The sequence below is a fragment of the Vipera berus genome, assembly GCF_964194415.1.
Source record: "Vipera berus genome assembly, chromosome: 3".
Taxonomy (NCBI): Eukaryota; Metazoa; Chordata; class Lepidosauria; order Squamata; family Viperidae; genus Vipera; species Vipera berus.
Genome location: NC_138204.1, coordinates 110,534,138 through 110,678,316, shown reverse-complemented (window position 1 = coordinate 110,678,316; position 144,179 = coordinate 110,534,138). Strand labels below are relative to the sequence as shown.

The 144,179-nt window shown below is 41.0% G+C and overlaps 1 protein-coding gene across 1 annotated transcript; it reads right to left on the bottom strand.

Moving 5' to 3' along the window:
• Window positions 1-26,812: 26,812 nt before the first annotated feature.
• On the bottom strand, window positions 26,813-119,686 carry LOC308666633 (centrosome-associated protein 350-like). The gene is made up of 32 exons (XM_081325526.1): window positions 119,567-119,686; window positions 118,761-118,783; window positions 117,858-117,969; window positions 103,365-103,488; window positions 101,845-102,428; window positions 101,087-101,200; window positions 100,722-100,835; window positions 85,701-85,847; window positions 83,791-84,434; window positions 82,841-82,962; window positions 78,746-79,731; window positions 78,178-78,331; window positions 75,531-75,685; window positions 73,179-73,377; window positions 65,966-66,120; window positions 63,973-64,166; window positions 62,749-62,933; window positions 62,081-62,168; window positions 57,770-57,913; window positions 56,396-56,547; window positions 53,181-53,303; window positions 46,079-46,275; window positions 41,977-42,188; window positions 36,431-36,575; window positions 36,046-36,206; window positions 35,593-35,729; window positions 34,122-34,204; window positions 31,729-33,245; window positions 30,336-30,737; window positions 29,808-29,954; window positions 28,695-28,817; window positions 26,813-27,387 (listed from the first exon to the last, which is right to left on the bottom strand). The coding sequence occupies exons 1-32, from the start codon at window positions 119,637-119,639 to the stop codon at window positions 27,226-27,228; spliced, it is 7,878 nt and encodes a 2,625-aa protein (XP_081181652.1). The 5' UTR covers window positions 119,640-119,686; the 3' UTR covers window positions 26,813-27,225.
• Window positions 119,687-144,179: the final 24,493 nt, after the last annotated feature.

Genomic DNA, 144,179 nt, shown 5'->3' with positions numbered 1-144,179 from the left:
TTCACTGGAGTATAAGCCGAAGTGGATTTTTTCAGCCCGAAAAGTGGACTGAAAAATTCGGCTTATACTCAAGTATATACGGTAATTTTTTAGTGGCAATTACAATGTCAAAAGATGAAAAGAAGTTAAGCTAAGTCTTTTACCTCCTATGGCTTGCTTTACTGAGAACTGTCAGAACCCACTCCAATCCACATCTTAAGAAAGAAAGACTCTTGGAGACAAGATTGTCCAAGCAGGAACTTTTTTAAAGACATAGATGATAGAAGGTATAGTAGACAAGATCTGAAAAATCTCCTCACAGATCAATATTTTTAAAGTGTCCCCAAGCAAAACCCCACTCCTCAGTTCATTTAGTCAGTTCTGGATCAGTCAAGTTTCAGGTGGTAAGCCCCTCATGGGAAAGGGAGAACCATCAGTCCATTCGTAGCACAATCACTCCCTCCCCTTCACACTCCATCCGGAGAAACAAACCAGAATCTCCCCACCCCCTTTCTTAGTTGCTCGTAAGATCAGAGAGAGAGAATGCCTCTCATCGAACTTATTGTAATGGGCAACAGGCAGTCTAGATAAACAAAAAGTTAAATCTAAGGAGAGGAAATGGAGGCAATAAACTCCCATGTTTCTTCCCTTTCCTCCTTGGGAATGGCAGAATCCAAGAGGGGTGGGGTGAGATTTGGGTTTGCACAGAAAGAGAGTTAGAAATGAAATATAAATGGATTCTGACATTGGGAACTGTCTTCCTGGAAGTAAGTGTCTACAACAGAAAACTGCTATGCTTTTACCTCAAAAGGCCACATGGTATTCAGGAACTACAGTATAGCAGGCAGAAAGGGATGAACAGGGGAGAACCTGGAATGTTAGTGACTATTCGAAGTTACAACAGGACTGAAAAAAATTGGCTTATAACCATTTTTCACATCACTATTGCAACATCCCCATGGTCACATGATCAAAATTTGGATGCTGGACAACTGGTTCATATTTACGGCGGTTGCAATGTCCCAGGGGTCATGAGATCACTTTTTGCAGCTCTCTGACAAGCAAAGTCAATCGAGAAGCCAGATTCACATACCAACCATGTTCCTAATTTAACAAATGCAGTGATTCAATTAACAACTGTAGCAAGAAAGGTCATAAAATGGAGCAAAACTCACTCAACAAGTGTCTTGCTTAGCAACTTAAATTTTGATCTCAATTGTGGTCATAAGTCAAGGACTACATGTATATGATAACTTTTGTTTTCCAATCAATTCAACAATTCTGGTAATATTTATCAAGGACTTCCGTGCACTGCCCATTTACCCCATCGCAGAATGGGGGTTGCTGGGGGTGGGGGAACTATTTTTTGAAATGAAAAATAGATGGTGTCACCTATACTGATATTTAAAATGACTTTAGGGCATGTTTCTCTGCTCTACTTCTGAAGAACACTTTTCTCTGTTAGGTCATATTGAGTGATCCTGTCTTTTGGGGTTAGATTCCTTTAGTTTGTAGGCTACTCCCCATAGTTCATTGGTTGTTTTGACCAAAAAAAGTCTGCCCTTTTAATTAAACTTATGCTTATCATATTTCTATATTTCCATTCATCAGTACCGACGAAACACCATAGCTATTAAGATCTTTCTCTAACATAGAGAAAATTGACATTTCCCCCCTTTTTTGAGTAGGTAACCTTCCCCTGGGCTTTCCTTTGTATTTTTTTAAAATAAGTCCACAGATTTATCTTTTTTGTAGTCATGCAAGGTAGAAGGGTTTCATTTCCAGTTCTCAGGTAGATCATAGGTTTGTTTGAGCTATTTGGGATCTGGAGGTAAAACTCTTCTACCTCCCAGGACAGGAAAACAGTATAACGATAAATCCTTGGAGCATAAAACAAAAGTAAGCAGGGAAAGTACCTGTCAGGGAAAATAATAATGAGGGGGAAAAACGTTTAGGATTTTGAACTGGTTTCTTTTGGAAAGACCCATCCACAAGAAGGGAAAACAATTGTTATTTTTTCCCTGGAAAAGAAATGTGGAAAGGACATGATAGTCTATTATTGAAACTCCATACTTTGCAACCTGTTGGCTCTAAAGGCCTCAATTCATATAAGATTTTCTTAAGCCAATTTTGAATCAATGTTATGAGCCCAGAACAGGAGCAGCTTAGGTAGTATGCTTAATCTTGTTCCTTATAAATAATTATAAATTATTCGTGTGAGTGCATAAGGCTGTGCAGGGAATATTTTAAGTTAAAAATACATTTGCTTTAGGTGATGAATAATTACATTTTTAAAAAGTCAGATTTCTATCTGATTGCATGACAATTTAATCACAGACAAGTAAAATGTGTGCAAATGTTGATTATAATACAGAAAGTTTCATAATAAAACTGCAAGATTTTTAAAAAAGTGTGGATATGCCCCAACCAACCCCAGTGGTATCCATAGCACTTAGCTTTATATACCGCCTCACAGTGCTTTACGACCCTCTCTAAGTGGTTTACAGAGTCAGCATATGGTTCCCAACAATCTGGGTCTTCATTTTACCAACCTCAGGAGGATGGAAGGTCGCGTCAACCTTGGGCTGGTCAGGATCGAACTGTTGGCAGCTGGCAAAATAAGCCTGCAATACTGCATTCCAGCTGCTGTGCCTCCACAGCTTCTCTGTCCACTCTGAATCTAATGGTTTCCTTTTTGAAATTGTTTTTTGCCAGAAAGTGGCAGCATGTGGGGTATTTTGTTGGGGCTGAGAAGCTATGCAATGTTGCACCTGTTTAGGTCTTAAATGGGGATGACCAAAGGATCCCAACATTATAAGCTGGTCTGGGACATAGAAGAAAGCAGTAACAAATCACTTCTATACCGTTGCCAAGAAAACCTCATGGATGCACCTTCAGACTTGGTAAAAACTAAGCTAAATTTGAAGAACTTGGCTTCCTTCAAATGGATGGTTGTCTTCAAATAACAGCAATTTATTTCACTGTTTATCCTGAACTCTTTTCAGTTGTTGTAAAAATAGATAAATTTAAGACCTAAGTTTTGCCTTCAACACTGTCTGTACAATATAACAACAACAACAACTCATAAAACATATATGCTGCCCAACTCTGGGCTGCTCACAAGAGCCAAACAAATAAATCACAGTAAGATCAACAAAAGGTAAAAATAATATAGAGGCATGTTGAAGGCATCTAAATGTCATCACAAAAACCTGAAAGGAAGGGGATCTGTATTTAGGGCTACAGACAGAGACATTTTCGTGATCTGATGTCTCTTTGGTGTTAGGACTGGCCAAGAAATAACACATTTTTAACCATTACATTTTAAGTGATACATCATTGGGCAGCTTAAATATGGCAGTAAGGCAACCGTGCAAAGTGAGTTGTTCTCTCTTGACTAAATAAGTTATTTTTTGGGGGGGGAACTTCTGCCCCCTCCCCTCCTGACAAGCTGCAACTCCTGCACTAAACCATACTACTGAACCCACCATGTCAAACCAAGAGAAACAATAAGTTGTAATAGTTTCTGCCTTTAGGTGCAGCGTGTCATACGAACACAGCAGTTTTGTTTTGTCAGTCAGGAATAATGCTGTGGAAACTCAGACACCAACAGCCTTCTGAATTAGTGGATTTCTGTGCCACTTTGAAAGCAACTCCAGAGGGATGTTTATCCAGCCAGCAGAGCTGAGCTGATTTATTTGCAGTTCAACTTCAGGGTAGTACAAGCTGCTCTGAAAGGCCTTATATTTATTTAGAACCAGCCATATTTTTGCTGGAGGAAGTTCTGTCCTCAAGAGAAATGTGAGCTTATGGACTTTGCATCTCCACCTACAAAGCCAAAGTTGCTTTGAAACCAGATGGGTGATAAATAAATAAATCAACAAACAAACAAATCAATGAATGGTTGTTAGGCATCCTCTCTTCTTGAGAAGCCAGGAGTAGGAGGCCAACAACTGGCTTCTACAGGTAGTCCTCGACTTAAATGGGGATGACCAAAGGATCCCAACATTATAAGCTGGTCTGGGACATAGAAGAAAGCAGTAACAAATCACTTCTATACCGTTGCCAAGAAAACCTCATGGATGCACCTTCAGACTTGGTAAAAACTAAGCTAAATTTGAAGAACTTGGCTTCCTTCAAATGGATGGTTGTCTTCAAATAACAGCAATTTATTTCACTGTTTATCCTGAACTCTTTTCAGTTGTTGTAAAAATAGATAAATTTAAGACCTAAGTTTTGCCTTCAACACTGTCTGTACAATATAACAACAACAACAACTCATAAAACATATATGCTGCCCAACTCTGGGCTGCTCACAAGAGCCAAACAAATAAATCACAGTAAGATCAACAAAAGGTAAAAATAATATAGAGGCATGTTGAAGGCATCTAAATGTCATCACAAAAACCTGAAAGGAAGGGGATCTGTATTTAGGGCTACAGACAGAGACATTTTCGTGATCTGATGTCTCTTTGGTGTTAGGACTGGCCAAGAAATAACACATTTTTAACCATTACATTTTAAGTGATACATCATTGGGCAGCTTAAATATGGCAGTAAGGCAACCGTGCAAAGTGAGTTGTTCTCTCTTGACTAAATAAGTTATTTTTTGGGGGGGAACTTCTGCCCCCTCCCCTCCTGACAAGCTGCAACTCCTGCACTAAACCATACTACTGAACCCACCATGTCAAACCAAGAGAAACAATAAGTTGTAATAGTTTCTGCCTTTAGGTGCAGCGTGTCATACGAACACAGCAGTTTTGTTTTGTCAGTCAGGAATAATGCTGTGGAAACTCAGACACCAACAGCCTTCTGAATTAGTGGATTTCTGTGCCACTTTGAAAGCAACTCCAGAGGGATGTTTATCCAGCCAGCAGAGCTGAGCTGATTTATTTGCAGTTCAACTTCAGGGTAGTACAAGCTGCTCTGAAAGGCCTTATATTTATTTAGAACCAGCCATATTTTTGCTGGAGGAAGTTCTGTCCTCAAGAGAAATGTGAGCTTACGGACTTTGCATCTCCACCTACAAAGCCAAAGTTGCTTTGAAACCAGATGGGTGATAAATAAATAAATCAACAAACAAACAAATCAATGAATGGTTGTTAGGCATCCTCTCTTCTTGAGAAGCCAGGAGTAGGAGGCCAACAACTGGCTTCTACAGGTAGTCCTCGACTTAAATGGGGATGACCAAAGGATCCCAACATTATAAGCTGGTCTGGGACATAGAAGAAAGCAGTAACAAATCACTTCTATACCGTTGCCAAGAAAACCTCATGGATGCACCTTCAGACTTGGTAAAAACTAAGCTAAATTTGAAGAACTTGGCTTCCTTCAAATGGATGGTTGTCTTCAAATAACAGCAATTTATTTCACTGTTTATCCTGAACTCTTTTCAGTTGTTGTAAAAATAGATAAATTTAAGACCTAAGTTTTGCCTTCAACACTGTCTGTACAATATAACAACAACAACAACTCATAAAACATATATGCTGCCCAACTCTGGGCTGCTCACAAGAGCCAAACAAATAAATCACAGTAAGATCAACAAAAGGTAAAAATAATATAGAGGCATGTTGAAGGCATCTAAATGTCATCACAAAAACCTGAAAGGAAGGGGATCTGTATTTAGGGCTACAGACAGAGACATTTTCGTGATCTGATGTCTCTTTGGTGTTAGGACTGGCCAAGAAATAACACATTTTTAACCATTACATTTTAAGTGATACATCATTGGGCAGCTTAAATATGGCAGTAAGGCAACCGTGCAAAGTGAGTTGTTCTCTCTTGACTAAATAAGTTATTTTTTGGGGGGGGAACTTCTGCCCCCTCCCCTCCTGACAAGCTGCAACTCCTGCACTAAACCATACTACTGAACCCACCATGTCAAACCAAGAGAAACAATAAGTTGTAATAGTTTCTGCCTTTAGGTGCAGCGTGTCATACGAACACAGCAGTTTTGTTTTGTCAGTCAGGAATAATGCTGTGGAAACTCAGACACCAACAGCCTTCTGAATTAGTGGATTTCTGTGCCACTTTGAAAGCAACTCCAGAGGGATGTTTATCCAGCCAGCAGAGCTGAGCTGATTTATTTGCAGTTCAACTTCAGGGTAGTACAAGCTGCTCTGAAAGGCCTTATATTTATTTAGAACCAGCCATATTTTTGCTGGAGGAAGTTCTGTCCTCAAGAGAAATGTGAGCTTATGGACTTTGCATCTCCACCTACAAAGCCAAAGTTGCTTTGAAACCAGATGGGTGATAAATAAATAAATCAACAAACAAACAAATCAATGAATGGTTGTTAGGCATCCTCTCTTCTTGAGAAGCCAGGAGTAGGAGGCCAACAACTGGCTTCTACAGGTAGTCCTCGACTTATAGTTACAACTAAGCCCAAAATTTGACAATTGTTAAATGAATTTTGCCCCATTTTACAACTTTCTTGCCACCGTTGTTAAGTGAATCACTACAGTTGCTAAGTTATTGACATGATTGTTAAGTGAATCTGGTTTCCCCATTGACTTTGCTTGTCAGAAAGTCACAAAAGGCAATGCAACCTCAAGGCATTGCAACCGTCATAAATATGAGTCAGTTGCCAAGTGTCTGAATTTTGATCACATGACCATGGGAGTACCGCAACCATTGTAAGTGTGAAAAATGGCTATAACTCACTTTTTTCAATGATGCTGTAATTTCGAATGGTCACTAAACAAACGGTTATAAATTGAGGATTACCTGTATTTTTCTTCCTTGCTTTCTTTCTATTGAGCATGGGGTAGAATATGGCAGTCTGAACTTAAAGAAGGGGATTTTGTTTTAAGATTCAATTGTGACTCTTAGAGCAGCTACAAGAGTTCTTTGGTCTCCCTTGACACCTGAAAAAATTGGGGCCATTTAAGGAATAGCACAGATTCAGTGGACACATGAGACCTTTTTTTCTTTCTTTTTAGGCTGTTGCTATCCCCCATTATATTATTGGTGTGTTCAAAAGAGTTGTTATAAATTGTCTTGGTAAAATGATTCACCTTAGAGCTCAGGAACAAATCCAACTTTTGGCAGAGATTTGCAGTCACTCTCTAACCTGCAACACTGAACGATATGGATTTTATTTCTCCTAATTCTCAGTTGTCATAGTCCAAGAGGGGGGGGGAACTGGTCTAGAACTTTCCACTTCTCCTTATTGTTGAAATGTGAAGATGTTTTGAAGATGAACTTTGCTCCCTGCTGCATTTTCAGATAGCTGAGAATCCAAGATAGCAAGAATAAAGCTTCATGTGGGTTAATTTCTTCTCCAAATGGATTCAGTCTGTGCCAAAATCAGAAGCTGGTCTTCAGCCAAAGGACATTCCAAGCTAGGCTAAAAATCTTGACTGCAGCTGTTGCTTTTCCTTGCAGATTTGAAACCAATGTTTGCTCCTCTCTCAGTGATTTGGCATCATATCCCACAGCATAGCTGCTGGGGACATCTCTACAAAAGGCTTTTTTGGCCCTGGAACTGAGGAATTCAAAATATCTCTTTTGTTGTCTGTAGAGATAAGGGATAGAAACTGAAGACAAGTATCCATGACTTCATTATACTTTTTCTTGCTAGAATACTATGCTGGGGTGAAGGCAAAAGTGTAAAAAAAATGGGCATCTGCTGGGGGGGGGACTGTGAGGGAGGAAAGGGAGAAGCATGCATTGCAACATTGTGGCATCTAGTTTGTTCCTTTGGTATGTGTGTATCTTGGCATGAGTGTACAATAGAGGCAGAGTTTGTCATTCTGATTAACCCTCTGGTTTGAAAGGACATTTCTGTTCTTCCACAAAAATAAATACATCTGATTTACTATTAATAAACATTGTCCTTCACCAGCAGCCAGGTAGCTTCCTTGGAAACTTCAGAAATATACAGTAGTATGAAGTAGCACATCCAATGGTTGCTTTTAATATCTGATTTTCAGGATATTTCTTATCGTAGTTTCGTTTGGACTACTGCAACGCTCTCTACATGGGGCTTCCATTGAGGACCACTCGGAGGCTCCAACTGGTACAGAATGCAGCCGCGAGAGTTGTGTTGGGAGTCTCCCGATACTCCCATGTTACACCTCTGCTCCGCGAGCTGCATTGGCTGCCAGTTGTCTTCCGAGTGAGATTCAAGGTTTTAGTAATGGTTTTCAAGGCCCTACATGGCATGGGTCCGGAGTACCTCGGGGATCACCTGCTGCCGGCATCAACTTCCCTCCGCCCTGTGCGTTCCCATAGAGAGGGCCTCCTCACGGTGCCATCGGTCAGAGAATGTCGTCTGGTGGCCCCCATAGGGAGGGCCTTCTCTGTGGGCACCCCGGACTTATGGAATCGGTTGCCGGTTGAGCTCCGGACGGCGCCCGACCTTCGCTCCTTCCGATGTGATCTGAAGACCTATTTATTTGAACAAGCCGGCCTGGCTTGATGGGGGATGTGTTGGGGTTTTTTATTGTGGTTTTTTACATTATTATTTATTGTTTTAGCTGGGGCTTTGTATTTAATTCTCTTTTTAACTTTTGTACCTTGTATTTTATATGTGCCCTGTTCACCGCCCTGAGTCCTTTGGGAGAAGGGCGGTATACAAATATAATAAACTTAAACTTAAAATATGCTACCTAACTAAAAAAAACATATTAAATTCTATCGCGCTTTAACTCCCCTTAAACATAACTAAATTACTAACCAATAATGAATAACTGATAATACATCATGTAAAACTAATACTTATTCAAATGCTAAATGAAACTTTTTAGTCCCATATTTATTCTGAATATATTCGATCCATCTTCTCCATTCCACAATATATCTCTGTTGCGATTGTTCTTTCAAATATGCTGAAATCTTTGCCATTTCCGCCAGGTTTGAAACTTTCAAAGTCCACTCTTCTATAGTAGGCAGTTCCTCCTTCTTCCAATATTGCGCTACTAAAAGTCTTGCTGCCATAATTAAATTCAACATCAATTTAGTATCTATGACAGTACAATCTGTAATAATACCCAACAGAAATAACTGTGGAGAAAACCTTATCTTTTTCTTAAATATCTTCTGCATGTTCCACCAAATTTTAATCCAAAAAGCTTTGACTTTTTTACAAGTCCACCATATATGATAATATGTTGCATCCTCACAACCACACCTCCAACATTTAGGCTGGCAGTTCGGATACATACTTGCTAATTTTTTAGGATCTAAATGCCATCTATAAAACATTTTATAAAAATTCTCTCTTAAATTTTGAGCCTGTGTAAATTTTACATTTCTGACCCATATCTTTTCCCAAATATCCATTGTTATAACCTCCTGAAAATTCTGGGCCACTTTATCATACAATCTTTAACAAGTTCCGTTTCTGAGTCTATTTCTGTCAGTACATTATATATCTTTCTTATATGTGCTTGACCTTGATCTCTAATTTGTTTTACCAAATTTCCATCAGTTATCGAAATACCAACTTTCTGCTCTTCTTTCCATCGTGCATGTAACTGCCCATACTGGAACCAAGTTTGTACTATTTTCCCTTCTTTTAAAATATTATATGGCTTTAATTGCCATACATTCCTTTCCATCCTAAGAATTTCTTTATATGTAGTCACATCATGTTTAAATCCCACATTTATATTTTCTATTGCATGTTTAGGTATTGCCCAAATTGGTATTTTATAATTTAACTTATGTCGATATTTTTTCCAAACTCGCAACAGAGCATACCTTAATATATGTGTCTTAAAAACATTATCCACCTTCTTGTCATACAATAAATATGCATGCCAACCAAATAACAAATCATAACCCTCAATATTCAATAGTCTCCCTTGTGTTAAATTAAACCAATTACTAATTGATGATAAAGCAGCAGCCTCATAATATAATTTAAAATTGGGCATTTTAAGACCACCTCTTTCACGTACATCTTGCATTATCTTAAATTTAACTCTTGTCTTTTCCCTGCCCAAACAAATTTACCAATACCTTTCTGCCATTCCTCCAAATTTGAATCTTTTTAAAGTATAGGTATCATTTGAAACAAAAATAAAAATTTGGGCAAAACATTCGTTTGTACTGCTGCAATACTTCCCAATAAGGATAATTGTAATTTTTTCCAACTATCTAACTCTTTTTGTATTTTTAACCATAACAATTCATAATTATTTTTATATAGTTTTACATTTGAAGCTGAAAGATATACCCCCAAATATTTAATCTTTTTTACTATTTCAAATCCTGTTAATTCTTCTAAAACAACCTTTTGTTCTATAGTCATATTTTTAGACAATATTTTAGTTTTTTGCGTATTTATCTTAAATCCAGAATCTTTTCCATATGACAATATTATCTCCATCAAATCTACAACTCAGTAAGTCGGTTGACTTAATGTAATAACCAAGTCATCCTCAAACGCCCTCAATCTATAATCTTGATCTCTTATTTTAATTTCCTTAATTTTATTTGAGTCTCGTATCTTAATCAATAATATTTCCAATGTTAAAACAAACAACAAAGGTGACAACGGACACCCCTGTCTTGTACCCTTTTCAATATTACATATTTCTGTCAAACTACCATTGATTATTATTTGAGCTGTTTGCTTCTGATATATTGCCCTAATAGGTTGTAAAAAATTATCCCCAAACTTCATTTTCTCCAGTACCTTAAATAAAAATTGCCAGTCCAATTGATCAAAGGCATTTTCAGCATCCAAAAAAATCAGTGCTGCAGAGACCTGGTTATTTCTTTCCAAAAATTCCAATAAATATACAATATGTCTCACATTATTCTTCATTTGTCTACCACTTATAAATCCTGTTTGGTCACTATGAATCATTTGCTGCATTACCTTCATTAATCTATTTGCTAAAAGTTTTGCAAATATCTTATAATCAGTATTTAAGAGCGATATTGGCCTATAATTTTTGGTTTGGGTAAGATCTTGATCTTCCTTCGGAATCAGCGATATGAAAGCTGTTTTCCACGATGGAGGCACTTCTCCTCCAGATTGGATTGTTCTAAATAATTCTTTTAAAGGTTCCACCATTTCTAACTGTAAATCTTCATAGTAAACGACAGTCAAGCCATCTGTTCCTGGTGCTTTCCCCACCTTTAATTGTTTAATTGCTAAAAGAATGTCTTCAGCATTAATCAGTTGATTCATCCCTTCCCTTTGCTCTTGTGTAAGAACAGGGATAGTCACTTCTTGTAGATATCTATCTATATCTACAACTTGAATCTTATCCCTAACATATAACTTAGAATAAAATTCAACAAAAGTCTTTTTAATAAGATTTTGCTGAAACACCTCTTTACCCTTGTATTCTATTCTATCTATGTTACGTGACATTTGTTTCTTCCTTAACAAATAAGCTAACCACCTACCCGGCTTATTAGCATTACAAAAAGTATTATGTTTAACATACCTAGGTTGGTTGCCACTTGATCTGCCATCAACATATTAAACTGACCTCTTAACAAAGTAAATGCCTCTTTAATCCTCTTATCAGATGGATTCAAAATTAGAGCCTTCTCTTTCCTCTTAATTTCCTCCTCTCACTCTTTTCGCTTATATTCCAATTTACGCCTATGTTTATTATTCAAATATATTAACACTCCTCTCATATAAGCTTTACTTGCATCCCAAACCATTTCAATAGAAGTACCCTTATGCATGTTTATATTAAAAAAATCTTTCATCTGTTTTTTACATTCTTCCACATTTTCTTGATATCTAAACAGATTTTCATTCAATCTCCAAGACCTCCTATCTCCACTCTCTTTTTCCAGTTCCAACCATACTGGACTATGATCTGATAGAGTTCTTGGACATATCTTAATCTTCTTAATCCTAGAAAAAAATCATTAGTAGTTAATACAAAATCAATCCTAGAAAAGGATTGATGTCTATCGGAAAAAAGGTAAAATCTTTTTCTTCCAAATTTCTTTCTCTCCAAACATCTCTCAATTCCAAGTCATCTTTCATCTCAAAAAAGGATTTAGGCAATCTAGTATGATTTGGTATACTTTTAAAAAGACCTTTTTTTGTCTTTCTGTGTATCCAGGACACCATTCCAGTCTCCCATCAAAATACATGATTTATAATCCCATTGAATTATCTTACTATGTAAAAGTTTATAAAATTCTCCTTGCTGTTGATTAGGAGCATATAATCCAACCAAAAGTATTTTCTTGCCTTCTATTAACAGTTCAATTATAATATATCTTCCTTGTTTATCTGTTTCAATTAAATTAGCTGTTAAATTCTTTTTCACATAAATGATTACTCCATTTTTCTTATCTGGAGCAGACGCACTAAACTGTGTACCCAATCTAGAGTTTATCAGATATTTTTGATCAGTTGCACGAATGTGCACTTCCTGTAAACAAATAACATCATTTTTAAATTGTTTCAAATACTGAAATACTTTCTTTCTCTTGTGCGGGGAATTTAATCCATTAACATTCCAGGTTAGAAACTTTGTCGCCATCTTTTGCGACCTGAAGCTTTCGGAGCGCCTCTTGCAAAACCACCTGCACCTGCCTCTTCGGTTTCGCTCCTCCCACTGCTTCACTATAAGTAGGTTCTTGAGATATGATTGTAGCTTTCTGTTGTTCTCGTCTCATTCGTCTAATTGCAGCCTGTGTCATTCTTTGTTCTTTAACCTCTTCTGATGACGTCTGGGACTGCTCAACTTCTAAAATTTGCTGAGATTCTTTAACCTTCTGCAAAATAACTCCTTCAGCTCCTTGTATACTCTCCACTTGAGTCTGATGCTCTCCTTCATCCTTCCTTCCTTTGAATTCTGGAGATGGCCGAGGACCTGCCTTCAATATGTTAGAATGAAAATATTGTGCCTTCAAAACTGTATTAAGACGATATGTCGTGCCAGCATAATTCACCACCAAGCCTACTGGAATCTCCCATCAAAACTGAAGCTGCCGTTTCTTTAATTCATCTGCCAAAAAAGCAAATTCTTTTCTTCTCCTTAAAATTCTTGGAGGAATCTCTTTCAGAATTAAAACCCCTTGCTCAGCAACTTTAAATCTATTGTTATAAAAGGCTTGGATAATCACATTTCTGATTGATCTCTTTGTAAAGTAAACCACCACATCTCTAAGTAATTTTCTTTGTCTGGCAATCCAAGAATTGACATGAAATATTTTGTCTATATCCCCCATAATATCTTCTGCTTGACGGTCCAAAATCGGTTCAAGGGCTTGTGCCAATAACTCTTTCAAATTTTCCTTTGGGTCCTCTTTCAATCCTCTAATCCTCAAAGCAAACTCCATATCTCTATATTGTATCATAACTACATCATCATCAATCTTTTCCATCACATTTTCAGCTTCCAACATTTTAGCATCCAGTCTCAAATTATTTTGATTCAGCTCTTCCATACGATCATCCAGGCGCTCAATACAGACTGCAAGCCCTTGAAATGCAGCTAAAATGTCTGCTCTTATTTCAGTATTCTTCTCCTCAATAAGTTCAGCTATTTGCTGGGATTGTATTTTTAAAGCATCTTGTAAATCTTTTAATGTTAATGCGGGTGCGGGTGCCACAGGAGGAGGCATCAAACCCTGTAATGAAGAATGCTGAACTGGTGAAGCACCAGCACTTCTAGGAACTTTGGTTGATTTAGAAGCCATCTTAACACCCAGTTAATTTCCGTTGCGCACTTTCACTTTCCACACTGCTTGCAACTTTTTCTTTCAAAGTAAACCAGAGTTAAAGTTCAAATACTTGCTATTTCAATATTCTCCTGCACAGCTCTACCTGCATCCAAGTAATCCAAAATTAATTGTTGATTGCAGGGATGGTTGCAGCGTTCTGCTCCGCTCCAAAGCCTTGGAGCAAAGGAGTCCCCGAGTCCGGAGCAAATTCAGGCTTCGGGGGGGCTCTCACCCTTCAACCCCCAGAATTTAAACTCTGGGGGTCTAGGGGAGCTCTACCCCTACCTGAACACTCACCCTCCCCTCTTCTCCCGAGGAGAGGGTTTCCGAGCTGCAAAACAGCTGATCATCGCTGTTTTAGTGGCTCCAATGGAAAGCAGCGGGGCTGACGGCCGGAACGGCCGCCATCGACGGAACCTTGCCACCCGGAAGTTTTCCCTTTCTTGTTATGTTTTTACTGGCACAGCAACCACTGGAAATTCAGCTACACCAAAATAACAGAATTTGGTACAGAAATAACTGCACAAGAACATAAAATGAATTTATTTGCTGTTGATACTGTAATTATAATTGCTCAGCCTAAAGAGATTTTAACATGGCTGATGGAGCATGCATAGCAATATGCATCAAGTACTTAGAAGGCGAGAGCTGGGCAACACAAGCAAACAACAGTTAGTGACTTCAAAGCCAATCATCAATACACCCCAATCAACATCTAAAAAGCCACATACAACAGGCACTAGAAATATCGCACACAGAACAGCACACATTCTGCTAGAGAGAAGTTCCCTGAAAATGGGCTCCAGCACAAGTCCGAAAGCTAGGAAGACAAAACCTCATGGTCCCGGTGACTGACCCAGATTGGATCCTGGATCAGGGAAGATGGTGTCAATTTATTCTTCATAGCACCCAAAGATAGGACAAGAAGCAAAGAGTGGAAGCTTGTCAGAGGCAGATCCAAACTTGGAAATAGGGAGGAGTTTCCTAATAGTAAGAATTATTAAGCAATGGAACAGTAGAAAATTATTCCTGCCTTGATTCTCTTTGGTACAACACTGCCAGTCTATCAAAATTCAGGTTACCCCTTTGAGGTAGGTCAGGTCAGGAAACTGATTCCATAAGAAATACTGGAGATCCATTTTTGACAGTCTATAGTAAGAGAACCTTGAAAGCCTGACAGAGCTTTCCCTTCCTTGTAGCACATACATTTAAACTGTCCAAATAATGTGTGATACTACAAGGAAGTCCAGGGCTTTTGAAGATGGCGGACGTGTCAGGCTGAGCTCCGTGAGCTCCGGCTATGGGGGCGTCCTTTTGGAGTCCCTCAGGGGGTCTTTTTGGGCCCGCTGAGTAGGGGATGTGGATTTTGATCCACGAAATGAATTACGAGGCAAATGAGGTGGCAGTTCGGCTGTTGGCCTGTTCCATCTGCGCGTCGCTTTTCCCTCGCCTGTTTGTCTCCCGCGGCGTTGCTGGGTTCGGCTTTTTCGGCTAGCCGGTCCCTGCTGCCCTGGTGTCTCCGGACCTCTCCTAGGAGGCTGCGGTCGGCAGCGGGGGCGTTTACATCTGTCCTGGGCTGCCTGGGCTGTCGGGTCGGCGCTGCTGCTTCGGACGACTTTCGGCCGTTTTCGGCGGCGTTCTCGGCGTCCCTGGAGCTCGCGGCGTCTTCAGAGCCCCAGCTGATCGGCGCTTCCGTGAGAGGGGAGGAGAGCCTGTATGAGAAGCTCGCAGATTATTCTGGCGGCGGCGGCAGCAGCAGCAGTGGCAATGGCGGCGGCGGCGGTGGAGACATTTTATTGTTGGACCTGCTTGTGCCGTTTGTTGGCGGCTGCGGCGTCTTCGGGCCGTTTGGCGGCGGAGAAGACAGCTGCTTGTTATTTTACTGATAGGGCTGCCCTTTGTGCGGGTTCTGAGTTATTGCTGACGATGGAAGTGGCGATGGCGGCGGCGTCCTCGGGCTGCTTTGGGCGGTGGAGAGGACGACCATGGCGACAGCGATTCGTTGGTTTTTGGCTGCTTGAGATGATGGCAGCAGCAACGACTTTTGTGACAACGATGGCGATACAACGGACTGCCAACTTATTTATTCACTTATTTATTATCTTATTTATTAACTTTCCATTTGCCTCCTTCTTTCCCCTTTGGACTGGGACGGACCTGGGTACAGGCCACAGTGGGAGAGTGGCCTGTTTTACATCGGCAGCCCCATAGAGGTGGGAGCTCTGTGGGTGCTGCCCCACCCAGGGTGGGCATTTTGGACCATCCCCGGAGGCAGACTCGCGTCCCGTTGTGAGAGGACGGGTTGTGGTATGCCTCTGGGAGCATCCAATCAAGTGGCAGTGGTTGGTGGATGGCCCAAATGTCCCACTCCTTTCCTTTGATCCTCCTGTTGGTTTCAATCATTGGACTTCCCTCTCTGGACTTGCTGACTGGATGCATCAATATTCCGACACGGACTTGCTCGCCCTCAGGGGTGCCCCCCTCTCCTGGGTGCGTCCCGCCTTCTTTTCTTTCCCTAATCTCGATGAGGGGCCCAATTGTTGGGACCCTGAGAGATGGCCGGGAAAGGCCAGGGGCTCTCGATATAAACCTAATAAGAGGCCCCTGGTTAATTTTTTAGCTAAATTTTTTAGGGGGTTGGGGAGGGGGGTGGGGGGTAGTGGTTGTCTGGCGGTGGGGGGTAGCCAAACAACTTTGTTGCAGGCCAGGCCTGGGTCTGACGGCGTTCGGGGGGAGCGGGTTGTGGTTACATCTGGGGCTCTTGAGCGGGTCGTGGGACTACCAATTCCCACGACGGGGAAAGGCAGCAGGCGGATAGACAGGGGGCCATATCGTTACCGGGAGGGCCGTCTCCGCTGTCTTCAAGCGGTGAGGCACTCCGACCCTCTGGTTCTTCCCCGAGGTCCCGGGAGCGGGGATGTGCAGCCTCCTGAGCTCCGGCTGGTGTACCTGAATGCCAGGTCCGTGGTTAATAAAGCTCCCCTCGTTAGGGATTTAGTTGAGGGTGAGCATGCGGACCTGGCCTGCATCACGGAGACTTGGTTGGGCCCAGAGGGTGGGGTCCCTTTGGTTGACCTCTGCCCACCAGGTTTCCGGGTGCTACACCGGCCACGAGCTCAAGGTAGGGGTGGGGGAGTGGCGGTTACCATTAGGGAGACCTTATGTCCGCGGGAGGCCACCGTTTCTCAGATAGTCGGGTGTGAGTCTCTCTTCATGAGATTTGGTCCTGGGGCGCAGTTGGGCTTGCTGCTGGTGTACATTTCGCCTAGTCTCACAGCGGCAGCCCTGCCCGAGCTGCTCGATATCCTCTCGGGTTTGGTGGTTGAGTTTCCCAAACTTATAGTTTTGGGAGACTTCAATCTACCATCCCTGGGAGGTTCATCTGAGCTAGCTCGGGAGTTCATGGCTTCCATGGCGGCCATGGACCTGACGCAAGTAATTTCAGAGCCAACTCATGAGGGAGGCCACACCCTTGACCTGATTTTTTTATCTAGACGGTGGTTGGATGATCTAGGTGGGGGCTCTCCATTTATTATGCCCCTGTCATGGACCGATCATCATCTCCTGCGGCTGGTCTTCCGCTTTGCCACCCCCCGCCGTGGGGGTACGGAGCCAATTAGATGGTACCGCCCCAGACGCTTAATGGATCCTGATAGATTCCAAGCGGCGCTGGGGTCCCCACCTGCCTCCACTGCTCACAGCTCGGCTGATGCCTTAGTGGAAGCCTGGGGAAGGGCAGCCACTGAGGCACTTGACCGGGTTGTACCCTTGCGGCCCCTGACCCGGCGCAGATCCCAGCGAGCTCCATGGTTTTCCGCGGAGCTCCGGGAGATGAAGCGCCGGAAACGGGGCCTAGAGAGCTGCTGGAGGTCTAGCCGATCCGAACCCGACCGGTTGCGGTTAAGAACCTATATTAGGTCTTATCTCGCAGCGATGAGGGTGGCGAGGTGTAATTACTTCTCCACCCTCATCGCGTCCGCAGATAATCACCCGGCCGCCTTGTTTAGGGTGACTCGCTCACTTCTCAATCAGGAGGTGAGGGAGGATCCCTTGCAAGGTCGTGCCGAGGAATTTAGTCATCATCTGTCGGATAAAATCGCTCGGATTCGGACCGGTTTGGACTCCAGCTGGGCAGAGTCAGGCGATCAGGACACGGGCGGTCTTGTCAATGTTATCTGGGAAGAGTTTGATTCTGTGACCCCTGATGAAGTGGACAGGATTATGGGGAGGCTGAGCTCCTCCACATGTTTGTTGGACCCGTGCCCTTCCTGGCTGGTTTATGCAGCTAGGGAGAGGACACGAGGCTGGCTCCAGGCGGTTATATCTGCTTCTTTGAGTGAGGGTTATTTCCCCACCGTCTTGAAGGAGGCGGTGGTGAGACCTCTCCTCAAGAAGCCTGCCCTGGACCCAGCCGTTTTGAACAACTTTCGTCCAGTCTCCAACCTTCGCTTTCTTGCGAAGGTTGTTGAGAGTGTGGTGGCGCATCAGCTCCCTCTGGTCCTGGATGAAGCGGATTATCTGGACCCCTACCAATCGGGTTTCAGGCCCGGGTACAGCACGGAGACGGCATTGGTCGCTCTGGTGAATGATCTCTGGAGGGCGCGGGATAGGGGACATTCCTCTGTCCTAGTCCTATTAGACCTCTCAGCGGCTTTCGATACCATCGACCATGGTATCTTGCTGCGGCGTCTCAGGGGATTGGGAGTGGGAGGCACAGTTCTTCAGTGGTTCTCCTCCTATCTCCTGGGACGCTCGGAGTCGGTGTTGGCAGGGGGGCAGAGATCGGCCCCTAGGTCTCTCGTTTGTGGAGTTCCTCAGGGGTCGGTTCTCTCGCCTCTCCTGTTCAACATCTATATGAAACCGCTGGGTGAGATCATTCGTGGTTTTGGAGTTGGGTATCATCAGTATGCCGATGATACCCAACTTTTCTTTTCGACCCCAAACCACCCCAGTGATGCCCTCGCCGTGATGTCCCGTTGCCTGGAGGCGGTTCGGGTCTGGATGGGGAGGAACAGACTTCAGCTCAACCCTGACAAGACTGAGTGGCTGTGCATTCCGGCATCCCGGGACATTCCAAATGTTCCATCTCTTTCTATGGGGGGTGAGCTCTTACCCCCCGTGGATAGGGCTCGCAACTTGGGAGTCCTTCTAGATTCACGGCTTACTTTGGAAGAGCATATAGTGGCCGTGACTAGGGGGGCTTTCGCCCAGGTTCGCCTGGTGCGCCAGTTGCGGCCCTATCTGAACCGGGATGCCCTGTGTACAGTCACTCATGCGCTCGTGACCTCTCGCCTTGACTACTGTAATGCTCTCTACATGGGGCTTCCCTTGAAGACCACTCGGAGGCTCCAACTGGTACAGAATGCGGCCGCGAGAGTTGTCTTGGGAGTTTCCCGGTACTCCCATGTTACACCTTTGCTCCGCGAGCTGCATTGGTTACCAGTTGTCTTTCGGGTGAGGTTCAAGGTGTTGGTCACGATCTTTAAGGCCCTACATGGCATGGGTCCGGGTTACCTCAGGGACCACCTGCTGCCGGCATCGACTCCCCTCCGCCCTGTGCGTTCCCACAGAGAGGGCCTCCTCAGGGTGCCGCCAGTCAGGGAATGTCGACTGGTGGCCCCCAGGGGGAGGGCCTTCTCTGTGGGGGCTCCGGCTTTATGGAATCAATTGCCGGTGGAGCTCCGGATGGCACCAGACCTTCGAACTTTCCGTCGGGGCCTGAAGACCCATCTGTTCGAATTAGCTGGTCTGGCCTGATGGGGGATTATGGGCTTTTAATTGTTTTTAATCTGTACTTCTGTTTTAATTGGGCATGGATTTAATTCTTTTTAATTTTTGTATAGTGTTTCTTATGTATGCCCTGTGAACCGCCCTGAGTCCCACCAAGGAGAAGGGCGGTATATAAATCAAATAAACTATAAACTATAAACTATATAATTAGGAGATTTGGCCAACAATTAAGATGGTAGAATGAAATTGTAATCTAATCTAAACAAGATGGAAGACTGGGTGAAAGGAAAAGATGTCTTTCAACATGTAGAAATGTACGATATTACATGCAGGGAGGAAAAATAAAACATAATAGAAGGGGAGTTCAGTACTTGCAAACACATCTGAGAAGAACTTAAGTAGGTCATTAGAAGCAAATGAACATGAGCAGCAATGTGCAATAGCTGCTACAAAAACTAATGCCATTTTGGGATGTGTTAAAAGCTTTGTATCAAAGATGTATGGAGTTCATATTCCCTTCTATTCTGCAGTAGTAATCCCACACCTAAAGTTTTGCGTACAGTTCTAAATATTAAATTATCAAAACGATATTGATATGTCAGAATAGGTTAAGAACAACGTGACAAAAGACACAAGGACTTGAGGATATCTTTATGAGCACAATCTGAAGGAACCTGGCATCTTTTATCTTTTATTTAATTTATTGCAAATTCTTCAAATGTTGTGAGCCACCCAGAGTCATTGAAAGTCATGTGAGTCAGGCCATGGCCATCAAACATTAAAAATGTCTGCCAGATTATCCCACCTCCTTTATGTGAAAGATCTGGAGCTATATGGAAAAACATCATCTGAAATGGAATCGCTGCTCAACATTATCCATATATACAACCAAGATATTGCAATGGCTTTTAGACTGAAAAAAATGTGCCACACTGACCATCAACAGGGGGAAAATAGTGAAATCTGAAGGAATTAAGATTGCCCTTGATGAGGCAAATACAGGCTATCAGTTAAATATGAGGGCAATTTGGAAATAAATTATCAGTGGATATAGAGATACAAAACCTTTATTATACACATTAGAAAACTACGACGTTACTTTCAACATAATCTCCGTTCAAATTGAGGCACTTGTCATAACATCTTACAAGGTTTAAAATTCTTTAGTAGTAGTTGCTCGGCACCAAATCTGGGCTAATTTTGTGTGTGTGTGTGTGTGTGTGTGTGTGTGTGTGTGTGTGTGTGTGTGTGATCGAAAACATCCCAATGGAACTGCTTCAAAATGTTTTGTGTGCGTCTAGAGGTGTGCGGGCGAGTATTATCGTGAACCAACACAACACCAGGAGTCAGCATGCCCCGACACTTGTTATGAATGGCTTGTCTGAGTTTTCGTAACATTTCACAGTAGACTTCTGAACTGATGGTTGAACTACGCTGCATGAACCTCACTAGCAGTACTCCTTTGGCATCTTCACATTTGATGGGATTTTCTGTGGCACCACTTCTGGTGTGGTGTTGGTTCACAATAATACTCACCCACACACCGCTAGGTGCACCCAAGAAGTTTTGAAGCAGTTCCATTGGGATGTTTTTGATCACCTCCCCCTCCATAGTCCAGATTTGGCACTGAGCTAAGGAATTTCCAACTTTGTAAGACATTATGACAAGTGCCTCAATTTGAATGGTGATAATGTCAAAAAGTAATGTTATAGTTTTCTAATGTACTGTATATCATAAAAGTTCTGTATCTGCGAGTGTCTGTCATTGATAACCAAACAGAGGGTTATTTCTGAATTGCTCTCGTACATTTATTAATATTTTCCTTGGTTTCCATCAGTATTAGAGTGATTCATGGGATCTGCATTCAGCTCAGCCCTAAGTTCTTCTTTCTAACTAATATCTGGGTATGTACCCAACACAGTATTTCTTAACACTTATTTTCTACTATAAATGAGAAAGCACCTTTCTGACTAAGGGACTATTTTAATATATTCTTAGACACACATAGTTGTTTGAAGGAATTCAGCTTTGGTGATAGTCTTCCCCTCTTACCTAATCACATAAACAGTACCGTAGTATGCCATATTCAGCATTGTGGGATAAGAATACTGAATATGGATAAAAAGAATAGAAGCTATGATATTTATGAGTGCATAGAAATCATATATCAGTACATAAAGTAGTAATGGGGGGGAAAAGCTGGAGGTGAAAAATATTTCATTTGTTTCGCTGTGAAATTAATCCAAATCTGGAAGTCCTGCATGTTCAGAGATTGGACCATTGTTTTATAAACTGTGGATTTGCTTGACTCCTTTCCTTTTTTTCTTCGTAATTCTAGAATTAAAGGCCATCCAAGCAGCCTAACTGGGAGTGTTTTCAGACTCAAGAAGAGAAAATAACTTCATATAATAAGATATGAAAATGGCCATCCATTTAAAATATTGTGGAAATAAGAAACCTATCAATAAAGGAAAATATTTGTATCTGAGGGTTGAAATGAGGAGTCCTTGGTGTTCTCCGAGCTTGGTGGTTGTCTTGCAGACCTTTCATTACCCAAATTAGATAACATTACCTAGTTTGGGTAATGAAATGTCTGCAAGAAAACAACCAAGCTCAGAGAGCATTAAGGACCCTTCAATAACAGACTTCCAAGGTATGAGGGAAAATGCAAGTTTGCCCCATCCTGTCTTCTGAGTCTGTTCTTTCAGCTATGTGTTGGCTTAATCGTATCAGATACTGTACTAGGAATGTGTATGAAGACTCGCATCCTTTGCCCCCATGGACTTCCCAAATATGACTACTCTAAGTAGGCTAACTCTCTAACTGGCCTGAATAACATGAAAATAAATTTTAAAATCAAATAAGGAATATTTACTTTTGAAAAAAAATACTCTTCTTTTACCCTTCAGCCTTTCTTCCATGATTCCTCTACTTGCTGCTTTGGCTGGAACCAGGTAATCTCTTATTGAAATACTCTGAACAAAATTTGTATTGTGTGATTTTGTGACTGTATCACAATGTACTACAAATGATACATCCCACTACCTTTTCTCATTTTATATACGTTCTGCTGCTTCTTACAATAAATTTGTTTTAGTAAGAGTTTTGTATTTATTAATTTAAGCCATGATTAGTAATGAAAACTCAGAATATTGACTCAGAACATTGATTATGAAGACCAATGTGGCCTTTTGCTATAGTTATTCTGTTTCTTTTCTAGGCTTAAAGAACCTTAAGTGGCAACTGAGAAGAAATAATCCTTGCTAATATTAGTAAACATATTTTCTGCATATAGGAGACTCCATTATTAAGGGAATAATCAAATATCTTCATGTTGGAATGTCCAGAGGTCTTTGTTTGATCTTGGAAACATGATACTGGATTAATTAGACACTGGTTTGATCAAGAAAACAATCTGGGTAATTAAAGCACACTTGTCACTGGTGAATATTTTTAAAGGGAATTGGGACCTACATTTACCCAGAACAAACAGCATATGAACAAATGTACCTTATTTTAAAGACCGATAAACTATTTGTATAATTTATAAACCATTTACAGACTTTATTTTCTTAAAGTACATCTCAAAATAACAAAGGTATTTACATTGGTGTACACAGAGACTATTCTGGTTTATTTTACATTTCAAAATTACATGAACCTTAACACCCTGTATTCTACCAAGCCGTACTACACAAAGAAGTGTGTACATTGGCTGAAATTGGCCTGGAAACCTATGAATAAGTTACTTACATAAACACATAGGCAGGAACAGTATCTGCACAGCACAGTATGCAAGGAAGAATACTTTCTCCTAGACAACTTTGAAAATGTAAGCAAAGGCTCTCTCAAAACTTTTATTTACTCCAACGTGTTATAATGTACAGTTTTTCACTCTATCCATGAGATTTTAAATTAGTTCAGATGAGTTTTCCCTGTTTATATTGACAATGTACAATTTACAAAGAATTACTTTACAACCATAAAAACTATTTTTGCTGCTGGAACATAATTCAATTCTGATTAATAAACTTGCTTGAAAAAAAGGCTTTACTGTGCAGTGACATCAAAGGTCTCTGAATGCTGTGCTATGGTATTTGTTTAGTGAATACACACTTTTATTCAAGTATTGCAAAAATGCTAAGGCCACTTTTTTTTGAAGATCATCCATTTGTCCTCCTCCCCCTTGCCAAACAGGCCATAAAACCTTGCTGTTAAATTTTCTGAAATACTGGAGCACTGAAAAGGCGACAGGTTACAATCCATGGAACCACTTTCCTATTCAAGCCTCCCTTTGAAGTAAATGGCGATTATACAAGAGCATATAAAATAGTTTTCTTGGTGATGGTTTTACATTTAAATTGAGCTTTAATATGACATCTTGAGGATTTTATCTTAAATCTATAGGTCAGGAACAGATCCACAAAGATTGTTGCTCTTTATATTTGCATACATTTTGAGGTATGCAATTTTCCTCAAAAATTCATTTAATACAGAATAAAACAGCATTCACAGTCCATATTTTCTAGCTGTGCTATATATATATTATTGTCAGTGTTTTTCTCCAAAGTGAATTCTGATGGCTGGGCATAATATAATATAATCAGGATATACTCTCCAAGACAATTAGTGATTCTTTGTCATAATTAACTCCTCTATGCTGCTTAAGTCCATTCTGAACTCTGATGGAAAAAGGACAAGCTTCTAAAGGATTCACTGGGCACTGTGCTAAAATTTCACTTTACACTAAATTACATTTAGTAAACACAATGATCGTGCCTGTATTTGCACGGAAATTAAAAAATGGGAAATGACACTCGGGTATATGAATGCATGAATCTGTGGGTGACAACAGCATGTATTATATATTCATACACACATAGGTTTTCTGAAAGTGAGCTGGAGGTATTATAGCAAATCCTAAAAAATGTTTTCAGGTGTTTTTTCCAGAGTAGCTACATGGCCCTCCAATCTCACTTGCAGGAATAATTAAGCACTGTAGAAAACTATAATAGTAAGTTTCTGCAAGATGGTACAAAGGTTGAATCTGGTAGCCATAATCACTGAAATCAACAGGTATTTGAGTGCAAGTCTCCAGCCCTTTTTTATGATAAGAGAACCTCAGTATAACCCCTCTCTCTAGTGGGGGGGGGACAAAGAGGCATCAATATTTGGGGTCATCTGAATGGAGGCAGCAGAAAGGGGATTTGGGGAAGAACACATCCTTAATGTGTCAGTGCAATGAGAAAAAGAGGGTTGCCCAGAACATCTATTTAAGGCAAGTAGTTATTCACTCTTTCCCCCTTACTCGGTTTCTCATTTTGCAGACACCCTCTTCACCCAGTCTATTCAATTGCCAAGATGTGATTAGGTAATTGCACTTGAGCCAAAAGGGAATTTCCTTCTCAAGAATCCCAGTGTTAACAGCCCTTAAAGGCCTACACCATATCAGCCAGATACCATACTAGAAATTGAACAACTTTGGTAACATGCAGTTTAGCTGTTAGATCGATTTAGCTGGAATTTAGTTGGATGTATGATATTAGTAGTGATCAGTCAAAGGTATCTTTAAAGATAAAGTGAATTCCCAGAACTTGCCACATACAAAGAAAAATGCCATACAAGGCCTGAATGGGTTGCTCTTTCTGGTATAAGTGGAGCTGATGAGGCAATACTGAAGACCATTTCTTAACAGCCAAAGTTGTCGCTAGACTGTTCCTGGATTCATGCTCAAGTAGTTGTTGCCAGCAAAAAAAAAATGCTATAATAGCCAGAGTTCTCTGAGTTTAAATCTGTACTATATGTTGGCCCTGTTTCTCTAGATTTGGTTGCAGTGAAAATTTTGCATCACTATGGATCACAGCATTAACTCTGAGATAAGCAATTTATCACCTTTAATCACCTTGGGCATGTCAATATTCTCTTTGATCAATATAGCTACCAATTTGGCTGGTGACTTCCCCAATCCTCTTTGCTTGGATATTCCCTAGATTCTCATAATTTAGCTGTATGTGTAGGGAAAAAGACATGGATGATCCCAAAATGGCAAAACGTAAACAAATGGCCTCATTTGTTCCAAAACAAAGAGAGAGAAAAACAGCAACTTTGTATTAAAGTGTATTAAAGTTGTATGTATTATATGTATTAAAAACATTCTGAGGTTCAGTATGAAAAGTACTTAACTCATAGCAGCTTGCTCCACCAGATTTGTTTAAAGTTGGCATTTGCATACTAGTAAAGTCTATGTGCTAGTTATTCTGTCTTTTGTTCCTTTAGCCCATTTAGGTATAATTAATCAGCCAAGTTTACAAATATGGTTCTGTCAATCTACCTATGAGCATTTCTGATTGTATGCCAATAACTATTTTTTTGTATATTTTCTGGTTAAAAGGAGCTATCTTGGTTGTGTTACACTGTGCAAACAGCAAATAAATCAATAAAAGTTTCAAAAGACAGTACTGGCAGACACATACTAACTGGAAGACCAAGAAACTAAAGATGAAAGGAAAAAGGGCATAAATAAAGTCTTTGGAATGCCTCCTTCTATGCTTTGGAACGCTGTTTCTGCTGGGATAGATTAACAGATTTTGAATCCACTCTGATTCAATGGTTCCTCAAGTAATCCAGATTTCAAATTAAGGCATCAGTAGTCAAGCCTAGATTATTTTCTGTTCCCTGGAGAAAACTGAGGGGGTGGGGGAGAAAAAATGGAGGCAGTATGAGCCACACTGTGTTTGACAGTGGCCTATTCTAACAGTCATGTAAATCTTGGCAAAAGGGCTCTTGACATCCTATTTCCCTTTCCAAGTACATTAGTTTGACGTAACATGTGCCTCTTCACAATCCATTTCTACCCCATAATAGAAAAAAAATCCCATACATTTGGATCTTTGTAGATTCTCGTCTCTGATGCATTTCTTGCACATAGTATGATACCTCATTTTTATGAGATGCATTCTTCATGTACAGATGTTCCAACGTTTTAAATCCCGTAACAGTGCGTTCAAAGAGCACTCAACAATTATTTTTTATGAGTTATAAAATAAGTTATAAGAAATGTCACAAGCATAAAAAAATCAGGTCCAGAGTCAAGCACTGAGTATCACTCTCTTTGGTACATACACTCCTAACCCTAGCTAGTTCAAGTAATGGTTTCACCAGTACATTACAGTAAGGTGGTAAGCAAGGGAGGAATCAAAGGGATCAATGGCCCACATTATGTAAGCATTTTTTCCTATCTCTCACATATTAAAATCCTGAGAGAATCCTGAGTACCATTTACTTAGGAGCAGCTGGTGGTTTACTGAGGAAAAACAAATATAGTGGAAAAGTAGAAAAAGTATCCTAGATTAATCATTTAAGAAATGGAAATAAAAACGTAGCTGAAAAACGGGAGCATGACTCCTCAGATCTGCATGCATTAATCCAATGACAGTAGATCCATAATGAGACAAAAAGATTTAAATTACATCAGAGCGAGGAATAGATACTTGGTTGGACTGACATATACACTGTTAAGTCGGAAAACAGAGTTATAAATTACATATAAAACAAAGTAGAGCAGTTATTAAAATGAATGTTTACTAGTAACTTGAGTTTCCATCGTTGGGTACTTGGTGCTCCATCCCAACCATTTAAAAACTGCCGATATCGAAAGAACAAGTGCCAAGTATTATTGTACATACTGAATTGGCAAAAGCATGTTGGGGAAGGGGGAGCCTTTTTGGAACAAATCCAGCGTAGGAGATCCAAAGGCAGCACAGGAAGAGGAGACGTTGTGTCACTTCTCAGCCAATCTCAGGATCATACTGTACTCCGGGAAAATCATTTTGAAAAAAAAAATATGATTTGATGTTAGACAAGCAACAATTTCTTTTTTTCAGTGATCTGATTGAGGAGATCAATAGTCTCTCTAATTAAGGCCTCAAAAATGCCATCTGCTAGTTGCATCTTCACATACAACTCATCTTCATCATAGTTCACCCATTGAGCCTCTTCTTCATACAATTCTTGAACCTTAGAATTAGAAAGGGGAGAAAGAAAAGTCACCACTATTAATATACTACTCTGTAAACATATATAATAAAAATTATTATTGTAAATCCATATAACCATCATTATATAAAAGCTACAGGGGTCGTTTAGTTTTTCAACAACTCACAGGAAAGAAAAGAAAAGAAAAGAAAATGAATAATAATTCCTAGATATAATACAGTTAAACAAAAATGTAAAAATAGGACTTTATCACTATTTATGAGGTGACTAAGAGTCAACATTATACAATCTGTCCCCTGTCCAGCCCCCAGATTTCGCTGGTTCCGGGACTGCCTCTTGGCCTCAGCCTGCCGCACAAGTGTCTCTTCGAATTGGAGAAGGCCATGCTGTGTCTTTAGCCTCCAAGCTGAGTGATCAGAGGTCGAGGTTTCCCAGCTGTTAATGTCCATTCCCAAGGCCTTTAGATCCCTCTGGACAGGGGACAGATTGTACCTGCCCTCAGTGCGGAAGGGACTGCCACTCTCGAATTGGCCCTTTTAGCCACACCAGATGCTGCTTTAGGACCTCTTTCCAGAGCACAATACCATAGTCTCTTGAGACTGACAGATGCCAATGAGAAGAGATTGCACATCAGGCAGGTGCAATCGGCCCAGGTTCGAATCACAGAAGGGTATGGCTGACTGATGAGAACAAATGAGTTTGAAATGGCCATATCATTCTCCCTTTAATTCTTTGTTAGCAATCCAAAAAATTTACACAAATAATGAGTTGTCACAGTTGCGACTACAGCTTGTGGATGGCCTTAGGTTAGGCTGATACAGGCAATAAGGTTTGGCCTGTATTTGGGCCTGGCAAGGTATTCTAAAATACTTAACAAATACTTAACACATATCTCCCTTGCCTCTCAGCTAACAAAGCGAGAAAGAGCCTGTGGCCTAGAGGTTATATATATATATATAATATATTCTGCTTAGTTTGGTTCTGATTGAAGTGGTCTATATACCCTTGTAAATAATAATAATACAAGTCTGCTTACATATATTTTCTGCTTAAAGACCTAAATTTGGAAATGCCTAATTTTAGTTGACATTTATCCATAGTTTATATGGATGAGTACACATAAGGAAAAATATGGTTTGCCCAATAGGGGAATGGAGTTCTTCCCATATCTACAATCCTTCTGCTTAGGAGGGCTGAAAGCAAATCTGGGAAAGAAGAACAAGCTAATATGTAAGCAACATTAGATCTAACCCATTTTTTTCAAACCATGCAGGCTGCTAGGTATTTATGCCTGACTACAATGCATAATAGAAAAAATAATTACTAACCAATATGTGATCCACTCTATCCTTTTTTTTCCGTCCGAATTTCATCATTTTCTGCCAGTCAGTTTTATTATTTGATTCCTTTCTCAAATTTAAGAGCTTTAGAACTTCAGTTGTTATAAACACCTTGGATAAAGGAGAAATAAAAGAATAATGAATGCTAACTAAATACATTTTCTCTAGTTGCAACATCATCTCTACAAGCAGCTTTCAGGGAGAACATTTCAAGTGAGGACACAGACATGGCATATATGCAACAGAAAACACATTGTATTGCTAGGCAATTACAACTACAGTAAAGCAACCTGGTAGCTAACTCTAGAAATATCCATGAAATTCATTATGAATTATGACACTGATTCAACTCTTGTACATTCCAGAATATGGATAAATGCAGCATCAGGCACTTTTTGGAACTATTCTCCTCCCCCAGACCTATTAATTCAGGGATAGCTATCATTAGTTGTTGTATTGGGAGAATTTTAATTCATTATATACAATTTTAATTCATTGTATTTTTTTTAAAAAATATTACATGTTAGATGTAGGCCTTCTTGGATGGATTTCTAACTGGAACAGTGTTAAGTATTAGTGACAGTTAAAGCCTTTCTTAGTTTTAAGAAATAGAAGCATTCATCCATATCCTATTTCAAACTAATATTTAAGCGAAATCAGCAGTAAGAAGAAACTATAGTGGAAAAATGAGAGATGGTATCACATGCACACTCATCTTGGAATATGACTGATGGCGTAAGAAAATTAGTTTTCAGATAAAAATGCATAACAAAACTCCACCAGACTTCACATTCTACTTTAAGTTCTAGAGTCTAGACCAGTAGTTGTCAGCGTGGTCTAGGGACTCCTGGGAGTGCCCAAGACCCTTTCAGAGGGTCCATGAAGACAAATAAAGCTTTTAAAATTTCTCAATTTTAAACCTTAATACAGTAAATGTCAATAAATATAACCCATGTAAACCAAAGCTCTTTGGGGTCCTCCATAATTTTTAAGAATATAAAGACGTCCTGAGACCAAAACATCTGAGAATTGCTATCTAGGTGAACTGCACTTTATTTCTATAAATATATTTAAAGTTTAAGCTATTTATCTTATTCCTACTTTTATTTCTTCAAGATCACTTGGATCTTTTACTCGTCGAAAGTATCCAGAAATTATTCTGCTGGGTTTCATCCATAATGGCTGATTCAAATTTGGATCTTCTGCAAAGATTTCTTCAAAAATCTCTCTTGTTAAATCAAACACAACCTTCATAAAAATAAAAGAAACATTGTATTACCATTATATATTATTATAATACTATATCATTTTTCAAAGAACTAAACAAAAATATTTATGAAAGTATTTATACTGAGTACTAGCTTTGCAGCAAGTGGAATGTAATTTTGTTTCACTATTGCATTCTTTGGACCAATAATTTTTAACCCTTTCGAAAAATGCTTCCATACCCTCCTTTCTCTTTCACACTTCATTGTATCTGTCTTCCACAAGCACACCATACCTTGTTTTATACTGCATTCTATCACTAATCATGCCAGAGTCCAAAATAGCATTCCTTTTTTAAAAATAGGTTGGGTAAATTTCCTTTATTTTCATACATTTCACAATAATCTGAGATAACTTCCCTACCTGTTTGTAGATTTCTTTACTAATGGTTTCAATGTCATCATTTTGGGGGGATTCATTCATGTCTCTGGGGTTGCTGAGGGCCTGAAGATCATGCCCCAACCTTTTGCATTTCCATAGCTTCTCAGCTGCTGCGTGCACCAACTCCTCCACCTCTTCTGCAACGTATGGTATAGCCAAAGGTTCTTCACATGGCTTTGGGGACACTTCTGGCAGTTTTATCTTAGGTAACACTGCTGATTCTTCAGCTTGGTTTTGAGGGAGCTTGTGTGAACTCAAGACAAAATCCTCATCAAACCAATCCTGGTCATCTCCTAACACATTCAGAAACTCCCGGCTAAGTTCCAGTTCTGCCAGCCTCTTGGCAAGTTCTTCCTGTCCACTCGCACCAAATATAGGACTTTCCTAAACAATAAGAAAGCAATTATTACTTAGAACCTTAAATATTCCCTGCAGTATGTTCCTGATTTTGATATGTGTTATCCATGAATGCTTTAATATTTAATGACATATAATCATATTTTCGGTTGTTAAAACTCTTTTTTGTTCTTAGAGTGCAAGAAAGTGAGATATAGAGAAAGTCTAATGGCTTTTTCTAGGAGAGCTCCTGAGGTACGCCCTTGGTAGGTGACCATATAGACCAAGTCACATGTGGAAGCCCCAATTAGATAAATGGAAATGGTACAACAGCAGTAACTCATGAATTGCATCCCTAACAGAGAAACAACAATATTCAAGAATACAGTTCTATACCCAGGAAACTAAAACACAGAACATGGAAAAGTATACTGACTAGAATTACAATGACCCACATTAAATTATATTATTATCCTACTTTGGAATGGTCATTATCTTCATTGTATTCTTGTGAGGATATAACTAGATGGAAATATAGGAATGTGAGCTCAGTTGTTAGGATCCCAAATTGAAAAAATGTAAAGCAAATATTCTAAACCCAAAGGTCAAGCCAAACCTACTATAAAATATCCAATGAAATCTTTATATTTCATTTTCTCAAAGACTCTTTTTGCCTTTTAATAAATCACCTCTGAAACACTAGAGTTCCAAAAGCAGTTTGTGGCATGTATAATTTGTTGTTTAAAACAGTGAGTTCAATTTATTGTCATCAGCTTTTTTTGTTTTTTTTTTACAAAAATATATATAATTGCCCAAAGAAAATTTGTTGATATTTGTACATCGATATGCTGTCATCTCCCATATTGTCTCTTGATGGATTTCTGATACCCCAGAAAGGAGATACTTGCAATATTGGGATCCTTGTAGACTCACGCCTACTGTTATATAGGCAGGTGGAGCCCCTAGCTCAAAGCCTGTCAAACTTCATGACTGAAGCATTAATCTAGTCTTACTTATCTTAATTATGAACTATACTTACTGGTCTGGGACACATATCTGGGGAAGACACTTCTTCTCCTTCATCCAATTCATATGCGACTAAAAACCTCTGCTGTTCATTAGTTGCCAACTTCTTTTCTTGGACAGCACCGAGTTCTTGATTGCTAAAATGGATCTTCTCACTCCTTGCCTTTTTGATTTGCTGAAATTGACTGACTGTGTCTTTCACAAAACCTTGCAAGAGACTGTCAGCCAACAAACCAACTCTTTCCTGTCGATCTAGTAGATCTTCCTTTTCTTGGGATGGGACTTTAAGCTGGGCTTCCAGTTGGCTTCTTTCTTTTGTCAACAAGTCCAGAAGTGGCGTTGCAGATTTCTCCAGATTAGTGGGAGAAAATCTGTTTTCGGTTTGCTCTTGCCGAACAGACTGCTGTTTCCATTTCTCAGGTAAGCTGCTATCCAAAATCCCTTCTACTTCAATAGCAGAATCTTCTTTGTGGATATTAGAAATGGCAGAAGGTAACATACCATTATCATTTTTAGAGGATTTGGGAGAGTCAAAGTCACCGGTTTCCTGATCAAACTCATCAACAGTACTAATAACTGCCACACAGTCGCTTGATTTATTGAATTTTACATAATCTCCAGCTCCAATTAAGCCTTTTAAGGCAGATGATTCTCTTGGAGATTTCTCATTTGAATTTCTTTTATTCCTTTCTTCTTCAAGACATTCTATGCCTTTCCGATTTGTTTTGTGTTGATTATCTAGTTCAAGATTAAAGAAAGAATTTTCATTTGAATCTAACTCATTACCAAAACTTTCTGGAAAACGAGAGATCTTTTGTGAGGGGGCATAAATACCATGTTTTTCTTTACAATCAAAATATTGAATACCATTGTAAGATCCATTATTATTACCTTCAGGTTCGTCCAGTTCTACACCAGCCCAAAAACCTTTAGCAAAATTTGTCCGACCCTTAAACTTCAGTGTTCCAGGCTGGACATTACTCACAAGAACTCTGTCACCAATGCTGAAACCTAGCAATATATCTTCTTCTTGTTTTTCTGATGATGCCCTGAAACTGGAAGCCTGAGATGATGAATCATCACCATCATCAGCTGGAACTTTCTCCACATTGCCACTTTCTTTGTTTTTCACAAATTCTGTTGGTGATTTGAGTTCTAACAATCTTTCAGAATGAATGGTATCAGCTACGGACAAAGAGTTTTCACTGAGACATTCACTTATTTCATCATCACTTCCAAAACTAGGGGATTCACTCCTAGGAGGTCTAGTGTACAAAGACTTCTCTCCCTCTGATTTTGTATCTTGTTTGAAAGATAATGTAGAAGCATCAAAAATATATTTGTGATATTCAGTAAGAACTATCTCAGTTTTTGATACATCTGTTCTTAAGAAAGACTCTTCAAAATCATTAGAATATAACTCTTCGCAAATGGAAATCTGTTCTGAAATCAGGGAATCACCTTTCAGTGTATCTTTCCCCAGCCTATCAGAGGATTTAACCGATGTAATACTTTCATCAAACACATATACTTAAAACAATTGTGCACTATTATTTAGCATTATTAAATAAATAAAAAATCTGGGTGTTTGTTATAAGAAACTGAAATTCTTACTAGAAAATGCTAACCTGTGCCATCAAATAGCATGAATATTCCATTGTTTACATATAAATGGCTAAAGTATAACTTAAATGCAATACCCCAATCAAATTGATAATCAATAAGACTTCATAAATGCTTTAATGCCACTATGCACTGGAATTAACACGGACCACAAAATATACCCGAAGATTATAAAATTGTATAAATGTTCCCAATAAACAAGGTGATTGTTCTGAGACGTTTGATTTTTTACTTCCATGTCTGATACTTTATTAAACTTAAATGTTTATTAAAAGAATTTTGAAATGAAATGTGAGCAGAGAGACACTTAGTGAACACAAATAAATTATCTAGTGTTACTTTGAATCTGAATCCCATCTTGTTTCTTTCTAAAAAGCTATCAACTCCAGTTCAGGCATAGGGCAAACCAAACTCAATAGTGTGTAAGAAGAGATACGTACACTTATTTAGCCACTCTGAACCAAAAGTGCCTGGTAGCAAGCATTAGCATTCTTGTTTGAATTTTTTTTGAAGAAGTATTATAAATAAAATTGAAATTAGAAAATAAAATAATTTTTAGAATTTATATTGAATCGGAAATAATTCAGCAGGTTCTTACTTATTGCAATACTATGGAAAAAAGTTTCCATTTTTTAAAAAAGTGTTAATTAAATTCACGTGCTTGTTTTTCAATTATAATTTTTAAAACCCCATACTTTTAATTGAAATTTTTTAACTATATTAGGTGTATGAAAATAACTTGTATAATTTTAATATTAAACAAATAACTTCCAAGATACATACCAATATGTTCTGCAATAGATTCCAAAGATCCTCTAGAATGTTCAGAATCAGTGAGTGATTTCCAACTTTTAGATGTTTCAGACCTAAAAAGAAGTTTTGAATAGATTACTGACACGTGTACTTACAGATATTGTAAACGTTCTGAAAATATTGTATACTGTACTGGAATTAACAAAATAAAACAAAGAGAAAGCATATATATATAAACTATATCCAATATTTAATCCAGAGATTTGAATATTGCAATCCACCCAAAATCCATAGCTAAATTAGGATTTGAGATCAGATTCAAATCTCACTGTTCTAGAACACACAAGTCTATTCAGTAGCCCACAAGATTTCTATGTTTTAGGTATAGTTACATGTCTATTACAAAGTATGCCAGGAGAAGGTTGTAATTTCCCCATCTGTTAGCTTTTACTTTTTGTTTTTTGCTAGGGAGTGGGATAATAGTTACATCTGCCACTCCAGAGGAAGGTATGGCATTGGGAACCAGAGATAATAGGATTTTGTTTACAGTTCTTTCTCAATCTGACATTGGTTACCGTATCAGAAAGCTAATTAAAGTCCTATAACTGACTCCTGGGCAGTGAATAGCAAAATATCTGTCAATGAGAATGTGGTCCTGGCTTTCTCCTCAAGGAATCTGGAGCCATGCCATGAAGGGCTTTAAAGGAGATCACCAACATCTTGAATTGCACCCGGAAGCAGGCCAACAGCCAATGCAGCTCGCTGAGAAATGGTGTCCCAGAGGCCATTGTTGGGGCCCCCAAACTGCCTACGTTGCTTCACTCTGCACCATCTGTAGCCTCTGGATGCTTTTCAAGGGTAGCCCTCATGTAGAGCATATGACAATACTCTGACCATGAGATGAAAGATAATGATCTATATTGCCATATTCTCATACAATAATACCTGGCATTACCCTCTTAAATAAATTGGTGGCAGCCTCTGCAGTAACCTGCAGTAATATCAAAATGGTGACAGATAAAGGTAACATCATCATATAGATACTGCTTTTTACGGAGTTGCATCACAAGTGTCTAACACAAGTCATTTTTTTTAGCATGGGGTTTGGGCATGACTTTATGTTGTGAGTTTAGTGCAGTTTAGTGCATGATTTTGTTCATTAAACTGCAGTGTTAAAATATTCATTTTGATACATTTTTCTTTATAGTAATGAATAAGTGTTAAGTATTATTAATTAACACCAATAATTTAATTAAAACCATATTAATTTATAACAACTTATTTCCTCTGGAAGGTGTTTTTCTTTATACAAACATTATAGACCAAAAAATTGCTTGGTCAAACATGAATTCATCCAAGTATTTCTTTTGACCAGTGTCTCTTAAATATGCATGCATATAAGATAGTTTTCTCCCTTTGAAAGAGATACAAACCCTTTCTAGGCTATTAAAGATGTACATTTAGAAAGGCCACCATGCAATATTAACTTTAAGCAGTTTACCTATGGAGTGGTGGGGGTTTGATCTTTGGTTTCTCAGTAGCTGTGGATGGAGTTTTGATTTGAGGTTTAGCTGTTGGGGTTGTCTCCAAATCTCGATTCAATTCTTCTTCTGTTTTCTTGATGAATTCATCATAAGTCTGATGATGTAAAAAAATAACATATTAGGAAGACCTGAACATTATCTTATTTTTTATTAAATTTGTTTTCAAGTATTAAACTTACTGAATATTGAAATTTGGAATTGTGTGCGTGTAAGTACCTAAATTATATAATTTAATCTATGAAGATATTTTTCTTTTCTTTTTTTGGTCAATATTATTATATTCCCATCAGTATCAGAGCAAACTCAAAAGGAAAAAAATATTCAGAGAAAATAAGGCAAAAGAAAACATGGGAATATCAATATGTAATAGTTACACAATTTCTATTTTAACATTTCTTTCAAATTCTTACCTCTAACTGCTTGATCAAACTTGCCTCTTGAGCCTTAAGTTTCTCTTTGAGCCTCTTCTTCTGTTCTTTTTTCAACCTATAAACAACAGATTTTTTTTCCCGTACTTCATCTTTCAGAGCCCAGATTCGACTTTCAATGTCACTTAGATCCGATGTAGTTTCTAAAAAAGATAAAACATATTATTTAGAAAATAATATTTTATATTCATAAGAGGTCTTGCCTTTTTCATTTCCAAAATTGAAGATTGGTGGAAAATTCCAAATATGTTACACTTAATGCTGTAATTACATGGCATTCAAGCCCCATCAATTCCAATGGAAAACCGAGACTCATTAAAAATAATTTAAAAATTATAAAAAAGGAAGTTGAAGCTCTAATACTTACCCGATTGGGTCATGGATAAAGACTCATCAGACCAACTATAGGATATATCCTGACATTTTGTAGATGACAGTTGTTTACCTCCAGACTTCTGTGTTTGTTTGTTTGATTCTTGCTTCGATAGGGATGCACTGCTTTTGCAAGGAGACTGTATCAAGATGAAAAAGAGTAAATAAGGAATATATATTACACACACACACACACACACACACACACACACACACAGACACCCCTCACACTATTTACAAGCATGGAAATAGAAATGTTTCACTTATTTGGAATCCTGTCTCTCTTAAATGGCAAGGCCTCTGATGCCCTCTCAGATACCAAGCAAAGATTTCAAACAGATGCTTGCCTATGACATATACTACTAGAAAGAGAGACTTTCTGGATTTCTGGTTTTCCAAGATATCAGTTTAATCCTATTATGTCTAAGACCTAACATATATCTCTATTCTTTCTTTCTTTTAAAGGTTTTACAGAATGGCAAGAATCAATTCCTGGAGAATCTTTTCTAAGGTTGGAAGCTGGAGTAGGTAATATATATCTTATATTTTCCACATTCTAATCATACGCTTGCAACTCTGAAGTGGAAAGAATTTCTCCTCTAGAATTGTTCCAAAATCAATATGGCCCCTTTTCTCCAGTACTCTTTTGATCAGGGGCACCATGGCTCAGCAGTTAAAGATGCTGAGCTTGTCAGTTGGAGCTGACAGCCCCGGTTAGAGACCCAAGCACTGTGCAATGGGGTGAGCTCCCGTACCTTACCCAGCCCCTACCCACCTAGCAATTTGAAAGCATGCAAATGCGATTAGAACAACAGGCACCGCTTTTGTGGGAAGGGTGAGAGTGTTCTGTGCACCTCTGACGTATAGCCATGCTGGCCACATGAACATAGAAAATGTCTTTGGATAATGCTGGCTCCCTCGGCCAAGAAACAGAGATGAGCACTGCGCTTTAGAGTTGGACACGGAAAGGGAAACACACAGGGAAACGTTTCCCTTTGATCTGAAAAGGACCTTGACGACATGTCCAGAAAAACTGATACATTCATTTAGTGACTGAAGATACACTAGCACTGAAAAAAGTGACTTATGACTGCTGCAGCATCTCCATGGACAAGTGATCAAAATTTATGTTTTGGCAAGCATTTATGACAGATTCACTGTCCCAGGATCATGGGATTACCATCTGTAATCATTCCAGCTGGCTTCTGACAAGCAAAGTCTATGGGGGAAGTCAAATTCACTTAACAACCCCATGATTCATTTAATAACTGCAGTGATTCTCTTAACAATGTGGGAAAAACTAGTAAAATGCAGCATAATTGCCTTGCTTAGCAATGGAAATTTTGGGCTCAATTGTAGCCATAATTTGAGGACTATCTATAGTTTCATTTCATCTATACTTAAAAACAGCTATTTTTGACCTAGATCTAAGAAGACCTGAAGGAAACTGAAATGCAGAGAAATAAATAAAATGAAGGCAGTAAATATAAAATGATAAGAAAAGCATAGAGAAAAGGTACTGAATAGGTAAGGATCTTGGAAAGCGAAGAAAACGGAGGCGGGAGGGGGGGATAAAGAAAAGGTTTAGCTAAAGAGAAGGTTTGGAGTTTCATTTCTCCATGGGGAATGAAGGAGCAAATTGGGTACTGTAAGTCTTGGGTCTCTTTTAAGCATTCAGTTTTACCTGAACCTCAGTCCCAAGTTGGGCCCTGTCCCTACCCATTTTTCAAACCAGCCCTGGAATGCCACTTTGATACTTGAATAGTTTTATGTGATCCTTGAATAAGATTTTGAATATTAAGATGACTGAAAGTTATTATCCTTGGGATTCTCAATTTCACATTCAAGATTACTTCCATCTGCTTAGGAAGGTTTTCATGAGCAGTAAATCAACAGAATCTCAATTTCTCTCAAGGTCTCATTTAAAATTTGACCTCTGGCACTTTTATCCTAACAGTACTCAAAGTACTTCAAGTATGTAGTCCTGAAATCTAAAGTCAAACTATGGTAATAATTTTTTTTGTAAAAAAGCAGTAAGCAGTAAAATAGTATTATGCTTCTGACAGCAATAGCGCTAAGATTTATACACCATTCCATATTGTTTTACAGTACTTTCTGAGTGGTTTACAAATGTCAGTAAAAGGCCCCCAACAATCTGGGTCTTCATTTTACTGACCTCGGAAGAATGGAAGGCTGAATCAACCCTGAGCCGCTCAGGATTGAGCTCCTGGCAGTGGGCAGAATCAGCCTGCAATACTGCATTCTAACCACTGCACCAGATGTATCAATCCTATTTTACTAATAAAAAAAAGGGCAAGAAACCTTTCCCAAAATATAAAAAAGTGCTAAAAGCTAGCTTTTCAGAGATGTTACGGGTACTTCTCAACTTACAACTATTTGTTTGATCGTGTTAAAAAAGTGACTTATGACCTGTCCTTACAACCAGTTGCAGCATCTCTACAGCCACTTGTTCATGATTTGAGCATTTGACAACTGACATGTATTTACGACAGTTTTAGTGTGGTCACCATTTACAACCTTCATAGGCAAAGTCAATGGGGGAACCCAGATGCATTTAGTGACTGTATGATTTGCTTAATCACTTGGCATTGTGACTCATTTAACAGCATTGTCGCTTAATGATGGGAATGCTGGTGCCGACTTTGGCCATAAGACAAAGACCATCTCTATGTCACTTCAACAGAGTTTAAAGGCTGAAAAAATAGTTTAGTGTGATCCCACCCACAAAATGTTGCCTATTCCTGCTAGTGACAAAAGTCACCACCTTTTCACCCTTTTAGTCAGGTTTGTTGTTGTTGTTAGCTGTGAAGTTGTGTCCGACCCATCACGACCCTATGGACAACGTTCCTCCAGGCTTTCCTGTCCTCTACCATCTTCTGGAGTCCATTTAAGCTCACGCCTACTACTTCAGTGATTCCATCCAGCCACCTCATTCTCTGTCGTCCCCTTCTTCTATTGCCCTCAATCTTTCCCAGCATTAGGCTCTTCTCCAGTGAGTCCTTCCTTCTCATTAAGTGGCCAAAATATTTGAGTTTCAGCTTCAGGATCTGGCCTTCTAAAGAGAAGTCAGGATTGATCTCCTCTAGGACTGACCAATTTGATCGCCTTGCAGTCCAGGGGACTCGCAGGAGTCTTCTCCAGCACCATAGTTCAAAGGCCTCAATTCTTTGGCGCTCAGCCTTTCTTATGCTCCAACTTTCACTGCCATACATTGCAACTGGGAAGACCATAGCCTTGACTATACAGACTTTTGTTGGCAGGGTGATGTCTCTGCTTTTTAGTGTGCTGTCTAGATTTGCCATTGCTTTCCTCCCCAGGAGGAAGCGTCTTTTAATTTCTTGGCTACAGTCCCCATCTGTGGTGATCTTGGAGCCCAGGAAAATAAAATACCTCCATTTCTTCCCCATCTATTTTCCAGGAATTGAGAGGGCCAGATGCCATGATCTTGGTTTTCTTAATGTTAAGTTTCAACCCAACTTTTGCACTTTCCTTCTTTACCCGCAACAAGAGGCTCTTTAGTTCTTCTTCACTTTCTGCCATTAGAGTGGTATCATCTGCATATCTTAGGTTGTTGATATTTCTCCCGGCAATCTTAATTCCAACTTTTGATTCATCTAGCCCTGCCTTTCTCATGATGTGCTATGCATATAAGTTAAATAGGCAGAGCGACAGTATACAGCCTTGCCAGACTCCTTTCCCAATTTTGAACCAATCAGTGGTTCCGTGTCCAGTTCTCACTGTTGACCCGCATATAGGTTTCTCAAGAGACAAATAAGATGGTCTGGTACTCCTATCTCTTTAAGAACTTGCCACAGTTTGTTGTGATCCACACAATCAAAGGCTTTAGCATAGTCAATGAAGCAAAAGTAGATGCTTTCCTGGAACTCCCTAGCTTTCTCCATGATCCAGCGTATGTTGGCAATTTGATCTCTAGTTCCTCTGCCTCTTTGAAATCCTGCCTGTACTTCTGGTAGTTCTCAATCCACATACTGCTGGAGTCTATCTTGTAGGATTTTAAACATAACTTTACTAGCATGTGAAATGAGTGCAATGGTGCGATAGTTTGAACATTCTTTGGCACTCCCTTTCTTTTACTGCATCGTCTTTTAAGATTTTGAATAGCTCAGCTGGAATACTGTCACCTCCACTAGCTTTGTTGTTGCTCAGTTTTTCTAAGGCCCACTTTACTTCACATTCTAGGATGTCTGGCTCAAGGTCAATGACCACCTCATCGTGGTTATCAGGGACATTAAGTTCATTCTTGTATAGTTCTTCTGTGTAATTTTGCCACCTCTTCTTAATCTCTTCTGCCTCTGTTAGGTCCCTGCCATTTGGGTCCTTTATCATGCCCATTTTTGCATGAAACATTCCCTTTATCTCTCCAATTTTCTTGAAGAGATCTCTGGTCCTCCCTATTCTATTGTTTTCTTCTATTTCTTTGCACTGTTCATTTAAGAAAGCATTCTTAACTCTTCTAGCTATTCTCTGCAATTATGCATTCAATTGGGCGTATCTTTCTTTTTCTCCCTTGCCTTTCGCTTCCCTCCTTTCCTCAGCTATTTGCAAAGCTTCCTCAGACAGCCATTTTGCTTTCTTGCATTTCTTTTTCTTTGGAATGGTTTTAGTTGCTACTTCTTGTACAATGTTGCGAATCTCTGTCCATAGTTCTTCACGCACTCTGTCTATCAGATCTAATTCCTTAAATCTATTTGTCACCTCTACTGTATATTCAACAGGGATATGATTTAATTCATACCTGAGTGGCCTAGTGCTTTTCCCTACTTTCTTCAGTTTAAGCCTAAACTTTGCAACAAGAAGCTCCTGGTCTGAGCCACAGTCAGCTCCTGGTCTTGTTTTTACTGACTGTATAGAGCTTCTCCATCTTTGGCTGCAGAGCACATAGTCAATCTGATTTCTGTGTTGACCGTCTGGTGATGTCCATATGTAGATCCGTCTCTTGGGTTGTTGGAAAAGAGTGTTTGCTATGACCATCGTATGTTCTTGACAAAAGTCTATCAGCCTGTGCCCTGGTTCATTTTGTACTCCAAGGCCAAACGTGCCTGTTATTCCAGTTATCTTTTGGCTTCCTACTTTAGCATTCCAATCCCCCATGATGATAAGGACATCATTTTTTGGTGTTAGTTCCATAGTCAGGTTTAGTATTGCATTAAAAAAAATCACTTCATCTCCTTTATCCATCCAGTCTTTAAATAACCCAGATTATGTCACCATGGTATTCGGAGATTAGGACCTTTCCTAATAAACAATTGAACAGAGAAAACTACAGTTTAGCCCCCATTCAATGAAGCTGAGAAGTAAACTATAAAAAGTGTGAACTGGGAGTGCATCTCTTCCACCTTTTAATAGTATTTTTTTTACATTTTTAACAAAATTAACATGTTGTATTACAATAAATACACACTGGATATTTTATCTGACTTATTAGTAATGTTAACATATTTAAATTAAGCCTTCAATTTACTTTCAAAGAATGGCAAATGGATCCTCAAATTCACTTACCGGTTTTCCAGGAGAAACAGCAGATTCCAGTTCTTGTGTATAAACTATTTCTTCAGTTAGTGTGTGATCTAGGCTTCCAGGCTCACCTTGAATCTCAGAAACCTTTGATGGAGCAGACTTAACAACTAGATTGCTCAATTCTTCTGGGACAGAGCTTTCGCTATTTAGACGAGAACAAGGTGGCATTGAAGAGTCTTCTTCACTGGCTGTCTCTGAGAGAAAAAAAATGGAAAAGGATCAATTCCTCAATTCTCAGTACTTCACTGACAGGCTTTTAAAAATATTTTGATTCATGCTTACAGTCATATTTAAAATTAAATACACCCCACTGAAGTTTTTGGCTTTTTAAACTTATTTCAACATACAGTATTTTTTTTATAATATTTTATTAGTTTTCTAATTACAATTAAGTATTATCTCATATTAGGCAAATACAGTTATTATTAACTAAGTAAAAACATCTTTGTTATATTTATAATTTTTAGCTTATACATATATTGTGTTTGCATTCAATCCTTAAATACAATCAATGTCCTGTTATTGCTTTTTTCCCAAGCTTTAATTTCTAATCAATATTCAAATTAACATTTGGTATTTATAATTTCCATGCTTTAGGTAACCAAAGTTTCTCTTATCTCAACTTCTTCCTTTTTCCCTTTTCATAACAAAATCTAATATTCTAAGTACACATCTTATCTATTTAAATATAGTCTTCTGTTTTCTAAAAGCCATCTATTTCCACCATATTAAACAATCTAATTAATAATACAGTATCTCCCCTAATAAATCAAAACCATTATATGTACTGTCTGGGTTAACCAATAAATCAGTAATATACATAATTTTTTCATTTATGTCTAATTTTTAAAAGCTCAAATACTCCCTCTCTTTTTCTGGTAATATTTATTATCGCATGATGGGCAAGCAGAATTCTTATTTTCAACTGCTTTCCAAATATTTTATATTAGGTAACCAAAATTTCCCTTATTATTCAATTATAATGTAACTTTATTTTCTAAAAAATATCTATTTCCCACCATATTTAATCCTCTAATTAGTAATATGAAATCCCCTCTAATAAATCAAAACCCTTATTTTCTTCTGCCTTATTCTGCCTTTCTTCCTTTGCCAACTAAACTTCCATGTCAGTTCTTTTGAGTTATCAAATATATTATTTGGAATAAGAAAGACCATTTGGTTGCAGGTTTTTTGGAATAACTAGCCCAGGGATAGGCAACCTTGGCCTTGGTAGCTAAGGTTGTCTACCCCTGAACTAGCCCATTTGAATTTATTAGATCGCCTCCCTATTACTCCCTATTTCCCACAATTGTCCTGATAGGTTTATCTTCCCTTCAATCTGTTCTTCTTTTCTCTCAAATTTCTTCTGATTTTTATAAAAAGTCTTTTCCATTTTCAGTATTGTCATTCCCTGTTCTGATTTTTCCGTTGTCTGGATCTGTTGGTCAATTGAGTCCTCTGTCTTAGTGTTTAGTTGTTGCAATTCTCCTGTTATTTTCTGCATTGTTAGTTCTTTGGTTGTAGTCAAAATCTGGGTTTGTATATTTAAGCTGGCATCTTGTTCCTTTATGTTGCATCTTATTTTGTCACAAGCTGAAATAATTGTTTTGTGTATTGATTTCAACATGGAAAGGACCCATATTCTCTTGATAGTATGAAGACTTTAGAATCAAACGTTAAAAATAGTTTTTTTTGTTTTTTATAGCTAAGTATGGGACATCTATTTCACATGTTATAGGTGGTCTTTATAGTAGAAATTGTTTGTCAAGTAAGAGTATATAGTCCAAGGTATTCCATCATCCCGTATAATAACTTATGATTCTCATGTAAAAAAATAGGAAAGCAAGTCCCCACATATACCTCTGAAAGTCAATAAAAATTTACATTCATAGTTTAAACAGGCCAGATATGCTGCCTAGAAGTTCCTTCTTTGTAGCTGAGTTTTTCACAGGTGATAGTTCTCAAGGTCAAAGAAGTTTTTTCTGGAGTCTGGGTTTCAAGCCAAGTCTCTTTTAAACAATAACAAGTTGTAATGCCATACTTTGCCACAAGATGTCACCAATGCTGTTTAAAGCTTTTTAAGTCCAAAATTTTTATGATAGTTTTTCAAGTCTTATTTCTTTTTTTAGATAAAAACAAACATCTCCAGTAAGAATAGGAACACTTTTAGTCGCCAAGTTTCAAAAGCATATACATCCAATTAGATTAAAATTGTTCTTATAGTTGCTCTGTTTCCCCTGGGTGAGTAGTCGCCGCTTTTCTTAGAGGGTGGGGCAGAAACTCCCTTCCCTCTCTCCTTACAGGGGGAAAAATACTTTGTGCAGCTTTTACAGGAAAAAATACTTAAAGTCTTAAAGAGAAGATCAGATCTCACCCAGTTTCATCCATGTTGCTTTAAAAGTGCTTGGTGGTGATTTTGACTTCGGCTGTCAGCAGCTTAGTGACAAGCCACATTGCTATGGCCAGTCTTTTCCCCGCTGGAGGGCTTCCCTGGATCAAATGGAAGGGCCATCACCCTTCCATGATCAAACAGGGGTCCCCTCCTTGCTTTTCCCCCCCTACAGGGCAATTTTCGACCCTTTCCAGGTCCCCCAGCAGGACGAAATTGGACACGAAAGATGGAGATCGTCTTCCAGCATCCATGATCCTGTGATGGCAAACCGGAGGTCCAAAATACAGTATTTAATAATTTCCACAATACTGATAAAGGGGATATAACAAATATAATCCACTGTTTACATTTGTAGTCCATACTATAAACAAACATTAAAGGAAATTTCACATCTGGAAAAAAATGATATACCCCTACATTTATCACTATTTCAAATACCTAAATTAGAGATGTGCAAATAATTAGAACATTGTTACAGAAGAATTGGGAAGAATCTGTCTCATTTAAACCCCAGATATTTAGTTTGATTTGCTGTTATTTCGCTGAAGCTTGTGTTTAGACTGAAAGAGCTCTAAAAGAGCTTCAAAAAGACTTCAGAAAGTGTCAGGACGCACCCCAAACCACATCTTAGGAAGACAAAACTCTTGGAGCCAAATCTTAGGCCAAAAGAAATCTTTACTGTGACATACTTGGTTGTAGGAATACAAGACAGGACTTAATATTGTACTACAAACTAAACCCTTATAAAGAGTTCCCGGTTCAACCCCCCCTTAACCCCATTTGGTCAGACCCCCACCATTTACCTCGTATCATCCCTCTCGGGAAAAAGGAAATTAGGACCTTTTATGTTTATTGCTTTCTTCTGTGACACAAGCCAGATGCTCCTACCCTAACCCCCCTTTTATTTCCCCAGTTCAAAAGGCTTCTCTTTTCCTTTGAAATGCCTAATACAGGCTCAATACACATCCGTTCCCTACTCCTCAGGAGATGGCAGGATCCATGGAATAATGTTTTAAACATACATTTATGAATATGATATAAATGGATTCTGACAGAAAGGTTACAGAAGCCCATGAGATTAGATAAGGATTTAAAAATATCTCCAAACAACTGGACATTAATCATTCCAAAAGATCATCTACCAGCTGAGATGTTAAAAAAGAAGAAAAAGATTTTACTAAGCCAAAACCATTCAGTTAAAAATTTGGAATACGTATGTTTGAATGCAGCTTTTGGACATAATCAGGTTCTGAATACATGAAAGCCATTTTCTGAAATGTAATCTAACCTTGCACTTGGACTTTTGTTGAACAAAATAACTTGGATAAGCCAAAGCCTTTCCACATGATCAGCACATTTATAATAGCAAGATTTAGAGCAAGGGTCAAAAAACCATGGTCTGAGGGCCAAATCTGGTCTGCAATTTCTTTTTGTACAGCCCACAGGCTAAGAACAGACGGACAGATGGGTAGCAGATTGCTGGAACTAAGTCTCAGCTGAACTCCCATGATGAGGGCTGGGAACGGAGATGGAGTGTCCCAGGCAGTGGCAGCAGCCTATCATTGGACCATGCTATCCAATGGCTGCTCTGCCCATGAAGGCAGAGGTAGGGGAAGGGAATCTGGCCCTTTAAAGAAAAAGTTTGCCAAGTTTTAATTAGAGCCCCAACAAGGTAAGTGTCATAGTTTCTACCTTTTTGATCAGATTTCTGATCACCTGTTTTTTTATTTGCTTTGGTTTTATGCAGCTCTTTTTCCCAAGCAGCTAGCGCTTGTTTTTCTATCTGACGTATCTCTGCTTCTTCTGCATCTAAACGTTGCTTCCACTGCAGCAGCTCCTCTGCGTGCTGACGCCGCTGCATCAGTTTTTGCTCTCGCTTGGTCAAGAACCTGATGAAGAAACAGGGGAAACTGTTCACTATTGTCCCGAGATATAAATATTTGAACTTCCATTATCCTATTCGGTAAAAGTATTTACTCGTATTTTACTCGTGCTGTGAATGTGAACCTGAATTTTTTTGTTAAAAACCTCAACTCTGAAGTAACACACACACGCTATAACCGTAAACAAAGTTCTTAAACTGCCTCTCCTCTTCAAGAAAAAAAAGATTTTTGTTCTATTTAGACTAACATTTAAGCAGCATCAACAGATAGCAGCATTAAGAAGAGCAGAATTCTGAAAAATAGTTCTAGGTCAATTTAGAAAGAAAGCTTCGGGGGTTATCATTTAGCCATGGAGAGTTATTCATCCTCAAGACTGAATGCTTTTTAAACCACTGTAAAAATCAGGACATACTTCTCATTAAAAACTGTAAATTATAAACTGCATGTCAGGCTCTCTTTCTAGGTACCATCTCCATTAAACCCTTTATAGTGGTTTTCCTTCTCCTAAGCTGTACTGAACTGATTTTCATCCACCAACTGCAATACAATGCCTTCCACTGTTCCATGTGACTTAAGCAATAAAATAATTATTCTAAAATAGTAAATTATGAGCAAGTTATTAAAAATGCAAGTTAATGACTATATAATCAAAACCTACTGGCAAAACATAGTAAGTTAATATATTACAAATGAATACAACACATTTATAATAAATAAATAGTCTTTTAAGAGTGAAGTGAAAAAAAATCCAAAACTATCTCCCTTTGGAATTTTAATTAACTTGAAACAGTATCCTATAACTTGCCATCAGAGAAAGGCACATTATGGAATGCTATGGTCTCTGATAACTGTAACCAACAGAGATTGCAAAATGAGAATTAAATGAATTTAAATACATACGTGTAAACTAATGAATACTGAGATTTTCTAACAAACTTTCTGGATCACCTGATCCTAGGGTTGACTAACCCTACATCATTATCCTTAACCTTCAAAGGACTGTCCAAAGAAGTCAGTTGGGGGCTAAGACCCTTATGAAGTAAAAGCGATGTATGGTCACTATCCATCTATATCCAACTTTAAATGAAACTACCAGTATAATCAGGTTATATGAGATTAAGATATAGTCGAGTGTACTAGGCCTTGTTCTCCCTGTTAAAGTCACTATCTGCTACCTTATTTAGTATATCTAACAAGCTGCCCATTATGGTCATAAGCTGTGATGGTTGTAAAACAGATCATCATATGACTGGATTCATTTTATATCCTTTTTCAGTTGTAAAGTGAATGCTGTGCTCATTGAGCAAGCCCATTGTTTGCTATGAAGTGTTTTTGATGAAAACTGGAAATAAATGCCAAATTTAGCAAAAATATCGCACATCACCATCACACAGGATGCTACAGTCAAAATTACAGGCTGGTTGCTGGCTGCCTGAAATGTATTCATATGGCTGTGGTATGGGGGCTGTTGGGATTCTGGAACCAGATCTTAAGTACCTTCTGCGTGGTCCATTTTAACTTCAGTCAGTTGCTAGGTGACTGGTTGTAATTTGAGGGCTATGTGTAAAACACTATTCACACGCTGATTCTAAACACCAGGGTTTCTGCCTAAAACAGAAAGCTCTCCATCAGGAGCTCTCATAATTGAAGGGACTGGTTTGAGACTAATAAATACTGAAATATTCTAATGAACCATAGCACAATCTGAAATCAACCTCATCTCCAATGCTTTTTAAAAACTCACATAACTTACAACCAGTGAAAGACAACAGACAATTGAGGATACAATTTAGTGTCAAATTATACTACAAAATGTAAGTGTACACTTCTGCTATTTTGCTGGCTAGATTTGGATGCTTCAGTGTGATCAGATAACTGGAAGCCAATATTTCCAACTCTAAAGCTTCAAGTACACAGATAACATAGACAAGACAGAGACAAGTATGTTTTATATGTGATAATTTTCACATGCAAACATTCTAATACACACACACACACACTTTTTCAAAGAGATACAATTCTTTGCCAATTTTGTCTGATGATACTGATTTAAGACTTCATCTAGTTATGTGTTGTTGTTGTTAGCTGCGAAGTCGTGTCCGACCCATCGCGACCCTATGGACAACGTTCCTCCAGGCCTTCCTGTCCTCTACCATCTTCTGGAGTCCATTTAAGCTCACGCCTACTGCTTCAGTGACTCCATCCAGCCACCTCATTCTCTGTCGTCCCCTTCTTCTATTGCCCTCAATCTTTCCCTGCATTAGGCTCTTCTCCAGTGAGTCCTTCCTTCTCATTAGGTGGCCAAAGTATTTGAGTTTTAGCTTCAGGATCTGGCCTTCTAAAGAGAAGTCAGGGTTGATCTCCTCTAGGACTGACCGGTTGGATCGCCTTGCAGTCCAAGGGACTCGAAGGAGTCTTCTCCAGCACCAGAGTTCAAAGGCCTCAATTCTTTGGCTCTCAGCCTTTCTTATGCTCCAACTTTCACTGCCATACATTGCAACTGGGAAGACCATAGCCTTGACTATACACACTTTTGTTGACAGGGTGATATCTCTGCTTTTTACTGTGCTGTCTAGATTTGCCATGGCTTTCCTCCCAAGGAGCAAGCGTCTTTTAATTTCTTGGCTACAGTCCCCATCTGCAGTGATCTTGGAGCCCAGGAAAATAAAATCTGTCACTACCTCCATTTCTTCCCCATCTATTTGCCAGGAATTGAGAGGGCCGGATGCCATGATCTTGGTTTTCTTAATGTTAAGTTTCAAACCAAGTTTTGCACTCTCCTTCTTCACCCGCAACAAGAGGTTCTTTAGTTCTTCTTCACTTTCTGCCATTAGAGTGGTATCATCTGCATATCTTAGGTTGTTGATATTTCTTCCGGCAATCTTAATTCCAACTTTTGATTCATCTAGCCCTGCCTTTCTCATGATGTGCTCTGCATATAAGTTAAATAGGCAGGGCGACAGTATACAGCCTTGCCGGACTCCTTTCCCAATTTTGAACCAATCAGTGGTTCCGTGTCCAGTTCTCACTGTTGCTTCTTGGCCTACATATAGGTTTCTCAAGAGACAAATAAGATGGTCTGGCACTCCCATCTCTTTAAGAACTTGCCACAGTTTGTTATGATCCACACAATCAAAGGCTTTAGCATAGTCAATGAAACAGAAGTAGATGTTTTTCTGGAACTCCCAAGCTTTCTCCATGATCCAGCGTATGTTGGCAATTTGATCTCTAGTTCCTCTGCCTCTTCGAAATCCTGCCTGTACTTCTGGTAGTTCTCGATCCACATACTGCTGGAGTCTAGCTTGTAGGATTTTAAGCATGACTTTACTAGCATGAGAAATGAGTGCAATGGTGTGATAGTTTGAACATTCTTTGGCACTGCCTTTCTTTGGAATTGGAATGTAAACTGATCTTTTCCAATCCTGTGGCTACTGTTGAGTTCTCCAAATTTGCTGGCAAATTGAGTGTAGCACTTTTACTGCATTGTCTTTTAAGATTTTGAATAGCTCAGCTGGAATACTGTCACCTCCACTAGCTTTGTTGTTGCTCAGCTTTTCTAAGGCCCACTTCACTTCACATTCTAGGATGTCTGGCTCGAGGTCAATGACCACCTCATCGTGGTTATCAGGGAGGTTAAGCTCATTCTTGTATAGTTCCTCTGTGTAATTTTGCCACCTCTTCTTAATCTCTTCTGCCTCTGTTAGGTCCCTGCCATTTTGGTCCTTTATCATGCCCATTTTTCCATTAAACATTCCCTTCATCACTCCAATTTTCTTGAAAAGATCTCTGGTCCTCCCTATTCTATTGTTTTCTTCTATTTCTTTGCACTGTTCATTTAAGAAGGCATTCTTATCTCTTCTAGCTATTCTCTGGAATTCTGCATTCAATTGGGCGTATCTTTCTTTTTCTTCCTTGCCTTTCGCTTCCCTCCTTTCCTCAGCTATTTGCAAAGCTTCCTCAGAAAGCCATTTTGCTTTCTTGCATTTCTTTTTCTTTGGGATGGTTTTGGTTGCTACCTCTTGTACAATGTTGCGAACCTCTGTCCATAGTTCTTCACACACTCTGTCTATCAGATCTAATTCCTTAAATCTATTTGTCACCTCTACTGTATATTCAACAGGGATATGATTTAATTCATACCTGAGTGGCCTAGTGCTTTTCCCTACTTTCTTCAGTTTAAGCCTAAACTTTGCAACAAGAAGCTCCTGGTCTGAGCCACAGTCAGCTCCTGGTCTTGTTTTTACTGACTGTATAGAGCTTCTCCATCTTTGGCTGCAGAGCACATAGTCAATCTGATTTCTGTATTGACTGACTGGTGATGTCCATGTGTAGAGCCGTCTCTTGGGTTGTTGGAAAAGAGTGTTTGCTATGACCATCGTATTCTCTTGACAGAATTCTATCAGCCTGTGCCCTGCTTCATTTTGTACTCCAAGGCCAAACGTGCCTGTTATTCCAGTTATCTTTTGGTTTCCTAGTTTAGCATTCCCCCATGATGATAAGAACATCATTTTTTGGTGTTAGTTCTATAAGGTGCTGTAGGGCTTCATAGAACTGGTCAATTTCATCCTCTTCAGCACTGGTGGTTGGGGCATAGACTTGGACTACTGTGATATTAAATGGTTTGCCTTGGATTTGAACTGAGATCATTCTGTCATTTTGAGGATTGTATCCCAGTATTGCTTTTCCTACTCTTTTATTGACTATGAAGGCTACTCCATTTCTTCTGAGGGATTCTTGCCCACAGTAGTATACCTGATGGTCATCTGAATTAAATTCACCCATTCCTGTCCATTTTAGTTCGCTGATAGCTAAGATGTCGATGTTCAGTCTTGTCATCTCTTGTTTGACCACATCCAGCTTTCCTTGATTCATGGATCTTACATTCCAGGACTTTCCTTTCAGCACCAGACACATCCACAGCTGAGCGTCCTTTCGGCTTTGGCCCAGTCGCTTCATTCTTTCTGGCACTACTAGTACTAGCCCTCTGCTCTTCCCCAGTAGCATATTGGACGCCTTCCGACCTGAGGGGCTCATCTTCCAGCGTCATATTGTTTTGCCTTTTGGTACTGTCCATAGGGTTTTCATGGCAAAGATACTGGAGTGGTTTGCCATTTCCTTCTCCAGTGGATCACGTTTTGTCAGAACTCTCTGCTATGACCTTTCCGTCTTGGGTGGCCCTGCACGGCATAGCTCATAGCTTCATTGTATTACGCAAGCCCCTTCGCCACGACAACGCAGTAATCCATGAAGGGGCTAGTTATGTGTAGCAAGGTGAATACAAGCATGCTTTTCTTGGCTACTTAGAACTCTTTTTTTCTATATAAGAATTTTTCTAGAAATAAACTATGAGGTTGAAGTCACTGACCAAATTTATGGGGTCTACTATGGGACCAGAAATATTCTTGCAAAAAACAAAACAACCTTTCCAACAATGTACATAATGTCAGATGCTTTTCTTTGTAATATTTTTATTGCAATAAGTCTGTTTAGAGTTGGGGCAGGCAGCAACAAGATATCTATTAGCACATGGACACTTCATCTTGGCACATTTAGGATTTGAGACCTAAAACAGCTTATTAAATATAGAGCTATATTTTATTATTTTATAGTAATAATTCCCAAAAAAGAGGTGATCCCAATCTTTACTCTCTTCATTTATTTATTATGAAGTGCCCCAAACTTCCTTCCTCTCCTTTCCAAATACAAATAAAAACCAAAAACCTTTACTACTGGTTAGCCACTACAATATACAGTATATTTCCATTACAAATACAAGACATATTTCTGCAAGTTCTTATAGAAAAATGCTTAAAGCATTCCAGTAGTTGGTGCAGTTTACCACTAGTTTTTAAAGAAAAATGAAACCAGTGCCTCAGATTCTCCATATTCACTAAAAATTGAATGCCTGAATGCCAGCGATGTATGTTATAAAGTCTCAAAAACTACTGAAGTAATGGCCAATTAGCTATCAAGAACAAAGGAAATAAGTTCAAAATCTATGTAATTCTAGCCTTTTCTTCCATGTTAGCTTACAATTTTCTCTCTCTTCTCTTCTCTATTTCTTACATCATACGAACTCATGAAAACACTCCCAAGTTCTTTCAGGGAAGATGAAATTACTGAAAACAACAACAAAAAATATTCTGAAGATCTCACCTATACGGATTTGAATTTTCTTTCTTGGAAATAAGAATTTCTGCTGTTATGGCCTTATACAAAGCCAATTTTTAAAAATTAATTTAAAAGAGATAAAAGATGCAGTTGAATAATTTTGTGCTGAACATAGTTAAAACATTCGGAACAGATTTTCCTACCAAATATGACACTAAAAGACAAATTAAATTCCAAATCCTTTCCAAAACTGTTAGATTGGAAGAAACTTTGAAGGTTTTCAAGTGCAACCGTCTGCCTAGGACAGGAGGAGTCTTTATAATATTCTAGACAAACGGTTGTCTAATCTTTTCTTGAAAACCTCCAGTGAGATAGCACCCACAACTCCTGGAGGCAAGCTATTACTGTCAAGAAATACCTCCTTATTTCCAGGTTGAACCTTCCTCTGACGAGCATCCACCCATTGCTTCTTGTCCTACCCTCAGGTAGAATAAATTGATGCCCTCTCACATGTGATAGCACTTCAAATATTAGAAGACTGCTAACATGTGTCCCCGGAGCCTTCTCTTCATTAGGCTAAACATACCTAGTTCTTTTAGCTGTTCATCATGTGATTTAGCCTCCGAACCCAATATTATCTTTGTTGCTCTGGTTAACTGGTTAGAAATTGTCAGCTATCTATGCTGGAATGCCTGACTTTATACAGGGGGAGAAAGAGTTCTAAAAGAACTCCTAATCATTTAAAATTGAACAGGCATGCTCAATCAAAGAATCTACCACTGAAAAAGGTAGAAAGTTACCTGACCAATTGGTTGTAGATATACAGCTGGAATTTGGGATGGAGGTTGGGAAAACAGACACTGAGAGAAGCCCAGTGGTGAGACGTAAAGACAGAGAAGAAGTAGTGAACAGGAGAGCAGTGTCTACAAAATAAGGAGGAAGAGTTTTAAGCCGATAGCAAGAAACAGACAGAAAGCAAGAGCAGGAAAAGGTCTAGCAGAGTTTTAAATGAAGCTCAAGTGTCAAACAGTATCATCCATCAACAAGTAGAATTTTTCAAATGCAACAGAAGATAAGCATTACTTAAAATTCTTTATTCCTTGTTAATTGCTCCCCGTTTCTTACACTAGCAACTTTACCTTATTACGGTATAACGCTATAGATAATTCTCCAGTTGTTTAAAGAACTACATTTAAGGGCAATTCCAATTATTCATTCAATATTACATTTTTAAAAAGCTCATTACACTATTTTAATTAATTACTCCAAGGTTTCAAGTTGTGTTGTATTTATTGTATTTCAACTGTATTTATATCGATGTTCAACTATTGTAAGCTAAATGAATAAGCTCTAAAAATCAAACAAAAGCAGTTTTAGTTCATAAGATCGCTTAGTTTAAAAATGGCTCAAATATTTATGTAAACTCAAGAGTTTATAGGCTCTCATTTTAAGGGGAAATTAAGAGGGAAAAATAGGTGAGAAAGCTTTTAGAACATAGAAGCCACTACTAGTGAAAGATAGTTAAGAATGTACAAACATAACATTAAAATTAATATCAAAAGAGATTAATTCTTTGACAGAGCATGCTCCTATTCAAATGCAAACCATTCAATAGCTTTTTTATCTTCATTATCCAAAGATCAATTATGGTACTCCCGAGAATCTGTATTTAAACAAAATCTTACTGGAGGCATCATTATCCAATTCATCACCATTTAATATTTTTTAAAAACTATGCTAATTTTTTATATATTCTTCCCAAACTAATACAATATCCTACCTGATTCTGCATTATTCAGCATTTATATCTGCATCTTGCTTTCTATCCTCACTCTAAATACATGTTCAAAAGCTTTACTAAATTGAAATATTGGTAATACATTTCTTTTAACAAAGCAGAGGGTAACTGCTGTTCCTCCATAATCTTAAAAACTAGAGAGAGAGATTGTTTTTTTACCACCATATTATTTTTCTTCTATTATATACTGAGTTCCTTAAAAAAATGTGACTAGAAGTCCCAGGCTCTTAAGATATTCCGAAAGTCACAGAATTTTCACATTTTCAGTTTCTCGAAGGGCTGTGAAAAATTGACAAAGATCCAATTCTACTACTGAAACCCAGGAACATATACCAATGTCCTATATGCATTCTGAAATGCCACGCAATAAATAAAAACATTTTTACAACTGAATTTTTCACTACTACAATTAGTAGCTATGTCACATAATGGTACACATTTTACTACTATAGAGATGCATAATATTACAAAACCCAACTTTCCCCCCCAGAAAAATTGTGAAAATTTAGCTCAGTATACAGTTTCAAATTCCAATATTCTATACTAGGAATCCATTTTTCTCCTGATGAAGTCAAATTTTCAGGCATGAGAATACATTTTGACTGAAGATAATTCAAAAAGAAAACCAACTTTGTAAAAAGCTATATACAAACACTGTATTACAGCAAGCATTCTGCATTAAAGTAATATATACTTGTGTATATAAAACTCTGGTCTGTAATTGCTGTACCAATTACAAGAAGGGGTTCCTACATAGATGCAATGATAGATCATATGCTTTGCCTGCAGAAAGCCCCAGGTTCATTTACCAGTTAAACATGACAGGTATCAGGAACATTAGCTTTTCATGCCTATTCATGATGGAAAGGCAGCCCATCATGAATAGGGGCAGGGGGGCAAAGGTCGACCGCGAGGCCTCTCGCTTGTGGAGTCCCTCAGGGGTCGGTCCTCTCGCCTCTCCTGTTCAACATCTACATGAAACCGCTGGGTGAGATCATTCGTGGTTTTGGAGTTGGGTATCATCAATATGCTGATGATACCCAGCTTTTCATTTCGACCCCAAACCACCCCAGTGATGCCCTCGACGTGATGTCCCGCTGCCTGGAGGCGGTTCGGGTCTGGATGGGGAGGAACAGGCTTCGACTCAACCCTGACAAGACCGAGTGGCTGTGCGTACCGGCATCTCAGGATATTCAGGATATCCCATCTCTCTCTATGGGGGGTGAGTTATTACCCCCCGTAGATAGGGCTCGCAACTTGGGAGTCCTCCTAGATTCACAGCTTTCTCTAAAAGACCATATAGTAGCTGTGACTAGGGGGGCCTTCGCCCAGGTTCGCCTGGTGCGCCAGTTGCGGCCCTATCTAGACCGGGATGCCTTACGTACGGTCACTCACGAGCTCGTGAGCTCTCCTCTGGACTACTGCAACGCTCTCTACATGGGGCTACCCTTGAAGACCACTCGGAGGCTCCAGCTGGTACAGAATGCAGCCGCGAGAGTTGTGTTGGGAGTTTCCCAACACTCCCATGTTACACCTCTGCTCCGTGAGCTGCATTGGCTTCCAGTTGTCTTCCAGGTGAGATTCAAGGTGTTGGTAATGACCTACAAAGCCCTACATGGCATGGGTCCGGAATACCTTGGGGAGCACCTGCGGTCGGCGTCAACTTCCCTCCGTCCAGTACGCTCCCACAGAGAGGGCCTCCTCAGGGTGCCACCAGTCAAAGAATGCCGACTGGTGGCCCCCAGGGGGAGGGCGTTCTCTGTGGGTGCGCCGGATTTATGGAACCATCTTCCGGTCGAGCTCCGGATGGCGCCTGACCTCCGCTCCTTCCGGCGCGATCTCAAAACCTACCTTTTCGAACAAGCTGCCCTGGCCTGATGGGATGGGGTTGGGTTTTATTAATGTGTTTTAACCTACTTTTAATGTGTTTTAACTTATTCGTGGGCATTTTGTTTAATCGTTTTTAATTTTTGTATCTTGTTTTTGATATGTATTGCCCTGTTCACCGCCCTGAGTCCTTCGGGAGAAGGGCGGTATACAAATTTAATAAATAAATAAATAAATAAATAAATAAATAAATAAATAAATAAATAAATAAATAAATAAATATATTTATTAATATATTCAAGCTACCAAACCACCATCAAAACTAAACTGAAATTCCACAATAGCTATTGGAAGCCATTTCTATTAGGAATAAAACAAAGTACAAATTACTTCTCATCCATACGTCTCCTCATTTTCTTTAATTTCTGCATGATGCTACTTGTGTCAGAGCTGGAAATGGAGGAAGGGCTATAGGCCTCTGCATCAGTTGGCTGAGGGCTTGAGGAATGTGTTTGTTTTTTATCATCTTCACTGCGGTGTTCCTAAAACAGATAAACAAACAGAAATCACTTAAGAAGTCAGATGAATACAATATTAGGTTTTAGATTTGCTCAAATGAGTCAATGAATTTTTTTTCAGATTTCTGCAGAAGAGTTATTCCTAATGCTAATAAAAAGGTTGAGCGTTATCAAGACAGGGAACCGAGAACTCTCTGTGAATTTACAAGCCCTCTGGACAGAAAGGCTAGAAGGAAATGGACAAGAGTTCTGCCTATCTAAAATTGTCTATTTATAGATTTCTAATTTGTAATTAAAGCTGGAAATGTTGCAGTATATTTTTTTATAAATATTATTAAACCAGAGGTTTTTGATTCTTGTTCCCTAGATTAAATGTTTTCAATCCAGACGCCATGGAACAAAGTCTGACAGTTTTCCAACCTTCTATATAGATAGCCTTCACTTAACCACAGTAACTGGGACTGAGGTTTTTTAGGCAGGCAACGTGTAATGGGACTGAGGTTTTTTAGGCAGGCAACGTGATCATAAATTACAATATCACATGATCAGGCTGCTTAGCAACAACAGTTCTGGAAGTCTCTTTTATCATTGTTTAAGGACCATGTGCGTCATTAAATGAGAACCTCGTATAACTGCAAGCTCTGACTACCTGCCAGTTTCCCCACTAATTTTGCCAGTGGGAAGCTGGCAGGAAATGTCCTGATCATATGAGCACAGGGACATGCAATGGTCGGAAATCTGGGCGAGTTCACTGCAATCATGTGATGACAGAGACACTGTGACAGTTGAAACTTCAGACACCAGTCATAAATACTACTCCTTCAGCAGTATTGCAAATTTTAACAGTCACTGAAAGAGTGGCCATTAATAGAGGACCACCAGTATTTTATATTTTATTTTTTAAAAACCAGTAAATTTAACTGCTTAGATCTTAGGAGGGAATGGCTTTTTTTTTAACCAAAATTTGCTGGTAACCAAAATACATATGTGGATTGAGAAGGATGATGTCATATCACTTTCTGAGTTATGTTTCTTGTATCAATTATACACACAATATAAGGTTAAGGTTAGCCCCAAATCTAAGATTATTGCAGCTACAATTACTACACTAAGGAAATTAAAGTTCATTTCTTCTTTGTATCTTAAGAACGTCACAAATTTTATTCTTCAAATGAAATGCTGTTTCATTTGACAATATCAACCGGATAAATAAAATAAGCAGATTAGTTGCATTGTAACTTATCACCTTGTTTTCACCAGAAGATTTGAGTTTTTCCTGTAATTTCATAGTGGTTTGGCGTATCCGCTCAATTTCTTCCTGCTGTTTAAGAATCAGTTGCCTTTCTTTCCGAGCTGCCTTATTAGCTTCCTGAAGGCGCTTAATTTCTGCCTTTATGGGTAAATAGGATAAAACAAAACAAAAAAAGAACTGTTATTTCCTCATTAGCTTACCTCTTAAATAACCTTAACTTTTCATTTTATTTTATGCTCTGCCACAACTGACAATTTCCTGCTTGTTGCTTTCATCCAAAGTTTATTAGAAGTTTATCCCAATCCCTAAAGAACTCTCCACTGTTTCCTTCTTCTAATTTTATACTGTCATTTTATTATTATCTTTTACTACTGTATCTAATCTTCTTTCTAAAAATATAAATGTTCTCTCTTCTTTCCCATACCAATTTTCTCTAGTTAGTTACTAGTTAGAAGTTACTATGAATTTGGCTTCTCCCTTTTTATTGTATCTTTTTCTGAATTTCGTGTATTGCTATCTTTTTTTGTTATTTTTAAAACAATTTTCCTAAGAAAACTTCTAGCAATAGAAATTTATAATAAATTTCTTAAAACTAAAATTAAAATGTAGAATCCCCAGCTTTCAATTTTACTCTCTGCTCTTCAATTTCCTTCTTGCTTGGTTACTTCAGATCCAAAGCTTGTGAGCAAGGACAACATCTACTGAAGTCTGTTTGCCCCCAAATAGCGCTTATAGGTAGCAGTTTGCTTCAGGAAATTCCCATTGCAAAAGGCAATTTTCCTAGTCTATGACTTTTTTTAAAGGTTAATTAAGAACTTTCCTTCATATCCCTGTGATAGTTATGATTAATGTTGGGCGGGGAATAGTATTCCCTGTATTTGAGTTTATTATCTGTTTGCTTTTTCCAAAATAATTTGTCCTGCTTTGTGGGTGCAAATGTGTGATTTGGCACAAAGACTGAAATCTTCCTAACCTTTGCACTAGGATTCTTCGACAAGTGACTTTTCTTTTAGCCACAAATGACTCTAATTGGGAATTTCCATCGCTAAGCAAAGCCATCATGAGGTGGAAGATCATGTATTTGCACCACTTAGGAATGGCAGTATCAATAGTCCTGGTTGCGATCAGGACCACACAGTCATTAGGTGAGTACCTCATACTTCCCCTGCACAGCCACTTTACCTCTACTTCAGTTCCCACCTCTCTCTCTCCCATCTCTGCCCTTTGGGTCTTCTTGCACTCTGTAGCCACTTACCAGTGCTTTTAAGTAGTACAGATAGTCATCAACTTATGACTGTCCATTACAGTCGCAAGTCATGATGGTTGTTAAGCCCACATGATTGCCTTGCTTAACAACCCTCATCTTTCCTCTCTCCCTGGTGTGGTTGTTAAGCAACTGCATGGGCCATTAAGCAGAGCACAGGGTGCCTCATATAAGGGAGAAGCCCTTAAAGGCCTAGCGCAGGGCTAGGCCTACCTGCCCTGGGCTTCCCAAGGCCTCCTCTGTGCTTGGCTTTCTGCTTTTCAGCACTAATTAACTACTGCAAGAAGATCACAGAGACTGACTACAAACAATAGCACGATGAAGCAGAAAGAATGGAAGATGCACTGAAATATCTGCAAGAAATACAATTTGCCTACAAGCAAGAACTGGTGGGACCGCAAAATAGATTAAGTAATAGAAAATGAAGAAGCTAAAGTACTCTGGGATTTCAGAATTCAAACGGACAAGCACCTGCCACATAACACTCAGGCTTAACAATTTCAGTAAGACAGACAAAAAAGTCTGGATGATGGATAATGAGTACCTGGAGACAGCAGAAGAGAAGAGAAAGAACTGGAGAAAATCACAAAGTATAAAACCTGCAAATAGAAGTAGAAGAACTGTGGCAACAGAAAGCAAAGATAGTACCAATAAGTGCCTTAGGTGCAATCCCAGGACATCTGGAGCACCATTTGAACACCATTGATAAAATCACCATCAGTCAATTGCAAAAGGCACTATTACTGAAAATAGCTAACATCCTGTGACCGTACTTTTAACATCATAAAAGAACAAAATCTGCTTAACTCAGGTCCTTGGAAAGGACTCAGTAAGTGGATAAAAATCCCAAAGCCAATCTAAACATCAGACTGACTTTGGAGCTAATCATAATAATAGTAATATAAGCAGCCTACAAGCATCTGGGCATTTTAAAGTTGGATAACCTGAAGTATGGATAAGTTAAAAATGTGATTAGTAAAGAATACATCCAAAGAGTGAGAAAATTGCTAAATATGAATGGTTCAAACATCACCAAAGCCATCAATACCTGTGACATGATACCTGTTGGAATTATTAATTGGATATAAGCTCATCTGAACAGTTTGGATTGAGAAAAAAATACATGACTAGTCACTATGCATGACATCCCTCTAGTGATATTGATAGATTATACCTGCCTTATAGAAATGGAGGCAGAGGTTCACTTCAAGTCAAATAAACTGTCAAAGAAGAAAAGCTTGCATTGGCTGATTAAGTAAAACACAGCCAAGAACAAGGATTGATGCAAGTAAAAATTAGAACTTACTGAATGGACAGGAAACAAAATATGAATGTTGAAATAATGTAATAAAAAACACAAACTGAATGCTGGAAGGGGAAAGTATTACATGGTCAATTTCTACAAAGATTTGAGGGCAAAGTGGATAAAGATAAAACCTGGCAATGGCCTATAACTGGAACATTAAAAAATGAAACTGAAGTCTTGATTTTGGATGCTCAAGAGTAAGCTAATGGAATCAAAGGCACAAACGAAAGATCATCAAATGATTCAAAGTGCAAATGGTGCAAAGAGGCAGAAAATATTTGTCTGAAATGGTATAGAGTTTCCTGCCTGAGCAGTGCTTGGACTAAAAGACCTCCAAGGTCTTTTCCGTTATTCTGTTATTCTGTTAAAAAAGAGTAGATCATATATTCAGTTTATGTGCAAGATCACGTAAACTGATTATAATCCAAGACATAACACAGTCGCTAAAAAGATTCACTGGATCATCTGTAAAAATGAAAAACAGTTGAAACAGTAGTTGAAAACGAGTAGGTTAAAATATTGTGGGATTTCCAAATACAAACTGATAAAAGTCTTGATGCACAAGACACCAAATTTAACTGGATAATTGATGTGGCAATACCAGGGGATTTAGAACAGAAGACAAAGAACTGGAGAAGATCACAAAGCATCCAAAATTGAACCTTGAAGTTGAAAGATTATGGCAAAAACCACCCAATGGTCCCAATGGTTGCTAAGTGCTAGATGTCACTTAGAAAATCTGTGCATTGACAACATTTCCATCTGCAGTTACAAAAGGCCACACTAGTTGAATCTGCACATACTCTACACTGATACATTATGATATCCTAGGTTCTTGGGAAGAATTCAGCGCACATGAAGGTCAATACCAGCTAAAGAATGGACAGCTGTGATTTCACATGATTGTGCACATAATAATTTACAGTTGTTAATTTTGGGTTGCCACAGTGCACAGTCTTCACTTTTAGAATAATAAGTGCTGTACTGTATCAAAATTGTCACTTTACAGGTCAAAATTGATAATTTTTCACCATTTATTTTACAATAAATGCCCTACTTAGACATGGCCAGTACTGTATACCATCCTACACAGTCAATTTAATTGAGAAAATATGTATTCATATAAATGTCAATTCAAATTATTAATACACTACAGTCTATTAAAATTTATATTTCTTTAAATAAATATATATGACATTAGTACAAATTATTACAAGATCTAGCTTCTCCAGCATCCCAGAAAAAAGCCTCTTGGCAATGATCGTTATGTATGTGGACACACTAAATAAAACGCAAGATAAGGTAGTATTTTGGATCAACATTAATTAACCCCTCCCCCAATAAATCTATTGTAAATCTTAATAAATCTATTATTTGTACTGATAGTTGCACTAATTATGACTTTAAATATTTGAATATTTAATATGATTTTCAGAATACAGTATGTCTATAGCCAATTAATAACCCGTTTGAGAATTAACTGAGTCAGAACTACCTCAAACTACTCCAGCTCTTGGTGAGAGCATCCATTTTAATTTCTTGACAGGATAAAAGAAGTGCTTTGAGGAGGTTTGTTTGTTTCCTACCCAATCCAGTCTACATCCCTGGAATACTTGGGAGATCCTCTGTCCAAATTCTGGCCAGTCTTCTTTACCTTCTGAGAATAGCCAAGATTAGCCAGATACCCCTACATATGCGGCAGCTCAAAGCAGTCAAATGTAAAAGTAGTGTTTACCTTCTCCTGCTGAAGTTTAAGAAGCAGGCCACGTTGTTTTTTCCGGATAGGTGGCATTTTATCATCTTCTCCTTTATCTCGTAAATGTCTAAAAATAAGTAGCAGGAAAATTAAATCTCTTCCACTTTGGCACTGAATTACTTTGCCCTCTATTTTCTTTTCTTTGGGGGTGCTGGTGTTGCTTTTTATTCTTTTTTTACACTTGATAAAACATATGAGTTTTATTTCAATGTCAGCAAATGCATAAAGGAAATTTGGGAGCTATTCAACATTTATTTAAAAACCTTAGATGTGAAGTAGGTGAGATAATTAAATATATGATATTATATATAATTGTAGGAAAAGTATCAGAAATCAAAGAAGCAAAACTGCATTTGAACCTTTTTTTAAAAAAAGACTTCATTTGAGAAAATAACATTATGATGTAATGTTTAAGGTCATAAATACAAAAATGGAGTGGCTGGGTGCGAATACAAACAAAACAAAATTATATTAAAGACTTTGTGATCATATTAAAATTGCAAAGAACTCTCCTTTTCTTGCTATCTCTTTCATGATATTCACGAAACATTTGCAATAAGAATGTAACATAAATCAAAAAAGTCTGAAATCCTTAGGATGGGAAAACTCTTGGCTATGTTATACATCGTGTGGTTTCCAACTTTTACCTTTTCTGGTGTTCTAGCCAAGCTAGTTCAGCCTTAGTCTTCTCTTTAAGTGCCTTTTCACGTAATCGGAGCAGTGAAGACTGGTGAGCTGCTCGCATTTCTTCTTCTCTCATGTACTGCCGTACCATTTCCATTGTAAATTTAGAAAAACTGTCTTGTCTTCCTGAAAATGGCAGGTTTAGCTCCTGATGAAAAAAAAAGTTTACCCAGAATTCACAATCTCTTTACTGGTCAAAATGTTTGCAAACTATTGATGTACTTTTACATTAATTGTTACTAGATTTCCATTGTTGTTATGTAGAAATACTGTTTTCTACAGTGAAGATACATGGACATTTTATGTATAAAGTATGTTCATTTATTCATTTAATAAATTTATCTGTGAGAATATGAAAATCAGTAACTTGAGACAAGCAGCAACAGAATAACAGACAATAAGAGCATTAACAGAGTTACAGTTGAGGCAGAAGAGGACAGGGAAATATATGTTTTTCCAGGTACAAAGGTATTATTCCGGCATCTATTATCCTCCCCAGTGCACCTGAGAAGAATCCCGTTATTAACTCATATGCGTTGCCTATTTACAATAATATCTGAAACATGCTTTCTAGGAAGGCCACAAGTAGAAACTGGCCTCTTGTACTTCTGTCCTTAAAAAATATGTTACTAAAATTATTAATTCAGCAAACGATATTTGGCAAAATGATGCATCTAAAACAGGTTTTAATACATGTATTACCACTTCCAGAGATCTCTATAAATCCACCTCACCCACCGATTTTCATATTTTTAAAACTGTCTTCATGAATTATGCCTATTATTTGCTGAATTATTCACACTACATTGAATGAGATGATTCTTTTTATTCTCCATGAAAAGACTTATGGGAAGAAAACCACAACTTATGCAAAATGTTGAATTTTTAGCAGTCAACATAATGATGAACCTCTGCAGATATTTATCCAGCAGTCAGATTAGTGCAAAGAATGTCAGATAATGTCACCTTCAGTGAGCAACATATTTATTTCTGCTGATTATGATGGATGTTCTTCTAAGAGCAGTTACACATATACTGCATAATCTATAACCAATTTTAAAAAGCTAAAATAACTAGAACATATGCAGGAATAAAATTCCCACATAATCAATTGGAAATTGGAAAACAGGCCAATAAAAATTCTGAGACTCCAAAAAATGAACAGGAACAGCCTATTGAAATCTTGCCTTAACAGGTGACAGTGTAGGCTTTTCAGGAGAAGCTTCCTCATCAGAATAAACTTGGTGACTTCGTTTCTTCAGATTGATCCGGCGGTGGCTCTCGGAAGGCAACAAAGACCGAAATGATTGCTCTTCAATCTCATCTTCTGCCATAGACTCATCAAATTTTAGGGAATATTCCGTGGCAATAGAGGTAGAATCTGAAAAGATACAATACAAGAAGGAGAAAAAAATACATAGAATTCATTACATTACATTACAGAACAGAAAACACTACAAAATAAGATGATGTTGCAAACATAGAATGAGTAAATATTGACTGAATGGATAGAAATATAGATATGCCTAACTATCAAAATTCCCGACCTTATTATGAAAACAATAAATATATACATGGACTCTTTGCATAACTATTACATAATAGAGCTGGGTAAACCCTTTGAGAGACATGTTTTGGGAAGATGCAAGAGTATATATGTACAAGTAGTCTTTGGATTACAACCTTAACTGGAATCAGACTTTCCATCCCTAAGTGATAAGAGTCGTAAAGCGTGACATCAGTTAACCTCATTGCTTAGCAACAGACCAGGTTGTTGTAACCCAGAGACCACCTGAGTTATTGAGAGAGGACCTCATATATCCTGAGCCCTAGGCAAGCAAGCTGATGGGTGAGAAGGTGTGTGGGTGCTGTGGATGGGTGCTACTGGCCAGTGGGAGCCACAGGGTGCCACAGGGGTTATAAATGGGCAGGTAGGTCAGGAAGGGCAATGAGAAGTGGTCCTTGGGATCTTTTACTCTGTAGTGGGGCACCTCAGGAAAAAAGTGGGGAGAAAAACATTTTGGGAGCAACTTGCAACCTTTCTGCTGGCCTCCCCACTGACTTCGCTTGTTGATCACGTGACCACAACTTTCAGCAAGTCGCCAGCCCGAGTACCCAGATTGCAATGACACAATTGTAGGGACATGGCTGGAACTCCAATAACCAATTCTAAGTCCCTCTTGTTCAGCACCCTCATAACTTTGAATGCTCAATGAACAAGTGGTTGTAACGCAAGGACTACCCATAGTAGCTCTTTTCGAACCATCAAAGCTACTGAAATGTTTCTTGGCTCTCTAGCAGCTACTCTGCACATACACTGCTTGTGTCTACAGAAGCCTTTGCAGATATTGGAACAACTTTCATAGCAGCTGAACAGACCAGAAAAAAGTTGTAGCTTTTTAAAAAGACATTGTGTACACACATTTATGTTTTGAAACATTTTCTCCTAAAGGATTCATTCAATTCTAGTACATAAATATATAAATGTCCTGCCAAAAGGAGTCAGAACATTCAATGTTAGGAAAGCTATTTCCAAAATACTTTTTTTTCTTCTTTGAAGGGATGGCAGAAAAAAAAATTAGGCTGCGAACTAACCTTGCCTTCTGTCAGCTTGTATATCTTGGGATAAAGAAATAAACGTTACTATTCTCTAACAATAGCTCTTCCTGGAATCTACTGAAAACTAAGGCTACAGTGATTGAAATGTACATCTTTCCCTACCCCACCTCATTTCCAAGAATTCCATTTCTTGGAAATACCAGAGAAAGCAACCGAAATAATTCTGAACATTCGTTTCGCAGCATTCATACATGTATGCGTGCCTGTAGAGATTAAGTTTACCATTTTTTCCCCTTAAAAATGATAACTAGCGCAACAAGAAGAGAAAGAGTTATCCAGCCAGTAGTTTCAAGAATAAAGAGGACGAAAGCAACAGCAAGCCAGGGACAATCTGGCAGTGGATACTGTCAGACTGCAAGTTCCCCAGAGTCCAACAGATGGTTACTCAGAAATAAACATAAAGAAAGCAGAATGGTGAGAAGGGGTAGGGAATTATTTTTATATTATTACCACGTAACCCATCAGCAAAACCACTGACACAGCAATGGAAAGAATACAGATCATTATGAAACAAAAACTGAATGAGCATTATTTTAATTAAATACTGATCTGAAAACTAACCTCTCTCATCAGGAACGGATGGGATACTGTTATTCTGCAATGAATCATTCATTGCTGTAGGAGCTTCCTCCTCAATGGAGCTGCTTGGTTTTTCATGATGAGAAAGTTTCTTGGCTTCCTTTGAAGATGGACTTTCCTGCCGACTGCTGCTACTACTGCATTATAAAAAGACATACAGGTGTTCTGAATGAATACTGATGTAATGCACAAAATGAATTTGGGCAACTTGATGTTGTGTGCCAGTTGTACCCATTCCTGGACCTACGGGCTCTACTCACAGTCCCTCAGGTGTTAGTCACCTCTGCTTTGGGCTTCTGCAATGTATTCTATATGGGTCTGTCCTTGAAAAGTAACTAGAAACTTCAACTGGTGGAGAATGCAGCAGCATGGGCAGTTTTGTGCGTGTCCCTAGAGTGGTATGCATTACATCTGTGCTCCACAAGTTGTACTGGTTGCCAGTTTGCTTCTGGCTCCAATTCAAGGTACTGTTTTTTACCTTTAAAATTCTTCATGGCATGGGACCAGGTTATCTGAGGGGACATCTGTCCACAATTATATCTGCCCATCCCATAGGATCTGCAGAGAAGGCATGCTATGAACCCAACTGCTACGGAATTATATTTGGCAGGTCCCAAGAAAAAGATCTTCTCTGCTATGGTACGCTCATTATGGAATCTATTCCCTCTGGAAATGACATCAGCTTCATTTTTTTCAACATTTTGCAAGTCTTTCACTATGTTATCAGGACTGCGGGTTCCAGAGGACGGGGGAAATTTTGTGATGGCTCCCTTACTGTGATTAATATCATCCTCGCCTGCTCTGTATTTTTAGTGTAGTATTTTTAAATTGTCATTGTTTTATGTATGCTTATTGATTTCTAATTCAGTGTTATATATAAATATGATAAAATAATGAACTCTAAAATATGTGCTTGCGTTGTGTACTCTTTACACTCTTTCCCCCTAGGAATTCACTTTCACATCACAGAGTATAACATTAAAATTAAATCTTTTAAAATCCAGGGTCCCAAAATTTTTACAAGAAGCGGAATCAAGGTCTTCGATAACCTAGTGACGGCAAATGTTTTCAGTCCTGGAGAGCTAGCTATAAAGGCTAACATATACAACTGGTAGAATATGTACACACCGGTGGCTCAAACTATTTTAAGAAGAACTGTAAAGTCCATTGAGAAACAAGTTCCTCAAGCACATAGTTTTGCTTTTGCATAATTTCCATTTGCTCTTGATACTTCATGCCTGAAAATTCAGGATCTGGAGTTTCCATAATTTTAGGGCTTGTAAGTGTATTAGGAATTTTGAAAAAAATGTCAATATCTGTTATCAAGGGAGCCCATTTGCAAAACTGCTCCTGTAAGGGGTGCAAGCAGCAAAAATAATCATCTCCCAGAAGTGAAAACTGATATTTGTCTTTCTTAAAAGTATTTGTCCAAACTGATTAATTTCAGCTGGAGAGAACATGAAGAGTCAGAGATGTACTAGGAATCCAGAACTCTCGCTCATTTTCAAGATCATCCTCCTCAAATTACATCATTTGTAAATCTCACCATTCAAAATTCAAACAAACTCATCTTAACTCCAAACAGATGTCAACAGTTTGTAACTGTTCCATTCAAGACCGAATTGGGGTATTTCAAGTCCAAAATATTACATATTCAAAAATTTCTGCAAACTACTTTTTAGAAACTTATTCCCCAATTAGCTAGCATTTCTAGTTATGTATTATTTTTTAAAAACTCTGTATACTACCTCGAATCTTTTGATTTGACAACCCCATAAATTTAATGAATTATTTACTAACTCAAAGCATTAAATCAATTGCTATATTTATAAATAATAAATTTATAAATATAGCAATTGGTTTAAGAATACTTTGAGCTAGTTTTAATACACAAAAAGAGATATAGGTTACTGAAAATACTATTCGCGATAAATACTAGCTATCAATACCTGAATTAAGTAAACCAAATAATCTTACTTGGTTGAATTTATACTTAATATAGTGATTATAAATTTTGTGTCTCACCTCTGATAATGTGCCTTTGATCTTGATGATTCTGAATAGCTATCAAATGTATGCAAATCATTGTTTTGAGTCATTTGTCTCCTCTTTACCTGGTGGGGTAGTAATTGAATCTGCTTTTCTATTACCATATTTTCCGGCGCATAAGACAACTTTTTAACCCATGAAAATCATCTCAAAATTTGGGGGGTCATCTTATACGCCCAGTCGTCTTATATGCCGGAAAATCAGCAAGCCCGGGAAGGCACGCCCTCCCCTCTCACTGTGGAGGAAGCAGGGCAGGCTGGCGTCTGGCGGGAGCCGGCAGGTCAGTCCTGCGTACGCGCGCGCTCCCCGGCTGTTAAGGAGCACTCCTTAGCAACCGGGGAGTGCGCGCGTGTGCAGGACTGCCCTGCCGGCTCCTGCCCGACGCTCTTCCCTCTGGAGGCAGCATCCCCGAGGACTCCTTAGGAGCCGGGGAGCGATGCTGCCTCAAGAGGGAAGAGCGTACAAGAGGATACAAGACAGGGGTGTCCGCTGTCACCTTTATTGTTTGTTTTAACATTGGAAATATTACTGATTAAAATACGAGATTCAAATAAAATTAGGGGAATTCAAATAAGAGATCAGGATTATAGATTGAGGGCATTTGCGGACGACCTGGTTATTACAGTAACTCAGCCGGATTATTCAGTTGTAGAATTGATGGAGATAATAATGTTATATGGGAAAGTTTCTGGATTTAAGATAAACACACAAAAAACTAAAATATTGTCTAAGAATATGACCATAGAACAAAAGGCTGTTTTAGAAGAGCTAACGGGATTTGAAATAGTTAAAAAGATTAAATATTTGGGGATATATCTGTCAGCCTCAAATGTGAAGTTATATAAAAATAACTACGAAATGTTATGGGGAAAAATACAAAAAGAATTAGATAGTTGGAAAAAACTACAATTATCTTTATTGGGAAGAATTGCAGCAGTGAAAATGAATGTTTTGCCGAAATTTTTATTTTTATTTCAAATGATACCTATACTTAAAAAGGATTTAAATTTGGAGGAATGGCAAAAAGGAATTAATAAATTTGTCTGGGCAGGGAAAAAGCCACGAGTTAAATTTAAGATAATGCAAGATACGCGTGAAAGAGGTGGTCTTAAAATGCCTAATTTTAAATTATATTATGAGGCTGCTGCTTTGTCATCGATAAGTGACTGGTTTAATTTAACACAAGGGAGATTATTAAATCTTGAGGGTCATGATTTGTTATGTGGTTGGCATGCATATTTATTGTATGATAAGAAGGTGGATAATGTGTTTAAGATACATATTTTAAGGTACCGTATATACTTGAGTATAAGCCGAATTTTTCAGCCCACTTTTTGGGCTGAAAAATTCCACTTCGGCTTATACTCCAGTCAACAAAAAAAACTTACCGAGGACTTGTGCGCGGCCGAGGCTTTGGTGCTTCCGGGATCGCGCGCACCTCTCCCAAGCCACCGCCATCCGGACACCTGCCGAAGTTTGGGGAGGTTTGGGGAGGTGCGCGCGCACCTCCCCAAACGTCGGCAGGTCTCCGTTCCTCCGCGCCTTGCCTGCCTGCTTCTTTCCGCAGCGGAAAGAAGCAGGCAGGCAGGGCGCGGAGGAACGGAGACCTGCCGACGTTTGGGGAGGTTTGGGCGCCTCCCCAAACCTCGGCAGGTCTCCGTTCCTCCGCGCAGACCTGCCGACGTTTGGGGAGGTTTGGGCGCCTCCCCAAACCTCCCCAAACCTCGGCAGGTCTCCGTTCCTCCTGCCGACCTTTGGGGAGGTTTGGGCGCCTCCCCAAACCTCCCCAAACCTCGGCAGGTCTCCGTTCCTCCTGCCGACCTTTGGGGAGGTTTGGGCGCCTCCCCAAACCTCCCCAAACCTCGGCAGGTCTCCGTTCCTCCTGCCGACCTTTGGGGAGGTTTGGGCGCCTCCCCAAACCTCCCCAAACCTCGGCAGGTCTCCGTTCCTCCTGCCGACCTTTGGCGAGGTTTGGTCGCCTCCCCAAACCTCGGCAGGTCTCCGTTCCTCCTGCCGACCTTTGGGGAGGTTTGGGCGCCTCCCCAAACCTCCCCAAACCTCGGCAGGTCTCCGTTCCTCCTGCCGACCTTTGGGGAGGTTTGGGCGCCTCCCCAAACCTCCCCAAACCTCGGCAGGTCTCCGTTCCTCCGCACAGACCTGCCGACGTTTGGGGAGGTTTGGGCGCCTCCCCAAACCTCGGCAGGTCTCCGTTCCTCCTGCCGACCTTTGGGGAGGTTTGGGCGCCTCCCCAAACCTCGGCAGGTCTCCGTTCCTCCGCGCAGACCTTTGGGGAGGTTTGGGGAGGCGCCCAAACCTCCCCAAAGGTCGGCAGGAGGAACGGAGACCTGCCGAGGTTTGGGGAGGTTTGGGGAGGTTTGGGGAGGCGCCCAAACCTCCCCAAAGGTCGGCAGGTCTGCGCGGAGGAACGGAGACCTGCCGAGGTTTGGGGAGGCGCCCAAAGCTCCCCAAAGGTCGGCAGGAGGAACGGAGACCTGCCGAGGTTTGGGGAGGTTTGGGGAGGCGCCCAAACCTCCCCAAAGGTCGGCAGGAGGAACGGAGACCTGCCGAGGTTTGGGGAGGCGCCCAAACCTCCCCAAAGGTCGGCAGGTCTGCGCGGAGGAACGGAGACCTGCCGAGGTTTGGGGAGGCGCCCAAACCTCCCCAAAGGTCGGCAGGAGGAACGGAGACCTGCCGAGGTTTGGGGAGGTTTGGGGAGGCGCCCAAACCTCCCCAAAGGTCTGCGCGGAGGAACGGAGACCTGCCGAGGTTTGGGGAGGCGCCCAAACCTCCCCAAAGGTCGGCAGGAGGAACGGAGACCTGCCGAGGTTTGGGGAGGTTTGGGGAGGCGCCCAAACCTCCCCAAAGGTCGGCAGGAGGAACGGAGACCTGCCGAGGTTTGGGGAGGTTTGGGGAGGCGCCCAAACCTCCCCAAAGGTCGGCAGGTCTGCGCGGAGGAACGGAGACCTGCCGAGGTTTGGGGAGGCGCCCAAACCTCCCCAAACGTCGGCAGGAGGAACGGAGACCTGCCGACGTTTGGGGAGGTTTGGGGAGGTGCGCGCGATCCTGGAAGCACCGAAGCCTCGGCCGCGCGCAAGTCCTAGGTAAGCTCCGGGCGGTCACTTGCTTCGCGTCTCCTGAGGGAAGGGGGGGCGACTGGAGCGGGCGTGTTTCCTCGCCTGCTGGGCGCCGCGATTTGCCCGGGGAACGCGCGGGCCCCGAATGGCAGCGTGGAGCGAGGAAGCGGACAGCCAGGGCTTCCCCGAGAGCCGCGGCCACACAGGGTATTCCTGTGTATTCAGGCTTGCAAAATGGCGGATCGAGCCTCTGCTGGCGGCAGAGGCTTGCAGAACGGCGGATCGGCTTATACTCGAGTCAATAACTTTTTCCAGTTTTGGGGGGTGAAATTGGGGGTCTCGGCTTATACTCGAGTCGGCTTATACTCAAGTATATACGGTATGCTCTGTTGCGAGTTTGGAAAAAGTATAGACATAAGTTAAATTCTAAGATACCAATTTGGACAATACCTAAACATGCAATAGAAAATATAAATGTGGGATTCAAACAGGATGAGACTACATATAAGGAAATTTTAAGTTTAGAAAGGAATGTATGGCAATTTTTTTTTATTTTTATTTTTAATTCCATTTATATCCCGCCCTTCTCCGAAAACTCAGGGCGGCTTACAAGCTTAGCAGTAGCCTTCATTCTATGTATATGCCTGCTTATTAGGGCTTTCACACACCCCCAAGCGGCATCATTACAAAGTCAGCTTAATTGCCCCCAACAATCTGGGTCCTCATTTTACCTACCTCGGAAGGATGGAAGGCTGAGTGAACCTTGAGCCTGGTGGGATGCGAACCTGCACTAATTGCAGGCAGCTGGTGTTACTTAAGGAGCCATATAATATTTTAATATAATATTTTAATATTATTATTAATATTAATATTATTATTTTAATATTTTAATATAATATTTTAAAAGAAGAAAAGATTGTACAAACTTGGTTCCAGTATGGGCAATTACAGGCAAGATGGAAAGAGGATCAGAAAGCTGGCTTTTCGACGACTGATGAAAATTTGGTAAAACAAATTAGAGATCAAGGTCAAGCACATATTAAAAGGGTATATAATGCATTAATAGAAATTGACTCAGAAACGGAACTTGTTAAAGATTGTATGATAAAGTGGGTCCAGAATTTCCAAGAAGTTATAACAATGGATACTTGGGAAAAGATCTGGGTTAGAAATGTAAAATTTACGCAGGCCCAAAATTTAAGAGAGAATTTTTATAAAATGTTTTATAGGTGGCATTTAGACCCTAAAAAATTAGCAAGTATGTATTCGAACTGCCAGCCCAAATGCTGGAGGTGTGGTTGTGAGGATACAACGTATTTCATATATGGTGGACTTGTAAAAAGGTTAAAGAGGGAGGGGGAAGAGGGAGTTTTTTGTATTCAAAAATGTATTGTAAAACTTTTCAATAAAAAAAGGGAGGGAATAGTTATGATTTGATATTGACAATTATTTTGTCTGTCATATCACTCAACGGAAGTTAGGATGAGGGTTTATTTTCAGTAATGATTCCAAAGAAATCAAACTAACTCAAAATTCAGAATTTTGGGATATTTGAGATAGCTTTATTCTCCTCGAAATTCAGTCTGCCATATCTTATGCGTTTCTGTAAGCTATTAAAACTAAACCATTTTCATAAAGTCTTTGATATATGAGCTGACATTATCTTTTAAGCATTTGGTATGTTAGATCTCTTTTATTATTTTATGATTTTATAGTGGATGTTTTATCGTTTGTATTGATGGATGTTGTAAACTGCAAAAAGTTTTTGATTACAGATCAAATCAGATCTAGATCAATCAACCAAATAAATGCAAAATTCTGCACTCAGAGCTTGGCCCCTTAAGCCACTCACTGCTTTCACAAATATCAGTGAAAGCTGTATTAAACTTATGTGACTATTTTGAAAACTTGCATAAGGAAAGGAAATATAAATTATGTCTAATGTTCCAAAAACACTGGTTCCTACTCCCTAAATATATCCATATAATATGCTGTTGTACTACTACAGTACTTACCTGAATTATAAACTATGCTATACGATTTAAAGTCAAAGTTTGGTGATAGTATTTTACCTCATTAATGAGTGACCAGATAGTTCCTCTAAACTATTGTCAGAATCTGGGTTCGCTTCTTGTTCTCTGCTGGTCACTGTGTTACTAGACAGTAAGTGCTTTGCTTGTTCCAAACCATAGTCACTTTGGGGACACTTTGGAGACACTTTGCTTTCTTCCCAGAGAGAGGCATTTGGAAATCCATTTAATGATTCTGTCTCTGTAATGTATTTGAGAAAAGCATGTTTAAAAGTGAATACAAAAAATAAGAATTCCACCACCAACTGATAAACACAGTGAATGTTTTTAGATTTTAAAAATATGAGATTCTAAGCCAGAACTAGAGAGGTGCAGTATATATTTGTATCTGAGAGTTATGCCACTCTCCCATTAAATCCCATTCATAAAACTTCCTTGACTATCTTGAACTAATCGTTCTCCGTCTAACCTATTTTATTCAGTGTGAGAACAAAAATTAAGCAGAGAGAGGAAGAGGAGATTAGATTTTAATAATAGCTAAAGAAAAGCAATATTTGGCAAGAAAGAGAAAGTCTGAAAGAAATAATGTCACAGTCTACATTAACAGGTAGTCCTTGACTTACGACAATTGACCCTGGAATTTTAGCTGCTAAGCAGTGCAGTCGTAAAGCAAGATACCACAAGACCATATTGCTTAGTGGCCACTATTACAGCAATCCCTGTGGCCATCATTAAGCAAACTTTACCAATCATTAGCCAAAGATCCACCCCAATCCAAGCCATTCTGGGCTTGATCCCTCCCAACTCTGAGCCTCAGTCAGGTAAGGGACTCCCCCCACCTACCTCCTCCAATCTCTGCCCTTCTGGCCATCTTGCACCCTGCCTTACAGAGTCCTGAACAGCCTCAGAACCACGTGGGTCTGGGGCTTCTTGCCATGCCCTGGAAAACTGTAACCGTAACAGACCCAGTTGCTCTTGCCACCCTGCACTCCAAGACCTCTGCTGCCTTGTGCTCTGCTACCATCTTCTTGCTCTTGCTGCTGGCGAGGTGTGCCAGCCTAGCCACAATATGGGGCCGATTTGTGCAATGGGAAAAACCCCCCACAAAGCAGCTTTAAGAAGCCAGAGCATGCCAAAATATACTTTTGGCACCATGCTCCTGAGCCATACGGAATGGCTTTTTGTTTTTTCATATTTTTTTCCATCATAAAGCCAGTCCCATAAGATGCAGGAAGAGGCACAAAGGAGTGACTGCCTCATGGCGGGGCTGTTCTGTGCTTTCTCCTCTTTTTTACAGCGCAAAGTCAGCCTCATATGGCGTAGCAACCAGACCAGGCATGCTTTGTTAGAAGCAGAGACAAGAAGATGGCAGAAAAGGTCAGCTGGGGTTGTGAAGTGCAGGATGGCAGGGGACCAAAAAAGCATAAGTGGGGGGAGATAGGTGAGTGGGGGGAATTGCAGCACCCTTGCAGTTCTAAGTGCAGGTGGGCCGTCAAGTGGCTGAATTTTGATCATGTGGCTGCTACAACAGCCATAACTTTGGGCATGGATCATAGGACCCTTGGTTCAGCACCACGATCGTTTGAAAGATTGCTGAACAAGTTGTCCTACGTTGAAGCCTACCTGTATTTGTACTGGATTATGGTTCAAATCATGATAAAACTCTTCATACAACAACAAACAAAAAGTGAAATTTAACAATACATTTTACCAAACCCGATATTATATAATGGTAGTAACACTAGAAACAAAAAATAGTAACTGGATAGTGTTCCTCTGATTGCTCGTGGTGATTTTAGTAATCGTTCCAATTTTTCCCCAAAATCTGTGAAGTTGGATGTCTGGAATGTGGTAGGACTCTCCACAAATACTAAAATTACCTTAAAGGTAAAGGTAAAGGTTCCCCCGCACATGGGTGCTAGTAGTTTCCGACTCTAGGGGCCGGTGCTCACCTCCGTTTCAAAGCCGAAGAGCCAGCGCTTGTCCGAGGACGTCTCCGTGGTCATGAGGCTGGCATGACTAGACGTCAAAGGCGCACGAAACGCTGTTACCTTCCCACTGTAGTGGTCCCTGTTTTTCTACTTGCATTTTTACCTGCTTTCGAACTGCTAGGTTGGCAGAAGCTGGGACGAGTAACAGGCGCTCACTCTGTTACGCGGCACTCGGGATTCAACCCGCCAAACTGCCGATCTTCTGATCGACAAGCTCAGCGTCCTAACCCACTGAGCCACCGCGTCCCTTTAAAATTACCTTAAGGGTCGCTTAATATTTGACTTAGATTAATTAATCTTTGTAATTGGTACTGGCCTGAAAGCCTTTTTGATGTATGTATATCGTGATGAACTGGTCAACAAACTTATCTTTGTAATAAACAAACAGCTGAAAAGCTCTTACTTTCTTTTTTTCCTCTTCTTTTAGAAGATGCGGATGCACGAGAAGAACCTGAAGATGGCGATCTTGAGGAATGATGGGTTAATTCCATAGTTTGGTGTTCATAAGGCAATTTTTTACTGGCAAGCTCTCCTTTCAGGCTGGTACTACTTGTGCCGCTGCCAATTCAAGCACAGAATTACACATCATTAATATTTTTATTTTCATGGTGAAATCCATCTAGATTTTTGTGAATAAATATAATTATGGCTAATTAATTCCTTTACACAGGGATTTTCAAACCCTTTGATATCATAGCTCCCTTGAAATGGAAACGTATTATGGAACCCCCACCATGAATAAAACTAATGACTTAATTGGAGTTAAGAGTTTAATAAGAAATAAATGTACCAGTTACTTTTATCTGTTAAATTTAACTTACCTATATCAAATGAACTTTACAATAAAGTGTATAAAAAAGAATTAATTGTATACAATGGAGATTTACAATAAAATTTAAAACCAGTATTTCAATAAGGAAAATGACCTTGCTGACTTTTTGTGACATCTTACAAAACACTAGCAGTCTGTAAACTGCTTTTGGAGCTCCTTCTCCTAGCCTGGCTATATTGGAATAGCAATCACAGTCCATCGTCTCTTTTCCTTCTAGCCTGTTGCTTTGTTTATAAAAACCCTTCCTTACAATATTCTCCTAACCATAGCCTCACAGTCCTGCATTTCGTCTCTGCATATTTATTAGAGTAAGGGTCAGGTCAGATGATCTATTTTGTAGAGAAGCTTTGTGTTCTCCGAACATGATCGTTCCTTTTTTGAAAGGCAAACCCAATATGATAAAAAACAAAGAATACTCAGGGGTCTGGAACCTAGAAGTTGCTTTGCCCTCAGTATAATTTTCAAACTAATAAGCCTGCTTAGAAAGCACTTTGGATTTATTTATGTAGCATATGACATATCATATACGGACTAACAATATATTAATACGTCACCTAGATTAGTAAAACACAATAAAATATAAATGTCAAAAAGATCTATGTTCAAATACCAATGTCTAGGCCATCTAACCACTGAGGCGCAGCATCGTTTATATTTAAAAAATCAGATAATGGACTGGTATATGCCCTCAGCTTACAGGCAGTCACGATTGATCTACAATTTGACGTGGGAGCCCCACAGTCACATTGAGGGAAGAATTCTGTGTCCCAGTTCTACAGAGAGTCCTGGCAGATGCCATTTACGGACTTCAGAGAAAAGTGCTCTCTGGTGATCTGCCATTCATTACCTTGTGGCCTCCAGGTTTTTATAAATTTATATTAATAATCTCTTATAATATCATGCTAAATATTTTAACTGCTTTTAAAATATAAAAATTCTGAATTTTATACCATTTCAGGAACTCTTCAAGATAAAAAAAAATACTGAATACTTTAATCTGGTAGAAAGCATGCACTAGTTTCAATTTCTTTAAGTGTGAGTTCTCATGCTCCAGAATCCTCAAAAAGGGCTTTATGCTGGAATTTCATAATGCCATATTTATATAAATAGTATACAAATAGGCTTCCGTTTAACCACCACAATTGGGCCTGGAATCTCGGTTGTTGAGTGAAATGGTTATTAAATATGACCGCTTTGCTCAGTGACTGCAAATTCAGCTTTCTCAGTTGTGGTCATTAAAGGATGATTTTGGTTGTTAAGCAGAGCATCAGGGAGAGGGCTGCAGCCTCCAGGGCACGATAAGGCAGTGAGACGGCACAGGCCTCCCACCTTATGCAGGAGGTCTGGGCCCTCTCCTCACTCCATCAGCAAGAACAATCATGAGACCACTGTGTTCACTACCTATCCTTCTATCCCTCCATCGTCACAACTGATGAAGCTTCTTGGATGAGAAGTGAAATGTTTTCTTCTTCTTCCTCAAGGAGAAAGAAAAACACAGTACAATTGCCTTTTGATAAAAGCACCTTCCAACCAACTATGACCTGGCTGACTGAGAATCTCCACAGGCGTTCGCTGTGTTCCCTACCATTCCCACTGGATTTGAGCTCCATTCCTCCAGCGTGCAGGAAGATTTCCTCTCCTTGCACAGAAAAGAGGAGAAATCCCTTGGTGCACTCGGGGAACTGACCGCAAATCCTACGTCCCCTCCGCCTGAAGTCTCCCCAGCCTGCTTCTCCCCTGGCTTTCTCAGGAAACCGACAAGAGAAGATTGCAAATGCTGATCACAGGATTGCCAGGCACTTGGCAACTTATTGCCAACAGCCCAAAATGTGAACATGTGACCAAGGGCCGGGGGGGGGGGAGTGCAATGTTTTTCGATGGCCAGAAGTGCTTTATGAGTCATAAGGCATCCATTCCAAGGCAGTCATTATTGTGGAATGGTCGTTAAAAAGCTGGCTGTAAGTCAAGGTCTACCTGTCGCAGTCCCAATTTAAAACATCCTAACAAAAATGTTGAAATACCAAAATTTTAAACCTGAGAATTCAGAATTTTCAGACAGCAATTTGTATCATTAAAGAATACTAGACTAAGGGTATTGAGACATTAGCTAAAATACACTTATATATATATATATATATATATAACCACATATTATCCAATGAAAATAACTTTTCCCCTCTTATTTTATAGCTTCATTACCCGTTTGAAAAATATATACCTGTGCTCAGGGGTAGACTTTTTGTCCATCGATGTACCACATCCTTGTGATGAGATGAACCCATCCTCATAAGAAGCAATACTATCTGGAGGGCTCATGGCAGGAAGTAAAGGTCGATGTGTTGATGATCCCTGCCCTGCATGTTCTTCAGATTCTGGCAGAAGGAGAAAAGTGAAAAATGAAATACAACCAATATTTCAGAAGAATTTCCATTTCAACAAAAAGATTAACATAGAGTATGCAAATAGGTAAAATGATCATGACCGAAAGACCAATCATACAAAACAACTCGGAAAATTCTAAACGCCTACACAAAGAACTAAAAAAGATTCTTTCTCTGGCAATGCAAAGAGGTGGAACTTTTTAACAAATGATTGACTTCATTCCAAAAAAGTATAGCAGCCAACATTTCCAAAACAAATTAAAAATGTTGTACATATCGGCAGGTACTGATATCAGCAAAACTAGGCTCAGGTATTGCATATAGAACACAGGACTTCAACACATATTCATTTAATTGTTTACCTAACGAAAAATCAGAAATATCAAAAGGTTTGCATTTGCTCACCTTTCCCACACAACTGATAAGATTTTGTAAAGATGTTGATGACACTATGTGGACTTCCCTTGACAAGTTCTTCCCATGGTTTTGGACCATTCCTAATCTGTGTGAAAATAGGTAAATAATTTTCTGCCTCCTTCTGAACTTCTTTTATGGGTTCATAAGCAGTTTTATCTGCAACACAGAACTCTTTTTCATTTAATGCCTCGGCAATCTTCAAGGATGGATTAGATTTTTCACCTTCTTCCTCAGAGAGAAAGCCAGTGCTGAGTAGACCTTCACTTAAGGAACTCCCACTATCATTCAGAACCGCAGGTTTGTTTTCAGGCCCAGCAGGGCATGTTTGCTTTTGAGACAGGTTTCCCAATATTCCTTCAGATGTATTATTGCCTGGAAGACCGAGAGCACCTGTGTGAGAACTAATAGTCTCTGGGAGCTTTTTAAACTCATTGAGATTTCCCATTCCAGGAAGGTTATCATCAAAAGTTTTGTGTGAATTGCAGGTTGCCAACATTTTCTGAAGCCTAGCTGAAAAGACATCATCTTCTCTCACAGGAGGGCTGCTGGCTTTTGCCCAGCAGGTCTCACCTTCATCTCTTTGCAACAAGTCACGTTCAGTATCCCATGCTGCTTCATAGTTAATGCCAGCCCCAGCTAATTTTTTGGCTTCACTTTCAATTCTGTTTGAAAGAGAGGCTGCAGTTGCCTTTAGGGCTTCAATACGGTCCAATTTATGTTTATAATGATTAATGGTGGCTTGTACAGTAGATGACATAAATGGCTGAGGAGTCAAAGACATGGATCCCATAGCTGTGTTATGGCTCCTCCTGCTTGATGTTACAGATTCAAAATCCTTTTGCAAGATACCCATGTTATCCAAAGATAAAAGCTGAGAGAAAAGAGCTCCATTCAAAACAGATTTTGAGCAAGGAACCTGTGCTACTGAATTCAGCTTCTCTGGATGAATCCTTAAAGGCTCCAGTGTATTATCCCTGTAAATAACCCATTGAATTGTCATCAGTTTACAGAAATAAAGTTTAGACATTTAATTATAAAATAGTCACCTGTAGTAAGAATTGATGGTGGCCAAGTGTTTAAGTATTTTGGAGGAATGGCTTCAGTGAAGAGGGCAATGAAAATTATGTGGATTGTTAATCAATTGTTCTTTTGGGCAGGAAGTTCCTTGATTTTTTAAAACTTGATTTGGTTTTTATTGACACTCTATTTTTCACTTATCTAAAAATGATGGGAAACTGAAATTTGGCACTATAGTTTAAGGTGTCTTTGGAAAAGAGTTTTGATACACACAAATAGCCCACCCCTACGTGTAAAGACTCTCAGATAGATTTGTGGATTATTGGGTTCTTGTTTTCCTCCAATTCTCTTCAGCATTCCTGTCCAAGTAACTAAATACTCCATCCACCATCAAGACCACTAACAGCCCATACATGAATTTAACATTTAAATAAGGTTTAACAACAGTAGAGTATAAAAAGACCAAAAAATGATAAGACACCAGGCCCAGACAGGCTACCAGCAGAATTCTACAAATATTTACAAGATACATTAATTTTACCAGTGCAAAAAGTGTGTAACGGGGTATTACTAAAAGCCAAATACCCAAATACGTGGATAGATGCCAATATTATGCTAATACCCAAAGAAGACTCAGACCTGACCCCGATAAAGAACTACAGACCAATATCTCTACTAAATCTGGATTATAAAATCTTTGCTTCAATAATAGTAGAAAGACTAAAGAGATTCTTGATTGAATTTATACATTCAGACCAAAATGAATTTTACCAGAGACAAATAATTTAAGAATGATTTTAGACACATTGGAGTATTATGAAATGCACCCAGGAAAACAAATGGCTTTGAGTTTTTTAGACAGATAGCCTTTGATAATGTCAATTGGCAATTATGGTTTAACAACTATATGGACTTCGGAGAAAATTTTATGAGTATAATCCAAACAATTTATCACAGACAAATGGCCAAAATAATTGTGAATGGGAATTTCACAGAGAGAGTTTCAACATTTAAAAAGGCACAAGACAAGGGTGTCCATTATCCCCACTATTATTTATCTTAAATCTGGAAGTGTTGAACAGGAATGTTGGACAGGATCCAGAAATCAAAGGAATGGAGATAAAAGATGAAAAGTACAAACTACAAGCATTTGCAGATGACTTGGTCTTTATATTGGAGGATCTGTTAGAGACAAGTCCTAATATTAGCAAAGATTGAAGAATTTGGAGAATTAGCAGGACTGAAAATCAATAGAGAAAAGACTAAAGTTATAGTTTAAAACCTCACAGATAAACAAAAAGAATTATCAGAAAAAAACAGACCTTCAACTACTTAAGAAAGTTAAATACCTGGAAATATATTTAACAGCAGGGTGTGCAACAATAAAAGAAGATAATTATGTAAAATTATTAAAACAAAACTAGACTTGGAAAAATGGAAAAATCTACAACAATCAATCTTGGGAAGAATAGCGACTGTGAAAATGAACATTTACCAAAACTACTTTATTTCAAACAATACCGATAAAAATTGACAAAAAAAATTTCAATGAATTAAGTACATCGATATTGAAATTTATCTGACAAGGGAAAAAAGCTAGAATCAGACTGAAAATGTTACAAGAAGCAAAAGGAAATGGAGGGTTTGCGCTACCAGACTGGGTCTTGCAACCACACTAACATGGTTAAAAGAATTGAGCTAGCATGGTGGCCACATCTGCAAATGCAAATGAGATATGAGAAAGATGCAAAAATATATGGTTTTAACAAAGACCAGAAAGCGTTAGACCAGATACTATTGTCATCAGATGACAAATTGATTATGAAACTGTACAGCTTTCTGTTAAATTTAAAGATGGATGATGAATAAGCTAAAGAAACAATGATAACTTGGGCAAAAAGCTTGGGGCACAATGTAAAGTTAGAAAAAAGACAAAACTTTGAGAAAGAAACTACAAAATAACAAGGGCAGCTACTTATAAAGAAAATTTATATAAAATGTTGTATAGATGGCATTCACCACCTACAAGACTAGCAAAAATGTTTAAAAATATGTCTAGCAATATTTGGAAATGCAGACAAAATCTTGGTGGACATGCCCTGAAGCAGACATGTCAAACCTGCGACGTCACATGATGTCGCGCAAAGTATTGGAGCTTTTTCTCCTTTGCCAGCAATGGGGTGAGAGCGGTTTTGGGATGACGCGTCCGGCCCGCGGGCTGGCAGTTTGACACCCCTATTGGTCAAAAATACATAGGTGGCTAGAAAAGACAATAGGAGCATGTAAACCATAAACCGGAATTATTTCTTTTAGATATAATCTCAGAAAATTATGATGAAAAATGTGTATACTTAATATTACATATATTAACAGCAGCGAGAATTACATTTGCTCAATACTGGAAAAAAGGAGAAGTACCATCTGTAGAAGGCATAATAAAGAAAATTTTGGACTGTGCAGAAATGGATAGGCTCACATTGAAAATGAAGGGGAAGCAAGATTCAGAATACTTTCAAACATGGGAAAATTTTTATAAATGGTTAGAAAAATGGAATAAAGGGTAGGAATGGATATTGTATTACTTTTAATGTCAAACATACAAACCCAGATGTGTTGCTTACTAAATACTAAAGATTGTTACTGTAAAAATTAATAAAAGATACATAAAAATAGTTAACTAAAATCTGAAAAAACCCAGTATAGATAAACATCAAACATATTACCAGCCCCAAATTTGAATGTTTTAAAGTGAATCTGAATTCTTCATACAATATAATCTTGTACTATTCATTTGCATTCCTGCAAAATCTTGGTACAGATATAGCCTTGAATATACAGAAGAAATTATCCTTGTCTTGTAATGATCCATGAAGAGGCATCTTGCTTTTCATGACATATTTAAGAATTTTACGAGCACTGAATTTTAATAAATATATTTTCAAAAGCTTTGGAAAAATATTTTAAAATTCTCAGCTGCTACAAAAGCTGTACAGCTAAATCATATGTAAAATCATATGTCTAGTGTGTACCACTTTCCTAGCCCTGAATGCCTTCTTACTTTCTTACCTTACAAGAGGATGAGGAGGCTCAGAGAGAGACATATCGCTACTGGATGATGCACTAACAGGACGCTCCTGAGCTTTGTTCTCTTTATCAGATTCTCCAGATGGTTGATATCCAGGTTTGGACTGGGAAGAAAAATTGACATGTTTTATACAATAAGGGCAAACTGAATCAATTATGTATTGGACTATGAACTATACTATCCCATGACTTTCATGACTGAGGATTTGAACATGAATCTTTTCAATATAATTAAATAAAGTAACAACTATATAATGACTCGAATAAATAGCCAAGGCTTATACTCCATGAGTATTACAGTTGTATAATCAAGGCTTCCAGCGACATGATGGTTTCTAAATGTGTTCAACTAAACATATCTAGAATGAATCTTCAGACACTTCCTTAATGTGGAAGGAGCAGGAGCAGCTAGGATTAACACATGTTGACGACCAGGAAAGAATACAGGGCCCTTATCTATTTTGTGTCTGTCTGCGTTTTTAAAAATGCTTTAATCTGGCTAATGTCTATTCACATCTTACGCTATGCTAAAAATTGTATATCATACTACAGTTGCAGACTACAAGAGCTGTTGGCAATTCTTATACATCTTGCTAATTCTATTCTTACTTACCCTGTTCCTGATTCCGTCTTTAGGCAACCGTGGAATTTAATAGATAACTCTGACTAGTCTCTTTTAGCTTGAATTACCTCAACAAGTTTAATAGTATTAAGGGGATAAAACCTAAACCCTACCTAATGTGATATAACTCACCTTCAGATCTCAAAAAAATTACCCAGGCATTAATATCAAGGAAAGGGCAACAAATGAATGCAACAAATGAACAAATGCAACAAATGAATAAATAACAGCTATTTCTGCTTATTGTATGCATTTTTTTAAAAGTAACATGGAAAAAATACAGAAACTATTCCAACTCTTATCAAGATACCTGAACTTCTTGCACAGAGTGTGCTGGATTCTCCAGCAATGTTTGTTCCAAGAACGATTTAGAATAAGTTTCTTGTAACTGTTTAGTGACCGTTTCAGATGTTGACGTTGTCTTTGTTTTACTGGCAACAGCTTCTTTTTGTTTCTTGTAAAGTTCCTTGAGTCTTTTATTTTTTTGCTCTGTTGCCTCTTTTTGTGCTTTCTTTTCTTCACTTTGTCTCCTCTTCCTAGCCTCTCGCTGTCTCGCAATATACTGGCGCACTTCATCTGCATCATAGTGGCGTTTCTTTAAGATAAACTGAGTGTCTTCACTGATGGGAACTTTGTCTGATTTTCTTTTGCTTGGACTGTGACTTCTAGAAAAGGGAGATGCTTCTGATTCCTGATTCTGACATTCTTCATTCCTCTTCTCTGAATCCTGAACTACAGAATCCAGTTGCAGATCATCAAGAATCCCACGGATTTCTACTGGCAAGAAATCCTTGTTTACACGATCATTTCCTAGTCTCCCATTGTGAGGAGCAACATCTTTTTTCTTCAGGTTCTTTGCTCTTATTTTGCTCCATGAAAGCTCAGGACATTTTGTGAGGGGTTTTACATCCACGGGCACATTGCAGTCGGTTTCTTTTACTTGAGCTGAGGATACTAGAGGGAAGCGGAGGGAGAAGATCAGAATTTAACATTAGTAAGTAACTAAGAATTAAATTAGCACATTCATCTCGATATCCACTATGTGGGACATTATTTGATGGGCATTATTTTTTAATCTATCTTATTTTACGAGATTTGAACACTTTATCCAGAAACTACATTCTTTAATACAGAAGGAAAAATTGCTTTTAAAAGGTTGGAATTAATGTTGGGTAATAAAATAATATGCAACTGCAATGTAATTTTTTTTAACCATTATCTGAAAAAGAATATATAGAACTTTGGAAACGGGTAATGGAGAATTAGTTATAGCTATAATTTTCATGTTCTCAGATTTTCAACTGGAACATCCACGAGAGTTTGCTAACTCTCTAACAAGCAGGCATATACATAGAATGAAGGCTACTGCTAAGCTTGTAAGCCGCCCTGAGTCTTCGGAGAAGGGCGGGATATAAATGTAATAAAAATAAATAAATAAATAAATAAATAAATAAATAAATAAATAAATAAATAAATATTACAGAAATTATTTATAGCATAATCAGACTGTATATAGGCTCTAGAATAAAGCTTCTCTTACAAAATTACAATTTTGCAAAACTAGGTGTGATCAGCAATGGAATCATTTATTTTAGGAATAGAAAAAATACTTGACAACTGCCTTCGTCTAAAAATGATAAAAATTCTTACATTTTTTTCCTTGAAGATTCTTTTATTGGTAGCAAAATATTTCATGAATTATTGCTGGGTGCTCAAGCATGGTAAATCTTAAGTTTTATTTACATTTACCATTTTGTGTCTTTTAAAAAAGGAATGAATTAGTAATTCTGTGCTGTACAACAATAGTCCCCAATCTTTTTTGCTCCAGGGATAGGTGATGGTTTCGCATGCACTGCTTGCGCAAATGCAGCTGCGTGCACTTGCATGCCATTTGTCTGGCCCAGTTCCCAACAGGCTGTGGCTCAGTACTGGGCCTCACTCTGGGGGTTGGGGACCCCTGCTGTACGGTATTCATTCAGCCTTTAAAGTGAAGCTACCACTTTTTTTATTTTGCGATTTAAAGAATTCTGTGTGCAATATGATCTAAAGAATAATTGTTCAGAATTAGTTCCATTTTGTTCACTGTATTCATTGGCATGAAAAATTCCCTCTCTCTCTCTCTCACACACACACACACACACGCAGAGAGAGAGAGAGAGAGAGAGAGAGAGAGAGAGAGAGAGAGAGAGAGAGAGAGAGAGAGAGAGAGATTTAACTTACCAGATTTAACAGATTTATCTTTTTCACTCCTGTCACTAGACAATATCTGAGTGTTTGGCTGCTCTAGTTTAGGCACTGGACCCAGTATTTTCTTTGCTAGTCTTTGTCCATCTCGCCAGGATGTTGTACTTATTGTGTTGGCACCATCTAAACCAAGAAAAAAAACCATTTAACATTTCTTATTGAAAAACACACCACTACTCTATCTTTCAAGGCAAATACATGGATAGAAGTGGCAAGAAAAGGAAATGCACTGCTGTCTCACCCTTTCACAGAATGACATCACCACCTGAAATTACTTGGCTAGTAGCACTCTTTTACTATTCTCCCAGAGTTCCTTCTTCATGGGTTTTTATTGAACTAACGTTACCGACTTCCGGGGAAGCAGTGGTGGACGGAATGCGTCTCCACAGAGAGCAGAGCTGATTTTTATTTATTTATTTATTATTACATTTATATACCGCCCTTTCCCGGAGGACTCAGGGCGGTTTACAGGGCAATTAAAAACCAAAATACAAAAGTTAAAAAACCAAGTTTAAAAAAAATTAAATTTATCCCTGTATAAGTAAAAACCCCAGTTAAAATAAAATTAATCCTCAGCCTGGGCCAGAGAGCTCGAAGAGCCAGGTCTTCAGGCCCCGGCGGAATGAACGGAGGTCGGGGGCAGTCCTCAGCTCCACTGGCAGCTGGTTCCAAAGGGCAGGCGCCCCCACTGAGAAGGCCCTATCCCTGGGTGTCGTCCGCCGGCAATCTCTTACCGGTGGCACCCTGAGAAGGCCCTCCCTGTGGGAGCGCACTGGACGAAGGGAACTTGATGCCGGCAGCAGGTGTTTCCTCAGATATCCCGGACCCAAGCCATGTAGGGCTTTATAGGTCATCACCAGCACCTTGAATTTCACCCGGAGGGCAAACAGAAGCCAATGCAGCTCGCGGAGTAGAGGTGTTACATGGGAGTATCGGGAGACCCCCATCACAACTCTCGTGGCCGCATTCTGCACCAGTTGAAGCCTCCGAGTGGTCCTCAAGGGCAGCCCCATGTAGAGAGCGTTGCAGTAGTCCAAGCGGGAGGTCACGAGCGCATGAGTGACTGTGCGTAGGGCATCTCGGTCCAGATAGGGTCGCAACTGGCGAACCTGGGCAAAAGCCCCCCTGGTCACGGCTCCTATATGGTCTTCAAAATTGAGTCGTGAATCCAGGAGGACGCCCAAGTTGCGAGCCCTATCAACGGGGGTAACACCTCACCCCCCATCGTTAGAGATGGAATAGTCTGGTTGTCCGAGATGCCGATATGCACAGCCACTCAGTCTTGGCGGGATTGAGACGAAGCCTGTTTCTCCCCATCCAGACCTGGACCGCCTCCAGGCACCGGGACATCACGGCGAGGGCATCGCTGGGTTGGTTCGGGGTGGAAAGAAAAAGTTGGGTATCATCAGCGTACTGATGATACCCCACCCCGAAACCACGAATGATCTCACCCAGCGGCTTCATATAGATGTTGAACAGGAGGGGCGAGAGAACCGACCCCTGAGGAACTCCACAAATGAGAGGCCTCGAGGCGGATCTCTGCCCTCCCGTCAACACCGACTGCGAACGGCCCAGGAGATAGGAGAACCACCGTAAAACGGTGCCTCCCACTCCCAACCCCCTGAGACACCACAGTAGGATACCATGGTCGATGGTATCAAAAGCTGCTGAGAGATCTAATAGGACCAGGACAGAGGAGCAACCCCTGTCCCTAGCCCTCCAGAGATCATTCACCAGCGCGACCAATGCCGTCTCCGTGCTGTATCCAGGCCTGAAACCCGATTGGTACGGGTCCAAATAATAAGTTTCCTCCAGGAACAGAGGAAGCTGATGCGCCACAAAAGCGAAGGTTGGAGACTGGACGATAGTTATTTAAAACAGCCGGGTCCAAGGCAGGCTTCTTGAGGAGGGGTCTCACCACCGCCTCCTTCAAGGCGGCAGGAAAGACACCCTCCTTCAAAGAAGCAGTTATTACTGCATGGAACCAGCCTCGTGTCCCCTCCCGGGCCGCATAAGCTAGCCAGGAGGGGCACGGATACAACAAACAGGTGGTGGTGCTCAGCCTCCCCATGATCCTGTCCACATCATCAGGGGAAACAGGGTCGAACTCAGTCCAGATAACATGCTCAAGACCGTCCGATTCCTCCACCAGACTCTGCCCAGTCAGAGTCCAGACCGGTCCGGATCTGAGCGATTTTGTCCGCCAGATGGTGACTAAACTCCTTGGCTCGTCCCCGCAAGGGATCCTCCCTCACCTCCTGATTAAGGAGGGAGCGAGTTACCCTAAACAGGGCGGCCGGGCGATTATCTGCGGACGCGATAAGGGCAGCAAAGTAGACTTCGCCGTCCTTATCGCCGCAAGATAAGACCTTATAAAGGTTCTTAACTGCAATCGGTCAGATTCGGATCGGCTGGACCTCCAACCGCTCTCTAGACCTCGTCTCCGACGCTTCATCTCCCGGAGCTCCGCAGAGAACCATGGAGCCCAACGGGATCTGCGCCGGGTCAGAGGTCGCAAGGGTACAACGCAGTCAAGTGCCCCGGCGGCCGCCCTTTCCCAGGCATCCACCAGAACATCGACTGGGCTGTGGGTAAGGGTGATGGGTATAGGCCCAAGCGCCCTCTGGAACCGTTCCGGGTCCATTAGGCGCCTGGGGCGGAACCACCTGGTCGGTTCCGCAGCCCAGCGGCGGGGGGTGGCATAACGGAAAACCAGCCGCAGGAGGTAATGATCTGACCATGACAGGGGGGCGATGGTTGGTGAACCCCCTCCCAGATCATCCAACCACTGTCCAGATAGGAACACCAGGTCGACAGTATGATCCCCCACATGAGTCGGGCCCTCAATAACTTGGGTCAGGCCCATGGCCGTCATGGAGGCCATGAACTCCCGAGCTAATTCAGACGACCCTCCCAGTGAAGGCAGGTTGAAGTCACCCAGGACTATAAGCCTGGGGAATTCCACCGCCAGCCCTGAGAGAGTGTCGAGCAGCTCGGGCAGGGCTGTTGCCACACAGCTGGGCGCCAGGTATGTGAGCAACAAGCCCAACTGAGCCCGAGGACCACATCTCAAGAGGAGGGATTCACTCCCGGCCATCTGGACAATGGTGGCCTCCCGCGGGCACAGAGTCTCCCGAACAACCACCGCCACCCCACCACCCCTGCCCTGAGCCCGTGGCTGGTGTAGCACCCGGAAACCTGGAGGGCATAACTTGGTCAGAGGCACCCCTCCCTCCGAGCCCAACCAAGTCTCCGTAATGCACACCAGATCCGCACATTCCTCCTCGATCAAATCATGAATGAGGGGAGCCTTGTTAACGACGGATCTGGCGTTAAAATAAACCAGCCTGAGCTCATCCCCGGGTAAGAAGGTGCTAACCGGAGGGTCGGAGCGCGCCACTGCTCGAAGATAGCGGGGGCGCGATCCCAGGTGTTGATATGGCCCTCCGTGCAACCACCTGCTGCCATTCCCTATCGTTGTGGGGATTTGATGACCGTGGCAGAAAGAGAAGCCAGTGAATGGATCAGCTCCTCAAACCCCCCTCTAGAACAAGAGCTCCTTACAGTGGGCCCCATGAGGAGACCACAGAACAAGGCTTTATTAGCAAATGATAAAAGAGGAGATATGAGATGAACAGATTTTTGGCTGAAATTGTTTGCAAACCTTTGGCTGAAAGGTGATAACCTGCTGAAATTGTTGTACTTGTCTTGATGAAGGGAGAAATATTTTCTTTTTTTTTATTAAAGAGTTTTACAAGATTTTACAATATATCCCCAAAAACCCCCCACCCCAAACCCGCCCACTTTCCCCCCCACTTCCCAGAGCTAAATACAGGATTATAGTTATAATAATCATATTATAAATAAGAATTATGCATAATATACAATTAACCAAATTCATAATGTGCTTTAACTCCCCTTTAACATAACTACATACAAAGTACCAATAACAATATCCCTCTAAAATCTACTCATAAGCTAAATGGAACTTTTTAGTCCCATATTTATTCTGAACATAATCTATCCATCTCTTCCAAACTGAAATATATCTTTCCTGTGAATGATCTTTCAAGTAAGCAGACATCTTAGACATTTCTGCAAGATTCGAAACTTTAAACACCCATTCTTCTATAGTAGCCAAACTATCCTTCTTCCAATATTGTCCCACCAGTAACCGTGCTGCTGTTATCATATTCAACATCAAATTAGTTTCTTTAACATCACAATCTACAACAATACCCAATAAAAACAATTGCGGAGAAAACTTTATCTTTCTCTTTAAAATCTTTTGAATGTTCCACCAAATTTTAATCCAAAAAGCTTTTATATTTCTACAAGTCCACCACATATGAAAATAGGTGGCTTCTAAACTACCACATCTCCAACATTTAGACTGTAAATTAGGATACATGTTAGACAACTTCTTCGGATCCAGATGCCATCTATAAAACATTTTATAAAAATTTTCTCTTAAGTTTTGAGCCTGAGTAAATTTAACATTTCTGACCCAAATTATCTCCCAGGTGTCCAACGAAATTGGTTCCTGAATGTTTTGTGCCCACTTTATCATACAATCTTTAACTAATTCCGTTTCCGAATCCAATTCAATTAAAGCATTATATATCCTCTATATATGTGCACAATTTAAATCTTTAATTTGTTTTACTAAATTTTGATCTATAATTATGATGCCAACCTTTTGATCTAACTTCCACCTAGCTTTCAATTGGGTATATTGAAACCAAGAGTAACTTATGTTTTCTTGTCTTAACTCATCTAATGATTTAAGTTGCCAATCATTGCCTTGCAATCTAAGTAATTCCTTATAAGAAACCATATCCAAACTCACTCCCATAGATACGCCCTCTATCGCGTGTCCAGGAATTCCCCAAATCGGTATTTTATAATTTAACTTATAATAATACTTTTTCCAGACACGCAATAAGCACTTCTAAGAATATGGGATTTAAAAGCCCTGTCCTTCTTATCGTAAAGCAAATATGCATGCCATCCATATACCAAATCCCAACCCTCAAGATGAAGTATTCTCTTATTAGTTAAATTAAGCCAATCACTAACCCACGTCAAGGCAACCACATCATAATACAATTTCAAATTTGGCGCCTTGAGTCCCCCTCTTTCCCTAGCATCTTGTAAAATCTTAAATTTAACTCTTGGTTTTTTCCCCGCCCAAATAAATTTATTAATACCCTTCTGACATTGATCAAGGTTGGCATCCTTTTTCAATATAGGTATCATTTGAAACAAAAAGAGAAACTTTGGCAGAACATTCATTTTAACAACTGCAATTCTTCCCAGTAATGATAATTGTAATTTTTTCCAATTATTTAAATCCCTTTGTACCTTCAACCATAGTGTTTCATAATTATTCTTATACAATTTTACATTTGAAGCTGCAATATATACTCCTAAATATTTAACCTTTTTGACTATTTCAAAACCTGTTAATTTAGATAACATATCCCTTTCACTCATAGATAAATTCTTAGATAATATCTTAGTCTTATTACTATTCACCTTGAACCCAGAAACCTTACCATACTGAGTTATAATTTCCATCAAGTCTATAACCGACTGTAACGGTTGAGATACTGTCACAACCAAGTCATCAGCAAAAGCTCTCAATCTATAATCATTTTGTTTTATTTTAATTCCCTTTATCATAGAGGACTCTTGAATTTTAATTAATAAAATCTCTAATGTTAAAACAAACAATAATGGTGATAGGGGGCATCCCTGTCTTGTACCTTTTTCAATTTTAAAGGTCTCTGTTAGCCCCCCATTAACTATAATTTGTGCAGTTTGTTGTTGATATATAGCTTTAATAGCATGTAAAAAACCTTCTCCAAAATTCATCTCCTCAACAACTCTCAATAAAAATTGCCAATTCAATTGGTCAAAGGCTTTCTCTGCATCCAAAAATATCAATGCTGCGGAGACTTGGTTGTTCTTATCCAAATATTCAAGCAAGTTTACAATTTGTCTTACGTTATATTTCATATACCTCCCAGATATAAATCCCGATTGATCACTATGAATCATTTGTTTCAAAACTTGCATTAATCTATTAGCCAATACTTTAGCAAAAATCTTATAATCTGTATTCAAAAGCGATATAGGTCTATAATTTTTAGGTTGAGTAAGGTCTTGATCCTCCTTTGGAATCAATGATACAAAAGCTGTCCTCCATGATGGAGGAACTGCACCTCCAGTCTAAATTTCATTAAACAAAATCTTTAAGGGTTCAATCATTTCGAGCAACAACTTTTTATAGTAAATTGCTGTTAATCCATCTGTTCCCGGAGCCTTGCCCAATTTCAACTGTTTAATAGCTAAAGAAATTTCTTCTGATGTAATTGGGCAATTCATCTCAAGTTGTTGTTCTTTTGAGAGTCTCGGAAAATGAGCTCCCTGTAAATACTTGTCTATATCTAAAGCTTGTATATTTTCTTTAGAATATAATTTCGAATAAAAATCTAAAAAACTCCTCTTAATCAAATTTTGTTGGTAGACTTCTTTTCCTTTATATTCTATTTTATCTATAGTACGTGATTTCTGTTTCTTCCTTAATTGATAAGCCAACCATCTACCAGGCTTATTAGCGTTACAAAAAGTATTATATTTAGCATAGTGCAAATTAGTTGCTACTTGATCAGCCAGTAGCATATTAAATTGTTCTTTCAGTAAATGTATTGAAATCCTTAAATTATTACCCAATGGATTCAAAATAAGCCTTTTCTCCTTAGATTTAATCTCTTCTTCAAGATCTAAACGTTTTTGCATCTGTTTACGCCTATAAGCATTGTTCATATAAATCAAAACCCCTCTCATATAAGCTTTACTAGCATCCCAAACCATTTCCATCGATGTACCTTTATGCATATTTGTAACAAAAAATTCTTTCATATGTTCTCTACATTTCTGCAAGAACAAGTCATTTGTAAATAAATTCTCATTCAGCCTCCAGGATCTTCTACTACCATCTTCAGCAAAAAACTCCAACCAAACAGGACTATGATCAGACATTGTCCTAGGAAAAATCTTAACGTTCTTAACCAAAGAAAAAAGATCAGTAGTAATCAAAATAAAGTCAATCCTGGAGAAAGATTTGTTTATCCGAAAAAAAAGTAAAATCTCTGTCTCTCATATTCCTTTCCCGCCATACATCTCTTAATTCCAGATCTTCCTTCAAATAAAAAAAAAGCTTTAGGCAGTTTCGAATTAAAAAAGTTTTTGGAGGATCCCTTCTTGTCTTCAGATGGCACCAAAACTCCATTCCAGTCCCCCATCATAATAACAGATTTATAATCCAATTCGATTAGTCTCTGATGTAAAAATTTGAAGAATTTTTGCTGTTGTTGATTTGGAGCATATAATCCAATAAGAACTTTCTTTCCTTGTAGTATTAATTCAATACTAACATATCTCCCTTGTTTATCCGATTCAATCAATCTTGCCGAAAAGTCTCTTCTTAAATAAATGGCCACTCCAGCCTTCTTGTCTGGAGCAAAGGATGCAAAATGTGTTCCCAATCGGGAATTAATCAGATACTTTTGGTCTTTTAATGCAATATGTGTCTCTTGCACGCAAACAATGACATTTTTATGTTGTTTCAGATAAAAAAATACTTTCTTTCTTTTCTGTGGTGAATTTAAGCCATTAACATTCCATGTCAGAAACTTCACCATCTCTGGTGACCATGAGCCTTTGGAACATGGCCTGAAGATCAGCTGTTGCTCTCTTCGGACGTGCTCCTCCCACAGGCTCTGAGACAGCCGCATCTTGTGTAGTTGGACCAGGTACAGGCTTTTGTTTTTGCTCTTTTTCCATACGCTTATATGTAGCTCTTGTCATCCTCTGTTCTTTTGGGTCTTCCTTTAATGCCAAACTCTGCTCCGTAACCTCCGCCTGCCGCATCTCCTCAAGAGGCAATGACATTGCCCCTTCACTCAATTGTTTATCTTCTTGTCTTGCTTCTGTTCTTTTGATTCAAGGAGACGGTGGTGAGCCTGCTTTCAGGACCTTAGTGTAGAAATCTTTTGCTTTTAAAATTGTATCCAATCTGTATCTGGTTCCTGCGTAATTTACCACAATTCCATTAGGTATTTCCCATCTGAACTGGATTTGTCGCTTCTTAAGCTCATCGGACAGAAAGGCAAAATCTTTCCTTTTTCTAAGAATTTTTGGAGGTATCTCCTTTAAAAACATAATGTCTTGGCCTGCAATTTGAAATTTTCCCCGATAAAAACCTGGATAATAGAATTTCTGGTTAATCTCCTGGAAAAATAAATCACTACATCTCTAGGTAAAAAATTTTTGCCTAGCAATCCAGGAGTTAACCCTAAATGTCTTATCCATTTCTTTAAGTAGTTCTTCAGGTTCACATTTCAAAACAGGAGCCACTGCTCGTGCTACTTGATGGACTTGATACGCATGCCCAAGATGGCGGACGTGCTTGGCTGAGCTCCGTGGAGAGTTCCAGCTGTTTCGGCGTCCCTGGAGTTTTCGGGAGTCCGTAGGGTCTGCAGAGCTGCTTTTCCCTCTATGTTGGGGTTTGGTGAGATGGAAGAACGAAGAAGAGAGATGGTCAACGCCTTTTTTGTTACACACTCCTCCGTTTTGGATTGTCTTCGTGAGCTCCGGCGTCTTTCGGGGGCCCTCTGTGGAGCCGGAAAGAACTGCGGCTTGTAGGGCTCGGAACAGCTGATCTTCGGAGTCGAGTAGACAGAGCCGATAGAGCCGTTTTTCGGAGGCCCTCTGCGGAGTCGGGAGGAATCGCGGCTTGTAGGGCTCTGAACAGCTGATTTCGGAGCCATTAGAGTCGCAGCCTAGAGTGACCTCCGGAACGCCGGAAGACTGTGAAATGGAGGATGCAATGGCGTTGATGTGGAGCGGCAGGCAGAGAGGCGAGCTGATGTGTTGTGACTGCTCGGTGGCTGTTTTACGGCCGTTTCGACAAGAGACCCCATGGCTTGGCGTTGGAGTGTTGGCGGTGCATATTGCTGGCCGTCGGACGGCACAGGTTATCTCACGTCGCCCGTGTTTTATGGGGCCAGCTGGACTCGAGCTGCTGAACTTCCCCAGCTGGTTTTGGTCCCATTTATTATCCAACCTTCCTCGCTCTGGAGAAGAACCTCTACAACTTGAACATTTGTTATCTCCAGGTTTTTTATGCCTGGCAATTGCTGCTGAAACCCCTCTTTCCCCCACGACCCCACCGGACTCAGAAGGTCCCGGAGATGAGTCACTGTGAGAGGGTGGCTCAGTTATACCATCTGCTGCCTCCCTAGAGGTGAGAGATCTAGGGAGGTATGCTTCCTCTGGGTTTCTATCCTGTTCCGCTGCCGGATTGGCCTGGGACCGCTGTGAGAGGGCGGTCCCCGATCTGTTTCGGCAGTTACCCAGAAGGTACCCAGCTCAAGTGGCAGAGGAGCTGGTGGACTGGATATTGCTGACCTTCTGTTTTAGATCCTCCTGACTGTCTATGGGACTGCCTTGCTGGACCTATCGGGACATGCCTTATATTCGCTATACTAGCACGGACTTGTTCGCCCTCAGGGGTGCCCCCCCCTCCTGGGTGCGACCCGCCTTGCCAGCCGATTATAACCTCGAGGAAGGGCCCATTTATTGGGACCCTGAGAGTTGGCTGGGCACGGGTAGGGGCCTTCGACGTAGACCTAATAAGAGGCCCCTGATTATTTTTCTGTCAAAATTTTTTAGGGGGTTAGGGAGGCGGGAGGGTTCTTTTGGTTGTTTGGACAAGGGGGGCTATCCAACAACCGCTGTTCTGGCTAGTGCCGATGTAGATCGCAGGGGGGAGGAGCGGGGGTCGGTTACCTCCGGGGCTCCAGGGCTGGTTGTGGGGCTACCTATTCCCACGACGTCAGGGAATGGCAGCAGATGTAGGAGCAGAGGGCCGTATCGATCTCAGGGAAGGCCTCTCCGCTGCTTACAAGCGGTGGGGCACTCCGACCCTCTGGCTCTACCCCAAGGTCCCGGGAGTGAGGGTGTGCAGCCCCCTGAGCTCCGGCTGGTGTATTTGAACGCCAGGTCTGTCTCTAATAAGGCTCCTCTCGTCCGTGATCTGGTCGAGGGTGAGCAGGCGGACCTGGCTTGCATCACGGAGACTTGGTTGGGCCCAGAGGGCGGGATTCCTCTGGTTGACCTTTGCCCACCAGGTTTCCGGGTGCTACACCGGCCTCGAGCTCAGGGTAGGGGTGGGGGTGTGGCTGTTGTTATGAGGGAGACCTTATGTCCGCGGGAGGCCACTGTTCCTCAGATAGTCGGGTGTGAGTCTCTCTTTCTGAGATGCGGCCCTGGTGCGCAGTTGGGCTTGCTGCTGGTGTACCTTTCACCTAGTCACGCAGCAGCAGCCCTGCCTGAGCTGCTCGATGTCCTCTCTGGGCTGGTGGTTGAGTTCCCGAAACTTATAGTTTTGGGGGACTTCAATCTACCATCGCTGGGAGGATCATCTGAGTTGGCTCGGGAGTTCATGGCTTCCATGACGGCCATGGACCTGACGCAAGTAATTTCGGGACCGACTCATGAGGGAGGCCACACCCTTGACCTAGTTTTCTTATCTGGACGGTGGTTAGATGATCTTGGTGGGGGCTCTCCAATTATTATGCCCGTCATGGACCGATCATCATCTCCTGCGGCTGGTCTTCCGTTTTGCCACCCCCCGCCGTGGGTGTTTGGAACCAATTAAATGGTACCGCCCCAGACGCTTAATGGATCCCCAGAGGTTCCAGGCAGCGCTGGGGTCCCCACCTGCCTCCCTTGCTCACAGCTCGGCAGATGCCTTAGTGGAAGCCTGGGAAAGGACGGCCACTGAGGCTCTTGACCGGGTTGTACCCCTGCGGCCCCTGACCCGGTGCAGATCCCGTCGAGCTCCATGGTTCTCTGCGGAGCTCCGGGAGATGAAGCGTCGGAGACGGGGCCTAGAGAGCGGTTGGAGGTCCAGCCGATCCGAATCCGACCGATTGCGACTAAGAGCCTACATTAGGTCTTATCTCGCTGCGATAAGGGAGGCGAGGTCTAACCACTTCGCCACCCTTATCGCGTCCGCAGATAATCGCCCGGCCGCCCTGTTTAGGGTGACTCGCTCCCTCCTAAATCAGGAGGTGAGGGAGGATCCCTTGCAGGGTCGTGCCGAGGAGTTTAACCAACATCTGTCGGACAAAATCGCTCGGATTCGGACCGGTCTGGACTCTGACTGGGCAGAGTCTGACGATCAGGACACGGGCGGTCTTGTCGATATCACCTGGGAGGAGTTTGATTCTGTGACTCCGGAGGAAGTGGACAGGATCATGGGGAGGCTGAGCACCACCACATGTTTATTGGACCCGTGCCCTTCCTGGCTGGTCTATGCAGCCCGGGAGAGGACACGCAGCTGGTTCCAGGCAGTTATATCGGCTTCTCTGAGTGAGGGTAGCTTCCCCGCCGTCTTGAAAGAGGCGGTGGTGAGGCCTCTCCTCAAGAAGCCTGCCTTGGACCCAGCTGTATTGAACAACTTTCGTCCTGTCTCCAACCTTCGCTTTCTTGCGAAGGTTGTTGAGAGTGTGGTGGCGCATCAGCTCCCTCTGGTCCTGGATGAAGCGGATTATCTGGACCCGTACCAATCGGGTTTCAGGCCCGGGCACAGCACAGAGACGGCATTGGTCGCGCTGGTGAATGATCTCTGGAGGGCTCGGGACAGGGGATATTCCTCTGTTCTAGTCCTATTAGACCTCTCGGCGGCTTTCGATACCATCGACCATGGTATCTTGCTGCGGCGTCTCAGGGGATTGGGAGTGGGAGGCACAGTCTTACAGTGGTTCTCCTCCTATCTCCAGGGACGTTCGCAGTCGGTGTTGGCAGGGGGGCAGAGGTCGACCGCGAGGTCTCATTTGTGGAGTTCCTCAGGGGTCGGTCCTCTCGCCTCTCCTGTTCAACATCTACATGAAACCGCTGGGTGAGATCATTCGTGGCTTTGGAGTTGGGTATCATCAGTACGCTGATGATACCCAACTTTTTCTTTCGACCCCAAACCACCCCAGTGATGCCCTCAACGTGATGTCCCGTTGCCTGGAGGCGGTTCGGGTCTGGATGGGGAGGAACAGACTTCAACTCAACCCCGACAAGACTGAGTGGCTTTGCATACCTTCATCCCGGGTTTATTCGGACATTCCACCTCTGGCTATGGGGGGTGAACTATTACCCCCCGTAGATAGGGCTCGCAACTTGGGAGTCCTCCTAGATTCACGGCTCACCTTGGAAGACCATATAGGAGCTGTGACTAGGGGGGCCTTCGCCCAGGTTCGCCTGGTGCGCCAGTTGCGGCCCTATCTCAGCCGGGATGATTTGTGCACGGTCACTCATGCGCTCGTGTCCTCTCGTCTGGACTACTGCAACGCTCTCTACATGGGGCTGCCCTTGAGGACCACCCGGAAGCTCCAACTGGTACAGAATGCAGCCGCGAGAGTTGTGTTGGGAGTCTCCCGATACTCCCACGTTACACCTCTGCTCCGTGAGCTGCATTGGTTGCCAGTTGTCTTCCGGGTGAGATTCAAGGTACTGGTAACGGTGTTTAAAGCCCTCCATGGCATGGGGCCGGAGTACCTTAGGGAACATCTGCTGCCGGCATCAAGCTCCCTGCGCCCTGTGCGTTCCCACAGAGAGGGCCTCCTCAGGGTGCCACCGATCAGAGAATGTCGATTGGTGGCCCCCAGGGGGAGATCCTTCTCTGTGGGCGCCCCGGAGCTGTGGAATCAGCTACCGGTAGAGCTCCGGATGGCGCCCGATCTTCGCTCCTTTCGTCGCGATCTCAAGACGTTTCTGTTTGTTCAAGCCGGCCTAGCCTGATGGGGTTTGGTGGGGTTTTTTATTTTTGGTGTCTTAATTTTAACTTGGTGTTTTAGAATTTTATTCCAATTGTTTTAACTCGGGCAATCATTTAATCTCTTTTTAATGTTTGTATTTAGTATTTTATTCTGCCCTGTGAACCGCCCTGAGTCCTCAGGGAGAAGGGCGGTATACAAATATTATTAAATTAAAATTAAATTAAATTAAAATTACTTCCCATTCCAAATCTTCTTTAGGGTTCTCTTTAAGGCCTGTGATACGCAAAGCAAACTCCATGTTCTTATATTGTGATATAGTAACTTCGTCCTCTGTTCTGTCAATCTTAGCCTCTGCTCTGTCAATCTTCTGTTCAGTATCCAAGATTTTGTTTTCCAAATTCTCCATACTCCATAACTGAGTGCACACGAACATCCAGATGTTCTATATGTGCAGCCAAACCCTGGAGTGCAAGCACTATATCTTCCCTCATCTGGTTGTTTTGGTTAACAAATTCTTCCCTTGTTTCCTTTATTTCCTGCTGTAAAACTTGTGTTGACTGCATCACAACTCGCTGAATGTCTGTCATTTTAAATGCAGGAGGTGGGGGGGAGGGTGATTGTACTGTAGGTTTCATCGAAGTCTGCCCTACAGCTTGTGGTAAAGGTGAAGAAATAACATTCTTAGAAATTGGAGGCCCTCCCCCACGTCTCGCAGCCATCTCTTAGGTTTCGATTTCCTCTTTCACCCAGCAGAATCAAAATTCATAAAAAAGGAGAAAAAAAAGACAGAAAAAGAAGGGAAAGGGAAAAAAAAAAATTCTCCCAAAGTTCAATAAACCAAATCCGGTACTGGGTAAAGTCAGTTGCAAATTGTATCTCTTGCTATGTAGCAAAATATAACAGTTTTCCAACGCAGTCACTTCACACAGGAAAGAAACATTCCAGCGCCATTTTTACTCCATTTCAAACTTAAAACTTGAAGAAGATAATGAATCTGAGTTAAAGTTAAAATCCAACTTGAAATCTTCCTGCTTTGCTCTGCCTGCTTCTCAAAGAAACAAAATATTCACAGTCCCATCTAAGCAGCAGGTGCAGTTGTCGCGTCTGGTTCCACTCCTTTTGGAGCGAAAACATCCTGAGAGCGGAGAAAGCCTGGGCTCCGAGGGGGCTCACCCTGTTATCCCCCAAACTACTTGGGAGAATCACAGGGGAGCTCTACCTCTACCCAGGCAGGCTCGCCTCTCCCTCTTCTCCCGAGGGAGAAGTTCCAGCGCCGCGGGACAGCTGATTTTCGCTGCCTCCGAGCGCTTTGACACTTCCCAGGATCAGGCGGCTTCAAAACGCCGCCATTCGGCGCGGCAGCGCTACCGGAAGTGATCGGGAGAAATATTTTCTTGTGTAACTTTTTTTCCCCTTCTCCCTTTTTTTGATTTTATTTTATTTGATTAAATTTATATGCCGCCCTTCTCCCTGAGGACTCAGGGCGGCTCACAACAATAAAAATTAAAAAACATAGAGTAAAAAATGTAAAAAAGAATTAAACAATAGATACAATAATTACGAGACAATTTAACCCAGTAAAAAGCCTAATTAAAAATCGTAGTCAGTCCAGACCCGCTTGTTGGAACAACCAGGTCTTCAGGTCACGGCATTTTTTTTGTTAGCTTTATTTTTTATCTTTGTATTTTAAATTTAATAATAACAATAATAATTTCTTGCATTCTTAAATTAAAGCTATCCTTGCCTTTAAACTTTGCTTACTTTTCTTAGTCTCTCTTTATATCCTTCAATGTGTTCTACAGAGAGTAATACTGAGAAAATCTACAGAACTCTTGCAGTGAAACTTAAGATCTTCACCTTAGCATAGGGTCATGTATCTGCAATGCTTGGTTAACATGACACATGCTATTAATATGTCATATTTGAGGAAACAGTAAGCAAGCATGAGGATAGTGAGAGAATATGACTGTAGTCCTCAGACACATGGAAGCAGCTCTCATGTACATTATTTGAAAAGTATAACAAGCCAACTCTGATGATTGTCAGTCAGTCATGAATGAATGAATGAATGAATGATAAAACTTGTATGCCACCTGACTGTCAATGACTCTTGGTAGCTCACAATATTTAAACAAAAAATTACAATAAAATGCACCTGATTTAAAATCAGGACTTGAGAGTTGGGCAATCTTCTGGGTTTTCCGCACTGGTTTGTGTCCTTTTTTCTCTTTTCTTTCAGTAGGTATCTTTATTGCAGGCAAATCCTCTTCTGAAAAATGTGTTGAAGAACCATTAGTGCATCAAGGAAACTCCCATCAAAACTACAGGAGGATATTATAGCAACTATTATTAATTTGCAAATAAGAACTCATTGAAACAAGGTATGAATTAAGTTAAAGAATTTTTTTCTTTATATGTATAGGAATTCTGAGAAACAGGGCTTCAAAGTATTAATTACAGGCTCATAGGTTAAGCACTGCTTTTCATGTAAATACTCACAAAATTACTCTGGCTATTTACCTGCCAACTGGAATTCTAAATCTCGACATAACTCTCTACTGAGGTTCAGAAATTCCTCTTCACACCATACCTTTCCATCAGGAGTACGAATTTTGGCTTCTGATAGATTGAAACCTAAAAGAACAATACACTTAACTTTAGCAAATTAAAATACTCATGACGTTCTATTGAGGAAGTTAGTTTTCTCTTGGGCATCTGATATATTGGTTATCAAATACAAAGCTATTTAGATTTCAAGTCTCTACTACCTGAAAGTAGCTGAGAAGTTTCTGTCTAAAAACATTCAATATTAAAAACAAAGATAAAAAACAAAATGAAGTATAAATTCCCAATCCTTATGCACACAATTAACAAATCTTTACAAAACCATTAGAATACAACCACTATATTATACATCTGTGGTTCATTTGTAGCCAATTATTTGTTATCAGTTCCATGTTCAGCTACCAATTCCGGAAAAAGTTTTCTAGGTGAAGTAGTAGTACACATTAAAAAAAAACTGCATATAATTCAACAACAAATACTATTCACAAAGAGTTTGTCACAATATATTATTGACAAAAAAGAGGAGAAAATATATGATGTTAGACAACAGATTAAAGTTTGGAAGGTAGAAAAAAAATTAAAAACTTTAATTTTGAAATAATCTTAGGTGGGTTTTTAATTGATCCCGAGAAGGGAACAGTGGAAATCTTAGCCTTTATTACACAACCCAGAGATTTTTTCCCATATATACATTTTCTTTAGAAACTATGTACCTTTATAGGAGGGAACCATTGGTGCTGTTGCCACTTTTCTGACTTTAGGAGTCACTATATTTTCAGGAGCTGCAACAGTTATAGGATGATCAGAATGCTCAGGATCATGTCCTCTGGTAGTCAGTTCTTCTGGACACTTCCGTTGCTTTCTAATTCGTTCCTTCAGTTTTTCCAGTTTATCATCATGCTGATGCTGCTTTAAAATATCTAATCTACGGGCTCTTGAGGTACTGGCAGAAGAAGAAGATTCTACCAATTGTAATACTTTTAGTTCATTTTGGATTAATGAACTTGGAGATATTTTTGTATACTCATCGCCTTTGGATTCCTCACGTTTTTCTTCTAATTTTGTAGGATTCACCACATCTGAACTTTGCAAAGCGTTAATTGCTGGATGGTCATTCAAATAGCGAACAACAGTTTCATCTGTAGAAGATGAGCTTTTCAAATCTCTGCCATGCAAATCTGGTTCTCCTTTATCATAGATCATACCAATTCCTTCTGCTTTATTCCCTGCTTCTTTATACTTCAGACGTCTGGCCAATTGGCAAGAGGTTTTGTAAGATGGTGACCACCGAGAATCTCTAACAGAAGCACATTAAACATTAAAATGAAAACAAGAACTCTAACAAACCTATGTTAGTCATAAAACAAAAACAACTTTGAACTTGAGAGAAAGAAATAAGCAATTTGAAAATCTTTTTTTCTCCTGTCATTGAGAATGTCCTGTCATCCAGGCCTTTTCATTTTGAAACTATAATTCTAAGCAAGATAATAATTCCTTTTTCCTCTCCAGTTCCAAGATTTCACGAACACAGAAACATGGATTGGCATTTTCACTATCAGATATCCAAAGGATCTTGGCTATAAAAAGCCAAACCAAAAAGTCCCCTTCAGTAACCTTTCTAGGTCAACAGTATGAAACAGCATAGTAACTTCCTTAATAGTCATGATATTGCAGTTCATGTAGACCTACTAAGCACATCTCTTTTCCGATATAATGAGCTAAAACAAGAATGCTCCCTCACTTTCCCATAAGAACATAGAGGGAATGTGATACATGGTACTTGCTTCCACCAAACCAGGGAGGAGGGGAAAGCACCCTAGTCTTTGCTATAGAAAGGCAGGGGATATGATACAGGGAAAAAAACCTTATTTCATGAACTGTATTGTTCTCCCGCATAAAATAGCATCAAAAGGTTCAAGTAGGATAATTTCCTCACTTAGTATATTTTTCCTCTTCCAAGAACCATTAACGCCTTTCCCTCACTCTTAGAATAGAGGTGATTACTGTCTTTACAATGCAGCTAGTATCATGGTAACTTGGTAAAAACATTGTCTTCCCTCCTAAATTGCAAGCAATAACACAAGCAAGAGCTCTACTTCATGAAATCTCATTAAGGTGAAACAGAAACCGTTATCAATGTGTGTTAAGTTCTTCAAAAACAGTAAATAATTATGCTTACAGTTTACTTCTATAATCCCTGCAATAGTAAAATGACAAAGCTAATCAAACTCACCTGAAAGAAGCCAGGGGCTGACGAAATTCCACATGTCCATTCGGACTCACATTGCTATCCAAAGCGGTAACACGAAGAGGCTTGCGGAAACAACTTTCCTTGTTTTGACTGGAAGACCTGCACTCTGCAACAAAAATCAAGAAGTCTTTCATGCATCTCTAAGGATTCAATAGGAAGTCAAGAACCATGGTAAAAATTAACATTAGATAGACTTTCAATATAATTTCAAGCTTGCGAATACCCACTGAAAAGTAATAGATAAAAGAGCTGCATTAATTATACACAAATACACGCACAAATTTGAGACTTTTCATGAAATTACAAACAAGACAGTTACACAATAAAAGATAAATTATGCTATATATATTGTGACTACTAGAAGTTTGTGGTAGCGGGAACACTGTTTCCAGTGTGCAAAACACTGCTTTCAAATTTAGCAGTGTCTGGAACTTAAAAGACATATTTAAATTTAAAATGCTGCTCTATGCTTTACTCTACATTTGTCCAGAAGTTTGGACTCTACTCAGTTTCAATTGTTTTGCACTTCCATACTCTTACTTCATCGCAATGAAACACGATAATCAAAGGACAGGTAGTGCTTTCTTACTTACCACTTAGTTAGCAACTATTCAAAGTTCTGATGTTTCTGAAAAAATAACTTTACAACTAATTTACAACCATTTACAACTTCAGTCACATGATGATCTCTATTATAGTCAGTACATATTGTCCTGTGCCTATGGTTGACTTATGATTTCCCCCCCCCCTTCTACAGTGATTGGAGAGGAAGAGATTGCAAGAGATATGTTTGCTCTTCTACATATCAAAACCAATGCAATCATGCAGGAGCTCAGGACTGGAGCAGTGGTCTTCAACCTTTCTGGCTTTGCAGACCATCGGCAACGGTGGGCGAGGGGGAGAGGGGATGGTTTCACGCAAACAGCTGGTGCGCATAGCTCCATTTGCGCAAGTACTCTGTCTGCTGTGTGTGCGAGTGTAGGGAGAAACAAGTTATTTCTATAGGCCCATGGCGAACTTATACCACACATGCCACAGGTGGCACACAGAGCCCTCTCTGTGGGCACACATGCCATTGCCCCAGTACTAGGCCTTCAGCTAAGTTTTATAAAACCTTTTTGATTTCGGCCTCCACTGCCGTGTGCAAAAAAAAAAGAGGTTCAATCAATCAATTTCAACTTCTCACCGGAAAAAAAAATCGCACAAAGTTGGAATTGATTAAACTTTTTAGTCCCACCCATTCTGCCGTTACCACCGCAGCCACGCCCAGCCAATGGGCCACACCCAGCCACGCCCACCCGGCACCCGACGACATATAAGTGAGTTTTGGGTTGCAGTTTGGGCACATGGTCTCTAAAAGGTTCACCATCACTGCTATAGGTAATCTCTTCTTTGTCAGACAACAGAGTAAGTTGTTCGTTTTTCTAAACATCAAAAATTTTGTCTCTTTCTAGCTGGAAAGCACACTTAGTGATCACTTTGCTTAGCACTGTAGCAGTCAATCTCAATTATGTTCATTAAATGAGAACTACCTGTAATGACAAAGTATGACGCTATTCCTTCTTCCTGTTTATTTTTAATAATGCATCAATGAAACACATACAAACACAAATCAGTGCTAGCAATATTATAATAGCTAAAAGTAAAATTTCAAAGATGAAAGAACTTGGGGGGGAGTCTAGTGGTATTTCATTTATTTCCAGCTACAATTAAAGTTTTTGAAACAATGGTAGGAAACATCTGAACCAAATACTTAAGAGACCTAGTCACTTTCAACTGAGGCTTGAAAGTGGTTTTCTATTTTTAATTTTTATTTGCAATGAATTTTGCTGTGATAGAGTAGCTTTGTTAATCATGGTAGATAATTATAAATTCTTCTGAAGAGGGTTCCAGTAGAAAACTTCTAGTCTTATCATTTTCTCTCAAATTTATAACATTTCTGGGTTTTAAAAACATGACAAGTTTGGGATAAGTTCACTTATACAGAATTGGGAGCAACAGAGAAATTTCCTAGACACATTCATGTCTTGGTGAAAGATTTTTACGCTGGCCTAGTTTAATTAGCGTGGTAACTGAAAAAGCCCCAGGACTGAACGTTATTTATAATAATTATATTAAAAAATTAAATTTGTTTTATTTTTTTTTTGGTTTTTAAAACCTTAGTTAAAAATGAAACTAGTAAAATATAGTAATATATTTGTGAACCACTAACGGAAGCTTTGTTGTTAGCTGCGAAGTCGTGTCCGACCCATCGCGACCCTATGGACAACGTTCCTCCAGGCCTTCCTGTCCTCTACCATCTTCTGGAGTCCATTTAAGCTCACGCCTACTGCTTCAGTGACTCCATCCAGCCACCTCATTCTCTGTCGTCCCCTTCTTCTATTGCCCTCAATCTTTCCCAGCATTAGGCTCTTCTCCAGTGAATTCTTCCTTCTCATTAGGTGGCCAAAATATTTGAGTTTTAGCTTCAGGATGTGGCCTTCTAAAGAGCAGTCAGGATTGATCTCCTCTAGGTTGACCGGTTTGATTGCCTTGCAGTCCAAGGGACTCACAGGAGTCTTCTCCAGCACCATAGTTCAAAGGCCTCAATTCTTTGATGCTCAGCCTTTTACAGTTGCAAGAAAAAGTATGTGAACCCTTTGGGATTACGTGGAGTTTTGCATGAATTGGCCATAAAATGCGCTCTAAACGTCATGTAAGTCACAACAATAGAAAAACACAGTCTGCTTAAAATAATACTACACAAACATTAGCTGTTGTCATGTTTTAATTGAACATAAGATGGAAACATTCACAGTGCAGGGTGGAAAAAGTATGTGAACCTTTGGACTTAATAACTGGTTGACCCTCCTTTGGCAGCAATAACCTCAATCAAACGTTTCCTGTAGTTGCAGATCAGACCTGCACAACGATCTGGAGTAATTTTGGACCACTCCTCTTCACAAAACTGTTTCAGTGTAGCAATATTCTTCGGATGTCTGGTGTGAATCGCTCTCTTAAGGTCATGCCACAGCATTTCAATCGGGTTGAGGTCAGGACTCTGACTGGGCGACTCCAGAAGGCGTATTCTGTTCTGTTGAAGCCATTGTTTTGTTGAATTACTTGCATGCTTTGGGTCATTGTCCTGTTGCATCACCCATCCTCTGCGGAGCTTCAGTTGGCGAACAGATGGTCGTACGTTTTCCTGCAAAATGTCCTGATAAACTCTGGAATTCATTTTCCCATCAATGACAACAATCCGTCCAGGCCCTGAGGCAGCAAAGCAGCCCCAAACCATGATGCTCCCTCCGCCATGTTTTACAGTGGGGATGAGGTTTTGATGTTGGTGTGCTGTGCCTTTTTTTCTCCACACAGTGTTGTGTGTTTGTTGTGGCCCTGACCCCTGCGCCTGTCTTAACTGAGGATGAAGACTCTGAGGATGATGGGGAGGAACTGGCAAGGCCTCCCTCTCAGGGGCCCTCCTCTCTGGCAAGGCCTCTGTCTCCATCGGGAGGCCGAGAGGAGCAGCCGGTGCTTGAACAGCTGCAGCAGTCTAGCGAAGATGAGTCATGGCTAGACCCTCGAGAAAGACGCAGGGCCAAGCGTCTGCAGCAACGTAGGTTGGGAAAGAGGGTCAGGGAGTAGCTGAGTCACTGAGCCACACCCATTGAGCCACACCCCATAAGGTATATAGGGGGTGTGGCTGCACTCAGAACTTTGTGACGAACAATAGTTTCAACAACTTCGGGTCACGTCTTTGGGAACTCTGCTTCTTGTTTGAAACCTTGGTCTGCATTCTTGGCAACGCTTCTGTACATCTGCTAATGAACTCTTTGCTTGGACGTTATCTCATTTCAGCTGAAGTTTGAGGTAACGAGCTTATGTTGCTGCCAAGACGTTCAGTAGGCAATTAATTAAAGCCTGTATTAACTCTTGCGAGTCGTGCCTGCTTGTCTGTCTGTGCTCGGAGAGGGGGGAACAGAACAACTTGTTCGTCACCCCAACAGACAGACCATCTTTTACCTAAGATGGACCAACAGCAGCAGCAGCAGCAGCAGCAGCTGCAGGCAATCAACTCCTACAACAGCAGGTAGGCCAATTGTCTGCACAACTCGCTCTGCTGAATGCTCCTGCACTCCCTCCTCTCCGTCGGAAATGCCCGGTAGCAGTGCCGGAGAAGTTTTCTGGACAGCCTGAGATGTTCTCGACCTTCATGGGACAGTGCCAATTGTTTATGTCTATGAGGCCGGAGGGTTTCCCTGATGACCGAGCTGGGGGGGGGGGGTTGTAATCAGCTTTCTTTCTGGCTCTGCCGCCCGATGGGCCACACCGTTATTGACTCAGAACAGCCCCTTGTTGACTGATTACCAGGGCTTCTGGCAACACATGAGGCTCATGTATGAGGACCCCATCCGCACTCAGACTGTAGCCAGATGCATCAAAGACCTCCGGCAAGGAAAGCGGCCTAGGCCGGGTACGCACTACACCCCCGCCAGGAACAGCAGACATGGACTCTGGACTCCCTCGCCATCTGATTTTGGACACTCGGGTCTTTTTGTCTGACTGACCAGGGAGGATCCAGGCGCATGCGCTGGTGGATTCGGGGGCCACGACCAATTTTATGGACCAGGCCTTTGCGGCTCATTTTGGCATTCCCTTGACTCCGGTGGACCCTCCGTTGAGGGTAGAGACCATTGATGGGCGGGAGCTTTGATCGGGTCCCATTAATTCTGCCACCCAGCCTTTACGCCAGGGGTGTCAAACTCAAATTCATTGAGGGCCGCATCAGCATTGTGGTTGCCCTCGGGGTGTGTGGCCAGGGTGGGCATGGTCTACTGGGTGGGCGTGGCTGGAGTACATGTGGCCTACTGGGTGGGCATGGCCAGCTTTACATTGTTCGTGTCAAGGGTACCTATGGGAGCCTGGGCACGAGTGGGACAGATCTGAGGGTCTCTGACACAAGGAGATGGACCAGGGCAAGTGCCAAGGCATGGTCCACTGGAGGAGCCTCATTGTTCCTCTCAGGTCATGCGGGGGGGGGGAGACAGACAGTGGCGTGGAGGTCAAATGCCCAGCCCAACCTTCAAGCACCCACAGCACTAAGCCCAGCCCCACTTTCCCAAGGGGGCGCCCAGCTGCAGTTACCTCCTCCTCAAGGCTGCTGCTGCTGCTGTGCTTGTTCTCTTTAGCCAGGTTGCTCATGATGGGTATGAGGGCAAAGTCAAGAGGGAGGATCCCTCTCCATGTGAGGAGACCTGGCTTTGTATCCAAAGCAATAGGATGGGAGACCCCCCAGGATAGGCCTGGAGGAGGGGGCAAGGGGATGGTTAAAGGGCAGCAGGACAGGACTAAGGCAGGAGTTCCCTCAGACCCTCCCTCTCCTTCCTTCCTTTCCTTCCTTCCTTACTACAGAATGGTGGGAAAATATTTGAGGTGAGGGAGGAAGAAAAACAGGCAAGAAATGCAACTAGGGAAGTGTCATCATTAGTGAGGAATGAAGAAATGCACCATCGCCTGAAAGTGGCTAGCACATGGCCCTCACCTACTTCACATATGCGGCTTGGTGGGCTCTGGGGGAGGGGATGCCATGAGCAGCGTGAGAGTCGATGTTACCTGCGCAATGCTGCCCAGCCCCCAGCCTGCCCAGTTTTGGCAGGCAGCAGGGCACTTTCCTCACAGTGCTGAGATGCTGAGCCAGGTGGCATGAATCTGAAGAGAAGTGCAACGCTGCCCAGCCCCTAGCCTGCCCAAAGTAGGCAGGGCCATGTGCTGGCCACTTCCAGGCGATGGTGCATCTCTTCATTCCGCACAAAGGGTGATACCTCCCCAGCGTGTGCCCAGGGGGTAATGCCGACGCGGCAGGGGCCGGTCCCTCGCTGTTTCCAGACGGCCTTGTGAAGCTAAGACTGAATGTGTTTCAGCATAGATAACCATCATGAAATTGTACATTGGCTCCCAGCTGGGCTGGGCCAGGGCCAAGGCAGCAGGGGCCGTTCCCTCACTGTTTCCAGGATGGCTTCACGGGCCACATGAAACCACTTTGCGGGCCGGATCCACACACACCCCCGGGCCTTGTTTTTGACGTCTGCTCTAGTACAATTAAGTCATTGAAGCTGATGATTGCTCCTAAATCAATGTTCCTCTGGCCACAAACCTGCAGTCATACTTACTACAAGGTCTTGGCTTGGAAACTAATCTATAGCTTGGGCTTGCCAGACACTATGTCCTTTTCTAGCATGGGAAATTCATCTAGACTGGGTAGTGCTGCTTCCCAGGCAAGAGGAATGGCAATATTGCTTCAATGAATATGTGGAGGCAAGAGACCTAGCCTCTGAGGTAGAGGCATAGACAACCTGTCTGTGGTTCAGCTTTCTTCAGAGACAAATGAAATCAGGCTCTCCGAATCTGCATGGGTTCTTCGTAAGACAATAATATTTTTCTTCCAGGGGCTCACAAAGGCAACATTTCTGGCCTAAACGTTTCTTGATGGAACAAAGCAGGACTTTATCACCATTCCAGGCTCCTATCAACCCGCAAGCAAAGTTGGATCAGATCTTGCAGCACAGATGGACAATAGCTGTAGGCAAATCATCTGGTATTTCACATGAATTAAGCCTTCCTGAAATTAAGCCTACCGATATGGCTCCATTCCATTCTGAATCTTGAGCAACAGCCTGAAGTCGTTCACATCCACAGCTGGAGGTGGCACCCCTGCTCTAACTGTCAGGTGCAAGGGTTGTTGGTTGCTAATTTGGTAGGATCCTCAAACACTATTTTTAACTATAGCTTATGAATTCATCCAAATGAGCCAGCCAAGGGTTTTGTAGCAGAGGCAACGGAGCAGCCCATTTCATTACTGGGCCAGTTACCAGATTAATAACAAAACCTCATGGCACTGAAATTGTACATTCTAAGATTTTTGTGGCTTGGAAACAATTTGTCCTATGCAAGGTAGGTAAGAGAGAAAACAGAACAATAACTCAAAGAGTCTTTATTGCCATCTTGAAAACATAACCAGTGGTGATAAGACAAATATTTTAATAGAGGGTAATTAAAACTTGGAGTTAGAAATTTTTTTAGCTATCTTTTACTTGAGTAGTTTGCAATCTGCCAGCAGGAATCATTTAGAGGCCCAAGCAATCAAAAAGGCTAAAACAAGAGAGTTCCTAACATATTTCCATGAGTCAAGCTGGTGGTCTGAATGCAGGGCAATGAGCGGCAAGGACCTGAAACAGGATGTCACAATCCAAAGCTTTAAGAGTTGTTTTGAATAAAGGAGAAAGAGCCTGGAATATACTCTTATGTGACCCAGTTACTGATGTGGCTTAATCAGGTGAACTGCCACCATCATCTCTTGAGAAGAATTCGGGGGGGAGTGTTTAACAGCCCCCACCTTCTCAGGTAGTCTTTAGGAACTGCCTCAGCTATCTGAATGCCTGCTGGATTCTCCAGGTTGACGATATGATCCACTTCTTCAGCCTCATACTTTATGTCAAAGCTATGGACACGTGAGTCCCATACTAAACTGTTCTTCTCCGATTTATTTTTATTATGCTCTCCAAAACCAGTGCTATCGAGGTAGGCCACCCACTACAGGTGGTTGAGATAACCTAGGGCAGTGTGAATTAAAATGTGACAATTGATAATAAGAGAGGAACTCTGTCCTATTCCATTGGGTAAATCTATAAAGATTTCCATGCTCCTCTTGCAGGAAAAATGTGAGCTGATCGGAGAAATTAGCTCCTCCTGAACTGAGGAGATCAGAAGTTGGCACAGGGTGGAAAGGAAAACAGGGGACCTGGAACTACTAAACCGATCCTTTGTGATGCTTGGCCATCTAGGTCCCTAAGGGAGTAGCAATAGGAGTTCTAGTAGTTCTAAGAATTGTGCAGCTTGCGTAGCCACAGTATTGTCTATTTTGAGGTTAACATGTCAAGTAAACAAAAAAGCACACTAGAGCACCAACAGAGCTAGTCCTCAGCCCCAGATATTGGAGTGGTCTTCTGATATACCACTGAACAGCAAAATGCTCCTTATTTGCTTGGTGGCCGTGGCAAGACTGAATCATGAAATGGACAGTAAAAAGAAAGGACTGGGGAGAAAAACAGAAGGGAGAATATTGGCTGTTAATTCTAGGTAGAGTAAGTGTGTACTCTGCAGCAAGGCAGGGCCAAAACTCTGAAAGGAAATGTTTCTTTTCCCCAACCGGAAGCACTGTCAAAACTTTCTCCAGTTAGCCTCTATACTGATTAGGAGAGAGATACTCACTGCAGGACGTCCTGATCCCATGCAGGAAAATTGTGGAGCAAACAAGCAAAAATAAGTATATTGGCATTTATTTACAGAGAATTAAATAAATGTATTTTAGTGTTAATAGATACATTTCAGTAGATTTTTAAACCAGTGTTTGTATATTATTTCAATTGATATCACTGCTTATCTCAAAGCCACCTCAAAGTCCTTGACTTACAAATGGAACATCCCTCGCTAAATGATGTAGTCACTAAGTGAGTTGCACCTAATTTTACAACTTTTTGCTGAGACTCTTTGCCGTTGTTAAGCAAATCTGCCTTTCCCCCACTGGCTTTCCTTGTCGGAAGTCCCTTGGGAAGGATGTGAACGGTGATTATGTGATCCTGGGACACTGCAACTGTTGTAAATACATGCTGGTCGCAAAGTGCCCAAATTTTGATCTAATGACCATGGGGATGCTGCAATTGTCATAAGCGTGAGGACAGGTTGTAGGTCAGCTTTTTCAGCGCTGTTGTAACCATTAAATGAATGGCTGTAAGGACTATCTGTACATGGCCCTGGGCTGCTTACAACCATTAAAAGTAATATTAATATAATATAAAAAGCATAGAAAACCACATAAGAAAACAATATAACACAATCCCCAGCCAAGTTATAAAATCAAACAACAGTCAACATAAGCACTGCAAAGGCTCTACTGCACACCCGGTTTTCCAAGCCCAGTCACAAAGCCACACGTTTAAGGCCTTGCAAAAGGCCAACAGTGTTGGGGCCCATCTGCTCTCTTGAGAAAAGGATATTCCAAAGGACAGGTGCCACAACAGAAAAGGCTTTTTTTCCTGAACCTAGCAGAAAGTATTTCCTAGTAGACAGGACCTAGATTACGCCTCTCCTGCTGGATAAATGCAACTGAGGAGGGGCAATCGTTCAAATAACCCAGTCCCGTGCTATGAAAGGTTCTATAGGGAATCACTACTACCTTGAAGTGAACCTGGAAATGTTCTGGTAGCCAATGCAACTCACAGAGTAGAGATGGAATGTGTGTTGATAGAAGGAGCACTATAACGTGCCTGCACAGCCACCATTCTGAAACCAGCTTAACTTCTGGGTGCTGTTTAAGGGCAGCCCTATGTAGAGTGCATGACAATAATCCATATGGGAGGCGACGAGGGTATCAGTGGCTATGAGCTGAGTCTCTTGGTCCAGTGACAGGTACAACTGGTGCACAAGAAGTAGTAGCAGAAAGGCCTCCTACAACTAATATTGTTTTGGTCCCATATCAAAGCCTGAAACCAGGCTGAAAGAGTCTAGATAATCTGTTTCTTCTAGATATTCTGGAATCTTTTTAACTACATTCCGTAAAAAGGTAAAAGCTGTTCAGTCTGGTTCAGTCTAGCAATAGCTACTTGAGGAGAGGGTGAACCACCACCTCTTTAAGGGATGGTGGGATGGCCCTCTCTCAAAAAAATGTACCTCTGCAAAAACTCAACCACATATCACCTCCCTGGAGGCCTTAGTCGGCCAGAAGGCATTGATCTAGTACACAGATAACCAAGTTCACAATTGTGAGAAGTGGCCACTTCATCAGATTCAACCGGTTCAAACTTCTCCCAAATAACTAAGCAAAACTATACTCTAGTTATCCTATAGGTCCTGCCCCACAACTGGTATTCAACTGGGAGCAGATGTAAGCAATTCTGTCTGACTGATGTCCATCATATCAGTGGCGTAGCGTGGGGGGTGCAGGGGGGGCCGGCCGCACCGGGCGCAACATCTGGGGGGGCGCGCTCGCACTGAGCTGCTCAGGGAGCCCCAAGGGCTGCACAGAGTCGGCTTGGCTCCGCTCTCGAGCTGCTCTTTCTTGCAAAGCGAAACGAGTCCGGCAGGTGAGATGGGCGGCCACATAAACTGAATAAAATAAATAGAAGCGCCCAACTCTCCGCCCAGGCTCAGGCCAACCGCAAGCGCCCCGCAGGCGCCCCGGCAGGCTTGGCCAAGCGAAGACGGACCCGCCGGCCGGCTGGCCTAGCTTCGTGCGCATGCGTGGCTTTATTTAGCGGGGCTCACGTGCGAGCTTGAATGCAGCGGCTCTTGCAGGTCGGAGCCCCGCCCAGCCGCCCTCGAGAGGGACCCGGAAGCATCCCGCATGCGCGCGACTCTTCTTGGAAAGTCTACGCCGCTGCGGGGCGCGTCTTTTCGGCGGTGCCATGACGTCACCGGGTTAGGGGGCGCAAATTGCCCCGGGTGCTGACAACCCACGCTACGCCACTGCATCATATTTATCTGAGCAGCCTTGCAGATAAACCTCCAAGCCTGATCTATCCAGGAGAGCCCGGTCACTTTAAACAATGCCACTAGGTGTCAATCGGTATAAGGACGGAGAAACGCTTTACAAAGTAACTCTTAATAGCAGCTCTAACTGTCTAACGCAGGGGTAACTTGGCGGAAATGGCAAAGATTTCAGCATATTTGAAAGACCAATCGCAACAGAGATATATCGTGGAATGGAGAAGATGGATTGAATATATTCAGAATATGGAACTAAAAAGTTTCATTTAGCATTTGAATAAGTAGTGGATTTTTATGATGCATAATTAGTTATTTGTTATTTTATTAATATTATGACTGTGGAGAGTTAAAGTGCGATAGAATTTAATGTTTTACTTTTGTTTGTTAGCATATTTTAGCTTATGTTTGTATCACTATACCCTGTATTCAGCTCTGGGAAGTCGGGGAGGGGGGAGGGGACGGGAGGCTTGGGGAGAGGGGAGGGGGAGGAGGGAGTTTTTTGTATTTAAAAATGTATTGTAAAAATTTTTAATAAAAAAAAATGTCAGAACTCATGGAAATGGCAAAAAGGAGAGAAAAAAATATTTTTAAAAGAATAGAAATCTTCTATAAACATTTTGCTAAAAGAAGAAAACAATAAAATGATGTATGTGTTTAATGATTCAAACAGATGAAAATTAAATAAGGGGATGAAGAGATTTCTGGAAGAGTTAAGAGGGAAGAGAAATGATAGGTCTGTTAATAACAGTATCTACTGAAGAGGTTGGAAATCATTATATTTCATAACTTTGCTTTTCCCAAAGATACTTTTTTTTCACAAGGTAACTGAACTTTCTTGTGTTTCTTTGAAGACATTTCGCTTCTCATCCAAGAAGCTTCTTCAGTTCTGATTGGATGGTGGAGAGCTGAAAAAGCTTCTTGGATGAGAAGCGAAATGTCTTTAAAGAAAAACAAAAAAAATCCAGTTGTCTCGTGAAAAAGCATCTTTGAGTAACTATGACCTGGATGATTAAGAATCTCCATAGACATTTAACTTTGCTTTTCTTTCTTAATTTTTGTCTAGGATTTTTCTCTTTTTGTTTAGATTTTTTACTTGTTCTGTACCAGCCTACTACCGGCCCTGCAGATAAGGCAGGGACAACCCATTTACAAGAAGGCAAGAGGCTGGAACTAAGCCTGCCAAATTTATGGACACAAAAGCAAACAGAGCAAAAACAAGACACGAACCATGAAACAGGAGCTATTCAAACGGTTGCCTTCAGCAAACCAGCCCTCCCACGCATTCCCCTTTTAAATAGTTCAAGGCGTGGCTTCTCTCTGCCTCCTTCCGAGGTGCCCCATTGCCTTCCTCTGTTTACTCCTGATTGACTGCCTCCTGCGTCTGGCGTCCTTGAACAGGGCCAGCTGTGGGTCATCTTCATCCACACTGTCAGGCTCACACAGCTGGGTCTGCATCGTAACCAGGTGGGAGGGGCCTGGCTGAGGGCTCTCATCAGCAAGCTCTCCAACACCCTCAGCAACCTCTCCAACACCCCCCTCCTCCTCCTCTGAATCATCCGACCCAACTGCCGAACCCACAGGCTGACCCTGAATCACAACATTACTTTATGTAAAATCTTAAATATAATTTTTTTTAATCCCATTTATATCCCACCCTTCTCCTAAGACTTAGGGCGGCTTACAATCTAAAGCACAAATCAATGTGCTTAGCAATAGCCTTCATTCTATGTATATGCCTGCTTATTAGGGCTTTCGCCCCCCCCAAGCGGCATTATTACAAAATCAGCTTATTGCCCCCAACAATCTGGGTCCTCATTTTACCTACCTCGGAAGGATGGAAGGCTGAGTCAACCTTGAGCCTGGTGGGACCCGAACCTGCACTAACTGCAGGCAGCTGGTGTTACTTAAGGAGGCATTAGCCCACTGCTCCACCAAATCATATCTCTCTCTGATCAGTTTTTAACAACTATGTTACTCAAATTGTTTTCTTTTATAATAGTAGTCTCAGTTTTAATGACTTATGTCTTTTGATCTGTTTTGTAAATGCCTAACAAAATAAACTAAATTTCGCAATATGTCACCACCAGAAAAAATGAACAAAATTTCATTTATAGACAAAAATTTATAACAGAAAGACAGAGTATTGATATGGTGAAAAAAAACCACAAAAGGCATCCTTATTCCTGAAATATCCAAAATGACAAAATGAAGAAACAAAAAATGAGAGGAAGCAAAAAGCGGAATTTAAAAAAGCAATTTCATTAAGGAGAACAAAAACAGTTCTGACAGTTCCTGAGAGATCCCATCATGGTGTAACAACAATAACAATCCTCAGGATATCTGGCCTAAAGTAATTGCTGCCCAAAAGCTTAGGTCTATAAAACAGAGACAATTTTGTCACAGCCAAGGATTATATTTGATGGAGGGGTCGAGAGCATATCCAGGGCTGCAGAAGAAGGGTTCATGATGCAGAGTGAAAAGGGTGGTGATGGTGATGGAATGGAGAGGATGATAATGGGATGTTTATGAAGCACTGCTGGAACAGATTTATGACTATGTACCGTACTCAAAGCACTTCGTCCTAAATTAAAATGATGCACTGCATAACACTAATAACAACACTAGTCCTATTAGACCTCTCAGCGGCTTTCGATACCATCGACCATGGTATCCTGCTGCGGCGTCTCAGGGGACTGGGAGGGGGAGGCACGGTTCTTCAGTGGTTCTCCTCCTATCTCCTGGGACGTTCGCAGTCGGTGTTGGCAGGGGGGCAGAGGTCGACCTCGAGGCCTCTCGCTTGTGGAGTTCCTCAGGGGTCGGTCCTCTCGCCTCTCCTGTTCAACATCTACATGAAACCGCTGGGTGAGATCATTCGTGGTTTTGGAGCTTTTTATTTCGACCCCAAACCACCCCAGTGATGCCCTCGACGTGATGTCCCGTTGCCTGGAGGCGGTTTGGGTCTGGATGGGGAGGAACAGGCTTCGACTCAACCCTGACAAGACTGAGTGGCTGTGCGTACTGGCATCTCGGGATATTCAGAATATTCCATCTCTTTCTATGGGGGGTGAGTTATTACCCCCCATAGATAGGGCTCGCAACTTGGGAGTCCTCCTAGATTCACAGCTTTCTTTAGAAGATCATATAGTAACTGTGACTAGGGGGGCCTTCGCCCAGGTTCGCCTGGTGCGCCAGTTGCAGCCCTATCTAGACTGGGATGCCTTGCGTACGGTCACTCATGCGCTCGTGACCTCTCGTTTAGACTACTGCAATGCTCTCTACATGGGGCTGCCCTCGAGGACCACTCGGAGGCTCCAACTGATACAGAATGCAGCCGCGAGAGTTGTGTTGGGAGTCTCCCGATACTCCCATGTTACACCTCTGCTCTGTGAGCTACATTGGCTTCCAGTTGTCTTCCGGGTGAGATTCAAGCATAACACTTAATGGTCTTTAAAGCCCTACATGGCATGGGTCCGGAATACCTTAGGGATCACCTGCTGCCGGCATCAGCTTCCCTCCGCCCAGTGCGCTCCCACAGAGAGGGCCTCCTCAGGGTGCCACCGGTCAGAGAATGTCGTCTGGTGGCCCCCAGGGGGAGATCCTTCTCTGTGGGTGCGCCGGATTTGTGGAACCGTTTACCAGTTGAGCTCTGGATGGCGTCCGACCTTCACGCCTTCCGACACGATCTAAAGACCTACTTGTTTGAACAAGCCGGCCTGGCCTGATGGATGATGGGTTGGGTTTTATTATTGTTTTAATGTATTTTAACTTATTGTTGTAATGCTATTGGGCACTTTGTTTAATCTCTTTTTAATTTTTGTATTCTTGTATTTTTTATGTATTGCCCTGTTCACCGCCCTAAGTCCTTCTGGAGAAGGGCGGTATACAAATAAAATTAATAATAATAATAGTAAAATGCAACACCACCATCATTTTTCAAAAGCTCTTAATACATACCTTTCCTGCTTATTTTCCTGGTAGTACTAATTGATGGCTTTTTTTCCATGACAGAATCTAATCCGGCTATGCTAATAGGAGCTACTTCCAATTTGTTCTCCATATGCCGCAACTAGATAGATTGAATGGGATAGGAAAGGTATCAACATTTTAAATTTGTTATATTGCCACTTAAAAAAAAAAAGTAAAAAAGGCTTACAAAAATTGGACAAAACATTCCCTAACCCAAGTAAAATGAGCTCAGATTTTAATTTCACCTTTGTACAATCAAAAATAGTTTCACACAATTGTGAAACACATTAATGCAACATTTTTCTTTGCAGGAAACAATTTATATTACATTTTTCAATCCTGAAATAAAGAAAATGAATGAAAACCAGAAGGATAAATGAAAATGTGATGTATCAGACCAAACACATCAAATTCATTATATTGGAAAACTCTGGGCAAATTCCTTAACAGTAATTTTTTTGTAAACGCAAACTGTATATTAGGAATTGAGAAGAGTTGCCTTAGCTTAGCAGATCAACTGCATTTTCAGGTAACTAGCATTAAAATCTGGGTGACTGACAGAAACAAGGAAGGAAGAAAAAGGAAAAAAAACTTCAGCAACTGTATACACAAGAGGAGAGAGTGTCTGTTGGAATTAAGACAGTAGCTTCCTAATTTTGGGAATCCTAGGATCATAAAAAAAGAGCTCAGTGTCCAGATAGGACAAACTAGTGGGTGGCTTACTTCTATGTGCATTTTAGGAGGATAGTGATTGTATTTTACTGAAAAAGCATCTTAATCTTTTACTAGAACATTTCCAGGATAAGCATAACACTTAATATTTTTCATTTTTAAATACAGTCTCCTGTATGGCTTCTTTTTAATTTAACTCAATGCTAAAATACTACTTACTGCTGCCTTTGTTTGTGAAAAATCTGTAGAAAAAAATGGAAAAGAGGCACTTATTAAATAAATTCAAGCAACACCTGTGTGATAAACATATTGCAAGGTTCAATAAGTTTTATATACTATTTAAAACAATATATTTACATTATTTTTTCTCTGAATATACTTACTTCACTGTGGCCAGATTTACACATCACAATAAACCATAATGTAGGTTTATCTGGTTTGGGGTTACTATGTTGTATGAACCCAATCGAGGGCAAAACAAAATGGTTCACGAACAAAATGATTTTGTATATAAAACAGTTTGTTTCAGGTGGTTTACATCAAAACTGAGATATGGATGTTTCAGAAGCATTGATTCAGACAAAATAAGGTTGTCCCAAGCTGAAGTGTTTTTGTGATGATGGTCAAGAAAATGCCAAGGTTGAGTAGGAAAAATAGGGACCAGTACGGTGGGAAGGTAACAGCGTTCCCTGCGCCTTTGGTGTCTAGTCTTGCCAGCCACATGACAACAGAGACATCCTCAGACAAAGCTCTTCGGCTTTGAAACAGACATGAGCACCGGCCCCTAGAATTGGAAACGACTAGCACGCATGTGCGGGGGAACCTTTACCTTTACCTAACAAATTTGCAAATAGAAACCAGAATGTTTGCTAGCAGAAGTTAGGGAATAAGAAAGATCTTGTTATCTGACCATTCTTCCCAACAGATATCATTTCAGTTTAACACAAATTTTTGTTCTGTTAAAATTTAGAAAGTCAGATAAAATTCTTTGCACCCAGTGAGATAAAAATTAAATAAATTTGTACCTCTGGTGGAATTCCTGTTTTGGGGGAATTTTGGATTGTGTAAGGGAAACTCATTTGTTTTGTTCCTCCACATTCTATTACTTCACCTATAACATAAAGATAAATGATTACTGAAATATCTAAGAGAAATTCATACACATACCTTGTAAGTTATCAGTATTATTTTGAAGTTTATTAGCATAGAAAGCTAAATCTGAACCTGCAAAATATTTTACTTCAAGTCAAATTCAACAGATTATTCAGTGTGAAAACTGTACACACTAACCAAATTATATTTAATGTTCAATTTTTACCCAGCATCCAAAATTATGTTGCTTATATGAAGTCTCACTTATAATAATCCTGCCATTAACCAAGCTTTTAATTTTTTTAATATAATACTTTATATAAGCATTTTTAAACTACTTTATACATTTATGTAATAAACTAGTAAATACAATAGTATGGTAACTTACAAATTTATATACTTTAGAAGAAAAAGACTACCTTCTTATATAATGAACTATTTGCTTAAAAAGGGGAAGGCTATATCGCTTCAATGGTCATATGTCACTTTTTTGGGTGCCACTGTAACTTCGAACAGTCATTAAACGAATGATTGAAAGTCAAGGACGACCTGTAACCAGAAACTTGGATGGATATGGAAGTGAGCCCATCTGAGCTTTGGATACACCATCAGTCACAAACTAGGGCAGAGCTGCGGAGTGGCCACTACTATTCAGCAGACTTTTGTGCTTTTTATAAGGGATGCTCCAATTACTGATTTTATGAAAAGCTGGGCTCTAATAAACAAATGGGACTGTTTAAGGTGACCTGGTCTGTCTTCTCAATGAAAGAATAAAACAAGATAATTTTACAATTTAGGTACTGAAGGAAAGAGTGGAACACAAACTTCAAGAGCTAAAATCACTACTTCAAACAGACGTATTGGAGGAGGTCACAGAATTTATGAAGAAGGGACAACTAGCACAACATAACAAGGGCAAAGAAAGACAAAGGCAAATTTTCTACCCTGCATTTTAGACAAGGAAAAGCACACAAAACAGAAGAATCAATCCAAATGAAACAGGACAGTAACATGTCTCAGAGAACTGACTGATGGGAGAGAAATCTTCCTGACAGAGAGCTTACCCAAACAGGGAAGGGAAATCTATGTATGCTGGGATATCCAGTGTGAAACTGCCAACAGACCTAGCCAACATAAAACTTGACTCTTTCATAATAAAAAACATACTATTTTTCTGTGTTTTGGGGTGGTTTTTTTTCTTACCATTCTTTTACTTAAAAAAATTCCTGGGTATATTTATAATGTCATCTGGAGTATTTCACTCACTGAAGATTTTTTAAGATTTGCCTGGAAACAATAAAATTCTTTGCATATTAATCTCTAAAATTCTCAGGACGCAAAGGAGATTTTTGTACTTCTGCAGTCAAAAATCCAACTAGCAAATGTTATTAAAAGGTATAAGCGTTCATGAGCTGCAGCTCACTTCATCAGATGTATAGCATGGCTGTAAAAGCAAATCTGTGACATACGTGTCAAAGCTGACACACCACTATTTATGGCAGTGTTCACCAACTTCTGACAACAATTTTCATCCTCACATAATTTTCGAAGACTGTGCAGCCCCTGGAGCCTCAGAAAATTGTACAAGAATGGGGTGTCCTTTCACATAATTTTTGAAGGCTGCAGAAGCCACACAAGAGCATTCTCCAAAGCCGCTTCATGAAAAAGGACTTGTATGACAAAGGCTGTTAACAGAAAGACCACCGCCTAAAAGGTAAGCAGTGTGGTAGATCCTGGGCAATCATACCATTCCCCAAAGTTCATGCACCTTTTTGAGTAGCGGTGATGATGCTAGGACTGAAATCAAGGTCCTCCTGGCCCAGCCTCAGAGCTGCTGCTGAGTGCCACTGTTAAGGGTGGCCTAAAGGGAGAAAGCGAATTTTCTCTTTTGTTGTGGGGGGCGGGGAGTGTGTGACATGCTAGCAGAGTCAAGTTAGGTTTTTCCAAATTTGTGACATGCCAAGCCCAAAAGGGTCACCATCACTGGGGAGACTCATATATAATATAGACCGAGGTGGGGAAGAGGAAAGGTGGAGGGAAGGAAGAGGAAGACAATTTGCAAATGCAAACTGGAGTATGCAAAAAACAAAATACTTGTAGGCACATTCATTAAGAATAGTGTGCTGAAAACTATTGTGCTTGTTGAGATCTTTTAAAATTGCCTGAAACTTTTTGATGGAACAAATGGAATTCCATTTACTAAGCGACATGCTTGTTAAGTGAAACATCACATGATCGTGACTTGCAATTTTACATCTGGATACACTATTGACTCTGCTTCTTGGAAGTTCGCTATAAAGTACGCAGATACTGATCATATAACTATGGGACACTGCAATAGTTGCAAATGTGAGGTCCAGTCCTAAATTTACTTTTTCAGTGTTATTATAATTAGAAATGGTTGCTAAACAGGACCGTTGTTAAGTGAGGACTATATATATTCTAATCTTTCATCATAAACAATCAAATTAATTTTAGAATTATTACTTTGCCGTGTGTAATATAAGACTAAGTTTAAAACAGACTTTTCCCTAAACAGATCCTCATTGAACTATCACCATTGTCATTCATCCTAAATAGTCCATTTTCTGTATTCTATAATCTTGTTCAAACCCATCTATTCAAGTTATCTAACTTTTTTTTCAATATTCCATACCAATTCGTGTTTTTATGTTAGTCCTTAGCCTTAACCAGACCTGCATCTTCACTTCCTTATCTATATTAATAAGACAGAAATGTTAGATTAGGTCTTAAGAAACCAACCTGTCTTCACAGTATATTGTGGATAATCTGCATACCAGTCAAGCAGCAAATTTCCTGAATCATTTAAATCTGGGTTTAAATCTGCATAAAAGTGGCAAAAGCATGCTCTGATTTATTTATGAGGGTAGATTACGGTACTCACAATCCTTTTGTTTGTGGTAGGAAGGAAAACAGATTTTAAAACAAAAAGGAGAAATTGCTAGAAGAGAGGCAAGAAAGAACTAGGCTTTGAAATTTGCCCTTGATTAAAAATTACAAGTTTTCTATGTTTTTAAAATATTTTTTTTATTTTCAGTAATATAAACTCATCATACGGATTTGAGAAATGACTACTGTACAATGTTTAATTTTCATTGGCCAGTAAGCGTACAGGCTGTCAAATACCTATGTATCTCAAATACTTGCCATATGTAACATTACTTGCTAGAGTACCAATCAATTTTGGCACATTTTGGACTTACTTGCAAGCAAAGTCCAGTCTTACCCCATGTATGCTAAAACCAAATTATCAAGCTATGTTTTTGAGTTTGCAAGCATTGTACTATTTGCTCACATCTTATCAACTCAGAAATATAATGAAGTGTGTCTACTTAGGGTACATAGTAGAGAAGACATGCTAAATAAAAATACAGATAGGAAATAATGTAAAGATTGTCCAGAAAATATAGCTTTGGCTTATGAAAGAAGGAATACTTATAAAAGATGAGACAATGAAAAAAGAAAGCTGCTATGGATAATCAATACGTACAATTAAATAAAATCTGATTTTACTGTCCCTGTTTTGAGTCCTGATATAAAACTTGAGTGATGATGTCAAACTTATTCTTTTTCCCCAAAGTTTGTTCCCTCTTTCTTTCACAGAATCCAGAGAAGCACCTCTAGCAGATAGCATATATCACATCAAAGGAATAATCAATGAATCTAAGACTGTGTTCATATCATACATGACCAAAAATGGCTAAGTGGGAAATACTGTATGCTATATAAAAACATTACAGATCATTTCTCAGCTCTTTATCCAGATCACTGTCCAGATCATCCCCATATGTTTTCCAACTGTTAAACAGATAACTAAGATTACCGATTAATACAATATTTCCTTGGCACTGACCAAGTTCCCATTTTTCATTTTCAAAGAAATCCCTGGTTAACTTAACAGCAGAAATTTAACTCAAAATGTTAAGGTGATATTCAAACAATACAACTAGCTCCCATCATCAAAAGCAATAGAGTATTCCAGTCAAAACTAACCTGAAATAAAAATAGTGATAGACAAGAATTTTTAAAAAGTCACAATTCATTTTATAAATGTAGAATTTGTTAATACTGTCTCTGCTGAACTTATTTTCTTTCCTCAAAGTGTGGACTGTTTATAAAAATCAACTTGATTTTAACTTATTTTTGGGGGGGCAGAAATATTTTCAGTCATTAAAGAGAAGCCAATCATAAAGCTAGGAATTTATTTTTTAAAGAAAAGAAAAGAAAACCTTAGAGATGAGATTGATTCTTACTTGGATTTTTACCACAAAATCCTCTCTACAAAACAGCTTTTAATTTTCAGCAAACCCAGAGCCATAGCCACATTTTTGAAAATACCTTTTATTAATGATTCCTATATTTGGCTAGTTTACAGCTTTCTGCAAATTAACACTATGCATCCAGTGTAACATTTCTCATTACCGGTATATTCTATAACATCCATTCTATGGGATACTTTCTCCCCAACCATTTAGAATTTTCAAAGAGAAATAAAGGTATCCTGGCACCATGATACAACAGATAATATTGATTAGCAAATAGCTTTTGACACAATCATCCAATGAAATGTATTAGCCAATTGAACACATACAAATGGATAAATTTTCTACCACATGATTTATGAAATTCACTGCTCCAAAATATGGTATGAATTAGATAAACATGGAAAATAGGTCTACAGCTATTAGGTGAGACAATTACAAATAGTCCCCGTGTTCAAACATAGCATGCAACAACAGATGTCACCTGCTACCTCCCAACAGGGCTGCCCGTCCTATGGGGCATGGGGAAATATCCTGCCTTCATTCTGTGAGTAGGCTGCCCATAATGTATTTCTACTTTCCCTATGAGCTGAGTATAGAGTCCTCAACCTATGACCACAATTGAGCCCAAAATTTCTGTTGCTAAACGAAACATTTGTTAAGTGAGCTTTGCATCATTTTACAACCATTCTTGCCATGGTTGTTAACGAATTGTTAACTATTTGTTAAGTTAGTAACACGGCTGTTAAGTGAAACGGGCTTCCCCATCGACCTTCTTTGTCAGAAGGTTGCAAAATTGATACATAACTCCAAACGCAGCAACTATCATAAATACATGCCAGTTGCCAAGCATCTTAATTTTGATCTTGTGAGGATGGTGAAGCTGCTACAGTTGCAAGTGTGGAAAGCTGTCAAAAAGGTATTTAAAGGCCAGTCTTCTGACAGATGAGCACAATTCAAAGCGCATTGACAATGTCTCCTCGAATGGTGATGAAACATTTGCAACCAGATTGCCAAACTAGGAGCTCAAACCACCACCACCAGCCCAACTACCAACCTGAGCTACTAATATTCAAACACATTTCAAACTGTCATATGTCATTTTCCCACTGCCATTGTAACTTCGAACAGGCACTAAACAAACTGTTGTAAATCAAAGATTACCTCTATTGGTGAGCAATATGATTCTCACTACCATGTTAATGTGTTCACCGAAGGATAAAGAAAATCTCATGCCATTTTTCAAGAACTTAAGAACTCACTTTAGTTGTACTTTCTTTGTATCATTTTGGAGACTGAAAGACAGAGGATGTTAAACTCTACAGATAGTACTCAACTAACAGTTCATTTAGTGACCATCTGAAGTTACAACAGCATTGAAGAGTGACTTATACTATTTTCACATTTATGACCATTGCAGCATCCCGTCACATGACTAAAAATCTGACACTTGGCAACTGATTCATATCTATGACAGTTGCAGTGTCCCAGTGTTATGTGATCACATTTTGCAATCTTCTGACAAGCAAAGGTAATGGGGAAGCCAGATTCATCTAACAACTGAAGTGATTCACTTAACAACTATGGCAAAACAGGTCGTAAAATGGAGCAAAACTCAACAGTGTCACTTAATAACAGGAATTTGGGGCTGATTTGTGGTTGTAAGTTGAGGACTGCCTGTATTGACTCTGAGCCTGTAATATGTCTCTTTTGCTGAAGCAGACTAAAATGTAATAGGGCTAAGAAGTAAATTCCTTGGAGAGAAAACCTTACCTTATTCCTTATGTTAGTTTGCACAAGTGCATATGAGTTTGTGCCATTAGCACTTATGGGAATGCATAAAAATAACTATATTCAGTATCTGTATTTCAGGCTAGTTCCTCTAAATAATTATCAGAACCATTCCCCTCTGAATAACTTTTCCCCCATCTCTTTATATCTCATACAGTTTAAACTCATAACTCTTCTGGAAGTCAAATAAATTTAGCTCATTCTGGATTCTTGCAGTATAATGGCCTGAAAATAGAGGTAGGAGGGAGGCACTTCTTTTAATTCAGGGAATCTAAGTCATAACCGAGCTTCCTCCCTTTAAACCAGGAAGAAGCTGTGACAACCCAGGCCGAAGTGCAGCGGAATGGAGTGCGGAAAAGGGGGCGGCCACAGGACGAACAAGAGGTACAAACTCCGAAACGGGCTAGTAGAAAACAGCCTCCCAGCGGGTCACCCCCTTCTGAATCCCAGGAGCCGAAAGCCGGAAATCCTGTCAAGTTTCTCTCGCTTTCCCTATAAGCCCCCAATTGGGTTTCAGCTGGAGGGCTCCCCACAATTGGAGAGCCGCCTCACCTGCTCTAACGCCGCTTCCATTCCTTCTCCTCCTTCCTGGCGCCGACCGAGCTCGTTGGCTCATCCCGCAAGTCTTCGGAATAGAACGCTGCGGCGAAGCGGAGGCGTGCCCCCCCCCAAGTCGTTTTAACGGCATAAACGCCCACAACCCGCTCGCCAACTGAGTCACACTCGCCGGGACTCAAGCTTCAGAATACCAGTGGCGCTCAATAGGGCGGGAGCTGCGTTTGGAAATCTCGCGATATGTCCTAAGAGAAGTCATAGACCTCCCAAATATGGCTATCGACGAGTCGGTTTCTGTGCGCTCCGGTCATCTTGAGTGTGGTAGAGTTAAATACACTCCGCCCATCTCTCTCTCTCGCCCCCCCGCTAAATAGACATGAAATGCGGGGAAAACCTATACGTTGGTTTGTGGTTGAAAGTAGGGGAATATTAAAGATTCACTGAAAGAAGAAATGCCTGGTTCCATCACTTTGATGCCATTGTCCCTACCGGCCAGGGTTTCCTTAAAAAAATGAAACAGCAAAGGAATGTGTCAATGTGGGATCGGTGGGGTGCATCTCGGTATATGGATTACTATAAAAGGGGTACAACATGATTATCAACTCTTCGATTAAAAAAATTCTGTTGAATCTTTTGAATCTTGTTTTCTGTAAAAAGTAATTAAGATTTATTTTTAAATTTGAATTGTAATTAAGTCAGTGTATGACTTTAAAATATCACCGAATTCAGAGATTTATGCTAGTAACGGGCATGGGTAAATTGCCTCTGAGTTAAGTTTCTATGGGGGGTGAGTCTTTACCCCCCGTAGATAGGGCTCGCAACTTGGGAGTCCTCTTAGATGCACGGCTTACCTTAGAAGATCATGTAGTAGCCGTGACTAGGGGGGCTTTCGCACAGGTTCGCCTGGTGCGGCAGTTGCGGCCCTATCTAGACCGGGATGCCCTGTGTACGGTCACTCATGCGCTCGTGACCTCTCGTCTTGACTATTGCAATGCTCTCTACATGGGGTTTCCCTTGAAGACCACTCGGAGGCTCCAACTGGTACACAATGCGGCCGCGAGAGTTGTCTTGGGAGTTTCCCGGTACTCCCATGTTACACCTTTGCTCCGCGAGCTGCATTGGTTACCAGTTGTCTTCCGGGTGAGGTTCAAGGTCTTAGTGATGGTTTTTAAGTCCTTACATGGCATGGGTCCGGAATACCTCGGGGACCACCTGCTGCCGGCGTCGACTCCCCTCCGCCCCGTGCGTTCCCACAGAGAGGGCCTCCTCAGGGTGCCTCCAGTCAGAGAATGTCGACTGGTGGCCCCCAGGGGGAGGGCCTTCTCTGTGGGTGCTCTGGCTTTGTGGAATCAGCTGCCGGTTGAGCTCCGGATGGCACCGGATCTCCGCTCCTTCCGGCGCGGGTTAAAGACCCATTTATTTGAACAAGCTGGCCTGGCCTGATGGGGAGTTACTTAGGGTTTTAATATTTATATATATTTTCTATTGTTTTTACTGTGAGCAATAATTTAATTCTTTTTTTAACTTTTGTATTTTTGTAGTTTTATGATATGCCCTGTTCACCACCCTGAGTCCTTCGGGAGAAGGGCGGTATAAAAATTTAATAAACCTAAACCTAAACCTAAGTTGTGGTACAGTTATAGTCAATGTAATCCTATTAATATTTATTCAGTAATAAGCAACGTGAAATTCCATTAAGGCAAACACCTAGCTTCTGAACTCAGGCTGAATTTACATGCTAGGCTAACGATAATAAAGTTGTTTTGGCTGAATATTCTGCAAACACACACACACCATATCATGGCTTGATACTGAGGATTACTCCAAACATGAGCAATTGTATTTTATTTAAAGAGCCATGGTGAGAAAAAAAAACCTTGGCTTAGAACGGGTAGGCAACCTCGGCTCTTTTATGACTCATGGACTTCAACTCCCAGAATTCCTGAGTCATAAAAGAGCCGAGGTTGCCTACCCCTGGCTTAGAAGATAGGTGAACTAGATAATTGACCAGCCTAAAATAACAGAGTTTGATGGGAAAACATTGAGATGAACATCAATGCCTTGGTCTTGAGACCCCTTATACTGCAACCTCCTGGATTTTATTCTTCATTTATGTTTAAACTAGCAATGCCTGAGCACTATATTGCTTTTCAAAAGAAAATGGTTTAGTAGCAAGCCAGGTGGAAACCAGTGATTTTCCAGTTTCTATCCCTTGCAGTTATTCCATTAGCATTTTGTAGTTCTCCTTGTTGCCTATGTCCTCTACATTACTGTGTCCCTCAGTACAAAAAAATATTGAGAAGTAAAAATTGTAGATAGTGGCATGCAGAAGTTAAACTGCTGTATGCTGAAGTATTTGAATATATACTTTATACTAAGCTATAAGCCATGGTTTATAAAACAAAAACGAAAACTGAGTTCATACAATGCACAAAGCAAAAACAAAACATATTGCACATGACTTTGTTTATTTATTCAGTTTGTATAGCCAAGTAAATCTCAACCAAGCAACTCTGGGCAGCTTACAATTCTAAAATTATAAAACAAATTAAAAAATAGTAAATATCCACAAAATGACTTATATACTATATCTAGAATGAAACATAAAATTGAGATAATTCCCATTAACACTGCCTGCTTTCTAACATTCTACTATATAAGTCTAATGTAAACTGGTGAACTGGTGTTTGAAAACTTTTTAAACAAGGCATAAGTGAAAACCTGGTTACACAATGACATTCGTGTACAACAGGGCTGTACACCACCTGAGATTTTAATATAAAAAGGTTCTTTGAGATGTACAGTCTGTAGCTGGTTACACAGAACCAGCCTTCAGTTCCTTAAACAAATATGTCCTTTACCAGAAACATGCTGTGGTGGGCAACCATCAGAATCCAGAGAAAAGATCTAGCTAGCTACTAAACATGAATGCTTTTGCATGCTCTACCACCCCTTCGTACCATTAAATCTGAAGGAGTCTAGGTCACAAAGCACAATTACCAATATTCACTTATAAACAGAACAAAGCATTTGGGGTCATCCTCAGTATTTTTTGGGAGTGCCAGCATACAGTTACTCACTGTACTAAGTATTAAAGTTATATTAAAGATGCTTTTTCAAGAGGCAACGACCTTCTTTCAAGAGGCAACGAAAAATCCAGTTGCCTCTTTAAAAAGCATCTTTAGTATAACTTTAATACTTAGTACAGCGAATAACCAGAATTTGGTGTATGGTGGCACTCCCCCCCCCCCACCAAACAAAGCACTTTGGGGACAACCATGATCTGGATAACTGAAAATTTCCATATACATTTACTAAAGTTATAATTTAAATTCTGCAGAAAAAAATCTGGTTTCTAAAGAACTGCACACATTTGCATTGCACAATTTGTGCTGCTTTTTAACTTAAATACTGACAAAATCCATTGTGCAATGCCTTAAATTTGCTATCTCTGATTACTTGGAATGATATTTTCATTCTTTTAGTAGATGAGACTTCATTTTCAAACCATACTTAAAGGCTTAAACGTTTATATTTTATTTAAAATTTGAGCCTAGTTATTTGTGCCTTGGGTGAGAACTTTGGATTGCTTTGTTTGGGATTTTTTCCCTCTTGGCTGTGGTTTACAATGCCTTCATGGCTGCTTTACCAAGTGCTGTATAATTTGCTCTGCCACAAAATACACCTTGGATTTTAATAAAATTACATCAAAATAATCATTATTAAAAAAGAACAAGTACTCTACACAAAGGTCATATGCATATATATACCACTATTGAAAGCATATACATTCTAAATTCCTACTTACTGTTATTATTAAATATTCCATGTCCAGCTATAATTTGTATTCTTGATTTTAACTTCTTCACCAGAAACAGTTTTAAATTTAATTCAACAACATACCTAAAATCACCATAATTTTCTCTCCAATTTCCCTCTTTGAAGCCTCTCCATGAGGTAGCCATAGAACTCCTTTTCTTAATATTTTAGTTTTTTTAAATTAATGCATGAAACCAAGGTATAAATATTAAGAAAAAAAGATCATGGAACACTTAGCAAGGTACTTTTTGTGATCATCTTTTTAAAATATAAAACATACCGTAGTAAAACACATTAAAACTTTTACCTGCTGGAGACAATCTGAGATGGTAAGGAAGATAACCAAATGACCTCTCATTTTAAATCTTTTTTAATGAGTTATTACCAGGCTTACATACAAGTGACTCACAGCCAGGAAAATTAAAATAACATGTACCAGAGAGTAGAAGGAATAGAGTAGAAGGGAGAGAAGGATGATATGTAAAGAAACATGCTATCATTTTACATGAGTCAGATTTATTACAACTTAGAGAAGGGCAGTGGAAAATTTTCCACTCCATAGTACTCTTGCACACTTCTCCTAAAAATAGATGAGGCAGCTGGTACCTATAGCTGAAACCAAAGAAGATACAAGAGCAGCATAAAAGGAGGTCTAATGGTATTTTGGGAAAGCATGCCTCCACCTATTGAGGCCAGACTAAGGATCATCCACAAATACATAGAGCCACAGATCCGCCTAGTGTTATTATGATTTGAAATTGGATACGACTAATGGAAACTTCAAAAGGAAACCCAGAAATGTAAAATCAAAATTCCTACAGATATACATATTCCCTATTCAGTATTGCCCTTGTTTGAATTATTAGCAAATTGGTTTGACATCAATGATAATTTTAAGATCATTTTCACAAATATTCTTAACATCCCCCGTCCTTTTTCCCTTGCATCTCATTTTCCTTCTTCTAAATGAATAACTTTCTACTTGCCTGTCTGTAAATTCCATACAGTTTTTTTCAGCCCATTTTGGTAAACTCTCAAGATGTGTTATGAATTTTATATCTAGGTCTAAGTCATACATAAGAAAAAGTACAAATGAAATCTTAATGAAAGTTCTACATTGTAGCTGCCAACTTTTTTTTTCTTACAAAAGATGTCATAGTTTGTTATGTCCTATTGCTAAAAACTGCATATTTTCTACTGGGTTTTACTTAAGCACCTCTAACTATTAGGAAATAATAAATATTATTGTGGAATCTGGTTATTTTTAAAATAACACCAAAATAGGTTTGTTGAAGAGTTGGTATAAATGTGGCATCAAAAAATCTTATTTTATCAATTAATTAATTAGATTAATTATCAGGAAGTACTTTGTTAATACTTTGCTGAAATCAGGTTATACCACCAGCATTCCCACAATCTAGTAAGGAAGTGTAGTGATATGTGCAAATATGGTATGGCACCATGCTAAAAAGCAGAAGACGGTGAGTCCTACCTTAGACATCAAATCTGGCTGGGTGACTTTGGGCCACTCACTCTGTCTCAGCCCAACCCATCTCACAGGATTGTTGTTGTGGGGAAAATAGGAGGAGGAAGTAGATATCTTCACTGCCTTGTATTATTTGTAAAAATAATAAATGTGAGATACAAATAAATAATCAATAAATGACTTTGGGGATTGGGGGAGGAAATGGTCTCTAGAGCACTGGTCTTCAAACCTGGCCCTTTTATGACTTGTGGACTTGGCTGAGGAATTCTGGGAGTTGAAGTCCACAAGTTATAAAAGGACCGAGTTTGAAGACCCCTGCCCTAGAGAATCAACTGATGGGTGGTGGGGATCACAGCTGCGTAACTGGAAGAGAAAGAAAATCAGAAAGTAACTTCCCTGACTTTTCAGGAATTAAAAAGAATTGGTGGGAGATTTGTACTTTCAGACTTGTTTATATTCTCTTGATGCATTTTTCTAATAAAGTAGAGTTAGTTCACGTGGTCATGTTTCCTATCTTGTGTATCTGGGAGAAGAGTAGGCTGGCAACTGTCTTCTTGACAAATCCATGCTTTTTGGTAATCACCCTGTTTGTGATCTGTTCTAAAACTCTGTAAGGAACCTACACTTGCAGGAATAATATTAGCAAGATGATGATTATGATGATGCCTGTATTAATATTAATTCCACCATTCTCATCGCATGCCCAAGATGGCGGACGTGCTTGATTGAGCTCCGTGAGCTCCAGTTACTAGGCGTCCCTTTGGAGCCCCTCAGGAGCCTTCGGGCTGTCTGAGATGTGGATTAGGGGACGGGGGGTTTATAGTTACAGGCACAGGGGCAGCTGTTTGCCTTTTGTTTGCCTTCTGCCGCTTGCCGCTTGCCTTTTGTTTGCCTTCTGCCGCTTGCCGCTTGCCGCTTGCCTTCTCCGGACCGCCCTCAGCTGTTCGTGGCCGCCTTCTCCGGACCGCCTTCAGCTGTTCGTGGCCACCTCTGGCGTTCCCTATTGTTCCCTGCTGTTCCGGACCGGTTTGGGCTGCTCGGTGTTCTCAGGCTGTTCCCGGTCGGCGAGGAGGACGCTTGCGGGTTCGTTCGGGCGGCGGTGATGGCGGCGGCGGCGTGGGCGGCGGCCTCGGCGCTGGCGGCGGCAGTTTCTCGGGCCGCGCTCGGTGGCGGCGTTTCCTGCTTCCCCGGGCTGTTTCGGGCCGCCTTTGACACCTTTGGGCTGCCTTTGGTCGCCGAGAGAGATGCCTGTGGGTCCGGCTTGGCGGCGGCGATGGCGGCGGCGATGGCGGCGACGGCGTGGGCGTCGGCGCTGGTGGCGTCGGCCCTTTGGGCCGCATTCAACGGCGGAGATGGCCTGCATCCGGCGACGATGACGACGGCAGCAGTGGGCTTTGGCCGTTCTCAGCGACCAGCACTAAGCGGTGGCATTCCTGGGGCCTTCTGGCCCGAGTGGCAACATTTGACCTGTTTTCGGGCCACTTCGGCGGCATCAGCGTTTTCTGGCCTATTCGGGCCGTTTGTGGAGGCCGGTGATTGGCTGCGGCGTTTCTCGGGCTTTTGGCCCCTCTCGCTGGCGGTGGTGTTTCCATCTTACCCCAGACCGCATCAGGCTGCTTTTGGTGGCGCTGTCGTCCTCGGGCCGTTTTGGCGGCGGAGAGGGCGACTGAGAGTTATCCCAGCGGCGATGATGTTTTCTGTGCTGCCTCGGACCGCTTGTGTTGGCAACGGCGTCTTCGGACCGCTTCAATGGAGCAACGGCGACAGGTGGTCCTTATACCGCTTTTGGACCGTTTTAGCGGCGGTGATGACTCTTTCAGACCATTCTTCTATCTTGGCCCGTCTACTCTTCTGCCTGAATATATACATCTATTAACTTTGCCTACCTCCCCCTCTCCCCTTTGGATTCGGTCGGTCCTGGGTACCAGCCACGGTGGGAGAGTGGCTGACTTTTACATCTGCAGCCCCATAGAGGTGGGAGCTCTATGGGGCATGCCTACCCAGAGTATATCTTTGACCACCCCCAGGTACAGAGTTGCAACCTGCCGTGAGAGGGCGGGGGTGGCCTGTTTACCGGGGCACCCAACTGAGTGGCAGTGCAGTTGGGTGTGGATCCAGATATTTTCTTTTCCGGCCTTCGACCCTCCTATGGACATGATCACCTCCGGGACTGCCTATTCTGGACTTGCTGGACTAACATGCGAAAATATACTAGCACGGACTTGCTCGCTCTCAGGGGTGCCCCCCTCGCCTGGGTGCGACCCGCCTCTTTAAATCCTAACCTCGATGAAGGGCCCGAGTTTTGGGTCTCTGAGAGATGGCTGGGCAGGGGCAGGGGCCGTCAACATAAATTTAATAAGAGGCCCCTGATTATGTTTTTATCAAAAATTTTTACGGGGTTGGGGAGAGGGGTGGGAGATGGGGGTTGTCTGGCTATGGGGGGCGGCCAATCAACCATAGTTCAGGCCAGACTTGGGTCTGACTGCGCGGGGGGAGAACGGGGGGTCGTTGTCTCCGGGGCTCATGAGCGGGTCGTGGGATTACCAATTCCCACGACGGGGAATGGCAGCAGGCGGATAGACAGGGGGCCATATCATTACCGGGAGGGCCGTCTCCGCTATCTGCAAGCGGTGAGGCGCTCCGACCCTCTGCTTCTTTCCCGAGGTTCCGGGAGCGAGGATGTGCAGCCTCCTGAGCTCCGGCTGGTGTACCTGAATGCCAGGTCCGTGGTTAACAAAACTCCCCTTGTTAGGGATTTAGTTGAGGGTGAGCATGCGGACCTGGCTTGCATCACGGAGACTTGGTTGGGCCCAGAGGGTGGGGTCCCTTTGGTTGACCTCTGCCCACCAGGCTTCCGGGTGCTACACCAGCCTCGAGCTCAAGGTAGGGGTGGGGGTGTGGCGGTGATCATTAGGGAGACCTTATGTCCGCGGGAGACCACCGTTCCTCAGATAGTCGGGTGTGAGTCTCTCTTTGTGAGATTTGGTTCTGGGGCGCAGTTGGGCTTGCTGCTCGTGTACATTTCGCCTAGTCGCGCAGTGGCAGCCCTGCCCGAGCTGCTCGATATCCTCTCGGGGTTGGTGGTTGAGTTCCCCAAACTTATAGTTTTGGGAGACTTCAATCTACCATCCCTGGGAGGCTCATCTGAGCTCGCTCAGGAGTTCATGGCTTCCATGACGGCCATGGACCTGACGCAGGTAATTTCTGAACCAACTCATGAGGGAGGCCACACCCTTGACCTGATTTTCTTATCTGGACGGTGGTTGGATGATCTTGGTGGGGGCTTTCCATTTATTATGCCCCTGTCATGGACCGATCATCACCTCCTGCGGCTGGTCTTCCATTTTGCCACCCCCCGCCGTGGGGGTACGGAGCCAATTAGATGGTACCGCCCCAGACGCCTAATGGATCCTGATAGATTCCAAGCGGCGCTGGGGTCCCCACCTGCCTCCATTGCTCACAACTCGGCGGATGCCTTAGTGGAAGCCTGGGAAAGGGCAGCCACTGAGGCACTTGACCGGGTTGTACCCTTGCGGCCCCTGACCCGGTGCAGATCCCAGCGAGCTCCATGGTTCTCCGCGGAGCTCCGGGAGATGAAGCGTCGGAAACGGGGCCTAGAGAGCTGCTGGAGGTCCAGCCGATCTGAACCCGACCGATTGCGGTTAAGAACCTACATTAGGTCTTATCTCGCTGCGATGAGGGAGGCGAGGTGTAATTACTTCTCCACCCTCATCGCGTCCGCAGATAATCGCCCGGCCGCCTTGTTTAGGGTGACTCGCTCCCTTCTTACTCAGGAGGTGAGGGAGGATCCCTTGCAGGGTCGTGCCGAGGAGTTTAGTCAACATCTGTCGGATAAAATCGCTCGGATTCGGACCGGTTTGGACTCCAGCTGGGCAGAGTCTGGCGATCAGGACACGGGCGGTCCTGTCAATGTTATCTGGGAGGAGTTTGATTCTGTGACCCCTGATGAAGTGGACAGGATTATGGGGAAGCTGAGTTCCACCACATGTTTATTGGATCCGTGCCCTTCTTGGCTGGTTTATGCAGCTAGGGAGAGGACACGAGGCTGGCTCCAGGCGGTTATATCTGCTTCTTTGAGCGAGGGTTATTTCCCCACCGTCTTGAAGGAGGCGGTGGTGAGACCTCTCCTCAAGAAGCCTGCCTTGGACCCAGCTGTATTGAACAACTTTCGTCCAGTCTCCAACCTTCGCTTTCTTGCGAAGGTTGTTGAGAGTGTGGTGGCGCATCAGCTCCCTCTGGTCCTGGATGAAGCGGATTATCTGGACCCTTACCAATCGGGTTTCAGGCCCGGGCACAGCACGGAAACGGCATTGGTCGCTCTGGTGAATGATCTCTGGAGGGCTCAGGATAGGGGATATTCCTCTGTCCTAGTCCTATTAGACCTCTCGGCGGCTTTCGATACCATCGACCATGGTATCCTGCTGCGGCGTCTCAGGGGATTGGGAGTGGGAGGCACGGTTTTTCAGTGGTTCTCCTCCTACCTCCTGGGACGCTCGCAGTCGGTGTTGGCAGGGGGGCAGAGGTCGACCCCTAGGACTCTCGCTTGTGGAGTTCCTCAGGGGTCGGTCCTCTCGCCTCTCCTGTTCAACATCTATATGAAACCGCTGGGTGAGATCATTTGTGGTTTTGGAGTTGGGTATCATCAATATGCTGATGATACCCAACTTTTTATTTCGACCCCAAACCACCCCAGTGATGCCCTCGCTGTGATGTCCCGTTGCCTGGAGGCGGTTCGGGTCTGGATGGGGAGGAACAGACTTCAACTCAACCCTGACAAGACTGAGTGGCTGCACATTCCGGCTTCCCGGGACACCTGGGATGTTCCATCTCTTTCTATGGGGGGTGAGCTTTTACCCCCTGTGGATAGGGCTCGCAACTTGGGAGTCCTCCTAAACTCACGACTCACTTTGGAGGATCATATAGTGGCCGTGACTAGGGGGGCTTTTGCCCAGGTTCGCCTGGTGCGCCAGTTGCGGCCCTATCTGGACCGGGAGGCCTTATGTACGGTCACTCATGCGCTCGTGACCTCTCGCCTAGACTACTGTAATGCTCTCTACATGGGGCTTCCCTTGAAGACTACTCGGAGGCTCCAACTGGTACAGAATGCGGCCGCGAGAGTTGTCTTGGGAGTTTCCCGGTACTCCCATGTTACACCTTTGCTCCGTGAGCTGCATTGGTTACCAGTTGTCTTCCGGGTAAGGTTCAAGGTTTTGGTTATGATCTTTAAGTCCCTACATGGCATGGGTCCGCGATACCTCGAGGACCACCTGCTGCCGGCGTCGACTCCCCTCCGCCCTGTGCATGCCCACAGAGAGGGCCTCCTCAGGGTGCCTCCGGTCAAGGAATGTCGACTGGTGGCCCCCAGGGGGAGGGCCTTCTCTGTGGGTGCCCCGGCATTATGGAACCAACTGCCGGTTGAGCTCCGGACGGCATCAGACCTCCGATCCTTCCGTCGCGGGTTGAAGACCCATTTATTTGAACTAGCGGGTCTGGCCTGATGGGGGTATATGGGTTTTTATAGGCTTGTTTTATCATTCTTGTTTTAACTTGGGCATTGATTTAATTGTTTTTTAATTTTTGTATTGTTATTTATATATGCCCTGTGAACCGCCCTGAGTCCCCTAGGGAGAAGGGCGGTATAGAAATCTCAATAAATTAAATTAAATTAAATTAATTCTTCCTATATATTCATGATTTTTAAGGATAATAAACTATTCGTGTTAAATTTTATAATAAAATTTATTCTAAAATATTCATTACATTTTTATTCTATTATGTTAATTAAATTGCTATAAAACTGTGATGAAAAAACCTCTGAGCTGTAGGATCTCTAGATGTTTCTTCCGAACTACATAAAACATTCAAAAGCTCCTCCCCTTTGAAAGTGGTTCAAAACAATCTTGCAGTTAATATAACAAGGAAAAATTCCTTATAAATTAGGACGGTTAGCTTTCAAGGAGATGTTCTTTGTTTATTTGTTTTTTTTTCTTCTTCAATTCATATGGCTGCCATTCTGATGAAGGGAAACTAAAGCTGACTACTTAGTTTCTAGAAAAAGTGTGAAATGAGATGGAGGTGTTGGGAGGAACTCCCCTGTTGAGGCTCTTCCAGCCAGGATTTTTGCAAGTGGCGCAGAGAAGATGGACTGCGGGTTTCCACAATTGACTTTATAGTTGTTATGACCGATTGGGGGTCTGATCAGAAAGTAGGAGTCTCCTTTTTCCACACAACCAAGTCAGATGGGAAGAAGGAGTGGGTGGGTTAAAATATGTTCAGCCTGGCCTCTCGATCGCCCGGGTACAGGCCTGTTCAGTGGGGGGGGATGATATTTGGTTCTGGGTCATCTAAGGGAGACTGTGGTTTGAACTCAATTTGAGCCTGACTTTTTAATCTGGACAGTTCAGCCCAGCAATACCAATAGGGTAGCTGGGCTGCTTCTATTCTGGATCTAAGTGCTTTCAGTGTTTTGAATTTAAACGTGCCGCCTTCTGGCCAAATCTGTTTTCCGCACTCATCTTTAAGCAAAGCCCATTTTTCACATAATTTCTTTAACTGTTTATTTTTCATACCTGCCTGGATGGGTAGCTGATTCCTGTCCCAGGCTTCAAGCAAGCTTTTTACTGGGGAGCCTATCTCGACCCTCGAACTGGAATATCCCATGATTCCCCTATTTCCGATGTAGGGGTTCACTTTGGCTCAGTCGGGTCTGGTGCACTTGAAGTCTCCTTGTGAGACTGCCGCCTACAACCACAGTTTTCAGGCCAGAAAGGGGCCGCAGAGCACTCTGGAATCCCTAACAGAGTATGTGTTGCTCCTTCAGGGATTCTCTACCAGTTTAAGACCAAAAAGGGGTCTTTGAGGATTCATCTTCTCCCCTAGAGAGCATGGATTGCTCAGTTACCGGCTTTACCTACACAACCACAATTTTCAGACTTCAAATGTCCAGGAGAACCTTTGCTTGCTTTCAGAGGTATGAGTCGCTCCTAGCCTGGGGCTTATTTTCCTAACTTGGGGCTTTGCTTATAAATTACTGGCAGATGGGGTCTGGCCTACCAATGTAAAAAAAAGATTTCCCAAAAGGGGTCTGGTCTACCAATATGAAAGATTTTATGACACTTTTACTGCCCGCTCTCCCCTTGCTTTCCCGAGCCCTGCCAATCACGGCTCCAGGGGAGCTAGCAGCAGGCTGGGGTGCGGCTGGAGGGCATGCAGAGGGGGTGAGATTCAGCTGATTGTCAGAAGAGGGTGCATCACACATACATCCACACACTCTTCCTTTGAATCTAGGAATTTAAATTTGGCAGCACTTACCCTCTTTCTGTTTGAGCACAAGACTCAAAGATTCCCATTAATACCCATTGCCGACTGGGCAGGGTCCATGGAGACTTCCCCGCGGAACAAGGCATCCTCTCCCAGCTGGGTGATGGCTCTTCAGGGCCTGGTCTGGTGGTTGGGTGAGCTGGAAGTCCCATCTGGGTCACCAGGTAATTGTTGGGAGGAACTCCCTCGTTCAGGCTCTTCCAGCAGGGATTTTCGCAAGCGGCACAGAGAAGAACAAATAGAACGTGAAGCCAGCTATCGGAAAGAGAGGTTTAAATATGGAGATTAAAGTTGAGTGACAATTCAGCATGAATTCCCGGGTAGCTAGAGAGAATAATCCCCAAATGTGAGTTCTTACATCCTTTCATGGTTTTCAAAATTGTCATTTCTGATTCTTGAGTTTAAAATTGTCTTTTCTGATTCGTTGGTCAGTGTCTATTGATGGGTTAATTTCTTTATCAATTCTGTCTAGGAAAATGTTACGCTTTGCCCCAGGAGGGATCCCGTGTGATTTATTTTGTTATTATGTACCTTTTAGTGTTTCTATTTTAATCCTGTCAATCCTAATTGCTGTTAACCGTGGTTTAGACTTGATACTTTGTAGCCAGTGTGTGTTAAGTGTTTGTTTATTTAGCCTCAGGCTGCCGCTGAGTCAGACTAGTTTGTATTGGGTTCTTCCCGTATTTGCCAAGGTATTTTCTCTTTGAGGTGAAGAGAGGGTGTCCTGCTCTCATCAGAAGTGAGGTCATGAGAATGTACCCCTCAAACAAGAATCTTTTACTGCAGCTGATGGGACATGAGACTGAATCCTGTGTCAGAAATTGATATTTTGTAACCAGCCCGTTTTTTAAGGTAAGCCAATCTCATGTCCCTGCCCAAAAAATGGGGCTGCATTCGAATAGCCTCTGCACGGCCAGGGACCTGTGGCCTTCCCCAATATGAGGTCAGAGAGCTTCCAGAGCTAATTCTGGGGTGTGATGGGCATGTGCGATAACCATAAAATATGTTAATAATGGTAATCACCCCTAATTTCTTTAAAAAGTATTTTTGAAAACCAAATTAAAAAACAATGTGTGGACATCTGTAAATACTGTGGACATCCTCAACTTATGACCACAATTGACCCCAAAAATTTATGTTGCTAAGTGAAACATTTGTTAAGTGACCTTTCTTGCCAGAATTGTTAAGTAAATCACTCCAGTTGTTAAGGTTGTTAAGTGAATCTGGCTTCCCCACTGGCTTTGCTTGTCAGAAGGTTGCAAAAGGTGATCACATAACCCAGGAACACTGCAACCATCATAAATATGAATCAGTTGCCAAGTGTCATGTGATCCCGGAGTAACATGATCAAAGGTGATCATGTGACCCCAGGACACTGAAAATGATATGAGTCAGTTGCCAAGCGTCTGAATTTTGATCATGTGTGCATGGGGATGCTGCAACGGTTGTAAGTATGAAAAATGGTTATAAGTCACTTTTTTTAGTACCATTGTAACTATGAACGGTCACAAAATGAACTGTTGTAAGTCGAGGACTACCTGTAAAACTGAGCTAAGGAAATCACTGCAATTCCTAAGGATGTGTGATTCATAATTTAAAAGTAACCCCATCAAAGTTTTTTCCCCCTCTTGTCTTTAACACAGAACTTCTCCAAGTGGTGATATAACAACAACAAAAAATATTAACTGAAGGTCTTGGAAATTGAATGGCTTCCTCAAGAGAGGAACAATCCATGGACTCCATAAATCTTGAATCCAAACTCTCAAACTGAGCTTTCCAAATTGTTTGCAGCTAGCGCAGGTGTTTCAATAGTCTGTCATATCAAAGGTATCCCCAGAGGGGATCAAAAAAGGTCAAGATGGCACCTACCTGCCCAATCACAATCCCCCCTCTACACGCATTGCACATCCAAAAGACTGAGACTCTGACTATGAGAAGTTTGCATGGGTGCTATCCTGACTTTTCTTGACCACCTCTTCTAGATCCTCCTATTTTAATACCATTCGTTGCAAGTGGAAGCCAAAGGAGAACTCTCAGCCTCCATGTTTCAAATTTTAAAAACTCTCAGTTTTTAGCCTCTCCCTTCCCAATCTCTGAATCCTCTTCCCGACCTGAGAGGCCACCAGTGGAACTGGGAAATCAGAATTGGAGCTGGGACGGTCTTTGAGTTCTAGACAATGACTCCAGACTTCTTGACTTCGCACCATCAACAACCTGTGCTGGACTGCCCTCCTGGCATGTCAATAGCCAATGTTTCTGTGTGTGTCTGTATTTGTGTGCATTCATATAGTCTATGCTGGCTTCCCCCTCCTGCGATGACTCCCAGATAAGAGAGCATCTTCTTCTCTCACACATGAATGACTCAGTAAGAGCAGAAGGAAGGAGGTGCAAATTTACAAAATGCATCAAAATGCATCTAGCATCATTGGATCAGTTAGCACAGGGGTAGGCAACCTTGACTCTTTTATGATTCATGGACTTCAAATCCCAGAATTCCTGAGCCAGCATGGTTGGCTCAGGAATTCTGGGAGTTGAAGTGCACGAGTCATAAAAGAGCCAAGGTTGCCTATCCCTGGGTTAGCATGACAATCATTCATGAATATGCATTTGGTAGCATGATGTCAGCAGGAGGAGCTGTCTTCAATCCCTGGGATTTGCTCAGGGTTGATTTTCGGGTGGGACGATATCACCTCAGTTGTGACTATCCCAGCCCCAGAAATTACTCTTCACAATTAAGATTGCACTCTATGTATAAATCCATGTGTGTGATAGGATTTGTGTGTTTGTGTGCATCCAGTAAGCAATATAAATAAATGCACAAACATATAACCATGTTAAAAGCACCTTTGTTTAAAAGATCAATTCAAGACAAAATATAATGGCAGCCACCAGGTGAACGCAACCAGATGCCCCATTGAGTACAAGCCTTGAAAAGGCTCCCTTCTACTCCTGGACCCCCAGGCACAATGAAACGGCCCTAACCCAGGCCCTTCTGAATGCCAGAAGCCTGGGGCTGGATTGCCAAGGGTCAGAGCAGTAACTGGCTGTCCAGGAAATGGGTCCTTTTGGATTCCAACACAAGAAGCATATCAGCGAATAGAGACCTTAAGTGTCAGTATTTATTCAAGGAAATTAAACAAAAATGTAAAAGGACAGCCCAAAAAGAATACATCGCAAACAAGATGACCCCCAATCTCCCACAAACTGCCCCAAGCTCCTTAATAAGGACAACAGAGAGACCTGAAGGGCGGCCCATCCCCCCAGTGCAGAAGCTCCCAGTTCAAAGGCAATTTTAGGGTTTTAATCTCAGTCTGGACTCAGGATCTCATGCCTGTTTCCAGGGCACTTCAACTGGGGGAGCCAAGCTTAGTTGCATGGGTCCCTGATTATGACATAATCACAAATGCCTGGGAAACTATAGAGAAGCTTAGGATAATATATAAATCAAATCGAATTAAATCAAATTAAATTAAATCAAATTAATAAATAATAAATAAATAAATAAATAATGGTCAACATTCTTAGGATTTTCTCTCCTTCCGCACTTCCAAGTAAAAGTAAAAAACAAGATGTTTAGCTCAGAAGGAGCTCTAAACCTCTGCAATTGTCTTTGTATGCAGAAGAAAACAAAACAGGTAATAATAATAATAATAATAATAAATAAACCTTTATTGTCAAAGTACAACACGTGTACATTGAGATTAGCTGAGCCTCCCCCCTCCCCGTGCTTTCTCCCCCCAACACACAGTGACAACAAACCCTCCATCCTACCACACCATGTGAACCAACTATACCACACACCGGCCTCCCAAGTCAATTCTGCATAAATTCACAGAGATTATATCCCATTTAAAAGCCTAACAGCCCACGGATAAAAGCTATTTTTCAGCCTGTTGGTACGGCTGGCTATACTCCTATATCTCCTACCGGATGGTAGGAGAGTAAAGAGATACCGTCCAGGGTGTGAGTCATTAAATTCCTTGTACTAAGAACAATCTTGCACAATTGTTATTATAGGGACCAATCTAAGATCTAGGCGGGGGATGAGTTCCAAAGGGTCACAGTGTGTGTTGAAGTCTATTGGAATGAACGGGAAAGTCTGCAAGGCCCATAGGCCCACCAAGGAATGCCCCTCCCCCCCATCCCTGGCCCTCTTTCCATATTCCTTCCTTCTTCCCGAGAGTTGGGCACTTTCGGTGAAAAAGAGTTTCTGCCTCTGGACCAAAACCTTTTTGGAATCTGATCTTTCCTTAAATCATATAGCAGGCAGTATCTCTCCTTCCCAGATATGCCATCTCCCAAACTGTTCCACCTCACAAAATAAATCTCACAGGAAGTCAAGCAAATCACTTATATGAAAGAAGTGGGCTAAAGGATCCAGGATAAAGAACAGACAGAGAGGAGATGGTAGATTGAGAGGGAGCTGAGTGATCCACTTGATTCCTTTAACCTTGGACACAGATATTCAAAGATAATCTCTAGTGCCTGCAACAAACTCCTGTAAGCTTCATAGTTCTAGGATAGGAAGCCAGTTAATCATCCCTTCTCTTCTATTGCTTTTTTCTTCCCACCTTCTCTCCAGTCCTTTCTTTCCTTCCTTCCCTCCCTCCCTCCCTCTCTCTTTCTCTCTCTCTTTTTCCATCCCTCTCTCTCTTCCCCCCCCTCCCCAGGTCATTTAGCAGATTGAGGACATTTTGTGTATTCAGTTCTCTACATCTGACACCTCTCATTTTTTCATCTTTCATTCAACAGCCTTTGCCAGAGACATCTGAGATCTCTCAGGATCTCTCTTGTTAGGCATATGGTGTTAGCCTACAATGTTGGGTTGAAAATATATTAACCATAATGCTATGTCTTTAAGAAGTTAATTGGCCAATGGGTGTGTAAGTGTTCTCATGGCTATAAGAGGAAGCTAGGAATGTAGCTTCTCTCTCTCTCTGAATTCACTGATCTCTACTACTACTGTTTTTGCTCTGCTGTTGGTTTACTACTGTTGTAAACCTGAACTGTGTATTGACCTCTGGACCGGTAAGAAGACTTTGTATTTGGATTGCTACTTGGACTGTTTATCTTTGACTGTGCATTTTTGTTTTTACACCACCTCAAAGTAAAATACTTTTTGCTTTTACAACTCAGTGTACTCCTGTGTGTGACTCTTGCTGCTCTCAGTACCCTTCCTTGTCTGTGCAACTCTTTGGTAGCACAAGGAGATCTCTGCACAACAAATTCCTTAACACTGGTTATGGGCCCAGGCCTGTACTGAGAGTAAGT

Excerpts from the sequence above, each read along its gene's own strand:
- LOC308666633 (XM_081325526.1), bottom strand. The coding sequence starts at position 119,639 with ATGTGGAGGAACAAAACAAATGAGTTTCCCTTACACAATCCAAAATTC. Across the intron at positions 62,169-62,748 it reads TGGCTAGAACACCAGAAAAG|ACATTTACGAGATAAAGGAG; the intron begins GTAAAAGTTGGA and ends ACTTATTTTTAG. Across the intron at positions 34,205-35,592 it reads AAACCCCCACCACTCCATAG|GTCTGAAACATCTAAAAGTT; the intron begins GTAAACTGCTTA and ends ACTTCTTTTTAG.